The 144,179-nt window shown below is 38.2% G+C and overlaps 5 protein-coding genes across 15 annotated transcripts; 3 read left to right on the top strand and 2 right to left on the bottom strand.

The window, feature by feature from the left end:
- Nucleotides 1-5,426: 5,426 nt before the first annotated feature.
- On the bottom strand, nucleotides 5,427-15,448 carry vkorc1 (vitamin K epoxide reductase complex, subunit 1). The gene is made up of 3 exons (XM_051666592.1): nucleotides 15,076-15,448; nucleotides 6,089-6,198; nucleotides 5,427-5,990 (listed from the first exon to the last, which is right to left on the bottom strand). Exons 1-3 carry the CDS (start codon nucleotides 15,441-15,443, stop codon nucleotides 5,773-5,775), a joined length of 696 nt encoding a protein of 231 aa, XP_051522552.1. The 5' UTR covers nucleotides 15,444-15,448; the 3' UTR covers nucleotides 5,427-5,772.
- A 3,947-nt stretch (nucleotides 15,449-19,395) lies between these two features.
- Nucleotides 19,396-45,882, top strand: LOC127422790 (mitogen-activated protein kinase 7-like). Of its 8 annotated transcripts, none has more exons than XM_051666563.1 (9): nucleotides 19,396-20,039; nucleotides 20,282-20,358; nucleotides 20,550-20,589; nucleotides 27,642-27,798; nucleotides 28,018-28,331; nucleotides 29,224-29,389; nucleotides 29,493-30,946; nucleotides 39,476-39,535; nucleotides 41,727-42,457. In XM_051666563.1, the coding sequence occupies exons 5-9, from the start codon at nucleotides 28,019-28,021 to the stop codon at nucleotides 42,311-42,313; spliced, it is 2,580 nt and encodes an 859-aa protein (XP_051522523.1). In that variant the 5' UTR covers nucleotides 19,396-20,039; nucleotides 20,282-20,358; nucleotides 20,550-20,589; nucleotides 27,642-27,798; nucleotide 28,018; the 3' UTR covers nucleotides 42,314-42,457. The 8 variants fall into 8 exon arrangements, with proteins under 8 accessions (XP_051522523.1, XP_051522524.1, XP_051522518.1 ...); XM_051666566.1 differs by lacking the exons at nucleotides 19,396-20,039; nucleotides 39,476-39,535 and adding exons at nucleotides 43,125-43,258; nucleotides 44,944-45,882 and having other exon boundaries at nucleotides 20,282-20,589; nucleotides 41,727-42,072; nucleotides 42,249-42,465; XM_051666564.1 differs by lacking the exon at nucleotides 20,282-20,358 and having other exon boundaries at nucleotides 27,642-27,690.
- Nucleotides 45,883-45,903: 21 nt separating this feature from the next.
- Nucleotides 45,904-52,992, bottom strand: zgc:92313 (uncharacterized protein LOC436869 homolog). The gene is made up of 7 exons (XM_051666585.1): nucleotides 52,748-52,992; nucleotides 52,593-52,616; nucleotides 52,079-52,164; nucleotides 49,882-49,961; nucleotides 49,238-49,509; nucleotides 47,310-47,470; nucleotides 45,904-46,823 (listed from the first exon to the last, which is right to left on the bottom strand). The coding sequence occupies exons 1-7, from the start codon at nucleotides 52,791-52,793 to the stop codon at nucleotides 46,566-46,568; spliced, it is 927 nt and encodes a 308-aa protein (XP_051522545.1). The 5' UTR covers nucleotides 52,794-52,992; the 3' UTR covers nucleotides 45,904-46,565.
- A 23,194-nt stretch (nucleotides 52,993-76,186) lies between these two features.
- LOC127423247 (paired box protein Pax-6-like) lies at nucleotides 76,187-86,190 on the top strand. 3 transcript variants are annotated; one of them, XM_051667394.1, is made up of 9 exons: nucleotides 76,187-76,291; nucleotides 77,394-77,522; nucleotides 79,273-79,434; nucleotides 80,641-80,723; nucleotides 80,858-81,014; nucleotides 81,102-81,172; nucleotides 82,309-82,438; nucleotides 84,149-84,250; nucleotides 86,068-86,159. In XM_051667394.1, the coding sequence occupies exons 2-8, from the start codon at nucleotides 77,414-77,416 to the stop codon at nucleotides 84,229-84,231; spliced, it is 795 nt and encodes a 264-aa protein (XP_051523354.1). In that variant the 5' UTR covers nucleotides 76,187-76,291; nucleotides 77,394-77,413; the 3' UTR covers nucleotides 84,232-84,250; nucleotides 86,068-86,159. The 3 variants fall into 3 exon arrangements, with proteins under 3 accessions (XP_051523354.1, XP_051523355.1, XP_051523353.1); XM_051667395.1 differs by having other exon boundaries at nucleotides 82,312-82,438; nucleotides 84,149-86,190; XM_051667393.1 differs by having other exon boundaries at nucleotides 84,149-86,190.
- A 10,501-nt stretch (nucleotides 86,191-96,691) lies between these two features.
- Nucleotides 96,692-120,712, top strand: mmp25b (matrix metallopeptidase 25b). 2 transcript variants are annotated; one of them, XM_051667101.1, is made up of 11 exons: nucleotides 96,692-96,845; nucleotides 97,263-97,386; nucleotides 98,020-98,152; nucleotides 98,996-99,137; nucleotides 99,761-100,050; nucleotides 101,540-101,716; nucleotides 108,295-108,391; nucleotides 108,735-108,817; nucleotides 111,176-111,328; nucleotides 111,625-111,912; nucleotides 120,040-120,712. In XM_051667101.1, exons 2-11 carry the CDS (start codon nucleotides 97,279-97,281, stop codon nucleotides 120,300-120,302), a joined length of 1,734 nt encoding a protein of 577 aa, XP_051523061.1. In that variant the 5' UTR covers nucleotides 96,692-96,845; nucleotides 97,263-97,278; the 3' UTR covers nucleotides 120,303-120,712. The 2 variants fall into 2 exon arrangements, with proteins under 2 accessions (XP_051523061.1, XP_051523060.1); XM_051667100.1 differs by having other exon boundaries at nucleotides 96,813-96,839.
- The last annotated feature ends 23,467 nt before the right edge of the window (nucleotides 120,713-144,179 follow it).

Genomic DNA, 144,179 nt, shown 5'->3' with positions numbered 1-144,179 from the left:
CGGAGATATCAAGTAGGAATATCCCACATCCAATTTGAATGGAAAGCAACATAACCGTGTACCCTGACGAAACGAAATTTATTGCAAGCGACATTTAAATTGCAAATATTATTTATGAACCCTCTGTGGTTGGTGGAAGACCAGACGCGCCGCCTCTTTCTGGACCAACTACAGTGGCTTAATCGTGCTAGTGGGGAGGCCTGCCAACAGAGCATTGCATTAGTGAAGTCTTGATTTGACAAGAGCCTGGACCAAGAGCTGCACAGCATATTGAGACCGGAAAGGTCTGATTTTCCCGATGTTGTAAATCACGTACCTGCAAGACTGGTTGACAAAATGGCCTGTAAAGTTTAGCTGGACTTCAAACAACACTCCCAGGTTCCTGGCTGTCCTGGTTGGCATTAGTATTGTTGAACCAAGATGAATTGTGAAATTGTGGTCAACAGATGGGTTGGCAGTGATTACCAGAAATTCTCTCTAGGCAAAGTTGAGCTGAAGGTGGTGTTCCTTCATCCAGACCATGTGTCTTTGTGATAGGTCCAAGTGATGTTGTGTAGATCAAGAAGAGGAAGGTTCCAAGTACTGAACCCTGAGGAACACCAGTGGTTAGCTTGTGTGATTGGACACCTTTCCTCTCCAGGAGACTTTGAAGGATCATGCGATGCAAAAAAACACGTTTCCCCTTTTATGGTATATGTTTTAGCAGAATATTAAAAAAAATGTTAGCTTAGATTTAAATAAAAAAATAAAACATGACACATTAGTTTTTGTATTTGAATAGAGTGAAAGTTCGATCACACAAATTGCAATGTATGAAGATAGAATTTAGGCAACTTTTATGTAAAGAAATAGCCAGCCACTTACAGTATGTCAGTTTGGGGATGTGAACAATTGATGCTCTAAAGACAACTACCCAAAGACGCATAGGAATAGTAGGCCGGTGCGTAACTTAAGCCACCCACTGTATCTTGGAAAATATACAAACTTTTTTGTTATGTGAGCACATATTAAGGAGGGAGGGACTCAACATAGCTGTCAAGTGCATTTTTTATGCTAAAATTACACTTTGCATGTAAAAGTAAGTTTTCTGCATGTCACTTTCTAGATTTAAAACACCTCAGACTTTTGTAACAACATGCACCATTGTCATAAAAGAAACATGCCATTAAATAGTCTATTTTGGTAGTTTTGTCTCAATTTAACAGTAAAATAATTTTGAAACAAAAAATACTTTTCAGACAAAAGTAACACAAAAATATCAACAAAAACTGTTGAAAAACAAAACTGTATACATTTTACTAAAAAGCACAACAGAATAATGCTATTGAAGTATTCTGACCACTAGATGTCACCATAGCTGGAATTCAAGGGGGAAAAAAATGAGTATGGTGTATTGTGTTGCTTTTCTTGAGTGGCAACTGTGTGGTGCGATTGCCATCTTTATGATTTTGAACTTTGTGGGCAATCAACAGAAAACCCAGTTTATTCACATACATACTGTATGGCCTCTCACTTATGACATCCACAATAATAATAATAATAATAATAATAATAACAAAATAAAAATATAGCTGCAAGCAGCGATGACAGGCCCAAGCACCATGGGTCTATTTCCACCTGGTGGCTTTCGGAAAAAACAATGCAAGGTGGACACATGCATTTGGCATTTTACATTATTCTATACAATTTTGAATCAAAGTGGATAAATATAAGAGGACTATTTTAAAGTCTGTTGTAAGAGCCACACTTCCTGCTGCCAGATGGCACTATGACCATGACCCAAAATAGTCACATCCATGTGATTAGCCCCTAAGACTAAAAATACATCTTAATTTTGATCAAAATCCCACATTGCACACAGAAGATATGAGACACTTCCTGTTCCCATTTTTTGCCATTAATTTCAAGTCTTGCCATGGCAACACCATTCGATGTATCAAAAATCTGTTTGCAATTTAGCATCTTCAATGTCTTAGCATAATATTGTCTAAATGTGGTGACTGTCTCATGAATCACCTAGGAGGAGTATTTAAAAGTTCAGAGCCTGCTATTTTCAGAAAATCCAAAATGGCCGACTTCCTGTTGGGGCAGAGCTAATGACTATAATAATGAAAGTTGTCCGGCTTGGTGAGAGCTATATATGTACCAAGTTTGCTGACTGTAGCAAACCTGGTACATACACTATATTGCCAAAAGTATTCGCTCACCCATCCAAATAATTGAATTCAGGTGTTCCAATCACTTCCATGGCCACAGGTGTATAAAATGAAGCACCTAGGCATGCAGACTGCTTCTACAAACATTTGTGAAAGAATGGGCCGCTCTCAGGAGCTCAGTGAATTCCAGTGTTGTACTATGATAGGATGCCACCTGTGCAACAAGTCCAGTCGTGAAATTTCCTCGCTACTAAATATTCCACAGTCAACTGTCAGTGGTATTATAACAAAGTGGAAGCGATTGGGAATGACAGCAACTCAGCCACGAAGTGGTAGGCCACGTAAAATGACAGAGCGGGGTCAGCGTATGCTGAGTCCCTTGCATTTGTCCAATTTGTTGATTTTTCTCAAAATCTATACACAAATGTGGTCTGGGCAATATGCAATTATCTTTTTGATGTTATGCTCTTCCACTTGCATATTTTTTGGGAAAATGTGTAAAGCGGAAGAGGTTTGCCCAGTTTCCCTACTTTTGAGCATATTTAAGTCATTAAGTGATAGTGGGGAACTCTTGCTACATGTACGCAATCAATTGAATATTTCTTTTGAATATGAGTCTTTTTGTCTAACAATTTTTGTTAATTCTGACAGTGCAAATGTGCTGTTCCACAAATCCAGTGGAGCATTTTGCAAATGGTTTTCCTCTCACTGGTGGCAATTAGAAAAAATCTCCCACAGCAATTATACTAACTTTACCAAATGGAGAGTAGTCACCTGTCTCCTTTATTTGTCTAAGTCTACCATGGACACAGGCTAGTAGGCTGTGGTTTACCATAGAAATTTAATCTGTAATCAGTATATGCAAGTCACTAAATACCACACGCAATGTATTTACTTTTTCTTCTCCTAAAGGTTTGTAAGGCGATTTTACATCTGTCCCGATTGAAAATGGATGGTCTTGGCACCCAAGTTGAAAGCAGCAATTCCAGTAGGTCAATAGAACAGAAACTTTGTCTGGTGCAGTTGCAATTTGGGATAATAATCTGGTCGCTTCATAATGAATAGCTCTGATTAAATGTGACTTTCCTGTTCCTGCACCTCCAGTAACAAATACATGGAAAGGCTCTGGCTTTTTACCTCTAACTTTCGCTAACCACCACTGTCTTACTTGATAGAAAATATGTTTTTGTTTGGAGTTCAGAGACCTAAGTAGATTGAGAGCATCTGATCTACACAAGACATTCAAACTGGATTTAAATCAATTGCTTCTTTCATTTTGAATGGATAGATCAGGAATTATATCAACATGCTCATCAAGTTCTTTTGATGAATCTCTAATTTCTTGTTGACATTCCAAGCGCTCTGTCTCCTGCTCTGAACACATCTCACACCATACATCTTCAAGGCCGCATGCATCAACTAAAACATTGTTGACTTTAGAAAGAATTTCATTTTCGTTTTCAAATAAATGCCTGTTTCCATCCACAACACTTGTGACATCTTGAACAATGCCATCATCACATTGCCAATTACAATAGTTGTCTCGTCTCTTAAGAGATTGATCAGTGAATTTTAACATTAACATTTACATATTTACACATTTGCTGTAAAAAAAAAAAAAAAAGGACAACATAATCACATTTGCCCAGTGAAAAAGTGCAGGGGAAGAACTTAGGTTTTATCGATAGTGTGGGGAACACATCCCCGCATCCCCTGCGTATTCTACGCCCATGCTTCAAACCATATGATAACACTCCACAATAAGGTTCAATTTATTAATATTAGCTTTGCAAGGGCACAAAGTATGTGCTGTTTCTCGATTATCTTTTATATTATGCATTTTAAGCACAGATTTCATTCATAAGACAGCCGTTTCCCCCCAGAATGATGTTCAAAAGAATACCTACTAGCATACCCTCATGTCACCCTCATGTCATCCCAAAACTGTTGACATCATTTTAGTTTAACGTACAAGTTCGTTTGACAACTTTTGTTCGTTTTTCCTGCTTTAGCTCATCTCTGACATTTTTCAAACAAGTTTTATTATGCAAATGCATTTGATCATTTTCATTAGTCACTGAGAATATTTAGTGTTTTGATGAAACCTGTTCTTATTTAGCATGGAGAACCACAAGGTGGCAAAATTGACCCATCCATTTTTACAGAAAGTTATATGCAACTTTGGCTCTATTTTAAAGATTTTGGGGTAAATGAAAGCACTCTGGCAAGGTGTTCTTCCCCCATGGTGTGTTTATAAAAAAATAAAAAATAAAAAAAAATAAAAAAAACATGTTGTATGATGCCATGTTTATTTGTTGTTCTTATTGAAAAAATGAATTTATTAAAACTACAAATTTCTTTGAATTACAATGTTTAAATTGTAATTCCTTAAACTCCATTTGAAATTTTTTACTCTGTATCCTATTTGATACAAAGACAAAAATGAAGGAATTTATCTGTGCTGTACATGATTCGAACAGATTTTTATTTTTTGTTTACCAGGTCTGGAGAGGACAAGATATGGATTCTGTTTATTGTTACTTCAGTAACAAAACTGTAATATACATTTGAAAAAATTTGAATGAATTAAATGTTCAGTAAATTGTTTTACATGAAAAAAGGATAAATTTCTTTAACCTTTGATGTACTGTAGACTGTACCTTATATATACTGCAATTTTAATATAATGTCTGAGCTGAAATTTAAAGTAAACAGCAAAAACAGATATAATTTATGACATACAATCAGCTACTATAATTATTTTTGCTGTAGCGTAAATATAGTGTATTTTAATATACGTTATGCAATTAACTACCGTAAATAATTTTGCTGTGAAGAAAATATACTGTATTTTAATATACTGTATGCAATATACTGTAAATCATTATACAGTATGAAGTAAATTGCATTTTACATTAATTTTACTGTAGTTTGAAATACAGAACCCTAGTATAATAATCACCCACTCATCTGTCTACACAAATCAATATTAGCACCACACTTTAAAACTGATACGTTTGCCAGTTTGCTAGGCTACAATTTGCGAGGGCCCTACGTCCCCCTGTGACAGGTGGACCCCTCGTTATATTTATTTTATGTATTTATTAAAGAATGTGTATTTATTTATAGCCGACCCAATGGACCAGATGCTGAAAATTATATAGTATATCTTAAAAAGTACTCTGTTACCAAAAACACCTACAGGACAGTGAGGACACATGATGACATAGCACCTCAAGCTGCATACAGTTGATCACAATCACAATCAAGCAGGATTTAAAGGATAACCTTCCTTTATTAAACACATACAGCTGTAAAAACATTTTGATCAGAAATCAGTTTCACATTTTACTTGTGATGTACACGTAACAATCTGGAAATAAAATTAAAAACAAAGGGCATGATTATCAACGCCATACAACGTGCTGTGTGGTAACTGTATCATAACTTCAGTGAAGAAGTAGTTTGTTCACTTCTTAAAGCTGATGTGTGTAATTTTATTTATATTAAAGTTCTTTTTCATATCCCAACATAAAATGCAGAGGCATTTTTAGGTTGATTTCACCTAAAAGTGTAACACTGTGGCACTGTGACTCAAGCAAACACATACTGATCTTTATTCATTCTTTTCTATCTTCACCTGTCCCTCCAATCCTGTCCTCCTCTTTAGGTTGGTGTAGAGGAGTGCAAAGTTTACGATGTAGGTCGATACACACACCATACAGAAATCACCCAATACGAATGCAAGAATAGCAGCCAGATACAAAGAGCCAGCCACTGACACCCAAGATGACATAACAAGGAAGAATGCTGCTCTACTGGACACTAGCTGACCTGTTGACAAAGACCATAAAAGTTACATTTGAAAAGAACATGTAAACTGTAAAAAATAAATAAATAAATAAAAAGGAAATAAGCCTAACAACACTTACCCAAACCCAGTTGCAGTGTATAGAAAATTATTCCCAACACACTGTTCGGCTGGTTTAAAACACTGTCTTTGGAAGTGAAGATCTGCACGAGCCCAAATCCACGTCCCCATCTAAGAAAAGCATTAAAGTTGGCTTAGCATAAACATGCCAAAACAACATGCAACAGTATTTGCTGGCAGAATGTTGTTTGATGGCAAACACATGTATAGTTAAATAAAAATAACATTCAAATTGTCAAGAGCTTCTTGCAAGAATGTTAGTCACGATCAGTGGCATGCACAGACCTCAGCAGGGACAGGGGAAGAAGGATAAAAAAAGTTAACTGATTATGCGTGTGTGTGTGTGTGTGTGTGTGTGTGTATATTATATAAATATATATATATATATATATATATATATATATATATATATATATATATTGTTGACTGTTGGTGCCAGATGGGCTGGTTTGAGTATTTCTGTAACTGCTGATCACCTGGGATTTTCACACACAACAGTCTCTAGAATTTACTCCGAATGGTGCCAAAAACAAAAAACATCCAATAAGCAGCAGTTCTGTGGACGGACATGCCTTGTTGATGAGAGAGGTCAACAGAGAATGGCCAGACTGGTTTGAACTGACAAAGTCTACAGTAACTCGGATATTCGCTCTGTACAATTGTGGTGAGAAGAATAGCATCTCAGAATATATACATGCATGTACATCTGAATAGTACTTATTTAATAAACTAATTTCTTTGCTTTTATAGTATTGAAGTATTTTTCTTCTATATACATATCCAGATTTTTCCATTGTTTCCTTTATCACAAATAACCTATTTTGTTATATTTTATAACAAAAAGCACCACGGTATTACAATGTTTTTTTTTTTTTTAGGCATGATCCATGGTAATGCCATGTTTTTGACTTGTATGCCACGTTTTGCCATAGTAAAGCCATGGTATTTTTTAGTACCGTGGAGTACTATTATATCATGAAATATGAATATAGTAAACATTCAGTAACATAGTATTTACCTGGTAACGGCACAGTGCTTTTTTGTTATTGCTCTAATGTTTTCCTTGTCTCTTCACATCACTTTCTCTCATCTCTGCTCCCCCACTTCATCCTGACATCTCTGCTTCTTTCACTCTGACCTCATTATCCTGTTTAGAGAACTGTCACTTCTTATAGTACTTTCTCTTAATTTATTTTCATATTAACATAATGTTATTTTACTGTATTCTGTCATTAATATTTAGGACCATACACCAATAATTTGGCAGAAACATTGTACAATGGTGTCAAGATAGTAATACCATGGTTCTGAATAATTACCATGGTACATGTCCAAAAAATGGTATACAATTGTACTTTTTTGAAGTGATTAGTCTAATGGCTTATTAGTTAACAAAAAAAAACAAACAAACAAACAAAAAAAAAAACTGGTTTTGGCTGAATCAGTTTATGACAGTATTCTATGAAAGATGTATAGAATTTTTTTTCTAAAAAAGAAAGGGAAACAAAGTACGACCACTCCCTTTATAATTAATAAAACTGTCTACACTGCAAGTGTGCAGTGTTGGAAATGTGTTACCAATCAAGTTTTATTCTTTTGATGAACTAACAATACAATACATAGAGTGGCCTTTTTATCTGACCTGTTACTCTCCTAAGGCAATGCCCCTTTAATGTTCCGGGGCAAATTCCAAGCAGCATTTTTCTCCCTTGAAGGGCACTGCTGTGGGAAGGGGACACCCCTCGAAAGCTCGTTTCAAACGGAAGTGAGATAATGAATCTTTTCACGAAGGGCTCTTCCACAAGACTTTAAACGAAGGGTACATTCATTCAATGATGCAATATTCCCTTCAGAGTACCCACTTCAAGGGCACGGCACTTCAAAGTAAGTAGGGCATAGGGAGGATCACTTGCGATTGAAATCCGCCCCCGATATGCCGTACTGCGCTGTTAAAGGCACTTCCGCCTAATTTTCTTTAATACTTTCACATTTAAAAAAAAAAATCTCACAATGACACATTATAACTGTAATTGTGAGCTTATTAAGAGATTTTAGTTTTATCTAATAATTTTATTTTTATTATAATTTTTTCCCCCATTTTCTGGATGACCAGAAGAACACCTTTAATATTTTGAATGAAAGGGGCTTGCACCCCTGCAGCCCCTCTTCTGTACATGCCACTGGTCACGATTCAACAACTATCCATTATGAAAATTAACCTTGGTTATACTACAGTAACCAAAGAATATTCCAGGTTCAATAAAAGTTAAACTCAACTGACATTATTTGTGGCACAATGTTGATTACCATAAAAAATAATTTCATCTTGTCCCTCCTTTTCTTTAAAAAAAGCTAAATCTGGGTTACAATCAGGGTTGGGAGGGTTACTTTTAAAATGTATTCCACCTCAGATTACACGCTGTAATGTTATTATTTGTAAATGTAATTTGTAACTTATTCTGTTAGATTACTCAAGTTCAGTAACGTAATCTGAATCCTTTGGATTACTTCTTCAGCACTGGCAGATTTTTTTTCACTTGTTTTTACTCTAAACAAGTTGATCGCAAGTGAAAAAAAAAACAAAAAAACATCTGCCAGTATAGTAAAACTAAATACACTTACACTAAAAATACATTTTCTGATATTCTGATCAAATATATGTATGATCGAACGTGGAATTTCTTGATAACATTTTTTTAAATCGTGGCTGGTAACATGCATGTAAAAAGGCTAGAAACAGGATTTTAGCTTAGCATAAAGTTAAATGTTTACATAACAATTTCCACAAGGGTATCTATTTCTGCTGCTCCAAACTTACTTTAAAACCCCAAAGAGTGTACACAACCACATCTTTTTCATCTATGACATCATATCCACCTTTTAAACAGTGTAAAAGCACCCTCTGTCTGCTCGTATGAATGTAACACATAACAAGAAAGTGTTTCACCACTGTTCAAATGTTCCTTGGTCGCATCATTTATATGGATAAATGTTTTCCAACTGAATAAACTAAATAATAAATAAAACAAATGACAATAAAATACAAAGTAATCTCTTCAGTAATCAAAATAGTTTTTGAATGTAACTGTATTCTGATTACCAGCAATTTAAATTGTAACTGTAGTGAAATAAAGTTACTAATATTTTGTATTTTAAATACATAATCCTGTTACATGTATTCCGTTACTCCCCAACCCTGGTTACAATGAGACACATTCAATCAAAGTCCCCCTGAACAGGCCCCCTGAACAGGTCCAGGGGGCCTGGGTAGCTCAGTGGTAAAATACACTGGCTACCACCCCTGGAGTTCACTAGCTCACTAGTTCAAATCCCAGGGCGCGCTGAGTGACTCCAGCCAGGTCTCCTAAGCAACCAAATTGGCCCGGTTGCTAGGGAGGGTAGAGTCACACGTGGTAAACTCCTCATGATTGCTATAATGTGGTTCGTTCTCAGTGGGGCATGTGGTGAGTTGAGCGTGGTTGCCATGGTGGATGGCGTGAAGCCAAGCTATGTCTCTGTGGCAACACACTCAACAAGCCACGTGATAAGATGCGCAGGTTGACAGTCTCAGACACAGAGGCAACTGGGATTCATCTTCCACCACCCAGACTGAGGCAAATCACTACGCAACCACAAGGACTTAAAAGCACATTGGGAACTGGGCATTCCAAAATTGGGGAAAAAAAATAAAAAATAAAATAAATAATAAAAAGTGAACAGGGCCAATCCATAAACGTTAAAATACTCACTGTTTCAAAGGTATAGCCACAAGACATAAACAATATGCATCAGAACATGAGTGTGATAAAATCACTTACAAACCTTTAAATATTGGATATAACTGGGTAAAGTTATATTCAATTTTACAACTCGTTGCCATGATGACTTAGCTCAAATAATGCACAAGTTCTAAGAAGAATTAAAGGTGCTCTAAGCGATTTTAAGGGCCCGATATACTTCCGGAGAAGTTCTTCTTCATTCTTCGCTCAGGGATAAAAAGACGTCTACACAGCCGAGCAACGGTTTACTGTAACCGAACATTCAGACACCCGCCACAGCGCTGTAGGAGGCATTTAGAAGTAGGATTTAAATATGAGTAGGCTCAGTAAAACCTTAACTAATGTGACATTAGAATGTGTTATCAATGACTTCATGTCTCATTCTTTGAGTAGAATTCACATGAGGTCAGTAAAAGAAGTTGTTTTAACCACTCAATGATGATTTAAAAGAAATATACTGTATATGCAGCAGGAAATGTTTAATTTGTCTTGTTTACACAGTGAATTCATGACGTTGATGCGCTAACACGCAGCCATAATATGCAACGATTACACTCTGTTATTGTAATTTATGATGACATTGATACTATTGCAAAGATAAGTGTATAAAAGTGTTAATGTTCATAATACAGACAAAACAAAAGGTGATTGGCTTACTTTGGGCAGATGTGTGAATGGCTTTAGCTGCAGATGGCACATGAGTGAATGGGCACTTGAGAGAATTGGTCTTGAACATGGTCATGGAAAATATCTCTACGCGAAGATCATACGGATGTAGGTAAATTTGCACCAGCTCGCTAAATATGCTACATGCCGGATTATTCTTGTTAACTGATTTTAACTGACTGAACAACACAAACAGAATTAGCTGTCAGCCTCAAGGTAGGTGGAGCTTCAGGTCACACCTATTGATGACATGGGCCAATGGCAGTAAGAAGGTGTTTAGCAGCCGGTAAATTTTTTTCCTAAAAGTTCGCCCAGGTGAGCTGTTACAAACCACAAAAACAAATGAAAAAACACCTTTTTGGCCATATTTTGTTCTAAATGTCGTCACACCTGTTCGTTCTTCGATTATGTATGAAATACAGTGCATTCAGAAAGTATTCAGCCCCCTTCATTTTTTTCACATTTTGTTATGTTGCAGCCTTATGTTAAAATTCTTTAAATTATTTATTTTTTTACATCAATCTACACACCATACCCCATAATGACAAAGAAAAAAATTATTAAAAAGAAAAAACTAAAATACCGCATTGACATAAGTATTCAGACCCTTAACTCAGTACTTAGTTGAAGACACTTTGGCATCGATTATAGACTCAAGTCTTTTTGGGTATGATGCGACAAGCCTTGCACATCTGGATTTGGGGATCGTCAGCATTCTTCTCTGTAGATCCTCTTAAGCTTGGTCAGGCTGGATGGGGACCATCGGTGAACAGCGATTTTCAGGTCTCTCCAGAGATGCTCTATTGGGTTCAAGTCTGGGCTCTGGCTGGGCCACTCAAGGACATTCACAGAGTTGTCCCTAAGCCACTCTTGCATTGTCCTGTTGGAAGGTGAACCTTCGGCCCAGTCGGAGGTCCTGAGCGCTCTGGACCAGGTTTTCATTAAGGATATCTCTGTATTTTGAGACCCCAAAGGGGTCATAGCTGCTCGCTATGGTAGCGACGTATACTTTAAGTGCTGATGGAAGTCCTGCATCCAAGTGCTCTTGCAAGAAGGTCCTCACCACTGGAGGTACACCAGTCAGCAAGAAGTTGCTATTTTAAGGCATACAGCTGCCTTTTTGAGGGGCCCTGGCCTGTAGTATAGTATCGAACACCCGCTGCGACAATCCTATTGTGCCAGATGAGCCCAATTCAGGGGCCAGACATGAAGTCTGCAAAACCCCAGTGGGGGATGCCAGATCATGCCTCGGGCTTGTCAGAACAGATCCCTCCTCAAATGAATTTTCCATGGGAAATGGACCAATGGCATTCTCAGTGGAGTGAGCACTGAATGACATATTTGATAAATGTGCGGGAAGCCAGGAACAAGCCAAAGGGAAAGACCTTGAACTAGGTGGCCAGCCCCCTGAAAGTGAATCTCAAGAGTGGCCTGTGGCGAGGGGCTATTTTGTACATGTACATGTCCATTGATACAAATTGGATGGAAATGAGTCAAAATCTATCTCTGAGTAACCATCTTGAAAAGAGACTTGTGAATGTCCAGTTCAAGCACCTCAAGTCCGGTGTTTGCCATGGGCCACGAACCATCTCTGCAACAGGAAAGAACAGCTGTAGAAGCCTTTCTATGGTCGCAAGCAGGTCTATCACATCTTTGGCGAGGAGACGCTGTACCTCTAAATGTAAAAATCTGTGCATTCCGCACCTTACGGAGAAGGACAGAACACTGTTGAAGTGAGGCAGCTGCCTCACGAACTAAAGCACATAGCCACTTGACTGTGCTCAGTACCCAGCTGAAAACCCCCACCATTGGGCACAGGGGTTCATCTGTGTCAGTCAACCTGGTCACCCTGCCCGACTGGCAATACAACAGTAACAAGACAGGGATAATATTCTCGTTCCTGGCATATAACTGTGGCGAAAGCGAGTACATTGCCCTAATAATGTGGAAGAACCATCAGTGCAGTGGGCTGTGCTGCAGTGTTCAAGACATATAAGAGCTGTTTGCTCACGGGGACCCAGGTTTGAGTCCAACGTGGGTCATATCCTGATCCAACTCCCCCCCTCTCTCTCAACTCTACTGTCCTATAAAAAAGACCCCAAAAAAATAAAATAAGAATGTGGAAGAACCCACTCCAAAGGGTTTAAAAAGTATGAATGCCTCACGCATACACAACAAGTTGTTTTTTTCATGTTGTAACACTGCAGCCTTCTGGCACGTCACCAACAATAGTAAAAACAGGCACCGAAGTGACCTGCAATATGCCAAAACTTGTTCCCGGCTCGTCAACGGGCACAGTTTTAGGCATTTATTGGGCGTACGCCTTTAATCCCCATGTTGCAAGACAGCAGTGTTCTGACACATCACCACCAACAGTAAAACAGGCACTGAAAGTGACATGTACCATGGCTCCAACTTTTTTCCAGTTTGTGATGGCAGGGAAAGCGAGAGGGCTGCACTGGGGACACAGAGGTGTTTTATTCTGCCCAGACCTCTTAAGTATTTGAAAACATTTCTTAAGTCATTGTGTTGTGACATTGGAGTCTTCTGGTACTTCACTAAAAATAGCAAAACAGGCAGTTAAGTGACCAGTGTCACGCCGCAAACTTGTTCCTGGCTCGCAACAGCGGGGAAAGCAAGAGGGCTGCTAGGCAACATAGAGGTGCCTTCTGCCATGCCATCAACAAAAGTAAAAACAGTGCAAAACCATCCTGTGCTACAGAGGAGATGTTATGCTCTTTTTCCCAGCTCACAACAGTTGGGAAAGCGAAAAGCGAATGTCTGACTAAATTAGCCAGGGGTGTCACTCCACAGACACCAGGCCCCCCATAGACCTGCTAATTTCCTGGGCGGAAACCTTGGTGGCCAGAGCGGCAATTCGTGTTTCACAAGCACCGCAAAGGCGGCAGTGCCAGAGGCCTGAACTCTCACTGAATAAGGAGAATGTGAAGTCATAATAATCTGCTTGTGCAGGAAAAATGGCACTGGCTGCAAAACTCAGAGCCGTTTATTATTTATTTATTTATTTTAAGCTTAAGCGAAAAACTCCCAGCAACTCAGTCTCAGAGTTTTCACTAATGAAAATACAGGGAGAAAATATCCCTGACATCCTCACCACCACTCAATGTGAATGATAGCAGCCTGCCGGAGCGAGCCACAAATTGCCACGTGCATATTCTGAACAGGGGATGCCGCTAGAGATGGAGAAGAGGGGAGATACAAGGTTCAAGCCTGCAACAAATCATTCTCAAACTCTTATCGCCAGAGGAGAGGAGAGACATGCACGGCTTGGGCCGGTGACAATCCTCTGCAAACCCTCCACGTGTCCTCATGTGCCTTCCTCGTGCATACATTAGGAATATAGTGGAAGGAGATGCATATTTCCAGGTGTAAATGGTAAATAGTCAGAATGCCTGTTATTATGCATCTTAACCCATCTTAATACCAGGGAATAAACAGGGCACACAGTCACAGTGGGAGTGTGTGTGTGAGAGAGAGTGAAGTCAAAACTGATGCAATAGGTTCAAATCATTTTCTTGTTTCTTTTTTATCCATTAAAAATTATGGACAGTATTTGGGATTATTTGTCCATGTTTCAAAAATTGGTAAATGACGTGTGTTAATTTTTGGTTAACACACCCCCTGGCATGTTGGGTTAAGTGATTGTTTGTGCCCCACCATAAATAATGAGCCTGAAACGCCAATGATACACTTGCTGTAAAGGGGGCAGATCCAAACAACAAATCATTGATATGGGTTCCAGAGCAGGAGAGATGTACCCACGACCCTGAAGAGACAAATTCTGCCAATGTGGCGTTGTGCTCTGGTTTATATCCCCGCAGCGACACACACAAAGGGGCGGAGCACAAAACGCAATTGGAATTGGCGTGATGTTATAGAGTTTCAAAGATCGTCACTCCTGAGAGAAGCTCCCATAGCATCAGCTACTGATGCAGCATCAAAGTGACCAACTTGAAAGTGAACTAATGTTGCAGGGAGGTTTTTGTGTGACAACCTAAAAAGAACTTATACAGAACGTTTTCTAATGGTTATTTTCGGGTTCTATTTTTTATAACCATAAACTAACCTGCATAGAACATTGCAGGGAAGTTTTTTTGGGACAACCTAAAAAGAGCTTAAATAGAACATTCTCTGGTGGCTATGTTTAAGTTTTATTTTTTAAACCATAATCTAACCTTCCCAGAACATTGCAGGTTTTTGTGAAAACCTATTAAGAACTTATACAGAACTTTTCCTAATGATTTATTTTTCTTTCACATTTTTCATTGTTAGTTATTATTTGAATATTTCATAAACGTTGCAGAGAGGTTAACAGACAACAATGACTGACATTAGTGCAGTACAGCATTTAATTATGTAGAAGTAAAATCACAGTGTATGGGAGGGATATCGCATACTAGCCTATCAATAACTGCCAGTTACATCGCAAGCAATAGTTTGTCATTAGTGCAAAAACACGAATTACATGGAGTCAGCTTCGTAATAACAAAACGAATGAAATAAGCAGAAGTGTTTAGCCTACCTGGAGGTGAAGACCTTTGAGCAACTAACAGAGTCGCCCAGGTCGCACATCGCGCGGTACTCGGGATTTCTCTCCCGGGACAGCTCGACGTGCAGCGCATAAATCGAAAGAACTAACCCCAGAAAACACAGCAGAAAACGAGCACGATATTCCCATTTAGGAACACCAGCAGTTGAATTGCTCGATGACATTGCAGTTAATGTTAATGTTTTTCCTGTATAGCTATTACTTATTATTAACAAAAAGCCTATTTTGTAGACTAAACTGAAATGTCTACCTTTGCAATTTGTTGTTGAATATAGACTTCTATGTGTATGGTCGATTTTTTTTGCAAGACTCCCACCAAGCAGAAACACATTACTTAACATCTGCAACGTGGAAAAGCCTGAAACGCGCTGTGATTGGACCATTGAACTAAAACGGGTGGAATGACCGATGTGACATGAAATAACGTTTACTCCTCCAGGGGGCGCTCGGCGGCCCAGAAAGCCTAAATCCCATTGAGTCGGATTCAAATCTCAGGAGACTTTGTCTCGCTTCAACTTATATGTTAAAAAACATAATCGTATAAATGTTTTATTTTGACGGACTAGCTTGACAAAAAAATTAAAATCCACCCCAGCACTCTCTGTCAAGTTATTAAAATAGCATAGGTTACCTTGTCGTGTAATCTCATACCACTGTGATTGGTTCGAACTGAGCAGCGATAAGAACTGTATCACTTGACAGCCTGGTTGATTTACTCATGAATAAAGCTCCGGCAAGATGGTGCTCTAAGCAGCAACACTTTCCAGAGCTCTTCATTCGGTCCCTCAAAAATCATTTTCAAAATCAAGTAAAGTCTCATTTGTTTACTTTAAAATAAACGTAGGAGTTTCGAAAGAAATTAGACAGTCATTTATTTACGTTTGATGGACAACTTGGATCATAATTATACTATAGTAAGCGACAAAGCTATCAACATGAACAAACGCAGTGCCCCACCAGCCACGCCAGACAAACTACAAAGCATGGAAAAAAAAAAAAAAATATATATATATATATATATATATATATATATATGTATATATATATATAGATAGATAGATAGATAGATAGATAGATAGATAGATAGATAGATAGATATAGATATCGCTACTAATATAAAAATACTGGAAGTTGTTAACAAGCTAGCGGACAGATTTGACATCCAAGAAAAAAATAATGTAAGACCTCTCCCGGAAAATTCCAGCCTGATTGCCGTGATGAGAGAAGAGGTAACCGATTACAAAAACAAAACAGTGGAGTTAGAACGGCAAGTTGGCAAACTTCATGACGAAATGAAGGCGCTGACAGAAAAGTGTAAAGAACAGGAAAGATACAAAAGGAGATGGAACTTGCGTATTAAAGGCTTAAAAGAAAAGGAAAGCGAGGATGTCAGGGCAACGGTGGTTTCTCTTCTTTCAATAATTGCGCCGGGAGTGCCGTGGAATGTGGATGAAATGGTTGACACCGTTCATCGCATCGGAAGGAGCAGAGTCGTACGAGACAAGTCATCGTCCAGTTTGTTAAACGGGAGTGCAGAAACGATATCTGGAGACTTTCCAAAGAATGTGATGTATGCAAACAGGCGGGAATTCGATTTGCAGAGGATTTAACCAAGGAAGACAAGGTGGCGCGGGAGCTGTTGTGGCCAAAGGTTAAAGAGGCTAGAGATCAGAAGAAGAGAGCATATTTTTGAGGGCCTTTTGGGTTCATAGAAAATGTTCAGATTTTTCCATAAGAAGGTCAAATGCGTTGGGAAATAGTTGCTGGGATTTATTAACGTGAACAAATGAGACGCTTGAGGTTAGGTTTTGAGGGACCAATGTAACCATTACTTTGTTCACACATTTGTTGTGGTGTGTTGTTAGCTTGTTCTAGCTACTCGTAGTGCTACTGAATACTATGTTTACATTTTGTTCTAAGTTTTATTTTATTTCGCTAAATACCAGGGGGCTTAAAGACAGTATTAAGAGAAAAGCTATATTTTTATTTAGCAAAAGGCAACAGGCATAGTGTATTTTCTTGCAAGAGACTCATTCCAGTACAGAAGACTCGACTTTTTGGAGAAACCAGTGGGGGGATACCATTTTGTTCAGCCATGGAACTAATAGATCTGCTGACGTAGCCATATGCTTGAACAACTGCCCAGGAAAAGTCGCTGAATTTAAAGGAAATAAAGATGGACACTGGATTGCTGCGGTTTTGATCATTGAAGGAACTCCACTGATTCTTTTAAATGTTTATGGGTATAGGAACAAAATATTGCTGGAACAAATTTCAGAGCACACTTCCCATCTGATAATATTTTAGTGGGCGGAGACTTTAATTGTGTCCCTGATGAATAGATGGATAGATTCCCAACAAAGTATGTTGGTTATGAATATAATCAAAATATTACTAGTTTTTGTATTAATAATTCCCTAATAGATGTTTGGAGACATGTTAACCCTGAAATAAGGCAATATTCATGGATTAGACCTAATGGGAGTTGTAAATCAAGAATAGATTTTTGGTTAATAACACAGGAAATCTTAAAATATGTTTCACAAGCTAAAATATCTGCAGCTCCTACTACTGATCACTGTATAGTTACTGTCACACTGATGCCTGACACGGGAATTATATTTAGACAGAAATATTGGAAATGTAATGCAAAATTTCTAAATGATGAGCAATTTTGTAATATGATAAAAAAAAAAAAAAAATTATCTCAGCTAAGACAAATGAAGGGATTGACTCATATGGAAAGAAGTGGGAATTTTTAAAATATAAAGTGAGAAAGTACTCAATTGATTATGGTAAAATAATGTGTAAAAACAAAAAGAATTAGAGAGACAGCTGATAAAGGACATTAATGATTGCTGTAATAAGGATCTGTTATTATATACTAATAAGGATGAAATTATTAGATTACAATCAAAATTAGATGATTTGTACCTGAATAAGGCACAAGGGGCATATATACGATCCAGAGCAAAATGGATTAAAGATGGTGAGAAGAATAGTTCCTATTTCAGTAGATTAGAAAAAATGAGACAGGGAAGAAATGCAATTACTACTCTAAATATAAATAAAAAAATTGTAACTGATCCAAAAGAAATAGATAATGAAGTATTTACATTTTATCAAAGCCTATATTCATCATCTTTTTCTGAGGCAAACTCTGAGAATGTCTTTAAAAAAGTAGATCCTTTTATTCCTAAACTTGACCCAGATTTTAAAATGACATGTGACTCTGATTTAAAAATTGAGGAAATCGATACAGCTATAAAGAAAATGGCTTTAGGGAAATCACCAGGTCAAGATGGACTTACAACTAACTTTTATCAGTTTTTCTGTACTGATATAAGAGAAATGCTCTTTGAAGCACTGAAGGAATGCATAGAAAGTAATACACTACTAACAACAATGAAACAAGCTATAATTGTGTTAATACCAAAACTTTTATTGATAATTTAAGGCCAATAACGTTACTTAATGTTGACTACAAAATATTTACTAATGCTTTGGCTAGTAGACTATTTACACAAATGTAGATTTGTTAAAGTTTCACCATGTTTTGAGGCATTTAAAAATTATTTTAAAATGTTATTTAAATCCTTAAAGCAATTAAAAAAGAGGTGTGCCTTAAAACTCTCTAAATTACTGGCAACATATATGGATTAACCCCCCTGAAATGTAATTTAATCTATGTTATAATTTGCTTTACATGTTTTGGTATTATTTTTATTTATTTATTTTATTATTATTTTTCTTGTGTTTATGATATGCTGCTTGGACTTATTGTTGATATGTTTAACAATGATAATGCCTGTTTGTTATTTGAAAAGCTTTAATAAATTTGAGGGGAAAAATTTAAAAAATTTTTTGTTTTTTTACTCCCGAATAGACCTTTTTCCACAGACTGTGATGACGCGTTTCCGCCTTCTTTAGCAGCGTAAATCTCGCAATTTTTTTATATTGTACATTTTAAAATGTTTAGTGTAAATTTATAACATTAAACTTATTGTTATATTACCCTTGAATTACCACAGCTGTGAGGGGGTTTCTATTACAGCTGCCGAGAGAGTGACAGTACATTTGGCATTTAGTCCCATCTGACTGCCTTAATCCGCCGCTTTCTATTTTTTTCCTCTTCTGGAAAGTCATTCAAACTTAATAGTGGGTTTTTTCTTTTGTTCTTGGAGCAAATGGGTAAGTGAAAATAATATTGCTGTGATCTCCCATTCACCCCTGCAAGCGGTTACTTCCGCGTTCCAAAACCCGGAGTGCGAAAAAGGCCTATAGAGCCATACAGAAATATTAATAGCATTTAAATGGAAACTACACAGAGCCAAATGTTATAATGTTGCTTTGCAAATTACCATTCTACCCAGTACCCGATAATTATATTTCTTGGACGCCAGTCTTCGAGTGGTACGCTCATGTCTTTGATTGGACGGATGGTACAGATGTTCCGCAAGCGGACTGCCAGGTTTTCCCTTTCGAAATAACTGGCGTTGAATACATTTCACTTCAAAAAAAATTCTGAAAGTGTAAAACACATAATAATGATTTCGGGTGATTCATTCAACACGTTTGTTAAATGTTCCAGTGTTGTAAACGAATTTAGTTTCATTGTGTATATATATTATTAAAGCCTTTTAATCTTTAGCAAGTACGCGTCATTTATAATTATTTACGTTTAATTTCAGTGTCGGCGCCACCCAAAGAATAACCCTGTTCTACTACACCTCAAATGAGCCCGCCTATCGAGGATGATGTCAAGTCCTATTGGTTGATCCACTTGCGAGGATGCAGACGATTGGTAGCTTTGCTGTCATTCAAGCACAACACGGAAGACTACGAAAAAGTAAAACGGTTGTTCGTGGTAGCAAGAATACAGTAGACATGCTTTGAAAGAGCCGCTCAGAATTTTCACTGCTTTCATATATTGCCAGGTAATCGCTACCCTTTTTATAACCCCATGTTTGCATATATAGGTGTTTGTACTGAAATGAAAAGGGGAATATTCTGTGTTTAAAGGTGTTTTTGGTCATGGCTCTCAATCCCATGTGGTTAAAATCCAGTGTAATTATTTACACACGACAGCTACGCCCTCGTCCTGTAGTATGTTGTCCTATTATCAGCATTACAGTTAGTAGATCATCAGTTTAACAGATATAATATGCTTGAATTACAGAAAAATCGTCATTAGAGTTTATGGGAAAATATGATTTTGTCCCATACAGCATTTTATAATCTATTTAAGTAAAACAGGTAAGATTCTTAAATGTGTATTCATTTCCATTGATTTGTCAACAGCAGTCAAATTAAAAGATCTAAGCTAGTTACAGTGTTTTTTAAATTACGTTTTTGTGTTACATAAAATAGCCTTAGTGTTGTTGTTTTTGAAGTGCTGAGGAAAATCCTGATTTCTTCTGATTTTGTGTATTTTTCATACTAAATAGTTTTAGAACTTCAATCAAGATATACAACAAAGGCAACAGAGTAAACACAAAATACAGTTTTCAAATATATATACATATTTTTTGAAGCAAAAAAGTTATCCAACACCTATTTCACTCATGTGAAAAACAAACTGCCCCCTTAAACTTAATAGCTGTTTGTGCCACCTTTAGCAGCAATAACTGCAACCAAATGCTTCCGATAACGAGATCAAATCAAATCAAATCACTTTATTGTCACTCATCCATATACACAAGTGCAACAGTGGGTGAAAGTCTTGGGTGCAGTTCCAAGCAACATAGCAGTATGACAATTAAAATAGACATCTGATTTACACATAACACAGTTTACACATCTTGTTACACAACACAATATACACCTAATTATATACTATAATATACAGTATACACAGAATAAGAAGACTTAACCCACTCTTCTTTGCAGAACTGCTTTAGTTCAGCCACATTGGAGGGTTTTTGAGCATGAACTGCCCGTTTAAGGTCTTGCCACAGCATTTCAATAGCGTTCAAGTCAGGATGTTGATTAGGCCACTCCAAAACTTAAATTTAGCTTCTTTTGAGCCATTCAAAGGTGGATTTACTCCCAGGGGTGGATTTAGTGATTTGGTGGCCTTAGGCAAAGTACAGAAATCGGGCCCTCTTCAAAGACACATGTACTTCAATCTTCTCTTAAAGGTGCTGTAAGCCTTTTTATTATTATTGTTATTATTATTATTATTATTATTATTTATGTTTTTAGAATGGTATGGAGAAAATATTCCTACATCCTGAAAGATATCACTGAAATACAGTAAGTGTCCTGAGATACCTCATCAGTCTCCGTGACAGCAGTAGACTGTGCAAACAGCAAACAAAAATGTGTCTGTGGTTGTGTCTTTCCCCCGGTTGTGCCAGCTTTCTAAAAAGGAGTGAATAATCACGTCTGACAACACATTATAAAAAAAACAATCTGGCTACTATGAACTAAAATACATACATAAAATACATACCACTAAAATACCTTTTTTTTCTTCACTCTCCCTCTTTCTTTATGCACTTTTCCTCCATCAACTTGACCTTGATTAACTTTCCAAATTGTTAGACTAAAAGTTGACTTTGCATGTTTCCAGAAGGCTTCGATCAACTTTTAAATTTGAAAACATGAAAAAGTTTGCTAGATTTACACTGCTAAATAAGCGAAAACCCAGTTTGAGATTTTTATTTTTTTAAATATTTTTATTATTTACGAGTGTCAACGCACAGATCATAAACATCATCAGCACTATATATTGGTGACTATAGTGAGTGCTCTGCTCATGGAAGCAGCGGCAGGTGGCGGTGCAGGCTGTGCAGCAATCTGATCTGTTTGGAAAGACAGTGTTACCTTAGGAAGTCTGGATTCCGTTTAATTTTTTTCTCTCAGCAAATTCAAACCAAACTGAATTTCCCCCTAGGGGGGTCAATGAAGTTATCAATCAATCAATAACAATGTAGCTGAACTTGTAACTTGCAACAGAGTAAATGGTGAAATCACACAAATCTGTCTGAGCGGTTTGACTCACTTTCACCTGTTTATGAACTAGATGCATACAATTCTTGGAATATTCCATTTCAGCCTGATCTGAGGGGGAAGGGGGTTACTTGCATTGATTGTGCTGAAAATAACAGCAATATCAATCATATCAGTGTTGTAACAGTGATATTTAAAATTTCAGCACACGTTATTTAGCATTAATGACAAATAATAACAAAGCATATTATTTGTATTTTAGGGGGCCCTTGGATTCTGGGGGCCCTAGGCGGATGCCTACCTTTGCCTAGTGCTTAGTCCACCCCTGCTTTCTCCTATGCTTTGGATCATTGTCTTGCTGCATAATCCAGTTGCGCTTGAGCTTCAACTCACGGTCTAATGACCGGAAGTTTTCCTTTAGGATTTTCTGATAGAGAGCAGAATTCATGTTTCCCTCAATTATTGCAAGTCACCCTGGCCCTGAAGCAGCAAAGCATCCCCAAACCATCACACTACCACCACATTGCTTGGCTGTAGGTATGATGTTCTTTTTGTGGAATTCTGTGTTTGATTTATGCCAGATGTAATGGGACCCCTGTCTTCCAAACAGTTCCACTGTCGACTCATCAGTCCACAGAACATTCTCCCAAAAGGTTTGAGGATCATGAAGGTTTGTTTTGGCAAAATTCAGATGAGCCTTAATGTTCTTCTGGGTTAGCAGTGGTTTTCGACTCACCACTCTTCCATGGATGGCATTTTTGGCCAGTGTCTTTCTGATAGTGGAGTCATGAACAGCGAGCTTTATTGATGCGAGAGAGGCCTGCAGTTCCTTGGATGTTGTCCTTGGCTTTTTTGTGAATTCCTGGATGAGTCGTTGCTGTGCTCTTGGAGGAATTTTGAATGTCAGACACTTCTGGCAAGGTTCACTACTGTGCTAAATTTTCTCCGTTTGGAGATAGTGGCTCTCACTGTGGTTCTCTGGAGTCCCAGATCCTTTGAAATAGCTTTGTAACCCTTCCCAGGCTGATGTATTTCAGTCACCTTTTTCCTCATCATTTCTGGAACCTCAGAATCAGAATGAGCTTTATTGTCAAGTATGCTTACACACACAAGGAATTTGTCATGGTGACAGAAGCTACCAGTGCAAAGAGAATACAAAAAAAATATATACATATACAATAAATACATACAAACATTTGAAATATACATATAAGCATATATATGTAAACAGTGAAATAAGAATAAAAAGTACGACACAACAGATAAATATGTAGAGGAAACTACAGTTGGGCAATAATGTTGTTCAAATATGTTATATACAGATATACAGTTATGTGTAAGGTGATTTAATGTATTGTGCAGAAGACAGGGTACCCGTGGGTCCTTAAAAAGTCTTAAATTTACTTTTTAAAATTTAAGGCCATAAGAAGTCTTAAATATCTTAAATAAATCACAAGGAGTTTTAAATTTAATTTGCCTTAAACAGCATAATCATCCCTCTCTCTCTCTCTCTCGTGTATCCATCATTTAGCAGCTGACGCTTGAGTTTAGTGTGAGCGCACATTTATACTGAACTTACGATGTTACACGTATAAACCTTCATAAACCTGTTAATCAGAAATGCAAATGGAATATTTTGCGCTAACACTATCGCTTCTGCTTATAAATGACAAAGCTGTCAACATTGCAATTTGCGAGCGCTCGAGGTTGGAGCGGTCTTTTGACGCCTTTCAAATCGTGGCACTTCCTTATTTTACATTACCTTTGACAAGAATTGTAAAGCTAACAGAACTACACAGCTGCAGAGGTACACCTGTTATATCTCTCATCTCCATCTCTCTAGATCTGACATATACAGGTATTTTCTCTGCTATCTGAATCAGTCAGTTTGAAAACTTTTGTAATAATATACAAAGCAATAATAATATAATTATATAAATATTTTAATATTTATACATATGAAAATATATTAACTATATTTAATATTTAGTATATAATCAGTTTTCAATATACATAATAACTAATTATGCAGCACAGTTCTCTTTCATAATTTAATCTGTTAATATTTTCAATACATATTGTCAATTTTAAACGGCCATTTTTAAGGTAACTGATGAGTTTTGACTTTTACTTGAGATATTTCACACAAAAATGAAAATTGTCATCACTTACCTGATGCTGTTGCAAACCTGTATGACTTCTTATTTCAGTGGATATCAAAAGGAGATATTAGGGAATTTCAGTCACCATTCACTTACATTGAATTAAAAACAAGATGCAGTGAGAGTGAATGTTGACTGAGACTAAACATTTTGCTTATCTCCTTTTTTGTTCCATGGCAGAGAAAAATTCATACAGACTCAAGGGTGAGCAGTGATGACAGAAATTAAATTTTTAAATGAACTGCCCTTTAACTGCCTGTTAAAGTATTTGTTAAATGTATCTGCCAAGAAAAAATATATAAATGATATTCAGCACATGCTAGACCTTATTCACAGCAGTGCCATATTTAATATTTAACGAGAATGACAACGTGGCTGTGAGGGATAGACGTACAGTCTCTTCAATGGGCTGTACTGCAGTTTACTGTAAAGTGTTTTTGGATCGTTCCGCAGACAAAACATTGGAAAAATATCTTTTCAAAGACACTCAGTAGACAAAAAACTCCAGACAACATGAGTTGTGGAAAATTAGATGGGATCTAGGGGCTTTTTACAACTTTATACCATGCATGCCATTGAAGAGATGGTAAGTCTATCCCTCACAGCCTCATTTCCATTCCCATTAAAAAAAAATCAAACATGGCGCTACTGTGAATAAGGTCTGTTGACCAATCCTCTTGTTTACAAAAATGTCAGCGCTTGCCCAGTAAATGGTGGCAGAAAGCCCACTGACTGTTGTGTTAGATTTGACAGACTAGATGATTAAACGAAAGTTTGACACAAAACCATGATAAATACAAACATATTCTTAGTGATACAATTACTATAATGAAATGAGTTGTAATCATGTTCGCTATAAATTTTGGCTGCAAAGTTGTGAGTTGAAATGATTTCCTCAGTCCAGTCAGCTCTGTTGATGGCTTGAAGCCACAGCTGTCAATGAGAGCTCTCTGAATAATTTTTCAACAATGTAATCTGATAAAAGTTTACTTTATGCATATGGTTTTTGCCACCACTTCCATGTTTGACATAAGCAGTGATGTTGCCGAAGCATTGGTCTATTGCATCACGTATTGCTGGAAAGCAAGTGACTAAAGAGAAGGGTCACATAATATAGGCTGCATACTTTAGGCTACATGCATTCTTAATGAATTCATTTAGAATTTTGATGTTGTATTAACTTATTTAAAAAAAGAAAACACATAAATGCACAATAAAATATATAAAACCTCAGTGTTTTTTTATTTACCAGCTAATGAATTATTTAATGTGTTTATTATTATTATTATTATTATTAGTGAAAGTGGTCTTAAATTGTTCTTTTATTTGGCCTTAAAAAGTCTTAAAAAATCTTGAATTTCATTCCTTCGAACCTGCAGAAACCCTGAGAAGAGGTAGGATATGTCAAATAAATATAAATGAAATATGAATGAATAGTTGAATATGCACATGATTGTATTGCTACAATGGAGAGTATTGGGGGCAGTTTTAACTGTTCATAAGTTGAATGGCCTGAGGGAAGAAACTGTTCTTGTTTCTCACTGTTATGGTGCTCAGGGCTCTGTAGCGATGGCCAGAGGGCAGCTGTTCAAAAAGGTAGTGTACTGGGTGAATGGGGTCCAAAGCGATTTTTTTCATGCCCTTTTCCTTACTCTGGAGATGTATAGTTCTTGGACGGTGGGAAGGTGAGAACCAATAATCAGCTCAGCAGTCCGGACTATCCTTTGAATTCTTCTGATATCTGACTTAGTATCTGAACCAATCAGACAGTTACTGTATTGAAGAGCAGAGGACAGACTCAATTACTGCTGAGTAGAACTGGATCAGCAGCACCTGTGGCAGCTTGAACTTCCTCAGCTGGCAAAGGAAGTACAACCTTTGCTGGGCCTTTTCCACAATGGAGTCAGTGTGGGTCTCCCACTTCAGGTCTTATGAGATGGTAGTGCCCAGGAACCTGAATGACTCCACAGCTGCCACAGTGCTGTTTAGAATGGTGAATGGAGTCGATGCTGGGGTGTTCCTCCTAAAGTCCACTATCATCTCCACTGTTTTGAGTGTGTTCAGCTCCAGGTTGTTTTGACTGCACCAGTGAGCCAGCTGTTCAACCTACCTTCTGTATGCATAATCATCGTAATCTTGGATGAGGCAGATGACTGTAGTGTCATCTATAAACTTCAGGAGCTTTTTGGTGCAGTCATTTGTGTGCAGGGCGAAGAGTAGTGGGCAGAGCACACATTCTTTGGGGGGGCACCAATGTTGTTGATTGTAAATGTGCTGGAATTGAATTTCCCCAGTCTCACTAACTGCACCCTATCTGTCAGAAAGCTGGTGATCCACTGACAGATAGAGGTGGGAACCGAGATCTGGGTTAATTTATTCCAAATGAGAGCAGGGATGATGGTGTTGAAGGCTGAATTGAAGTCCACAAATATGATCCTTGCATAAGTACTTGGTCTGTCTAGATTTTGCAGTATGTAATGCAGTACCATATTGACTGCATCTTTCACAGACCTGTTAGCTCGATTGGCAAACTGCAGGGGATCCAAAAAGGGTCCAGTGATGTCCTTCAGGTGGGCTATCACCAGTCTCTCAAATGACTTGACGTCCAGGGTGACAGGTCTGTAATCATTAAGTCTTGCAATCTTGGTTGGAGCGTTAGAAGCAGCTGGCAACTTCACAGTACTCCAGTGATGTGTTGAAGATCTGTGTGAAGGTGGGGGCCAGCTGGTTAGCACAGGCTTTTAGACAAGTGGGTGAAACACCATCTGGGCCCTGTGCTTTCCTTGTCTTTTGTTTTTGGAAGACTTGGCACACATCCTCTTCACAGATCTTAAGTGCAGGTTGAGTAGCAGGAGGGGGGTTTCAGGAGGTGTTAGTGTTTGTGTGAAGTGATGGTCAGAACGGGTGTGGGGTGTGAGACTGGGCTTTTCAAATCTAAAGTAAAACACATTCCGGTCATCAGCCAGTTGTTGATTCCCTAGTGTTGGGGGATGGTGTCTTGTAGTTGGTAATATCTTTCAGGCTACTCCACACTAATGCAGGGTCATTAGCTCAAAACTTGTTTCCAGTTTTTAAGAGTAGCTTCTTTTAGCCAATCTAATCTCCTTTGTTATTGTGTTTTTCTTTAGACCTTGGCATAGTGTGCTACTGGGTGAGACATTTTAGCCAACTTCATGCTGCTGAAAAAGTTCTATTTAGGTATTGATTTGATTGAACAGGGCTGGCAGTAATCAGGCCTGGGTGTGTCTAGTCCAGCTGAACCCCATTATGAATGCAGTTTCATAGATTTCGGGATTTAGTAACTAAGGGGGCAATTGCTTCTTCACACAAGCCCAGTTGGTATTGGATAACTTTTTTGCTTCAATAAAAAAAACATTATCATAAAAAAACAAAATAATTTTTTTTGTGTGTGTGTTTACTCAGTGTAAGGAGGTTCAAGCAGGAAGGACACAGGAGGCAGTTCAAAGTCTACGTGAGTCAACTTTTAAGTGTCTTCAGCTCTCAACAAAATATCTGCTTTCAGCTTCACAATAACACATCAGCTTTTCAGCTTCTCAGCTTCACAACATCAAGCACCCAGGTAGCGACTCTAGAATCTACGGAAGAAATCAGGATGGGGCAAATACTGTTTCACATCACTGTATATAATTGGCTGTTCAAATGAAAGATTAGTTAAATTTTGATTAACTTTCTGGCACTATGCCTGCATACTTATAAAAGTTCAAGATGAAAAAATTTAAAATTAAAATAGATTCTATACAGAGAGAGCAAACTCTATAACATTGATGTTTTATTTCAGAATGTCATCCAATGAGAGGGAAGAGACAAATGACACCCGAACAATGCTGGCCCAAAAAGCCTCAGAGACCAATAGCTGGAGAGAGGGCAACACTGACAAGAACCATCACAGAGGAGTTACAGAAGGTCCCATTCAACCAAGTGATGATGCATCCATTGTAACGGATGCGAATACTATTGCTGCTAAGAACTTGGCCCTGCTCAAAGCCCACTCTTTGGATGTGAAGTTTGAAGTTGGGGAAGAATATGATATTATTGAGACCATTGGCACAGGTGCTTATGGTGTGGTCTCATCGGCCCGGAGACGAGACAATGGTGAGAGAGACCTCTACTATCCTGTCATTAACCTGTTGATGTGCATGCACCCCCCCCACCCAGAACTGATGTCACTTTGCTTAAATTAGTTCACTTATACTATATAGTCTAGTCAAAAAACAGTTAATAATGTTGACATATTATAAAGATGTATAATTTGTCAACATTATGAACAATTTTGAACAGCACACTATATGGTAAATGTGAACTAATTTAAGCAAAGTAAAGTCAAACCCACAGCTGGTCGATAAAGTGGGTCCTCACAATCCGCCAGAACAGTTTTGAGAGTGGGCGCTCCCAGGAGACTGGCGGTATTTGGGCATTGCAGCTATTTCAGCCACATTATATCTTATATTACACTTATTCTGCAGAGTCTCGTGGATACATTTAATAAAATTAGATACTTTCTCCAATCTTACAAATAAAACTGTCCCCAAAGCATGGAGAGGCCATTCAGCTGCTCCATCGTGACGAGGCGGCTCCCTCATGATAACACACATTACATAGTAGATGGAAACACACAACAATTCATATTTTCTTAAGTCAAATTTTTAGAAATGCGCTTAAAAAGTCATTTTGGATGGAAACTCAGCAGCTGATGTGTGATTAGGGTCACCGGGGGCCCCAGAGAAAGTTGCCACCTTAGGCAACTGCCTTTGCCAAGATCCACCACTGCTCTCATTGATTGTATAGATTGAAACATTTAAATACAAGAATTTCGTTGTGTCTCCATTAGACACCATACTGTTTTTTTTATTTTTATTTTTATTTATTTTTAATTTGTTAATAGAATTCTTTTTTATTTTAAGTTTATCTTTTGATTCAGAATTTAGCAGTCTTTGAGAATAGACATGTTCTTATGTGTTGAATCTGAAGTTATTTATGCATACAGGCCAGCAGGTGGCAATAAAGAAGATCCCTAATGCTTTTGAGGTTGTGACGAATGCCAAACGTACACTCCGAGAGCTCAAGATTCTGAAGCACTTCAAACATGACAACATCATTGCTATTAAAGATATTCTTCAGCCTGTGGTCCCTCACTCAGCTTTTAAATCAGTGTAAGCTGTAGTTGTACAGAGTAGCACACATTCTTTCTTTTAGCTAGAGTATTTAAAGTGATGGAAGTGCCTCTTTACCTTTTTCTTATCCCTCTCTTTTCAGTTATGTGGTTCTTGACCTCATGGAGAGTGACCTGCATCAAATTATCTATTCCCGGCAACCTTTGACCCCAGAACACACACGCTACTTCCTATATCAGCTGTTAAGAGGCCTGAAGTATATTCATTCTGCCAATGTCATTCACCGTGATCTCAAGCCATCTAACCTTCTAGTCAATGAAAACTGTGAGCTAAAGATTGGTGACTTTGGTATGGCACGTGGATTAAGTGCCGCCCACTCCGAAGAGTCACGTTCTTTCATGACGGAGTATGTGGCCACCCGCTGGTATCGTGCTCCTGAGCTCATGTTGTCCCTTCACCACTACAGCTTGGCCATTGACCTCTGGTCTGTGGGCTGCATCTTTGGCGAGATGCTTGGCAGGAAGCAGATGTTTCCAGGGAAAAACTATGTGCATCAACTGCAGTTGATTCTTTCTGTTTTGGGCACTCTGCCTGCAAGTATCATAGGGTCTATAGGATCCGACCGGGTGCGCTCATACGTGCAGAGCCTACCCTCAAAAGCACCAGTACCCCTTGCTGTATTGTATCCGCAGGCTGAGCCTGCTGCACTGGATTTGTTGGGTGCCATGCTCCGCTTTGATCCTCATGAGAGAACCAGTGCATGTCAAGCCCTAGAGCACCCCTATCTCGCCAAGTATCATGACCCGGATGATGAGCCGGTGTGTGTGCCTGCCTTTGATTTTGAGTTTGATCGACAGCCTATGGGCAAAGAACTGATAAAAGAGGCTATACTGGCAGAAATGCAGGACTTCCATAAGAAGAATCAGGGAGTCAGGAAGAAGATCCATTTCACACCACTGTGTAGTTCTGTTCCAGCAGTGCGTGGCATCTGCAATAACACCCTTTGTGGTGCTCCACAGTCTCAGGTCCTGACAGAAACTGCACAAACTCGCCAGCAGCCAAATCTCAAGTTCAAACCACCAGACACTAAACAAACTAAAGCAGTTCCTCCGTTTTGTAACCAAGTTAATCCACAAGCCCCGCACCATCTCACCCAGATGTTGCCATCTTTGTCCCAGTCAGTAGGCTGTCAGGATGTGGACATGCTCAGTGCAAACTCTGACGGCCAACCGGAAACAATTGATCTGACTACTCCCACCTCTAGTCAGGGTACACCTTTTAATGAACCAATGACATACTGCGAAAAGGAGATTCCCTCCTCAAATCAAGCTCCTCCCAAACACATGGTTCAGTCCATTCCCATCTCTCCGACTCTGCCCACATCTGGGCCCGCCAGTCTCCCTCAGTCTGGCCCTTCACTCTCTCTCACACAGTCCCAGGCTCAGTCATTATCTCATACACTCTCTCGCTCCCTTGGAAAAGGAGGAAAAGCAACAACCAGCGAAGCTACAAAAAAGGAGGGAGCGATTTCAGAAGACACAAAGGCTGCTCTCAAGGCTGCCTTGCTCAAATCAGCTCTAAGGCAAAAGGCAAGAGGTAATAGAGTTTTCTGTTTTGTTCATATATTTTTGTATGTAAAACATTTCGGCGGTTCAGATTTGAGCCATCTGTTATTTAAATTTACATGTTACATTTGTTATAAAATTTCTCTTGTAACAAGACAAATGTTTCTCTCCAAATTGAACACATACACGCAGCAGCTTAATTTGGTTTTAACTTCTCTTCTGAGTGCTTAATCCTATTCTGTACATACAGAAATCAATTATTTATAGGTTAGGGTGAACGTAAGTTAGTCCCCCTGAAGTGCCTTGATGAGCTCAGTTTTCTTTGGTCTGTTTGGTCCTACTGAAACATGAAGTTGGGGCAGGACATGTTGAACTGCTCTTGCCTTTTTTTTAAATAGTCAATAGGCTTTAGTTTACATCGCAGACCAGCAAAGCCACACGCACACCCCTGCTGCCTCTAATGCCAGAGCTGGTGATCAGCTGGGGGAGAAATGAGAAGCGATCTCAATACCGAGTCCTACCGCTTTTCCACTGATTTAAGAACCGTACGATGATCTAATTGACCACGTTTCATCATAACCAGCCCACAAACAAACACAGCTGTCCAACTCTCTAAGGACATGTTGAAGAAAGAATGGCTATTGGCTAGTAAATATTTATTTTTACTTGCCAGACTTTCGACAACATGTAAGCGTAATGCAATTGAAAAAGATATTAAGCAACAGAGAAGGGGCATCTTCACACATAATGTGTATATACTGTGTGTGTATATATATATATATATATACACATACACACACAGTGCTGGGTAGGAACGGATTACTTGTAATCTGGATTATGTTATCTGATTACAAAAACCAGGTACTTGAAATTGGATTAAATTAAATTTTACAGATTTCTAACCGGCATGCACCTGCCGGTGATCAGTTCAGCGCAGAACTTGCTCATCTAAAACGAGCCTATTCTTACCCCGAAGCACAATAGTCTCTCACAGATGAACATTTAGAACATGTGCTCCTTTTATGTTACAACAGTAAGATATGCACCTCAGCTAAGGAATAGTCGATGGACTATTAATAAGTAGTAAGTGTTAAAAATAAGTGTGTCAGTTGTTTTGAGGTGTTGGCTTTGACCTAGCAATGTCATTGCTGTTGTTTTCAGGTTCATTATTGTTTGTTCATGTACTGTTTTATGCACTTAAAATGAACTAGATATGTTTAAAATATATATATTATTTCTTACTACCTCACCAATGGTGTGCAGCTCACACATTGAACTTAATTGCTTCAAAGGATCTAGTGGATGTCATCTCTAATGGTCTACACAATAATTTAATTTCAAAATGTGCTGCAATATTGAACAAAGCCCTTTACTCTACTGTAGCTGCTGATGCAGTGGAGTCCACTGCATAAAACTTGACATAAAACTTGACACAATTGTTCCTTGTTTGACTCGGTGGAACTCTGCTCTTTTAGAATATTCTTGCTGTTCAAACAATAATATCTTGCACCTCAACTTTGGAATAGCAGATAGGCTATCAGTAAGCAGTGAGGGTTAAAAGTGTTTCAGTGTTTTTAGATGAAAACTTTGACCTAGGAAATGTTGTTTGTGTTGATTTTATGGTCATTCATTTTCGTTCATTTATGATCATTTTATGTTGATTTTACCTTCATTAATGTTCGTAATGCTGCTATTGTTTTATGCTCATAAAATGAACTTGATGTCTCAGTGTTTTGAATTATAAACCTTGGCCATGCACTGTTATTGGTGTTAGATGTAATGTTTATTTCAGTCATGTTATGTTTAATGCACTTTTTAAATGTCATAAAGAGCTTTTTTTGTGAGGCTCTTTTTGTTAGTAATAAAGAATGTAATACATTTTCTTCCTTTTGTACTTTTATATTAAAATGTTTAACCTAGTCAAATGCATGTGACATTAAAATAGAATTAGGTGGAAAGTAATCAGGTTAGATTACCCCAAAATGTAATCTATGAGAATACGTTATTGATTGCATTTTTTGTCATGTAATTTGTAATCAGTACCTGATTAACATTAACAAGTAATCATCCCAGCACTGTGTGTGTTTCTATATATATATATATATATATATATATATATATATATATATATATATATATATATATATATATAATTACACTGGCGGCCAAAAGTTTGGAATTATTTTTGCTGTTGTTTGGAATAACACATTTTGCTGTTTCGGAAGGAAATTGGTACTTAAATTTAGTGGCATTCAACTGATCACAAAGTATTGTCAGGACATTACTGATGTAAAAAACAGCACCATCACTATTTGAAAAAAAGCCATCATTCTAACACCTTATCCTTGAGTAATCATGCTAAATTGCTAATTTGTTACTAGAAAATCACTTGCCATTATATCAAACACAGCTGAAAGCTATTTGGTTCATTAAAAGAAGCTTAACATTGTATTTGTGTTTGTTTTTGAGTTGCCACAGTATGCAATAGACTGGCATGTCTTAAGGTCAATATTAGGTCATAAATGGCAAAAAAGAAACAGCTTTCTCTAGAAACTAGTCAGTCAATCATTGTTTTGAGGAATGAAGGCTATACAATGCTTGAAATTGCCAAATAACTGAAGATTTCATACAAAGGTATACACTACAGTCTTCAAAGACAAAGGACAACTGGCTCTAACAAGGACAGAAAGAGATGTGGAAGGCCCAGATGTACAACTAAACAAGAGGAGAAGTACATCAGAGTCTCTAGTTTGAGAAATAGACACCTCACATGTCCTCAGCTGACAGCTTCATTGAATTCTACCCGCTCAACACCAGTTTCATGTACAACAGTAAAGAGAAGACTCAGGGCTGCAGGCCTTATTGGAAGATTTGCAAAGAAAAAGCCACTTTTGAAGCAGAAAAACAAAAAGAAAAGATTAGAGTTTTCAAAGAAACAGACATTGGACAACAGATAATTGGAAAAAAGGGTTATGGATCTTAAACCCATTGAGCTTTTGTGGGATCAGCTAGACCGTAAGGTGCGTGAGAAGTGCCCAACAAGACAGCCACATCTATGGCAAGTGCTACCTGAGTATCTGGGCAAACTGACAGCTAGAAGGCCAAGGATCTGCAAAGCTGTCATTATTGCACATGGAGGATGTTTTGATGAGAACTCTTTGAAGTAGTTTAATGAGTTGTGAATATTTATTTCATATTGTAATAGTAATTTTTCATGTTATTAATGCCCTGACTATACATTGTGATCAGTTGAATGCCACTTTGGTGAATAAAAGTACCAACTGACCAATTTTCTCATATTACTGAATTACAAATGGTACAATGAAATTTCATTCTGTTTGATATTTTATTTTAAAACACTGGAACTCAAAATCAATTATTGTTAGGTGACATAGGTTTTATGTTGGGAAATATATCTTTATGAAAAATAAAATATTTATAAAATACTGAAATATCTTGCTTGTATAAGTATTCAACCCCTGTGCTGTCGAAGCTGCCGTGTTACATCGATGAAAGAAATTGCCCTAACGAGGACATAATTACTTTACCATTGGCATCCACCTGTGAATCATTAAAGTTGCAATCACATTTTCTGGATAAACAATCCATTGTTGAAGGATCATTGGTCAGGCTGTGAATCTGAAGGAAAATGAAGGCCACAGAGCATTCCACAGAAGTTAAAGATAAAGTAATAAAAATGCATAGATTAGGGAAAGGGTACAAAATAATATCCAAATGTTTGGATATCCCACTGAGCACAGTTGGATCAATAATCAGGAATTGGAAGCTGCACCACACCACCCAGGCACTGCCAAGAAAAGGCCGTCCCTCAATACTTGGCGCTCTAACAAAAAGGAGACTTGTGAGAGGTCACAGAGAGGCCAACAATCACTTTGAAGGAGCTACAGAGTTCAATGGCTGGGAGTTTAGTAATGGTGCACCAGTCAACCATATCAAGATCATTGCATAACGCTGGCCTGTATGGGAGGGTGGCAAGAAAGAAGCCGTTACTCAAAAAGTACCATCTGAAAGCACATGTGGAGTTTGTCAGAAAGCATGTGAGTGACCCAGCTGCGATGTGGGAGAAGGTTTTGTGGTCAGATGAGACCAAAATAGAGCTTTTTGGCCAAAACTCAAAGCGCTATGTGTGGCGCAAACTTAACACTTCCTATGCCTCAAGACACACCATCCCTACAGTGAAGTATGGTGGTGGCAGCATCATGCTGTGGGGATGCTTCTCATCAGCAGAGAATGGGCATCTTGTTAGAACTGAAGAATGGATGGAGCAAAATATAGGGAAATACTGCAAGAGAACCTGCTTCAGTCCGCTAAAAAAACTGAAGCTTGGGAGGAAATTCACCTTTCAGCATGACAGTGATCCCAAGCACAAGGCCAAAGCAACATTGGAGTGGCTCAAGAACAAAAAGAAAAATGTCCCACAATGGCCCAGTCAAAGTCCTGATCTCAATCCTATTGAGAATCTGTGGCACTGTTTGAAAATTGCAGTCCACAAGTGTCACCCAACCAAACTGAACAACATGGAGCAAATCTGCTGAGAAGAATAGGCCAAAATCACTTCGTCTCTGTGTGCGAAGCTGGTACATATGTACCCCAAAAGACTTAAAGCAGTTAATACAGCAAAAGGTGGCTCGACCAAATATTAATGTTTGGGGGTTGAATACTTATGCAAGTAAGATATTTCAGTTTTTTATTTTTCCAAAAAATATTTCCCAACAAAAAACAATGTCACCTTACAATAATTGATTTTGAGTTTCAGTGTTTTAAAATATCAATCAGAATGAAATTTCAGTGTACCATTTGTAATTCGGTAATATGAGAGAATTGGTCAGGGGTCTGAATACATTTGCAAGGCACTGTGTGTGTGTGTGTGTGTGTGTGTATATATATATATATATATTACTTATGTATATGACTTCACGTGCTTTAGTATGTGACTATATTTATTTCATATTTAGCTTTTTATTATTTTAATCACATTTTAGCTTTTTATTATTAATTTTACATTCTGTTCATTTATATGATGTCATGAAATTACATTTATACTAATGATACAAGCTATTGTCACTGTTTGAAATTTAATATACAGGTGCATCTCAATAAATTAGAATGTCGTGGAAAAGTTCATTTATTTCAGTAATTCAACTCAAATTGTGAAACTCGTGTATTAAATAAATTCAATGCACACAGACTGAAGTAGTTTAAGTCTTTGGTTCTTTTAATTGTGATGATTTTGGCTCACATTTAACAAAAACCCACCAATTCACAATCTCAAAAAATTAGAATATGGTGACATGCCAATCAGCTAATCAACTCAAAACACCTGCAAAGGTTTCCTGAGCCTTCAAAATGGTCTCTCAGTTTGGTTTACTAGGCTACACAATCATGGGGAAGACTGCTGATCTGACAGTTGTCCAGAAGACAATCATTGACACCCTTCACAAGGAGGGTAAGCCACAAACATTCATTGCCAAAGAAGCTGGCTGTTCACAGAGTGCTGTATCCAAGCATGTTAACAGAAAGTTGAGTGGAAGGAAAAAGTGTGGAAGAAAAAGATGCACAACCAACCGAGAGAACCGCAGCCTTATGAGGATTGTCAAGCAAAATCGATTCAAGAATTTGGGTGAACTTCACAAGGAATGGACTGAGGCTGGGGTCAAGGCATCAAGAGCCACCACACACAGACGTGTCAAGGAATTTGGCTACAGTTGTCGTATTCCTCTTGTTAAGCCACTCCTGAACCACAGACAACATCAGAGGTGTCTTACCTGGGCTAAGGAGAAGAAGAACTGGACTGTTGCCCAGTGTTCCAAAGTCCTCTTTTCAGATGAGAGCAAGTTTTGTATTTCATTTGGAAACCAAGGTCCTAGAGTCTGGAGGAAGGGTGGAGAAGCTCATAGCCCAAGTTGCTTGAAGTCCACTGTTAAGTTCCCACAGTCTGTGATGATTTGGGGTGCAATGTCATCTGCTGGTGATGGTCCATTATGTGTTTTGAAAACCAAAGTCACTGCACCCGTTTACCAAGAAAGTTTGGAGCATTTCATGCTTCCTTCTGCTGACTAGCTTTTTAAAGATGCTGATTTCATTTTCCAGCAGGATTTGGCACCTGCCCACACTGCCAAAAGCACCAAAAGTTGGTTAAATGCTTGACTGGCCAGCAAACTCACCAGGTATTGTCAAGAGGAAAATGAGAAACGAGAGACCAAAAAATGCAGATGAGCTGTAGGCCACTGTCAAAGAAACCTGGGCTTCCATACCACCTCAGCAGTGCCACAAACTGATCACCTCCATGCCACGCCGAATTGAGGCAGTAATTAAAGCAATAGGAGCCCCTACCAAGTATTGAGTACATATACAGTAAATGAACATACTTTCCAGAAGGCCAACAATTCACTAAAAATGTTTTTTTTATTGGTCTTATGATGTATTCTAATTTGTTGAGATAGTGAATTGATGGGTTTTTGTTAAATGTGAGCCAAAATCATCACAATTAAAAGAACCAAAGACTTAAACTACTTCAGTCTGTGTGCATTGAATTTATTTAATACACGAGTTTCACAATTTGAGTTGAATTACTGAAATAAATGAACTTTTCCACGACATTCTAATTTATTGAGATGCACCTGTATATTTTTAACAAAGAATATTCACAAGGTTCAAATCTAATAATGAAAACAGAATACTACATATAACATTTAAGTGCTAGTAAATTAAAAATACTATGTAAAAAAGCAAAACAAAAAAACATTAGGTTTATGGGGCAGGGCTTTGCACAGGTTTAAACCAAACCTGGAATAGATGCAAGGTGCCTATTTGTTAAATTCTTTAATATTTACAGTGTCTGTTGAAGTTAAATTTTTTTCAGAATGTATGATTGCCCCTTTAAATATTTAGATATTTACACATTTATTTCACTTAATTCATTACTTGCAGTACTTTTTGTTACATGTTTCTTTATACATTGGTGGCAAAAAGTTTGGAATAATATACAGATTTTGCTGTTTCGGAAGGAGATTGGTACTTTAATTCACCAAAGTGGCATTCATCTGATCACAAAGTATAGTCAGGACATTACTGATGTAAAAAACAGCACCATCACTATTTGAAAAAAAGTCATTTATCAAATCTAGACAGGCCCCATTTCCAGCAGCCATCACTCCAACACCTTATCCTTGAGTAATCATGCTAAATTGCTAATTTGTTACTAGAAAATCACTTGCCATTATATCAAACACAGCTGAAAGCTATTTGGTTTGTTAAATGAAGCGTAACATTGTCTTTGTGTTTGTTTTTGAGTTCCCACAGTATGCAATAGACTGGCATGTCTTAAGGTCAATATTAGGTCAAAATTGGCACAAAAGAAACAGCTTTCTCTAGAAACTCGTCTGTCAATAATTGTTTTGAGGAATGAAGGCTATACAATGCTTCAAATTGCCAAAAAACTAAAGATTTCATACAAATGTGTACACTACAGTCTTCAAAGAGAAATGACAACTGGCTCTAACAAAGACAGAAGATGTGGAAGGCCCAGATGTACAACTAAACAAGAGGATAAGTACATCAGAGTCTCTAGTTTGAGAAATAGACACCTCACATGTCCTCAGCTGACAGCTTCATTGAATTCTACCTGCTCAACACCAGTTTCATGTACAACAGTAAAGAGAAGACTCAGGGCTGCAGGCCTTATGGGAAAAATTGCAAAGAAAAGCCACTTTTGAAACAGAAAAACAAAAAGAAAAGGTTAGAGTGGGCAAAGAAACACAGACATTGGACAACAGATAATTGGAAAAGAGTTTTATGGATCTTAACCCCATTGAGCTTTTGTGGGATCAGCTAGACTGTAAGGTGCGTGAGAAGTGCCCGACAAGACAGCCACATCTATGGCAAGTGCTACAGGAAGCGTGGGGTGAAATGTCACCTGAGTATCTGGACAAACTGACAGCTAAAATACCAAGGATCTGCAAAGCTGTCATTGCTGCATGTGGAGGATTTTTTGATGAGAACTCTTTGAAGTAGTTTAAGAAGTTCTGAACATTTTTTATTTTTTTATTTTAATAGTAATTTTTCACGTTATTAATGTCCTGACTATAAATTGTGATCAGTTGAATGCCACTTTGGTGGATAAAAGTACTTATTTCTTTCCATAAGAGCAAAATCTGTACATTATTCCAAACTTTTGGCCGCCAGTGTATAGATAATTTGTACAATTTACAGGTATTGACATTGAGTTTACATTGATATGTCTTAACACAGTGTTTCCCAACCTTTTTTCTGCCACGGCACACTTTTTACGACTAAAAAATCCTATGGCACACCACTATCCCACATAGGCTAACCATCGTCAATATTTTTCCTTTTCAAGAACATGTCCATATTTTCTGTCCAACTTAGTAGCATGTTTACTTGTAATGTTTGAAATTTGGCTATGCAAAAAACTAAACAAAAAGTCACATAGGTAGGCTAAGCTGTGTGAGGTCACAGGTGGTAAGAGCGCTAAATGGGTAATGAAAAACAACAAATTTGCTTCTTTTCTAATTTGTAGATTTGTTCTTGCAGTGCCACAACAAATTACAGGGATGCAAACTCATGAGGGGCGAAAAAGGTAAGACAATCACTGGTCCACGAACATTTTTTCTGGGGATATGTTTTTTATAGAATAAGCTAAAAGCACCAATTCCAGCTATTTTATTGATTCAAGTTTATTCAAGTTTACAATTGTGCAGAATTAGCTGCAAAATAAAGAGTATTTTGGTGAGGCTTGCTTCTGTTTCACAAATTTGTTCAATTTTATTAACTGATTAGTTCAGTGACCCCTTCTGGAAATGTCACTAGATGGTGACAAATGAGCGTCATATGTGCTATGAGTGAGTCAGTGAATCATTTTGAGTCGTTCATGACCGAAATCTACCAAGAGACGTCATAGTGTTTAAGCATTAAAAGAACAAAGCAGATCTATAGTCTTCCTTCAGTCTGAGCATTATTTTTCATCCAAAAAGACAACAATAATAGTCTAATAATAGTGAGCTTCAATAACGTCCTTACCTTCTCCTTTTATTAAAACTTGCATGGCTACAAATCTACTGACTTCAGTATAAGAATTATAAACAGAAAGCAGATCTACGGTACCATTTTCCTACAGTAGCCTGTTTAAACTGCTGGGCATGGCTTTTATCAGAAAAGACCACAATAATAGACAAATAATAATTTTGAGTTTCAATAATGTTCTTTCGTCATTGTAAAGAGCATTTCACATGAGTTGAGTCGAGGCGTCAATGCTCCGTTCAACGGCAGCGTCAAGCACCACATTGCCCTCCACATGACAAGAGCTGCAGAAAGCATCACAGAGGGGCGATTTTACAAGTTTGCCACGTAAAAAAGCGGGAGGTATGCACAATAAACATTAAAAACATGTATTTGGAAGAGAGAAAAAAAAGCTTGCAGTTGCTTTGCAAAGTAATAAAAGGACTCGTTTATGTTTAGGTCTAAGCATTTTCTTGGTGAGTTTAAATTAGTTCAATAACTGGGGTCTCTGATATTCGTAAACGATAAGGTAATATTTAATTAAAATAAATTATGAGACAATTCAAACAAATTTGGACAGTTTTTAAATATTGTTGCTTAGGACTCTCAAAGACATTATTGGTGAAGCAAGAACTTGTGTGAAAAACACTTTGGTGTGAAGTGGGGTCACTTCATAGACTTCAATGTATTCTGCAGTGCTGACACAAGTCATGTGAAAGACCCTTAATACGTATAAATATCAGTCACTTTTGCACATTAATCATTGCTGTTCACAATCACAAAAGTGACCAATTATTGTTTCAAAATGGCGAATTTCTCTGAAAGGTGAGGAGTTTGCATCCCTGAAATTATAAAAAAATTTTCATGCATTTATTTATTTTGTGGAATTTGATAATTTTCCACAGCACACCTGACAATCTTTCACATCACACTAGTGTGCCGCGGCACAGTGGTTGGGAAACACTGTCTTAACAAGCACTAAAATGGTACTGTCTCTTTAAGATGGCAGTTCTGCAAACAAGTGGTTACTGTTGAGCACACATTAACGAGAGAGAAGTTGCACGGTTGTTTTTACATCATCCATGCAATGTGTGATTAGTATTAATGTTTCTTTTAACTTTTTGATCAACAAGTGACTGTAAACAACATAAAGGATATTAAAAGAGACATGGAATTAAAGTGGATGGATTGAGTGTATGGATCTCATCTTTGGACACACATTACAAGGAACGGGTCAAAGCAAACTTTACTCGCATAATGTTTATTGACTTACATGTACAAATACAGTATTTATTGTACAAATTCAAAACTACAAGATTTCAAGTTTTGCAACACTTTTTACCTTCTAACACGCATCCAACAGGTAACGTTACACTGGTCTGCAGCCATTCTGTATAACAGAGAATGTTGTGAAAAACAGAAAAAAGTTTAACCAACATCAGAGTTGACGTTGTTGAATGTAATGTAAATGTAACTATGGCATATAATGACTCAACTAAAGCGATAAAGCTGGAATTTTCTCAACTTGTCGCTCGCAGCGGCGTTCTCTGCCATCAGCGGTCACGGCAGCTCATGTCGCTCTGCTCTCATTGAAAATGAATGGGATCATGTTGCTTTGTTGTGATTCCGCTGGCAGTGTGAATGGGGCGTTACTCAAATTTTTTATAGTGCAATAAACTCTTATACATCAAAAGATCAAGGAAAATTGTATTTCTCATGACATGACCCCTTTAAAAATGCATCTTAATATATACTGATTCTCTCATCCCCAGATGGAGGCTCTGCAGCTCTTGGTATAGACCTAATTAGAGGAGCTGTTGGAGGTTTATCCTCATCGCTTTCCTCCTCTAACTGTGGTCCAGAGCAGAGAAAGCCAGTGACTGCCCAGGAAAGAAAACGAGAGAGAGAAGAGAAACGTAGAAAGAGACAGGAGCGTGCCATTGAACGAAAGAGGAAACTAAAAGAGAAGGAGAAGAAGGAGGGTAAACAAGGAGAATGTTTTGGTGGGGTTGTACTCAGCGACAATGACAAGAAGCTGTTGGAGCGCTGGGGAAGAATGATGGACAACCGGGTCGACAAATTGCAGACCACAGAAACCAATAGTGCCAAAAACAGTGAGTTAACTCGAACCATCCTCAAACCCAGAGTCATTTACAAATACAATCTCAACCCCTCACACACACACAATCACAGTCCAATTCTCACATCCAGCTGCTGCCAATGGAAACGTTTATCACCGAACCATCATCCCTGTACCCAAACAGTGTTGCCAGCATTAGGGTCTCAGTCACCAGCACATCTCTCTCTAATCCAGAGACTGTCAATGGTTCTCAAGCCCTGGATAAACTTTGTGGTTTAGGGGAGCATCAGAATGGTTCTCATTCACAGGGCCCTTCAAAACAGCCTCCAGGAGCTGCAGCCCAACCCTGCCTTAGTCTCACTGACACTGGACAACCAGCAAACGGCATCCCTGATATCCATACAGTGACACAGCAACTCTCAAAGTCGCAGGTGAAGTTTTTAGGAAAATTTGCATGAAGGTGAAAGGTGTAATTTCTGTTAAAAACAAAGAAGAAACTAAGAGTGTTGCTTCCCCATGCAAATCTCACTACTACGATGTTGGCCTGACCACCTCCCTAGCATTTGCTAAGGTGACTTGCTAAGTGGTTGCTTATTGGCCCAAGTCAAAAGAGCCCTACCCCAAGTCTCTAAGTTCTGGTCCCTAGATATGGTTGTAGACCCTCTGTCAGTGTAAGTCTATGGGATCTATTTGCCAGTTTGTTGTCCACCGGGCAAAAATCTAAATCAGACCACTTAGGAAGGTAAAAGCAAGCCTCTCCTCAACAGGGCGTATTTGAGGAATCAATTATGTCTGAGCACAAATGGTGCAGGGCAAGTTACATGCTGAATTTTAAGACTTGGGGTTAGAGGTTTTTCAAAATCCCCACTAAAGGAAGATAGTGTTTCCAAACATACAGATGCCCCATTTTTTATTGCAATTCTGTTATGTGCCGCAGAAATTACACACCACCATAAGTCATTATACTTAGAACAGCTGAACTAGATCAAATACACTGTTTTTTCAAGCTGGTCAAAAGATAGTTTTAGCATTTATTTATTTTGTTTCTAATGTTATATATCATACCCACTTTACACATTTTCCTTCCTAGGTTGAGGACATTTTGCCCCCAGTTTTCTCAGTGACACCCAAAGGCAGTGGAGCTGGGTACGGTGTTGGATTCGACCTCGATGACCTACTCACACAGTCTCTTACGGAGCTCCAGCACCCTGACCTCAGGGAAAGGTTCGTCAAAAGTTCTGGGGCCTGATGTATAAAAGTTGCATATGCACAAAATGGGCATTGAAATGTGTGTACGCAGTTTCCCCACACACACATATAGATTTATAATAAATAAACTTGCCATTAATATGTGCGCACCATCTGCACACTCTTGACCTTGCGTATGCACTCTATTACTGGTGTGTGCAAATTGCTGAACAAATTGAATTGACTGATTCTAAACTTTGTTTTTCGTTTAATACACCACATTTAGAATAGAAATATGGAGTTAAGCACTTAGATCAGAAGTAATCGTTATCCAGGTGATACACTATATTCTACTAATTTTACGTAACTAACTGAAAAAGCATTACAATCTGTCTAAAATATTATTGGATGCACTTCTTTTGAAAGACTGTTCCCATTGTATTATACAGAGGAAGTGTGCTTTTAAATGAGAGTGAGGATATTTTTTTGGCTTGTGGTATTTTCAGTTCCCAAAGGCCATCTGCTTGGAATTGTTTTAATTACAGAAATCACGTTCTGAGATAAATGACAACATTCGAATAAAGATAAATCTGTTATGCACACTTGACTGACTGAAGTGGAATGGCCTGTTAAACCAGCCGGTAAAATATCAGACACATTCAGTAATTGACCGGACCATTAGAAAGACTGGTAGTCTGCTGTCGGCTTAGGTCTTACAGGTGCTGCACTGCACGACATATGCATAAAATGTGCTGCCTTCCTCACATAATCCTGACCTGAAGCGCAATAACTCTATCCATAGTTTTCTTATGAAAACATGACGCATATAAAAAAATACCTTTGCCATTCAGCATTGTTTTTCTAATATAAAAAAAAAAAAGATAAGCTGGCATGTTTTATTTTTAAAAGCTCTCTTTAAAAGTCAATGTCAGACAAAATACTTTTACACTGCAAAGATAATTTTCTTAATCTTTTGGTTTCCAGTAAAAATGTACTTTAAAAAACAAATATGAAAAAATTACCCTTTTAAAACGATTAAAGCATTACCAAAGAAGCAAAAATGCATGTTACATTAGATTAATAAATTAAAACAATCAGCCAACATGGTTCGAATAATCCGATCCATTTTTAAGATATACTGTAGACCTGTTCTCTGAAAACACCTCTTAATATCTTGGAGCCTAAAATAACGTTTCTTAAGTAAAGTGATCTGTTTGAATGACATCTAAATATTTTACTTCAAAACAAGACAAAGGCTAAGAAATGCAAGTTTACACTGTATTATATCTTATTTTCTTAGTTTCTCGTACCGTTAAACGCTGTAGAATCATGTGTCAGTATGGCAATATGCTTATGAAAATTATATGCAGATGAGGTTATGCATAGTAAAAACAGGCGTTTAAAGCTCCATATATGCATGTATGCACGATCTTCCGCTAACGGGTTTATAAAGTTAACTTTGCGCAAGTTCTGGCTCAAGAATGGTTTCGTAAATATGAAAACTTTCTTGCATACGCACACTTATAGGATGATAATGCAAAGTTTTATACATGAGGCCTGTGGTGATCACAAAGTGCACATACAAATGCTTGCTCCATTTTGTAACTTATATCACTGCCAACCCTTATCAGGACTCGTAGTATAATTACAACTCAATATACTTAAAAATGTTTACTCTTACATACCTTTTAATTTAAATGTACTTGTTTCCATCCGTTTAGTCAGAATGACTTGGGCCCCCTCTCTGCATCCCTGCTTTCTGATTGGCTCGAGGTACACCGCATGACCCCTGTCGACATGGAGTCACTTCAACAGGAGCTCCAGCTTGGATCTCCCATGATCCTCTCTGACAACCCAGCACTCCCTGATACCTGATTCTTCCATACAAATTTCTTGACCAACACCTTGTACAGCCACTTTAGGGAAGTGCACAATTGAACTTGACAGCCGTATTGTCTACCAGTGTACTAGGCCTAGAAGAATTGGCAGGGTGAATCTCTTTGCTGTAGGCTCCAAATAATTAAGGACTTCACCTAAAATCTAACCCAGAAAAGTGCCTTTATCTTGAATGGGTTCACATACACTATTTATATGTGCCAACACTGAAGTATTATGCAGAGTTCAGATCTTGAGGTATTTTTCATTCTAAGAATTTGTGCCATCATAAAGCAATAAAGATAAACCAGGGAGTTCAGTTCTGTTGTATCAGTTGTGTTATGTCTCCTTCACTTTGATATTCATTAACCCTGGTATGTCTGAATATGACCTCATTCAGCTGTTTTTAAGGCAACGTTCAAGCAACTGTCTTATGTTTATCCAAAGTTATTAACTGTACACTACAAGTCACCACCAGGGCAGCAGTATTGTGTTGGATGAAACACAACAAGGGCAGCATAGCAAAGCATAGCAGAAGATGCCTGACTGTAGATATTAGTGCAGAGTAGACAAATGTTTCATTTGATGTTGCATGAATGCCTAGTAGAAAATATTGAAACTTGCTCAAAAACATGCTAATTTGCTCAGTTATTACACCAGCAACAAAAGGAGAATTGTCTTCAATAAAGCTGTCAAAGGGATTCATATGCCCTTTAATAATGGTTTTCTATTTCATGATGCATAGAAGTCATATTTTCACATTTCTGTATGCAGTGTTTGAATAAAATAAATATGAACACAAAAAATCAATTAAAAAATTACTTTATTTACATCACTAAGAAAACAAGTGACCAAAAGATACAAAAATACAATTGGTTTGATATATAAATGTATTACACCAGTATCAAATTGTATTAGTGTTCAGATGGAAAATTTACATGATAAAAAGTTTTGTAACATTCATAATTACTATGCAAAATGAGGGACCATTTCTCTTTTAGTGTGCTTTATGCTTGAGAAATTTCATATTAAATCTCAGCTGCCAATGAGGTAACTAACCCAGACTAAATTGGCATAATCTTGACTAAGATCTCAACTTGAATTGTAATGACTGTGTTTGATTTGTTAACTACAGGCTTTTTCAGTTGAATTTCAAGTGTGCATGTGCACAGTATAATCACTCATTTATTTCTGTAGGCACTCTTAACACACTGTTAATCATTTCAGACTTTTACAGATTTCCGAGAGTACATACAAAAATTTTTAAATCATTCAGCGTGTCTGTGGAATATTTGTTACAAACCAAATAAGAAAGTACATACAATGAAGGTTTGTAAAAGTAAAAATTCATAAAAAGCTCCTTTAAAGGACTGTAATCCTACATGTTATGATGATAATTGCCTCTTTATGTAGAATGGTATTTTGATATTTTTGGGCAGGCTTTTAGCATAAACATGGGTCAAGGTGTTTATCTTAGCATTTGTACCAATACCAATAGAATTGCAGTCCTGATAAACACCATGACCCTGTCAGCCCAATTATGACATGATCCACTCTTCAGTTGGACTCCTCCTACATGGGACTGGATGAAGTCAGTAAAACTAGACACTTTGGCATAGACTCCTGGTCGGTTTGCTTTAGCACAGCCAAGACTAAAGCTCACAATTCCAGCCTGCACCCAGCTACCATCACTAACCTGACACACCAGAGGGCCACCAGAATCACCCTACAAAGATTTTTGAGAAAATGTTTCATTATTTTCATGGCAACAGAAAAGCTTTTCAAATGTAAGCAATACATGAATTTGGAGGTTATTAATTTAGGTCAAAATTCAAAATGCACCATCATTAAATTAAAGATGAAGTGTGTAATTTTTGCCTTCACCAAATGGAATTGCAGAAATAATTATTATTTGAGCAGATTCCATAAATCTCTCCTGAATCTCAAGGTTATAGTTTTGGGTTTTTAAATTAGTTTACATTTTTATTTTGTTTTCAATTTTAAATTATTATTTCATTTAGTTTCCGTTATTCATGAGGGGACCCACTCCATGTAGAATAAAAATGTGAGTGCTCATGATTTTATACATTCGTTTCAAAATTACAATTAATTTCTATAGTAAAAAGTAGAGAGTAAAACTTTCTTAATGAGGAAAAAAAATGACATCCGCTTTAATTTCCGTTAGCCAATCAACACACAATGCTCTCCTCACCTGGCATGAGTCCTTGCCCCCTTGTTGGAAGCCAGCACACATCATGTCAAAACGGATGTCAACATTCTCTGTGGGGTTTATCAGAAACATATCCTGGCAAGCCTTCGAGTCAATGATAGGCACCTGCACTTCCTGTAATGGCCCAACCCCCTGCAGAGCAACTAAAAAAGAGATCAAGATTTAAAGAGCAAGATAAAAACAATAACTTCTTTCTATTTTCATTTACAAAATGATGGGTGAATGGAAACTATTAGCAGGGTTTCCACACTTTTTGACCAATTCATTTTCATGTTATTTTTTTAGGACTTTTCCATCATTTTTCCAGTCATTCAGATAACTGGATAAGGATTTTCTAAAACTATTTTATAAGAAATCGCACTCACAATGAGCACACTCTAGCCAATAAGATATATTAGAACATAACTAGAATAATGTATATTCACATACAATAAATTTCAATGACTTTTCCAAGAATTTTAAGATTTAACTCATTTATAAATTATCTTAAATATCTGGGTTTTCCATGGCAAACCTGTATTGTAATGCTACAGATTCTGTCCATAGACCGTAAAGTAAAATGCTAAGAAAATTCTGTTAAAGAATTACATTTATACATTTGTCAAAATAAGCACAACATCTCAGTCAACATGAAATCAATACTGACCTCATGCATTCATCAGTGCAAATTATTCCAAATAAAAACTCATCTTAAGTCTGTTTTTCATAATTTAGTCTCTAATCAAATCATTCACACAGTTTCCAGCACACAAATCAAATATGGCGGCTATGCGGAAGGTTGGACATCATGGAATTTAGTCCCAAGACCAATGACGTCTGGATGTTATTTACATCCAACCAGCGCTGTAGTCGCCAGATTGATTTGGGTGCTAGAAACGGGAGTTGATCAATGATTTGATTTAGGGATGTTAATGATTAATTGAATAATTGTTGTTAATAATTTTATCGATTAAGCTTATCGATTATTAATTAATTTTAGGACAAATGCGTTCAGTAATCATGCCAGCAGATGTTGATAAGGCTATCTACACAGTCATCCGCCACTAGAGGGCAGCGTGTAATCATGTCATGTCTTGTCCGCATTAGAGAAGAACCACAACCAGTGTCAGAGCTTTCTCTATAAATGAACATTATGTTTTCTGGATAAACGTGTGACAGCAAGCAGTGTTGATCTCCTTGTTACATCCCAACCTACAATTACATCAGTGATTGCCGGGAAATCACGGAGGCACATTCAGCTGACATCTCACCAGCACCAGATAAACAGTATGTTATGTAGGCTACTGTGTTTATGCAGCGTATTATGATTTGACAATTTCAAATAAAACAAATAAGTCCAAAGGTCCGAAATATCCCACGATCCACAACGTGAAGTTTTAATTAACTCAATTTTGAATCTTGCATTCAAGTTATTATTAACAGTAATTAAACAATTCACAAATTCAAGCTAAACATAGCCTAAATGTATTAAAATACACTGAACTAAGAATATTTTAAGAGAAAGATGCCAATACTTGCATTTCTTAAGTGTATTAATTTAAATTATATTTAAACGGTAGCTTCTGCCCATATTATTTGGAGTCCTCCACATGCGTTTTGTGGTATTAACATTAACGATTAATTTATTGATAATTTCCACAACAATCGTTTATGAAAATTCCTAATTTGATTTTAACTTAAATTTCAGTCTGTTCATCAAACGAAAGCTTGACAGCCCTGATGTCCCACAAAGGAAAATGTTTTTATGTTCCACGAAGGAAAGTCATACATGTTTGGAATAACATGAGGGTGAGTAGATAATGATGCAATTTTCATTTTTAATTGAAGTACTCAATTATGACCTGTGCATGGAGAAATGTCAGGTTATTGTACCATCTGATTCAATCAATCCTCATCCTGCAGTCACTTACCTCCATCTCTGATGTCACCCCATCCAGTGATCATGCACCTCATATCACTGCTGAACTGAGAACCGGCTGTGGGCAAGCAGACCGGCTGAATGCGCTCAGTCCAGATAACAGGGGAGGCCAGCTCCACTAGGGCAATGTCCTGGCCCAGCTGAGGGTCTGTGTACCCCAACGGAACCACCACACGACGGACCCTATGACTGGTCTCATCTGGGTTCCAACCTTGCAGCTGCTGCCGGCCCACATAAATGATGTAGGAGGAGATGTCATTAGGGCTGGAAAGAGAGGAGAAATTTGTATATAAAGTCTGTAATGAAATCATAATGTAAACAAATCTTTGTGTTTGTCTAAATGAAGTTCACCCAAAAAAATGAAAATTGTCATCATTTACTCACCCACCTTCATATCCGTGGAACACAAATGGAGATGTTAGGCAGAATGCTAATCTCAGTCACCATTCACTTTCATTACAACTTTTTACAATACAATGAAAGTGAATGAGGCTGACATTCTCGTTAACATCTTTTGTGGTCCACAACGTAAGCAAAGTTTTTTTTTTTTTTTTTTTTGTACAGGATATTCCTTTTTAAGTGAACTCTCTCTTTATTATATGTAGTGGTGTTGAACAGAGGTGTACGTAAACTCACTTGGGAAAGCAATGCGCAGCGGACAGAACCCAGTTCTCTGTAATGACAGTTCCTCCACAAATATGTCCTTGATTCTCAGTCTACAACATACACATCATCCATTGATCAGGTGAATATTGATAAGATCACAAAATGCAACTAACCATATAACTGTGTTTAGTTAGGATAGCAATAAACAGGCTTATCAACTTAGGAGATAATACTTTTCATATCTTTCAGTGACGATATCAAATGCTGTTTTTCCAATCAAACCCCTGCATTTTTTAATACTAATCCAATATTTGGCCCAGTTTTTGTGCCATGTTTTAGTACGTGGCCAAAAAGTGCACAACACAACCAAATTTGCAAAGCAAATAAAAGCTGAAAACACAACGGAAAAAACCATGACACAACGCAATTATAATAAATATTATTTAACTGTTGTATTTTAAGTCATGTGGCTGTTAAATGAGATAATGAGGCTGCTGGGAAAATGCATAGAGTCAATACAAGTCAATTCAATAGAGCATTGACCGGGGAACTGAGTGTTTCCCCTTGAGCGCTTCGTCGTCCGTGCGGGGGCTACAGCCTGCATACAGCCCATTTTTGCTGGAGCAGGACACCTTATAACAGCTGCCGGTATGCAAGAATAGCTGCAGGAACTGTGACTTCATTTTCACATCATTACCCATTACGGATTTGAGCAAATGTTGAAGTTATGTGCATTGAGTTCAAGAAGAAACCCAACCTGATATTGGACAGAACACTTAAGGACAAATAAGTACTGCGTTTTTATAGCTATGTCTTTTCTGATAATTTTGTTGTGGCTTAATTTCCTTGTGTTCTGTCTTATTTCTAGGGATGCTCTGATCGATCGGCCACCGATCGGTATCAGCCGATATTCACGTCCTATGACTCGATCGGTGATCAGTAATTTGGCCGAAGGGAAAAAGCAAAGGGAAAACAGCAAGAGCTGTGAAACGGTCCTTATTATCGTTAACGTTCTCTTTCCCCGCCAGGCATAGGCATCTCAGTAATAACGCAAGTTTCAAGATGTGGTGTAATTCAAACAGCTTTATTAAATATCTCCTGATTAAAGGCTTTAACAATAGTAGCACATGTAGAGTCCAGAAACATGCGGTTTTCTCTGCTTTCCTTTCATCTCTTGTCCTCATGAGAGAGCGCGTGTTTCCCTCATTAAAGTTCAAGCAGCAACAAGTGAAAAAGTAACAATTAATACAATCATCCATCTAAATGAAAAGGTAGGGAAGGAATTTATAAATAATTTATACATTAAGATACCATAATATAATGTATTAAATATTATGCAAAAATGAAATAGAAATAAGGAATAATAATAATTCTATGAAATAATGACAATGAATCAATAACCAAAATGTCACATTAAGCTTAATTGCACCTATGGGTCATCAGTTTGTCTTCAGTTTGACACTAAGCTTCATTTTTTTACCTTAATATATTTTGTTAGCATATACTTAGTCTTTTTAAAAAAAGATTTTTTAATAAACCTTTTAAACTTTTTTTGTCTGCAAAAACTAGGCAAAGTGATATTACTGGGAAGAGGACATTTCAATTAATAGTTACCGTGTGCAGAAAGATATAGCCAGTTATGACAGAGATCCTGATAAAAGGTGAAATGATCTGTATCGGTTGTAAAAATCCCGATCGGAGAATCCCTACTTATTTCCGATGTGTTGTGGCTTAATTTCATTTTGTTGTGGCTTAGTTTCCATTGTGTTGTGGTTTTTCTGTTTTGTTGTGGCTTAATTTTGTTGTGTTGTGGCTTATTTTCTGTTGTGTTTTCAGCTTTTATTTGCTTTGCTACTTTGGTTGTGATGTGCACCCCTCGGCCACCGTATTTTAAAGATAACCCACTTCTGAAATCGTTTATGCATTTACAAAAACTGCACATTATCCTTTTGATCATCTGACATGTTAATATTTTAGCATATGTTTGGGCCTATGGAGTGTATGGTAATATTAATAACATTTAATGTTTGCCTTTAAGGAATCTTTTGTTGCTTTTGTACAATAAACAATTTTAAACTGTGTTGTTGGGTTACAACTTAATGTCCAATGTAAAATGTAATCCCTAAAGCAAAAACTATCAAGTATTTTAATGTAACCAAAGCCTCTGGACTATCCATTAGTATTTCAAAACGTTTACAATTAGTTTTATAATGGCTGCCATTATTACCTGAATATCCACCTGCCAAGGCCAAGCTCCCTCTGACGCAGAAGAACCTCCAACAATCCTGTTCGACATTTGTGGCCTACCACATTCTGAGATAGAGAAAGTTCAGTCAGCATCTTATTTTACTTGTTAGTTTTCCTCTAACGAAACAATACAACACACAAAACTAGCCTATTTGTTTCAAAGCATATTGATATAAGTTACTAATATGATATGGGACCTGCTCCATTATTTTGGGTCACTTAGCCACAGAATCTAATTTTATGCAATACATTAAAATGAAAGTCTCGCTCAAAATTTAAATGATTATATCTTGGCAACTATTTGAAATATAAACATAATAATGACATCATTTGAAAGCTGATTTTCTTATTACTTCATTGCTTAAAACTTAAAATGTGTTTGTGTCAAAGTGTCTCAAAATGATGGAGCAGGTCACATTAAACATAGATTTTCACTAACAGATTTCCCTCGTACAGACAGACACAAACAAAAGTAAATTATGTCACTCTCTTACCTTGAGCCGCGGCCGTCCATAACCCTGAATAGTAGGCAACATAGAAGGAAGCAAAAATGAAGTTACAATCCAACGTTAATGTTTAATGAACTATAAACACGATTCCTTTTCAGAACAACAAACTACACAATGGAAACACAACGCTAAGCACCTACCAATCAACACCAAGAAGGCAATCCAACAATACGATGTGTTCCGCATCCTGTAAAAACCCTACTTTTCTTCTGGTGTCTTAAGAAAAGTCAATCTTGATCAAAGCAGGAGTTGATAATACCGTGGGGAATAACGCAAATCTTTAAAACGATGATCTTACTGGAAATAATTACTTCCTAGTTAGACGAAGTCTAGAGATTACTGACCATCAATCCGTCGGAAGTTTCGCTCTTGGAAAAACAACTTTTTTCGATTGTTCTACCTACCTGTCCAACAATAGCCAATCAGGAGCGTCCGCCCCGCCTACTGTGAGCGCAGACCCCGCCTTTCCCCTCACCTTGAACAGTTTTGGCGTTCCTCTTTGGTTTCGGGAATGTGTTCGAGAATGTTGTAAGGCAAGGTGAACTTTGTGGGCAAATGGAAACAAACTTACAACCGAACTTGCTGTAAATTGTCTACAGTTTTACCTGGTGTTTAAAATATATAGCCTAAATTATGTTTAGATATAAATATTGGCATAAAAGTGACTTTTGTCAGTACTTGTGCGTAGGTTGCAGTGATTTTTGAAAACAGGTGTCTGCAATCGCTTAGCATTCTCATGAATCATGGAGAAACTCTACATAAAAAAACAGGTTGGACCAGTTTAGAATAGCTCACAGTCATAAGCAGGCCTACGCAGGCAATGCCAAAGACAGGTTTCTATTATAAACAAAGAATAATTCCCACCTTTTGTTGTATAAGTTGTGAATGTGACTTTATCATATGTTGAAGTAGTCAGCACTGACCTACAGTATATATCCAGTGTAATTGTAGCTTGCTGGCTTCTGCCTCTATTTATGTTAATCTAGCAAACAAAGATGATAAAGTAATAGTGGTGTTGTGTGGATCTTGGTTCCATTTCACATTGAACTCATGAGAAACATGCTTCCTTAAGTCATGACTGCATGGACTGGTGTAACATAAAATGAAACTTTGGTTTTGTATTTTTTTTTATTATTATTATTATTTTACCTGGGTTTGTGTTTGTCTCTTCATTAGATTTTTGTATTTTCAGTTTGTCTATGTACAGAAGGTCTACTTATATGTGTTACTTTTTCAAAGGCTGACACCAATATCTAGAGCAGGGTGGCTGATGACCATTAAAATGCCACTAATACAATTTAATGTCACCAAAAGAGATTTGAGATCTGAACAGTTGTTGAAATGAAATGCACCCTTAGTTACCCTTAGTTGAAAATTCACAAAAGAAAGAAACAAAGATAGAAAGAGAAAGAAAGAAAACCGAAACGGTTTACTATCCATTGACAAAGTTGTTGGTAGATTTTGGAACTGACCCAAGGGTAAGTTGGCTTTTTTTTTTTTTTTTAAAGGAATATTCCGGGTTAAGTACAAGTTAAGCTCAATTGACAGTATTTGTGGCATAATGTTGATTTCAACAAAAAGAGTTTTTTACTTGTCCCTCCTTTTCTTAAAAAAAAAAAAAAAAAAAAAAAGCAAAAATCTACAGTGAGGCACTTTCAATGGAAGTGAATGGGGCCAGTCCTTAAATGTTAAAATACGCACAGTTTCAAAGTATAGCCACAAGGCGTAAACAATATGTGTGTTACCATGATTTTAGTGTGATAAAATCATTTAAACTTTTTTGTGTACAGTTATATCCAATTTTACAATTTTGTTCCCATGACTTCGTAACACCATAAACAACATTATGTCATAAACTTTACAAAAAATCGAAACTAGCCACAAACTTGCTTCAAATTTGCAACCCATTATTTTCACGTGCAAATAAATGAGCTTTTGATTCATTGCAAATGTTTGCCAGAAATTTGCACCTCTTTGCCGGTAGTTGTGAACCTCTGGCAAACCTTTAGCAACAATTGACAGTTTGCCACAAGTTGCCATGAACTCTCGATTTTCATAAGGGAAATGCTGTCGACTGAGCTTAACTTGTGTTGAATCTGTAATATTCCTTTAATTGGTCAAGTGGACATGATCAAAAGTGTCCATGTTGTGTGTTTGATTTTTTTTATCTTACATATCTTACTTGACTAATACAGCACACTGTAGTGACCCACAGCTGTCAGATTACTTCTCTACTTTCTCATCTGTGAGTGCTGTTGAATATGTAGCTAATATGATTTTTTTATTATTTTTATGGAAAAGAACCTAAAGTCATCTCTGAAAACAAAAACTGTATAATCCAAGCAACGTGATCACATTGGGTCTGTTCCAAAACCTTGTGAGCTTCCTCCTGAGGCAGCATTCTGTTAACCTCTGGTGGGTCTCTACAGACCCACCTGAGTGCTTATTTACATTGTATAAATGGTCATTTTTTAAGTAATCTTTAAGACCAGTACATCATTTGAAACCACTAAATCTCATGTTTTGATGACTAAAAGCTGTTTCATGATCAATATGTTATAACAAACGTATTTTCATAATTTATGTTAAGATTAAACGTCAAAACATTTGTATCATACATTGCATATTATGAAATAATTCTGAAAAAACATCTCCAATCAGAAGATCCAATATACTTATCATTTGATAACTTCACTAAACAACCCCCATTAGATCCTTTAGTCCAAAAGTTTACTTCATATTTCTTTACAGAAACGTAATTCATGTCAATGTATTACCAGTTCATGCAATCTGAAGCACTACAGCACTCTAACACTCTCAAAAAGTGTTTCCTATTCAACCAGGAGACAGAGGCCACTATAGCTCCAGATATGATCCAAATATGGACTGTAGAAGAAGAGGATATTACATCAGAGTAGGAATAAAAACTCTGTGTAGATTTTTATATTAATGTTTAGACCATTGAAATATGATTAAATAGACAATTACGAAAATACAGGTGCTGGTCATATAATTAGAATATCATCAAAAAGTTGATTTATTTCACTAATTCCATTCAAAAAGTGAAACTTGTATATTATATTCATTCATTACACACAGACTGATATATTTCAAATGTTTATTTCTTTTCATTTTGATTATAACTGACAACTAAGGAAAATCCCAAATTCAGTATCTCAGAAAATTAGAATATTGTGAAAAGGTTCAATATTGAAGACACCTGGTGCCACACTCTAATCAGCTAATTAATTCAAAACACCTGCAAAGGCCTTTAAATGGTCTCTCAGTCTAGTTCTGTACGCTACACAATCATGGGGAAGACTGCTGACTTGACAGTTGTCCAAAAGACGACCATTGACACGTTGCACAAGGAGGGCAAGACACAAAAGGTCATTGCAAAAGAGGCTGGCTGTTCACAGAGCTCTGTGTCCAAGCACATTAATAGAGAGGCGAAGGGAAGGAAAAGATGTGGTAGAAAAAAGTGTACAAGCAATAGGGATAACCGCACCCTGGAGAGGATTGTGAAACAAAACCCATTCAAAAATGTGGGGGAGATTCACAAAGAGTGGACTGCAGCTGGAGTCAGTGCTTCAAGAACCACTACGCACAGACGTATGCAAGACATGGGTTTCAGCGTCTCGCCTGGGCTAAAGACAAAAAGGACTGGACTGCTGCTGAGTGATCCAAAGTTATGTTCTCTGATGAAAGTAAATTTTGCATTTCCTTTGGAAATCAGGGTCCCAGAGTCTGGAGGAAGAGACGAGAGGCACACAATCCACGTTGCTTGAGGTCCAGTGTAAAGTTCCACAGTCAGTGATGGTTTGGGGTGCCATGTCATCTGCTGGTGTTGGTCCACTGTGTTTTCTGAGGTCCAAGGTCAACGCAGCCGTATACCAGGAAGTTTTAGAGCACTTCATGCTTCCTGCTGCTGACCAACTTTTATGGAGATGCAGATTTCATTTTCCAACAGGACTTGGCACCTGCACACAGTGCCAAAGCAACCAGTATCTGGTTTAAGGACCATGGTATCCCTGTTCTTAATTGGCCAGCAAACTCGCCTGACCTTAACCCCATAGAAAATCTATGGGGTATTGTGAAGAGGAAGATGCGATATGCCAGACCCAACAATGCAGAAGAGCTGAAGGCCACTATCAGAGCAAGCTGGGCTCTCATAACACCTGAGCGGTGCCATAGACTGATCGACTCCATGCCACGCCGCATTGCTGCAGTAATTCAGGCAAAAGGAGCCCCAACTAAGTATTGAGTGCTGTACATGCTCATACTTTTCATGTTCATACTTTTCAGTTGGCCAAGATTTCTAAAAATCCTTTCTTTGTATTGGTCTTAAGTAATATTCTAATTTTCTGAGATACTGAATTTGGGATTTTCCTTAGTTGTCAGTTGTAATCATCAAAATGAAAAGAAATAAACATTTGAAATATATCAGTCTGTGTGTAATGAATGAATATAATATACAAGTTTCACTTTTTGAATGGAATTAGTGAAATAAATCAACTTTTTGATGATATTCTAATTATATGACCAGCACCTGTATATGGTTTGGCTATATTTTTCAAGGGATCGCTGGAATTTTTTTTATTGATTTGATGTCTGTATATTTGAAGAATTTTGCATCTGACACTGAACCTGTTGTCTGCAATAGGCTGCATATTCTATAAATATTATGCTTTCTGCTTTATTTGTGCCATTCTCTGGGGAGGATGGTTCATGCAGAGCATTTCTCTCCCAGTGCTACTGCAGCCTTCATACTTCCCTACTGAAGCTTCAAAAGTGGCGTATGTCATCACTCTCCTCACTGATAAGGCTTGGGATTGGGGTACCGCCATGTGGGATAATCACCATGCCCGTGTGTTGTCTTTTCAGGAGTTTGATATGGAATTCCACAAGGTGTTTGACTATTCCACCTGGGGCAGAGACGCCGCCAGAGCCCTCTCGGGCCTTCATCAAGGTGGTCGATCGTTGGCTGAATTCACCATAGAATTCCGCACTCTGGCATCGTCCTGTGGATGGAATCAGAGCACCCATGCGGTTTCTGCAAGGGCTGTCTGATAACATCCTCACCTTGGACCTCCCTTCGCGCTTGGACGACTTGGTGGACCTTGCCATCCATGTGGATAAACGGCTCACTCTTCGTGGCCGCCTCCAGTCTCCACCCTCCCAGACTATGGTGCGCCTAGCCAGTTCCACGCTGATCACCGGATCGTCAGAGCATTCGCCTGAGGCAGAGCCCATGCAGGTCAGGAGGATACGCCTCCCTCCTAAGGAGAAACAATGCCGCCTCACCCAGGGTCTGTGTTGTATTGCGCCATATTTCTGCTACGTGTCCAGTAAAATACGCAGCTCGCCAGTTACTGGGTTACTGGCGAGCACTACACCATTAATTAAATAACCAGGACTGCCGACTCTCCTCCCGGCACGATGCAGTGGGGTTTGTCAAGTCAAGAGTTTTCAGCTCTGGTCGACTCTGGGGCTGAGGGAAATTTTATGGACGTTGAACTGGCCTACAAGTGGAATATTCCTACCGTTTCCTTGGAGGAGCCTATCTCCGCTCGCACCATCAGCGGGACTCCCCTCTCTATGGTCACCCACTCCACACTGCCTCTCATCCTCATGTCTGGACACCATTCTGAGAGCATCACGTTTTTACTCCTCAAGTCTCCTTCCTCTCCGGTCGTGCTTGGACACCCCTGGCTGGTAATCCACAACCCACACATTGATTGGTCCAAGAGCTCTGTGCTGGCCTGGAGTACTTATTGTCTGTCTGACTATTTGTCTTATTCTGTTTCCCAAGTCAAGTCTTGTTCTGTGTCACAGGATGCACTAGTGGACTTGTCTGGGGTACCAGTGGCTTACCATGACCTGAGGGTCAGTCGGTCCCACACCACTTCCCTCCCTCCTCACCGCACGTATGGCTGTGCGATCAACCTGCTTCCGGATACTTCTCTGCCTCGGGCCAGCTTTATTCGCTTTCTGTTCCAGAGAGGGAAGTCATGGAAAGGTATATCAATGAGTCTCTGGCAGCCGGTATCATTTGTCCTTCCTCTTCACCGGCAGGGGCGGGGTTCTTCTTTGTGGAGAAGAAGGATGGTTCGCTTAGACCTTGCATTGATTAACGGGGGCTGAATGACATCATGATAAAGAATCGTTATCCTTTGCCGTTGATGTCCTCATCTTTCAAACTCATGCAGGTTACGAAGTTGGACCTATGCAGTGCTTATCACCTTGTCCCGATCAAGGAGGGGGATGAGTGGAGGACAGCATTTAACACCACTAGGGGGCACTTTGAGTACTTGGTTATGAATTTCAGCTTGGCCAACACCCCGGCTGTTTTCCAGGGGCTCGTTAATGATGTACTTCATGACATGGTCGATCAGTTTATGTCTATCTGGATGATATTCTGATCTTCTCCCAGAGTATCCAGGACCATGTCCAGCACGTCAGGAGTGTGCTTCGGCGGCTGTTAGAGAATCGGCTTTTCATTAAGGTTGAGAAGTATGTTTTCCACGCACAGTCGGATCCATTCCTGGGGTTCATTATTTCATCTGAGGGAGTCCGTATGGATCCCAGCAAGGTCAGGGCCATCTCAGATTGGCCAACCCCAGATTCCCGGAGAGCTGTTCAGAGGTTTCTGGGGTTTGCAAATTTTATTGCTGGTTTGTCCAGAATTTCAGTTAGCTCGCTACACCTATGATGGATCTCAACTCCACCAAGGTTCCTTTTAAGTGATCACCTTGGGCTCAATCTGCATTTCTAAACTTAAAGAGAGTTTTTGTTCGGCTCCAATTCTTATTTCCCCTGATCCCTCGTGACAGTTTGTGGTGGAGGTGGATGCGTCAGAGGTGGGCATGTGGCAGTTCTTCCTCAGATGAAAAGATGCACCCATGTGCTTATTTTTCACATCGTCAAAAACCCTGGAACAGAATTACAATGTGGGCAATCGTGAATTGTTGGCTGTCAGGCTGGTGTTGGGTGAGTGGCACCATTGGTTAGAGGGATCAGGGGTGCCTTTCGTGGTGTGGACTGATCATAAGAACCTCAAATATATTTGCGCAACCAAACATCTAAATTCCAGGCAGGCATGTTGGGCACTGTTTTTTTGGATTTTCGACTTTGTGCTTTCCTATCAGCTGGGTTCTAAAAACAACAAACTCGAGGCTCTGTCTCGATGTTTTGAAGTCGATACCTCCACTGAAGCCCTGGATACCATTCTCCCTCCATCATGGGTGGTGGGCATGGTGTCCTGGGAAGTGGAGTCCAAAGTCTGTTCCGCTTTACGCAAGACCGCCATTCCCACGGAGTGCCCAGCGGGTCTGCTGTTTGCTCCTTGATCGGTCCGCACACATGTCCTACGTTGGAGACATTCATCCAACGTAGCCTGTCACACGGGGGGCGACCGTACTCAGGTCTTGATTAGACAGAGATTCTCCTCCAACCTCTGTCAGTTCCTTCGAGACCCTGGTCTCACATTGCAATGGATTTTGTTACCGGTTTACCCCCCTCCCATGGCAACATGGTCGTTCTGACCATGGTGGACCAGTTCTCGAAGGCGGCTCATTTTATTCCCCTCACCAAATTACCGTCAGCTAGGGAGACAGCAGTTGAAGTTGTTAACCATGTCTTTTGCATCCATGGCCTCCCTTTAGACATGGTTTCTGACAGGGGGCCCAATTTGTGTCTAAGATTTGGGCAGAGTTCTGTCGACAGCTGGGGGTGAAGGTGACTCTGTCTTCTGGGTTTCATCCCCAGACTAACGGTCAGGCGGAGTGGGCAAATCAGGACTTGGAGAGGACGTTGCGGTGCATGGCTTCCTGGAATTTTTTGTCTTGCAGTTCCCAACTTGTCTGGGTGGAGTCCACCCACAATTCCTTTTGCTCATCTACGGGCTTATCGCCCTTCCAGTGTTGTCTGGGCTACCAGCCGCCTTTGTTCCCTTTGTTTGATGACTTCCATCGTCATCGTGGTGGGTCCACTGCACCCGTGGGTGGGGGGTACTGTCACGGTTGGTGAGTCACCAGTTTGTCCTGTGTGTTTGTTTCCATTTTTTCCTCGTATGTGGCCAGCTGTTGCTGATCAGCCATATCAGCATTGCTCTGACTACCCTGGCGCTTTCGGCTGATTAGCAACAGCTGTTATTCATTTTCTTTGCTCTATTTAAACCCCTTAGTGTGTCATTTTCTTTGCCAGATTATTGTGTTGTGTCTGAGTACCTCACTCTGTCTAACCCGGTCTGTCTATGCACTGTGTTGTGTGTTTCCTCCTGTGCCAGTCTATTGGTTGGTCTGATCTTCGCCAGTCTGTGGATCACTCTTCATATCGTTCTGCTGATCGCTTATCCATCTACTCAGCGCCAGGGGGTCCAGCCATCCCTCACCATCCCTCACCTCCGGTCAAGTGCACGGCTTCTATCACTCCCCTTCATCACCTGTCAAGCTCCACTTCCTCGTTGCTCTTCACCCCACTGCAGTCAGTGCCGGACGATCCCTGTTTCTCTGTCTGTTTGATTACTGCCTTGTGTTAATAAACTGACTCTGCATCTTGGGTCCTTCCTTGACTCCGGTGACAGTGTGATCATGTTGTTCGAACAGAGTTTTTATTGTGTTATCATATCTGGGGCATTATTTACAGCTAAGTTTGTATTTAATGTTGATCTGGTTGATTGATTTCAAAATTGTTCATAATGTTGACAAATTATACATCTGTATAATTTGTCAACATTATTAACTCTTTTTTGACTAGACTATATAGTAAATGTGAACTAATTTAAGCAAAGTGACATCAGTTCTGGGGGGCATGCACATCAACAGGTGTAAAGAAGGTACAGAGGTACCTTAGAGGGTACTGCCCCAGTGACAAACTGTTGTATCCCAAAAAATTAACATTTTTGCCAATTTTTTTCTGACAGTGTGGTTAGGGGAAAAAAACCCTGAAAATTAATTTCAGAGGGAAAATATTGCCCCTCAATAAAACAATTCATTTCTAACACTGCTCCCTCTGATGTTGTGCTGTTGCTGTGTCTCTCTGTCTCTCTTTTGCTTCCTCTCATGCTCTCTCTTGCCTCAGGCATTGTGTCTACTTTTACAGCACAATTGAAGGTGACAGGGACAGAGGGGAGGGAGATGCACCACAGTGTCACCAGGGGCAACACAACACTAGTAAAAGAGTGAAGGAGAGGGAGCATAAGAGAAAAGAACAATGTAAAGACACGGCAAGAAAGTGTTGAAGGAAGCATTGGTTCCACCGAGTTTGAGGAAAAAAGCAAGATTACTAATAATCAAAAATGGAAGGGAGAGCTTGATTTAAATGGCCAGACCACATAGAAAACTGTATAGGAAAAAAAAATGCTCATGTATAAATTCTCTGGAGTTCAGTGATTGCATATGTAATCATCTTTCTGCAGGCTGTCCCAGGATGAATTACATGAGTTATTGGATAAAGCTATTCCGCTCGGCTTTGTTTTAAAGACTTGATGAATATTTGTCATGGCATGGTTGCTATGGTGACCACCCCGTCTCCCTCTATAGCATCCCCCCTACACACACACTTTCACCCCAGTACTATAAAAAGAGGAAGAGAGAGATATTGTTTTATGCAAAAAAATATGCATGCCCTAAAGCTATGTTAATCTTTGCAAGAAAATCCACACGCAAACACTTTCACACGCATGGACACATGGTCACACAGACTCCCAAATACACACATGCACAAGAACAACCATATTCCCCAATGACCTGAGCACACAGTCTCATAGTAAAAAATAAACTATTTAAGCCAACAATCCTATACAATTTCTAATATGTATGACATAGGATAGCTTAATAGTCAAGTGCTTCTAGTCAAGCGTTTAGACAGACTTGATTGAATTTATATTTCTTGTGACCTTAAAAACCTTTTGATCTAAAAGCTTATGCTTAAATACTTTAAATTAGTTGTGTAGAAAATTATTAATTTTGACTCCGTATGAATGTCTTTACAAAGCTAATACAAAATCCATCTTGTGTTATTTCAAACAAAAATCTCAAACTCCCTTTTCTTGTGCTCTTTTCCTTCCCAACATCTTAAATGAGTCAGTAAAATTGAAATACTTTTCAGATAAATACCAAACTTTTTTGCTTCTGTGTAGCAAAATGATTTCAAAAATTTCACTTTAGAGGAATAGAGGGCGTTCTTAATATGTAACTGCTTGATACAAGATGTGTGTATTATAGAGAGAGTTAAGAGATTTAAAGTCTCGTCAGGCAGAAATAAAGTGATCTGGCATCCCCCGTTCCCCAACCCAAAGCCACACACATATAAGTGAGGTTTATTTATAACCTCATCTAACTCTCATTGCTCTCTTTTTTGGCTGTCAATTTAACATGTTAATTCAGCGCAACCGATGATATAAAAAATAAAGCGTAAAAAAAATATTTTTTACGCAATTAACCATGCTCTCTGGCCTTATGTAAATTCCATAATAAGGAATTTTCCTACCAATGGAGCAATTTAAGCTCGAAGTTCCACCTTCATGTTTTTTTTGAGTTTCTAGTTTTTCTGGGGGCAGTCAGTGCAACTTCAGCTTTACAGGCAATGCACAGTACAAAGGGGAAAAGTAACTATTGAAAATACTAAACCAGTACTCTTGAAATCAACTTAAAACATTATTGTTTGAGATGAGAACATAATTATATTGTGTAAAGTCCAAGTGATATTCATCACAGTCATCGAAAAGGAAAATTATCACATTGCTATGAAATGTTGAAATGGATTCAGACTTCTAATGGATGGTGTTCACACAACCTGATTTTTACTGCTTGCTCAATTAACTTATTTAAAATGAGCTAATGCAACAAAACTCTTTAGCATTTGGTCTCAATTTTATTGTGAACAATCCATCTATGTTCACTTAATCCAATTGTGTTGGGACTATGTGAATAATATTTGTTGCATCAATGTATTGCTGAAACCAGGCAGAGGATTTTCAGTTCCCAGCATCTTGTGCATGGGACTGATTGGGAGAGTACATTTTTAAATTAAGTGTTATTTGAATGTATTTCTATGCAAAATAAAACAAGTAAGAGACTTGTTAGTGTTTAATGTTCTGTCATGTTGAATTTTTTATTGAAGGTTACCATTAGTGTTGTGTTCGAGTCCACCTTAGTCGAGTCCGAGTCAAGTCCGAGTCTTTAAACAATCGAGTCCGAGTCGAGTCCGAGTCCAAATTAATCTGTATATGAATCAGAATTAAAATTGTAACCGTAAACTCAACATCAATATTTTAATCTTATTTTACACTTCACAACTAAGAAAAACAGTTTGTCAATATAAATGTAACAAAAACCCCTTGCATTTCATATATACATTTTATGATTAGTATCCTTCTGAACAGACTTTAAAGTGGTTTCAGAATGAAAGCATATGCTTTAGGTGTACGAAGACAAAACTGTCCTTCAACACAATTCTTATTGCGTTCTGTTATTTGTTGCTTTTTCCCCTCCACTCTAACATAGACTAAAGAAAGTGAAAGTTGCATTATTCATTACAAACAAGGTTATTATGCTTCAAATTTTTATTTAGTTTTTATTTCTATTTCAATTTCATTTTCAATTTGTCAATTCAATTTAATTTAGTTTTATTTAAAATTATCCCTATCAAAAGAAATAATAGTCTATACTGAGATTTCTTTCTGAATCTTTTTTCTCTGTCTGGCGACTGATTTGGGAAAATACAGTACATACAAATGAGTCAACACAGTAGTAATTAGCACTCGCTGAGAAGTTGCATCTCACGATTTATTGTGTTACTGTGAGTAGCTTGTGGAAGGCTACCCAGAACGTTTGACCCAAGTTAAACAATTTAATGGCAATGCTACCAAATACTAACAAAGTGTATGTAAACTTCTGACCCACTGGGAATGTGATGAAAGAAATAAAATCATTCTCTCTACTATTATTCTGACATTTCACATAAATGAACACAGAAAAACAAAACATACAGTATATACACAGAATCAATCTTAACCCCCCACTATTACCCCTCCCCCTCCCAATCTCCAATCCCACCCTGGCCCCATCAACATCCCAGTGGTCGCAAATGATATAGACACACACGCGCACAAAAAAATAAAAAAATAAAAAATATAATAATAATAATCACCACATATACCCGCCCCATTTTTCCACGAACACGCTGTACTTCCCCATTCTTCTAATTGACACCTCCTTAAAGGCCGTCACCTTTCCCATCTCCGAGCACCACTCCTGAAAACAGGGTGCTCCAGCTGACCTCTAGCCCCTTAAAATGATCTGCCTGGCAATCATGACACTGGTTAAGACACAACTCTTTATGTGTCTATTTTGAATGTCGATGACCGCCCCATCGCCCAAAATACAGAGTCTGGGGCAAAATGATACCCGAGTGCCTAATACATCGCACACCAGACTCTGAACCTTTAACCAAAACTCCTGGATCTCAACACACCCCCAAAAGACATGGGTTATGTCTCCATCCTCTGATTGGCATCGCCAGCAGGTGGGTGTGTCTTTAAGACCAAGCCTATGCAATCTAGAGGGGGTCCAATAGAACCGATCTAAAATCTTGAATTGCATAAAGTGCACCCTTGCGTCTCTAGATGCAGACTTGACATTTTTTAGAATCCTTGCTCACTCTCCCTTCTCCAATTCCAAGTTTAAATCTTTCTCCCATAATCTCTTGAGAGTGGTTGAGGCTCTGTCCCTCAGACTCTGAATTAACAGGAAGTAATACACTGATGCCTCATGACCTCTTCCAAAAGCAGTAATCACCACTCTCATAGTATCTGCCACTTTAGAGGGGTGTATGCTATTCCCAAATATAGTACAGAGCAAGTGGCGCAGCTGTAGATACCTAAAAAACGGAGATCTGTGGATCCCAAAATGTTGAACCAAATTTTCAAAGGATCTCAACACACTACCCTCATATAGGTCACCGAGTGTAGTAACCCCCCTCACAATCCACTCCGACCAGCAGAAAGGGGACTTATTTATACGTAGTTTGGGGTTCAGCCATAAGCTTGAGGCAACATTTTTATAAATATCTGAATTAAACACTCTGGACACTTTTGTCCATACCGAGTGCAAATGCGAGATAACGGGATGTAATTTAACTTCTCCAATTATATTGATAAAAAAGGCTTTGCAATGGCAAAATAGGGGCAAGAACTTCCTGTTCAATACAAAACCAGGGAGGGGCTCTTTCAGGTTTCCATCAATGAGCCAAATGTCTGAGACTGAACGCATAATAATAAAACAAAATCTTGGGTAGGCCTAGCCCAACTTTGTCAATTGGCCTATGCAGCTTACTGAAATGTAATCTGGGATGCTTACCATTCCAAATGAAAGACTTCGCTATGCTCTCAAATTGCTTGACATAAGAGAGGGGAACATCTATAGGGAGTGACTGTAGCAGGTAGTTGAATTTTGGAATACAGTTCATTTAATAACATTAACCTTCCCAATCATCAATAAATGTAATGAAGCCTACCTGCCCACATTGCACGAAAAACGTTTCATTAAAGGGTCAAAATGAACTCTAACTAAATTAGGCAAATTTGCTGGGAATAAAATACCCAAATAATTAATGCCCTGTTTGGGCCACCGGGGGGCGCCTGGCTGGAAAGCCGTTACTGTGCAGTATGCTGTCAGAGCCAAAGCTTCGGATTTAGACGAATTTACTTTGTATCCTGAGAATTTAGAAAAGGAATGAATAATTCTGTGGAGGCAAGGCATAGATCTAGTGGGGTTGGAGTTGAATAATAAAATATCATCTGCGTAAAGCAAAAGCTTATGTGCCATACCTCCCGCCATCACCCCTGGAAAATCCTCCTCCTTTCTTATCGTGGCTGCTAATGGTTCCAGGGCAAGACAGAACAATAATGGGGAAAGAGGGCAACCCTGCTGGGATGGTAATGGTCTGCACTTACATAGTGCTTTTTTAACCTTAGTGGTTCCAAAGTGCTTTACACTGTAACTCATTCACACACTCACACACCAATGATGGCAGAGCTGCCATGCAAGGTGCTAGACTGCCATTGGGAGCAAATTGGGGTCCAGTGTCTTGCCCAAGGACACTTTGGCATGTGTAGTCATGTGGGCCAGGAACTTTTACAATATTTTAATGTCTAGCTGGATCAGGGAAATTGGAGGGTAACTCTTACACTCGCTTGGATCTTTGTCCTTTTTATGAATCAGACTGATCCGTGCTCATGGTTGGTGGAAGCTTTCCATTCTAACAAAAGTGGAGCCAGTTCTGTAGCATAAGATCTAAAAAATTCAGCGGCAAAGCCATCTGGCCCCGGAGACTTGCCTGTGGGCAGGGCCTTAATTACCTCATCAAGCTCTTCCAAGTTTATCTCAGAATCAAGAGAATTTTTTTGCTCAGTTGTCAATTTAGGGAGTTCTAGAGGTTCCACAAAGTTTATAATATCTTCATCAGTAGACGAAGATGTGGAACTATAAAGATCAAGATAGAACTCTTTAAAAGCATTATTAATATCAATGGCTGAGGTAAATATTTCACCACCAGGGAGGGAATGGTAGAAAAAGACTCTCTCTGCATTATATATCTAGCCAAAAGTTTTCCTGCTTTGTCCCCTGACTGAAAGTCTTGCCCTAAATAACCAAAACTCCACCTTCCATGACAAAATAAGTTTATATCTGTATTTCAATTGGGTCAGTTCTCTGAGGCCATCATGCTTCAGCTCTGCCTTTTAATATTCTCTTCCAATTCCACGAGTTCTCATGCTTTGTATTTTTTTATGAGGCATACTGTATGATCCGACCCCTAAGAACCGCCTTAAGAGCCTCCCACGCCATGCCCACAGAAGATACTGAGGACCAATTGGTCTCCATATAAACATTGATATCAACCTTTAACATTTGTTGGAATTCAGGATTTTGCAAAAGGGATACATTAAAGTGGCAACTATATGATTTATTTTTCTCCATATGTGGCAATACCTCTAAACTCACCAGAGCATGATCTGAGACTAAGATGTTTCTAATTGAGAAGTCAACAGCAGGTGAAATGAGGGACTTAGATATAAAAAGAAAATCTATTCTAGAATAAATCTTATGAAATGATGAAAAAAATTTATAGTCCCTACCAGATGGGTTAAAAAGTCTCCAAATATCTGCAAGACCAAGATTTTTACACAGTGTTGCTCTAGGGGGCTTACACACTTTTGCTTCACTATGAACAAGGACTGAGTCCATCAATAGACTAAAGTCTCCTCCCAATATTATATTATGAGAGGTGCCAACGGCTTGCAACATCCCTTCAAGATCTATAAAAAAGCCCTGATCATCAGCGTTAGGTGTGTAAATATTAGCCAAAATCAACCTTTGCCCCTGAATTTCAGCTAAAACAATAATGACTCTTCCTAATTTATCTTTACTCAGTTTGAGACATTAGAATTGTAGATGTTTACTTATAAGTGTAATGACTCCCCTGCTGTTACTTGAGCCAGCACTAAAGAAAACATGTCCACCCCATATCTTCCCAAATTTTTCAGCTTCCTGTGGGGAAAGATGCATTTCTTGAAGAAACACTAAATCATATTTCTTACGCTTAAGAAAATAACTGATAACTCCCTTCTTTTTATGGGGTGCCCCAACCCATTCACATTACCCCCAGTAGGAGGTATAAACACAAAGAATGAGCAGATTCATCCACAACTGTCCTGAAGGAGTGTTATTCCACAAAACAAACTCCAGCCGCTAGGCGGAACCAGCACAAAAAGAAACAAAACAGGTGACCAGCTTCCTCGGATGGTCAAGTGTATGTTCAGTGAGACAAGTTCACTTGGGGGCCACGTGAGAAACAGACCATGACTTCCTCAGTCCATCAGTTTTATGAAAGACATCGCTTGCTGTGGGCATGCAAATACCCTGCGGCCATCCTTAGTATCCATTCTCAATTTGGCCAGGAACATCAGTGCAAAGCAATCCTCCGTCAATTCAAAAGTTTCTTGAAGGAGTGTTACTACAAAATACAAACTCCAGCTGCTAGGCGGAGCCATCACAAAAAGAAACAAAAATGGTGCCCAGCTTCCTCAGACAGTCAAGTGTATATTTAGCGAGACGAGCTCACTTGGGGGCCACATGAAAATCACCAAATGGCTCACTCACCCCATTGTCTCTATGAAAGACAATGCTTGCTGGGGACATGTAAATACTTTGCAGCCATCCTTGGTATCTGTTCTGAGCTTGGCCGGATACATCAGTGCAAAAGCAATCTTCTATTGATGTAAGTGTTTCTTGCATTCCTTGAGTCAATCACGTTTCTCTCTTGTCGAATTCGCAAAGTCTGGGAACAAGAAAATGCTGTGGTTCTTCCAAGAAAGACTTCCTTTGCTCCTCGCCTCACGTAACACAAGATCTTTATCGGATGATCTCAGAAATTTGGCCAGAATTGATCAGGGCCTGTCTCCCTCAGTGGATCTGCGAGCCGGGACTCTGTGAGCTTGTTCGATTTCCAGCCTGTTATGTTGAGCATACTCGGGAAGAGCTCGTCTAGGAATTTCACCATATCTTGACCTTCTTCATGCTCAGGAATTCCAACAATTCAGACGTTGTTTCGGCGATTACGATTCTCTAAATCTTCCAGTATTTCCCAAATCCAAGTCTGTCTTGGTTGCTAGCAGATTAGCAGCTAATTCCCTCTCCGATGACTCCAGATAATCGATCTGCCTCTTGACGTCCGACAGTCTTGTAACCAATTCAAGAATTTCACCTCCATCTCCGTAATCGATCAACGTATTACAGCAAGATCCTCCAGGTCCGCTACAACCTTCATCAGCATTACAGACATGCTCGCCAGTTGCTGCTGGATTTCTCCCACTGCACCGTCCAAACCGAGTCCCTGGTATGCGGGCCTGTCAGAGGTATCAGCTTGAGCACATAAGTATCTTTTAATATCTCCTGAGCCCGAGGATTTTTAATTCTTTGCCATGTTGAATTCATAGAACAGTTATGTAGCAAGGTGTATGAATTTCAAGGGTTTATGACATAAAAATTATTAAAAACTAGCAAAGTGCGCAGAGCTCACCATTCACACATCCGGCCCTCGCATGGCGCCACGCGACTCCTACATTTCACATTCTTAAAATAAAGTAGTGATCCTAACTGACCTAAGACAGGGAATGTTTTCTACGATTAAATGTCAGGAAATGTAAAAAACTGAGTTTAACAGTGTATATATATATATATATATATATATATATATATATATATATATATATATATATATATATATATACAATACTGTGCAAAAGTTTTAGGCACTTGTGAAAAATGTTGCATAGTGAGGATGTCTTCAGAAATAATGACATAAATAGTTTTAATTGATCACTTAATGTCATACAATGTCCAGTAAACATAAAAAAGCTAAACTAATATTTGGTGTGACCACCTTTGCCTTCAAAACAGCACCAATTCTCCTAGGTACACCTGGACACAGTTTTTCTTGGTTGCTGGCAGATAGGATGTTTCAAGCTTCTTGGAGAATTCGCCACAGTTCTTCTATCTATTTAGGCTGTCTCAATTGCTTCTGTCTCTATATGTAATCTCAGATAGACACAGTATTCAGTGGGGGGCATTGTGGGGGCCATGACATCTGTTGCAGGGCTCCTTGTTCTAATCTTGTCTATTTGCAAAAGTAATGTTTGGGAGTCTAACATTTATATTTCCAATTGACACACTAAAGCTGAAGATATAAATAACCATCTTAAGACAAATGCTTTTGTGAAAAATCTTATGTGCCTATGACTTTTGCACAGTACTGTATAAACAGTTGTGCTCAAAAGTTTGCATACCCTGACAGAAATTGTGAAATTTTGGCACTCATTTTGAAAATATGACTGATCATGCAAAAAACTGTCTTTTATTTAAGGATAGTGATCATATGAAGCCATTTATTATCACATAGTTGTTTGGCTCCTTTTTAAATCATAATGATAACAGAAATCACCCAAATGGCCCTGATCAAAAGTTTACATACCCTTGAATGTTTGACCTTGTTACAGACACACAAGGTGACACACACTGGTTTAAATGGCAATTAAAGATTAATTTCCCACACCTGTGGCTTTTTAAATTGCAATTAGTGTCTGTGTATAAATAATCAATGAGTTTGTTAGCCCTAACATGGATGCACTGAGCAGGCTAGATACTGAGCCATGGGGAGCAGAATAGGACTGTCAAAAGACCTGTGTAACAAGGTAATGGAACTTTATAAAGATGGAAAAGGATATAAAAAGATATCCAAAGCCTTGAAAATGCCAATTAGTACTGTTCAATCACTTATTAAGAAGTGGAAAGTTCGGGGATCTCTTGATACCAAGCCAAGGTCAGGTAGACCAAGAAAGATTTCAGCCACAACTGCCAGAAGAATTGTTCGGGATACAAAGAAAAACCCACAGGTAACCTCAGGAGAAATACAGGCTGCTCTGGAAAAAGACTGTGTGGTTGTTTCAAGGAGCACAATACAACGATACTTGAACAAAAATGAGCTGCATGGTTGAGTTGCCAGAAAGAAGCCTTTACTGCGGCAAAAAATAGAGCTTTATGGTCACAACCATAAGCGCTATGTTTGGAGAGGAGTCAACAAGGCCTATAGTGAAAAGAATACCATCCCCAGTGTGAAGCATGGTGGTGGCTCACTGATGTTTTGGGGGTGTGTGAGTTCTAAAGGCATGGGGAATCTTGTGAAAATTGATGGCAAGTTGAATGAAGCATGTTATCAGAAAATACTGGCAGACAATTTGCATTCTTCTGCATGAAAGCGGCACATGGGACGCTCTTGGACTTTCCAGCACGACAATGACCCTAAGCACAAGGCCAAGTTGACCCTCCAGTGGTTACAGCAGAAAAAGGTGAAGGTTCTGGAGTGGCCATCACAGTCTCCTGACCTTAATATTATCGAGCTACTCTGGGGAGACCTCAAACGTGCAGTTCGTGCAAGACGACCAAAGACTTTGCATGATCTGGAGGCATTTTGCCAAGACGAATGGGCAGCTATACCACCTGCAAGAATTTGGGGCCTCATAGACAACTATTACAAAAGACTGCACACTGTCATTTATGCTAAAGGGGGCAATACACAGTATTAAGAACTAAGGGTATGCAGACTTTTGAACAGGGGTCATTTAATTTTTTTCTCTGTTGCCATGTTTTGTTTTATGATTGTGCCATCCTGATATAACCTACAGTTGAATATGAATCCCATAAGAAATAAAAGAAATGTGTTTTGCCTGCTCACTCATGTTTTCTTTAAAAATGGTACATATATTACCAATTCTCCAAGGGTATGCAAACTTTTGAGCACAACTATATATATATATACAGTGGTGTGAAAAAGTGTTTGCCCCCTTCCTGATTTCTTATTTTTTTGCATGTTTGTCACACTTAAATGTTTCAGATCATCAAACAAGTTTAAATATTAGTCAAAGATAACACAAGTAAACACAAAATGCAGTTTTTAAATGAAGGTTGTTATTATTAAGGGAAAACAAAATCCAAACCTACATGGCCCTGTGTGAAAAAGTGTTTGCCCCACCTGTTAAAACATAACTTAACTGTGGTTTATCACACCTGAGTTCAATTTCTCTAGCCACATCCAGGCCTGATTACTGCCACACCTGTTCTCAATCAAGAAATCACTTAAATAGGACCTGCCTGACAAAGTGAAGTAGACCCAAAGATCTTCAAAATCTAGACATCATGCCGAGATCCAAAGAAATTCAAGAACAAATAAGAAAGAAAGTAACTGAGATCTATCAGTCTGGAAAAGGTTATAAAGCCATTTCTAAAGCTTTGGGACTCCAGAGAACCACAGTGAGAGCCATTATCCACAAATGGTGAAAACATGGAACAGTGGTGAACCTTCCCAGGAGTGGCCGGCCGACCAAAATTACCCCAAGAGCGCAGCGACGACTCATCCAAGAGGTCACAAAAGACCCCACAACAACATCCAAAGAACTGCAGGCCTCACTTGCCTCAGTTAAGGTCAGTGTTCATGACTCCACCATAAGAAAGAGACTGGGCAAAAATGGCCTGCATGGCAGAGTTCCAAGACGAAAACCACTGCTGAGCAAAAAGAACATTAAGGCTCGTCTCATTTTTGCCAGAAAACATCTTGACGATCCCCAAGACTTTTGGGAAAATACTCTGTGGACTGACGAGACAAAAGTTGAACTTTTTGGAAGGTGTGTGTCCCATTACATCTGGCATAAAAGTAACACCGCATTTCAGAAAAAGAACATCATACCAACAGTAAAATATGGTGGTGGTAGTGTGATGGTCTGGGCTGTTTTGCTGCTTCAGGACCTGGAAGACTTGCTGTGATAAATGGAACCATGAATTCTGCTGTCTACCAAAAAATCCTGAAGGAGAATGTCCGGCCATCTGTTCGTGACCTCAAGCTGAAGCGAACTTGGGTTCTGCAGCAGGACAATGATCCAAAACACACCAGCAAGTCCACCTCTGAATGGCTGAAGAAAAACAAAATGAAGACTTTGGAGTGGCCTAGTCAAAGTCCTGACCTGAATCCTATTGAGATGCTGTGGCATGACCTTAAAAAGGCAGTTCATGCTCGAAAACCCTCCAATGTGGCTGAATTACAACAATTCTGCAAAGATGAGTGAGCCAAAATTCCTCCACAGCGCTGTAAAAGACTCATTGCAAGTTATCGCAAACGCTTGATTGCAGTTGTTGCTGCTAAGGGTGGCCCAACCAGTTATTAGGTTTAGGGGGCAATCACTTTTTCACACAGGGCCATGTAGGTTTGGATTTTGTTTTCCCTTAATAATAACAACCTTCATTTAAAAACTACATTTTGTGTTTACTTGTGTTATCTTTGACTAATATTTAAACTTGTTTGATGATCTGAAACATTTAAGTGTGACAAACATGCAAAAAAATAAGAAATCAGGAAGGGGGCAAACACTTTTTCACACCACTGTATATATATATATATATATATATATATATATATATATATATATATATATATATATATATATATATATATATATACATGCAATCTGCTAATTTGTAGCAACAAGCTGCAAGGTTCAATAGAGTTACTTGAATAGATAAAATTTAAGTTAATTAACTCAACTGAGTTAGGTTTTCAGTACACAAAGTATTTAAGTAGAGGCTATATTTTAATTTAATATTAAAGAATTTCATTTTCGTTGTGTGGAACTAATGACCACAATTAAATTGAATTGAAGGTAAACCAAAAAAACAAACAAAACAAAAAAAAAAATTCAGTATACTGTATAGACAACAACATGACAGCTGTTTACAGAGCTAGACACAGCATAGTAGAATGCAGGGGTTTTGAGATGTGTTATTTATTTATTTATTTATTTATTTTCTCCCCAATTTGGAATGCCCAATTCCCAATGCGCTATAAGTCCTCGTGGTGGCGTAGTGACTTGCCTAAATCCAGGTGGCGGAGGACGAATCTCAGTTGCCTCCGCACCTGAGACCGTCAATCCGCGCATCTTATCACGTGGCTTGTTGAGCGCATTACCGAGGAGACATCACGCATGTGGGGGCTTCACGCTATTCTCCGCAGCATCCACGCACAACTCACCAGGTGCCCCACCAAGAGCGAACCACATTATAGCGACCATGAGGAGGTTACCCCATGTGACTATACCCTCCCTAGCAACCGGGCCAATTTGGTTGCTTAGGAGACCTGGCTGGAGTCACTCAGCATGCCCTGGATTCGAACTTGCAACTCCAGGGAGTGTAATCAGCGTTTTTACTCGCTGAGCTGCCCAGGCCCCCTGAGATGTGTTTTTGAATGTGTGACGAGGAGGAGGGTGGGGCCGGGCCGTGACTACTCACGCCCCACCCCCAATCGGGCTAATCAGACAAGGAGATGGATAAATGCAGCGGGACATGGCAGTTCAGGAGAGAGAGAGCCACATGCAGCTGCAGTGTGTGCGTTTGTGTTGTGTGTCTTTTTGTTTAAGTTCTTATTAAATATTATATTGACTGTTCAGCTGGTTCCCGCCTCCTCCTTTCCCAACCTTAACCTTGTTACAGAACATTTCAAACTACATTTACCTTGACACAGCATGCTAAAAATGCAGCGTCTATGGCTAGAGATGCTAAAAAAAAACAGTGAAATGCGACACAACCACAGTGCAAAAGCATCTGTCTGATGCTCTAAAAAGTGAGACGCTCCAAAAGTGCTGTCTGAAGCATGTGTATAGAACAGCAAAAATGCAAGGATGCATCCAATAAGAACAGCCTTGTCCACCGCAGACGAATTCTGTTGCTATATGCAACCAAATGGATTGGAAAAAAACAAACAATACATTGACTTTAAAAGCCACTTTTTGTATTGTCTAATCAATGTTTTATTATATTTATTATGTACGTTACATTTATAATTATTTTGATTATTATATATTGAGTAAGCTTTATTTGGGGTCCCTTTTCAGTAACTATTAGAAATGTTATTAATTGTGATTAGTTTGATTAGTTAATCAGCACATTGTGTAATAAATTAAATAAAAAATATCATTGATTGACAACCCTAGTTTGATCTATCTTCTCAATGGACCCCCTGCAGTACTTCATAGACCACCCAGGATTTAATGTATTCACCAAATAAGAATTTGGGTAACACTTCACAATAAGGTTCAATTTGTTAACATTAGTTAACATGAACTAACAATAAACAATACTTTTACAGCATTTATATATTTTGGGTTATGTTAGTTTCAACAAATAGTAATACATTTTTAAAATCAAAAGTTGTATATGTTAACATTAGATTATGCAGTGTAAACTATCATGAACTAACTATGAACAATTGTATTTTTTTTAACATTAACAAAGATTAATAAATGCTGTAAAAAATATATTGTTCATTGGTAGTTCATGATACATTATGCATTAACTAATGATAATGAATGGAACCTTATTGTAAAGTATTACCAAAATCTGTTCTTAATTATGTTTTAAATTATTTTTTAATTTAGATGAACTGAAATTAAATGAGACAGATTCAGTCAAGTTAAAATGTTTTATCATGTCAAGTTTTTTAAACTGAACAGAATGTGAAGACTGCATTTATGAAGAGGAATAATGTGATAACATCCCTTTATGAGTATTACCCTTATAAATTCCACTCTCAAATTGCACTTTTTTAACCTCTGCAGGTGAATTAATATTAATTTGTGCTCAATTATGTGCTGAGCCGTTCCCCACTTTCTCTTTTCCCTCTATAGCTCCATTATCTCTTGTGGTTTTATTGCTGTTCTCTCTCTTTCGCTCGCTCTACTTTCCCAGGCATTAAGTTCAAATTTGACACTGATGTTGACTCACTGTGTCACTCTTCCTCTCTCTGTCCCATCCTCTCTCTCTCTCCCTCACTTCCAGGCCAAAAGTGCCTGAAGACGCTTTTCTCTCCTGAGCCCTCCCTCTCTCTTTTTCATCCCGTCTAACTCTGTACATCTCTCTTTCTCCATTCTCTTCCTCCCTATCTCTCTCTCACTCCACACACACACACACACACACAGATCATCTTTAATAAAGCAAGTGAGCAGGATACCTTTAATAAGACTTCAAAACAGGGATTATATTGCTGTTGCTTCAGTAGATGTGCTGCATGTATTGTAACAATTGGTGAGTAAGATTTGTACTGTTTTTCTTGTTTATATTTTTTTGTACAAGCATTTAAAACTCAGTTATGCTGAGTTGATAAATGTGAGTAAAGATACAAAAACAGATGTAAAGGATAGAAAAGAAAACATATATAGGCTAAAGGAGTCAAAATACTTAAAATGCAGTGAATATGTCTCTGAGTAGGTTAATTTTTGAAAGTCAAATGCTGCATAGGCATTAAGCTTAAAGATTTGGCTACAAAAAAACAAATATTATCCATGTAAACACACATTGATCTTATAGCAGAAATGTCACAATATATGAGGTCGGTTTAAAAAATCTTTTAAAATAAAAAATGATTCATGAAACAGCAATTGAAAAGGTAAACCATTGTTTTTGAAAACAGAAATTGTGAAGAATGTATAAACAACATTTAAAACCTGCTTCTAACTGACATTTATGAGAAATACCTTTGTCCAGAGAACACAGTTTCATCTTTTGCTTTAAATCGACCTTCAACATATAGTTGACCCTTGCCTAAATGTATGCTATAATGTGGTTTTACCCAACAAAATATGATGATAGTGGAAAGCTAGATTGGAGGATGGAAATCACAAAAATTATCCTTATTTAAGTTTTGAAGTAGGTGTTCAAAATCACTGCCTGAGAAAACAAGCATTTGTGTAATTGGACTTTTGACTCAAAACCTTATAGTTACTGAGATATAGCGCTTGTGACAATATGTGACAATAGAGGTCTGTCTAACTTTTTTATTCACAAATATTGAACATTCCACAAAATCTGTACACTCAGTGCAAGCATATGTTGACATCATGAATAAATACTAAAATATCAATAAATATACATTTCCAGTACCTCTCTCTTACTTTCTTTCTCATTTATGTGTTCTACTGGCAGGAGGGTGACTATAGTGTGCTCATGTAACAGACTCTTTTTCTGTCAGAATGATGCTAATTCACTTCCATACCAGCCATGTATAAACTTATGCTTTTCTCACACTCTATTTGTTTTGCCTTCCCTCTGTCAATCAAGGGTCAAAGGTCATGCTCTTTCTTGGGAAATCTAAATCATATTATAGAGTCTTGTCTTTCTTTTTATCCAGAGGCTGTAGTGGGAAAATTAATGATGTTTGAAAGGTTAACCATGCTGAATCTCCAAAGCAGTTCAAACTGGAGTGGACCCAATGACTGGTACCATCAAGAGGACACAGTTCCCACCCAGCACAGCACTGGTGAGATTTTTAAAGCCTTATAGTAAAGATCATTATGCTCCTTGCCACCTTTCCTCCTTTGACTGTTTATGTGAAGACACATAAGCATTAAAGACATTAAAGGGATTCTGTTTTTTCCTTTGATATTTGCAACAAGCAGTGGTTTTCAACTGGTTTTGCTATAAAACCCATATTTTACATTAGACATCAAGCGGTGACCCAACACGGTAGGCCTACCAAAATTGTAGAAAAAAAAACAAAAACAAGAAAAAACAAAATGTCCTTAAATGTAAATATTTAAACAAGTTATTAATGTAACCATAAGTGCACTGGCCCAACAATACACAAAATTATTAACATGTCATACAGTAAACAGAATAGGAACTATTAAAGGAATATTCCGGGCACAATACAAGTTGAGCTCAATAGACAGCATTTGTGGCTTAATGTTGATTACCACAAAAATTGTATTTTCTTAAAAACAAAAAAGCAACAATCTGGGTTACAGTGAGGCACTTGCAATGGAAGTGAGTGGGGCCAATCTGCAAACGTTAAAACGTTAAAATACAAGACATAAACAATATACGTGTTAACATGATTTTCGTGTGATAAAATAACTTACTAACCTTTTCTGTGTAAAGTTATGCCAATTTTACAACTTCGTTGCCATGACGATATAGTCAAAAAACCCTAAAACAACTGTAAAAATGATAATTTAAACAACTTTACAGCTCAGATAATACATGAGTTTTAACAGAAGAAATAATGTGGGTGCTTTTATAAAATTATAAGCTTCACATTTATGCCTTTAAATTCTACAAAAATTGACCATATTCACTTCCATTGTAAGTGTCTCACTGTAACCCATATTTTTGCTTTTTTTTAAAGAAAAGTAGGGACAAGTCAAAATTCATTTGTGTGGTAATCAACATTATGCCACATATGCTGTCGATTGAGCTTAACTTGTATTGAACCTGGACTTTTCCTTCAATGTATTCAATTTATGATACTGACAGTTTTGGTTTCTAAATGTCTCTTTAATTTCGATAGTTTCATGCTCATGGCAGCCAGTAATTCACTGCAGAAACCACTCGATGGTTGACACAAACCTTGTTTTCCTAGTTGCAAGTGCATCCATATTTAATTTAGTCTAAGCAATATTTACTTTTACCATGCATAGTTTTGTTAATGGTTTTTGAGGATGAGGGTATGTCACCCATCCTGTTCATGTTGGCATCTGCCTGATTTGGCTATACGTAGCTTCTACCAAGTCAAGTGACAGATGAATGTGCTGCAAAATACTGTAGAGTTTGATTTGGCACATAGACTTTGATGTCAACAACACAAGTTAGTGGGAGGTGTTTTCTCCTCCCTTTTAACAGCTAATAAGCATATTTATTTTGCTATCTTACTATGCACAATTATAGGAATAGTAGCATTTTTTTTATTTTTAAAATGGGGTTCCTGTAGCTTATCTAGAGCATGGGTTCGATTTCAAGGAACACACAAACTGAAAAAAATATATTGCATGAATGCACTGTAAATCACTTTGGATTAAAGCTTCTGCCAAATGCGTACATTTTAATGTGTAAATGTATTAACATTTACCAGATTTTTTTTCCCCCTGCTGTCAATGATTCTTTCAAAACAGGCATGGGACCCATTTTGGGTCACGACCGACCAGTTGAAAAGCGCTGTGTTAAACCATTTGCATTTCACTATTGCTTGCTAAACTATTATTTACGCTCCTCAGTAACTGTTATTTATTCAGTGTCAGATGGATGCCTGGTGGACACGGATGTGGGGATGGCAAGAGGAGGACAGGTAGAGAGAGATGAGAGGGAGGAGTCTCAACTGAGGCTGCAGCTGAAGAGGAAACTTCAGCGCAACAGAACCAGCTTCACAACAGAACAGATTGAAGCCCTGGAGAAAGGTGAGAACTCAGAGGGCTGTGATTGTGAAGCCTTGATGGACAGATAGATAATGGCTAGGCAAATCTATATGTAATGCATCAGATTGTCTCATCTTCTTTCCAATATCATAAGTAATCACTAGTGTTGTATTGTTACGAACTGGTACTCAGGTCAATGATAAATACAGGTGTCCAAGGAAAAAAATATAATTTAACACACTTATGTCAAATCCTTGGAAATGTAATATTTCATGCATTTTTCTAAACCAGTGTTTATGACAACACCAACATTAAGAAACCAGCCAATAAATTGTATTTTATTTTATAGTTTAAACCATTGTATAGCTTTTTTTTTTTAATTATTTTTTAATATAATGTGTTATAAGATTCAGTAAAAAGTAATACAATATTTTCCTCACACCTTGTGTGAGTGTCCTTAATCATCCTTAATCTTAATCATTGTTTAAAAAATAAGTTTTCAAAAACATTTTCAAGGTAAAAACAAAACAAAACAAAACAAAAATGTAAGAAGAGTTGTATTTAAAACATTGTCTGTTTGAACTGAAAATAAAATAAATAAAAAATAAACTATATTAATTTCTAAAAATTATATATTTTATTTAATAAATATAAAATATAATTTGTTATAATCATCTAGTAATATTAATAGAATATTTTACTCACACTTTTTAAAATAAAGAGTTAGATTTTGAAAAATTGTTAGATTGTTTTTTTTTTTTTATTTCAGCCTTTTAATGGGACTTTTTTTTAATTATTACAATCTCCAATAGTTACATCACCCTGACATTTTTTTTATTTATGCCCCACAAAAATATAAAATTGTTAATTCATAAATTTAAAACATGTTCATGATGGAAGAAATGTATACAAGTAATTGTTTGAATTGCATTTTAATGCATTTTTGAATTAATTAATAGGAATGAAGGTATTAAATAATCTGGACACAAAAACATCACATCACTCTTAGCACACACACACACACACACTACACAACTTCTGTTAAAATCATTCATTTCCATTCTGTCTGTGGGAAGGAAATGAAGCTACAAGAGTGAAATTAAAACCCATCGTCTGCATATTTTGAACATGTTAATTTGAACACTAGAAAATACAAAGAAACAGTGAATATTTATGGGAAACTATTAAATCTGTTCAACATGAACTACAAAACTTTATATGTTTCTATCGATACATCTCATCTAACAGAGTTTGAGAGAACGCATTATCCAGATGTTTTTGCCAGAGAACGACTTGCAAACAAAATCGACCTTCCAGAGGCACGGATACAAGTATGTGTTCTTCCTTATTATTATTGAGGAAAGCCCTTTTTCATTTCTATGTGTAAAGTGTTTAAATCAGGACCATAGTAAAATAGGTCATTGATTTCATCCGCCCCAATCATTCTCTGGGCCTTGATTGACAGGTGTGGTTTTCCAATCGAAGAGCCAAATGGAGACGAGAAGAGAAGCTGCGAAACCAGAAGCGTTCTGGGGGTGGGACTTCCTGTACTCAAACACATGCTGCGCTGACCACATCCTTTAACTCAACTTTCTATCATCATCAGCATGGCAACAGTGCAGGTGTGCTTGGAGGTTTACATATGTGGGACACTTGCATACAGGGAACTTTAGAATATAATTGTGCATGTCTTCTTTCTGTTTGTTTAGATTCCATGCTCAGTCAGAGTGAGAAAGCTCTCCCCAGATATAATGCTCTCTCAGTCTACTCTGGGATCCAGGTGAGGATTCCAGTGCTCATTTTATGATATTAATATTTCTATTTAGCACACCATTGTAACCAATTTGTGTTGGCTATACAGTTTGAGGCGCAAAGCAGTATTTGGGCACTTAAGACGCATAAAATATATGAATGTCATGAACAGTGTTGGATAAGTTACTCGAAAAAGTTATCCACTACAAAATACTATTTACTTCTCTAACATTGCAATCAGATTACTTTTCCGATGATTTCATTAAAAAGCAATCAGATTACTAATTACATTACGTTTAAGATACTTTCCGCTCAATAAATTCAAAATAATATTTTGAATGTTCTCGTTATGGGGTGCAAGCCCTACAGCTGTCACAAAAAGGCAAAGTAAATATAAACAATAACCTATTAAAATAATTAAAGTTTTAAATGTATTCTACATGACTAATATTATTTTAGAAATATGTAACCCAAGCGATGTACTTACATTTTGCATTTCCTTAAAAGTTATTAATTTAATTAAATGTCAGTAACTGTAATCTGATTACAAGAATTTAAATTGTAATGTTACACTACTTTTTTGACAAAAAGTAATTAGATCAGATGAATTGCTTTCCAATTAGATTACACTCAACACAGTCACTGCATTAGATAATAAAATATAAAAGAATGTGGCATCTTAAAACACCGGATGCATTCTGAGCAATTTTCACAATTACTTTTAACCAGCTGGTGTAAAGGGGATTTTTAGTGGATGTATGGAAGTCAGTTCTCCTTAAATTCACACGTTTCCTAGTAGAGTAACCACAGGTGTACTTCATCACATTAACTATGGGAATATTCCACTAACGTTTGATAACCAGAAAGTGTCCAAATACTTTTTGTCTTAATTTTGAACACTCATCTTAATTTAAAATGTGTGATTTTGCCATCTAATGCTTTGCCATTCATACATTTCAGCATGGCAAAAATGTATTAGTGCCCTCTGGTGGTGAGAATGGAACTGTCATCAATAATAATCAAGAAAATGTGCCTTTCTTCTTCATAGTGCAATACTATCTTGAATGTATAATTTACTATTATCTGTTATAGTGTACTTTAAAATATATATATATTTTTTTACTATTTATAAACACTATGGAACTCAACTTTGTCATTCTTTAGCAGCCTGCTCCTTCTCCATCAGCCTCTTACTTGTGCATGTTGCCTCCATCCCCAACTGAACCTCACTCGTTTGAGACATCCTACTCCTCTCCCCATCTGCCACCTCCTCCTTCAGCTAACACCAGCACAGGTAATTCTATTTACTCTTCCTTGACTTTCTAAAGGTGCTATACTCTATTAGGCATGTTCCAGGATCATAACAATCTGTAACTCATCCATTGTATGTGGTTCAGTCTATTGCAAGCTAGTAAAATACTGTTTTAATTAAATCAGATGTATTCTTTTTATGATCATACAAAACCATTTTGGAATTGAATACTGTGGGTTTTACAATAAACCATTTTACAATAAGGTTGTAGCGTATACATTAACTTTGGTTAAGGCAACAGTTTTGTACATTTCATTTCTATACTGATATATTACATTATACAACAGCTAGTTCCGGTCCTCAAATCTGATTGGATGAGAGGTGTTCTAAGAGTGTTGATAGCTCACACCATCAGCACTGGGACGCTTTCTGTTTGTATTACTCCGCTCGTGTTTGTGGCATTACAAACTTCCATGTAAGAGCTGCTAGATTTGTCTTGTGCGTGCTATGAGCGAGTTGAGCTGATGTTGACAAACTGTGTTGTCAGTCAGTGCGCAAATTTCTTTGAAGTCATCCAGAACTGTCTGTCACTCCATGGTCACTAGGATTACTACTACACTATTTTAGAAATAATAGTTAAATGAACAGCTTCAGCATTACTACAAATCACATCTGAGAGTCGCGATAGACGGGGTAATCAAACATACTCAGGGCACCTATTTGATACAAGTTTCCAAGTGGGAGAAGATGTAAACTTTCAACATTGCGTAGGTGAGTGTCAAAATAAGAGTTCCCTAAGAAATATACAAGAATGAAACTAGCATCCTCCATGTTTTCTCTCCGACAACAAAACACTTGAATGTGAGTGAAATACTCGTAGGATAATTCCAATATCAAGTATGAAAGCATCACTCCATGATCGTAGCGGATTACTATAACACTACAGCTGAGGAACAGAGTTAAACTAACAGACGCAGCATGTTCATCACTGTAACAGATGCAGGTAATCACACACTCAATCTCTCTCTCTCTCTCTCTCTCTTTCTGTCTATATCTCTCTCCCTCATACACACACTTTCTTGTTTCTCTAATAACTCTAATAACTAGTTGTTACTATTTCTAAAGTGTGGTTTTCAAGTCCTAAGTTTTTCCTTACTTATTTATTTACTTGTTTTTTTAACTGTTGTATAAAAGCAATATCACTCTCTCAATAATGCTGTATTGTCCAACTATCAGTTTGGTTGTGATTACCTGTACGGTCAAATCACAGCCGTGCTGATAACTGGACATACAGCACTCTTGTCTGTGTGATATTGCTTTATTATAAGTTGTATATGTTAATATTAGCTTAAGCGTTTTGAACTCTTATGAACTAACAATGAACTAAAGCATATTTATAAATTAACATTAGTCATGATTAATAAATGTTGTAAAATTATTCATTGTTCATTGTTATTTCATGACAGCTAATGCATAATGTTAACAAATAAATCCTTATTTTAAAATGTATCATACTGTGAATTTAGGAAATGATGCCTTTATTTAATGTAGGGTTCTTGCTCATAGTAAAAACCTGGTTATTTTACTTCTTACTTGATCCTGTGATTACAATTTATTTTCTTGGATTCATATTTTTACTTCTCTTATTCTTGTTGTAAGATTTATTTTCTATGAGTTTATTTAATTAGAGTTTTGAATGACAAAATTGCGTAAAGTTTTTCCCCTTTTCTGTTTTTGGTTTGATCTCTCCAGGGATTTCTGTGCCTGTCCAGGTTTTAGGAAATGAAGAAAATATGAGTCAGAACCTTGGCCAGTACTGGGCTAGGCTGCATTGAAAAAGCATGATAAAGAGAGGTAGATATTGCATTGCAAAATCACAAAATATTGATGTTTACAAAAAAGAAATTAAAAAAAAATCTTAAAAAATCCTTTAAAACAAATCCCTCTAAATTTGAGGAAAGCTTTCCTCTGTTGGTTGGACCTTACAAACTGTGATAATAAACCGGATTAGGAAAAAATCCCTTAATTTGACTTTCGACATAAACAAATTTCATTTTAGCCATATTTTTTTGGAAGATATTTAAGATCTGATGACAGTGTGCAATATTTGCATCAATGTCACCCCAGCATTTAGCTCCAGACATATGGGAATGTATATGATGAAATGTGATCGCCAAGCATTGTGTATTGACCTTTGCCCTATTTTTAAGCAATTGTCTTTTCAGAATCATAGACATGAGTTCCTGGCAGCACGTCTATTAAAATGGGAAGCTTATTATGGTATTTAAGAACACAATTCTGCTTTCTACTTTCATAATAATTCCTGATTACTCAGCTGTAATGTCTTCATTAAAGTCATTCATGTCTTGTGATTGTTTTCATAATCAGATTTGTGCTATATCATTTCTTATGAAATATTATTTCTTATGAAACATTTATGACTTTTTGTCACCTCAGTAAGACAATGACAATCAAGGCAAATGCCTCATTCAATCAAAGCAGGGACTGAGAGCCAATCATTATATTTGCACTAAAGCAGTGACCAATGAACAATGAATGACCAATCAATTAAAAAGTGACGATCACCACTGTTATACCATAAAGCATCAGTGGATACAGTATGCAAAACTTCTGACCAATACATTTCCAGCATGCCCCATGGAACATCTGTTGATCCAAAGTATTGTTGTTTCAAAACAGTAATGTTGTTTTATTTCTTCTATTATTTTTCAAATGAATATATTGTCTTATATATACAGTATGTCTATGATAAAATATGTTTGAACTTTAGAATAACTATCTCTGTACCTTAACTACTTGATAGCTTATGGTGTGTGCCTAAGCGTGTGCGTGTATTTGTGAGTGAGAGAGAAAGAGAGGGAAAGAGAGAGGTGTAGAAATGTACAGTGGAGTTCTAAAGTCTTAGACCACTAGTAAAAAGTGTTTGCATTTTCTCATTTCATACAAGATTATACATTACAAATCATATTATCAGCATACCAATCTGACTGAAAAGTTGAATAAAAATGCATGAATTACACTAGTTTGTGCAAAACCTGATAATCCATGTTATCCATCATGATTTAGCATTGTTCCAAAGAGCATTGTGTGTGTTTCAATGGAAACAAAGAAATCTGACCTTTCAGTTAACATGGTGAATGTCACAAATTTGCTTGCATTTGATTAGTGACCTAGAAACAGTGCTGAATATTAAATATTTCTTAATCATTGTACATCATAACTTTTCTTTCCTTCCATTTTTTTAAAAATCATACTTTTTTTTTTTTTATGTTATTCTGTTTATATCCAGATTTAAATGAAAAGAAAAAAAATCAGTATGGTCTTGTGGACCCCACTATATGTGTGGATTTTGTGTTCACTCCTTTCAGTCAACCTACAGTATTTCATGTATGCACTGAACCCTTTAATCAAAACATTTATCTGGCAATCATATAATGCAAGTTGTAATTGTGTGAAATGCACTTGATTAAAATAAATATGCACTTTATTGATTGATTTTAATCTGTTCTTCCAGATGAGCATAAAATCTGAAAGGATTTATGCATGTTTTTTCACTATATATGTACATACATGTAAATGGTTTCACATCTATAAGAGACACTTGGATTGCATAAGTCATGATTTATAAACTATATATACTTATTACACAGCTGTCTGGAATACTCGATTCTGACTGGTCAATGGTGCCATCTAATGGTCTGTTATTGCTCTGTAACAGCTGCACATTCACGTATCAGACCGCTTATCCTGGTGTTGCAAGCCTTCCCTCCTGCTTCTCGGATCACTGTATGATCTCTTCAAGTAAGATAATAAAATAATTTCTACTCAAAGCAATGTTTCATGTCCATTTATTTGTTTATTTGGCAAGTAGTCTTGTAATGAGCTGGATAAAGTGGATACAGAAACCACCAGCAGAACTCCGACACAAACCGGTTGATTTCAGCTGTTCAGCGATTTCTATGTTCTCAGATTATATAATTTTAACGCAAATCAATATTTTATGTCCATGTATTTATTTATTTGGTTAGTAGCCATGTAATAAGCATGTACAGTCAGCCGCATGTTATTGCACAATAAACCCCGACAGGGTGATCAGGACCCTGATGCAGAAGGGGTTTCTTTTGCGTTAACAATTGGCTGACGGTATATATATATATGTGGCAGCGGGGGCGTGGTCAAGCATCTCTCCGGAGAGAGAGAAAGTGGTAAGGGCGCTTAGACCTGAGCTAAATTATGTCTAACACCTGTCTCTAATTTCATTGAGCATGGGGAGAGCGGCATAAATAGAGCACACTGCAAGTAGACGAGAGAGAGAGCCTGGGTACCAGAGATCCTATTGTGAAGCCAAGAGTTTATTATTGTGAAGAAGTTTGTTTATTTTTAGAGTGAATTATTGAACAGCGTGGAAACCCTGAAAGAGTGTATCTGCTGCAGTGAGGAGAATAAAACGCTTACCTGAACCAGGAAATCTGCTTCTCGCCTCCTCCTTTCACTGAGAAGTGTTACAATATATCATTTGGCAAGTCGTTTAGGACGTCTACTTTGTGGATGACACGAGTAATTTTTCCAACAATTGTTTACAGACAGATTGTTTCACTTTTAATTGACTATGTCACAATTCCATTGGTCAGAATTTACATACACTAAGTTAACTGTGCCTTTAAGCAGAAAATTATGTCAAGCCTTTAGACAATTAGCCAATTAGCTTCTGATATGAGGTGTACACAATTGGAGGTGTACCTGTGGATATATTTTAAGGCCTACCTTCAAACTCAGTGCCTCTTTGCTTGACATCATGGGAAAATCAAAAGAAATCAGCCAAGACCTCAGAGTTGTGGACCTCCACAAGTCTGGTCATCCTTGGGAGCAATTTCCAAATACCACGTTCATCTGCACAAACAATAGTACGCAAATATAAACACCATGGGAACACGCAGCCATCATACCGCTCAGGAAGGAGACGCATTCTGTCTCCTAGAGATGAACGTAGTTTGGTGTGAAAAGTGCTAATCAATCCCAGAACAACAGGAAAGGACCTTGTGAAGATGCTGGAGGATACAGGTAGATAAGTATCTATATCCACAGTAAAATGAGACCTATATCGATATAACCTGAAAGGCTGCTCAGCAAAGAAGAAGCCACTGCTCCAAAACTGCCATAAAAAAGCCAGACTAAAGTTTGCAAGTGCACATGGGGACAAAGTCTTACTTTTTGGAGAAATTTCCTCTGGTCTGATGAAACAAAAATGTAACTGTTTGGCCATAATGACTATTGTTAAATTGGAGGAAAAAGGGTGAGGCTTGCAAGCTGAAGAACACCATCCCAACTATGAAGCATGGGGGTGGCAGCATCATGTTGTGGGGTGCTTTGCTGTAGGAGGGACTGGTGCACTTCACAAAATAGATGGCATCACGAGGAAGGAAAATTGTGTGGACATATTAAAGCAACATCTCAAGACATCAGCCAGGAAGATAAAGCTTGGTCAAAAATGGGTCTTCTAAATGGACAATGACCTCAAGCATACCTCCAAAGTTTTGGCAAAATGGCTTAAGGACAATAAAGTCAAGGTATTAAAGTGGTCATCACAAAGCCCTGACCTCAATCCGATTTCCGATTTTCTCAATCCAAAATTTGTGGGCAGAACTGAAAAAGCATGTCAAGTCAAATTTTTATTTGTATAGCGCTTTTCAAAGCACACATCGTTTCAAAGCAGATTCATGACTAATGTCTTTGAAGTCCATCCTGGATTAACTGCAGAAGTTCACATGGATGCATTGTCCTTTGTTAGTTGGCTGATGAAGGCTTTTGTTGGCAATTAATTAATAGTCTATGTATTCCATTTCAAGAGCGTAGTCCATCAATAGACAAAAGTGATGCAGACACAGATCATTGAGGTGCATAGCAGTTCAACCAGCAGGTCAATTTGGTGAAGTTCGTTGGGCGTCCATCTTAAGTCCATGGTTCAGGCAGTGGCATATGAAGTATCTGATGTCTTACAGTTGGAGTTGGCATCAGTTCATCCTCTGAAGTCCATCGTAAAATAATGAAGTGATGTCTGGCTAGCACCGGCTGTCGTTTGTCATCATCACTCAGTGACATGTAGCAGTGGAATCCGACAACAAGCAGGAATGGAGCTGGATCTGGCCAGCTCTGGTAAACTCTGGATATGAATCCTGAGGTTGAGACATGGAAACAAATAGAATTATATTAGAATAGATGCCATTCAATTTTTTGCAGAGTTATAGATCATGATAGATGTTTCTGGTTCTGGCAGACCTAACTAAAGCAGCCTAATTGTGAGATGGATAAATTAGGTGTATGCTTGGCTAAATAGACGAGTCTTTAGTCTAGACTTAAACTAGACTGTTTAAGTGAGTGCGTCTGTGTCCCGAACAGTGTTAGGGAGACTATTCCATAGTTTTGAAGCTAAATAGGAAAAGGATCTACCTCCTTTTGTGGATTTTGGTATTCTAGGAACTATTAACAATTCAGAATTTTGTGATTGTAATGAACTTGATAGAATATAGCTTGTCAGAAGGTCACTTAAGTACTGTGGAGCTAGACCATTCAAAGCTTTGTATGTAGTTAATAGAATTTTAAAATGAATACAAATTTAACAGGTAGCCAATGTAACGATGATAAAATGGGGCTAATGTGATCATATTTCTTGGTTCTAGTCAGCACTCTGGCAGATGCATTTTGAACCAATTCAAGTTTATTTATTGAACTTGCTGGACATCCTCCCAGTAATGCATTACAATAATATAGTCTTGAGGTCATGAATGCATGAATTAGTTTGTCGGCATCAGCAACAGAGAGCATGTGTTGTAACTTAGCAGTATTTCTGAGGTGGAAGAATGCTGTTCTACAAACATTGGAAATTTGATTTTCAAAGGACAGATTGGTATCAAATATAACACCTAAGTTCTTTGCTGTAGAAGATGACATAACAGTACATCCATCGAGAGTCAAATTATATTTTAGCAGCTTATTTTTAGAGTCCAATAATTAGTACCTCTGTTTTGTCGGAATTGAGTAGAAGGAAATTTCTGGCCATCCAATCTTTGATTTCATTGATACATTCTGCTAATTTGGAGAATTGTGAATTTTCATTGGGTTTAGAAGAAATATAAAGTTGGGTATTGTCGGCATAACAGTGGAAACTTATTCCATGATTCCTGATAATATCTCCCAGGGGAAGCATATATAAGCATATGTGGCACTCCATACTGAACTTTTGTTTGATTTGACAATTCCTCGTTTACACATACAAAGTGGTAGCGACCTGACAAATAGGACCGAGGTCCACTAATACCAACATAATTCTCCAGCCTATTCAAGAGAATGTCGTGATCTATGGTGTCACAGGCAGCACTAAGATCTAAAAGCACTAGAAGAGAAATGCAGCCACGATCAGATGATAAGAGCAAGTCATTTGTAACTCTGATAAGTGCAGTCTCTGTACTGTGATGAGGCTAAATCCTGACTGAAATTGTTCATATATACAATTTCTCTGTAGAAACGAACATAGTTTGGATGACACAGTCTTTCTAGTATCTTTGACATAAATGGTAGATTTGAAATCAGTCTGTAATTAGCCAATTCTCCAGGATCAAGCTGTGGCTTCTTAATAAGTGGTTTGATAACTGCCATTTTAAAGTTTCTTGGGACATGTCCTAAGGATAGCGAGGAGTTAATCATAGTAAGAAGAGGTTCTGAGTTTACAGGGAATACCTCTTTTAAGAGCTTAGTTGGTATTGGATCTAACATACATGTTGTGGCTTTTGATTTTTTGATAAGTTTGTTAGCTCTTCATGACCTATGACTGCAAAGGACTGAAGTTGCTCATGAGGAAAATTATGAGACACTGTTTTCTGAGGTGCTGTGACAGTTGATTGCATAATTCCAATTTTATTTCTGATTTTTTCAATTTTATCAGTAAAGAAATCCATGAAGTCATTACTATTGTGCTGCGACGGAATCTGGTTCAGTTGATGATTTATTCCTAACCAATTTAGCCACGGTACTGAATAAACACCTAGGATTGTTGTGATTATTTTCTATGAGTTTGCTATAATATGCTGACCTGACAGCTTTTTGTGCCTATCTGTAGCTACTGTACGGGTGCACGCGGTAAAATACACGCAGTTGAAACAGTAGAAAAGCTGAAGCATGCGGTAAAATGGCAGAGGATAAAACAATGAATTATAAGAATAATAATAAGCAATGCTAAGCAGGCTAGCAAGCTACAAACACTCGGGCAGTGAGCCGGCAGCAACCGGAACAGAAACAGGAAGTTTAGTAGTCTGTGTTCGAGCAAGGAGGCCAACAAACCTGACTCAGTTATACTAGTTCTGTCTGGAGTTACAGCAAATTTACAGCAAATTATTGTGAGAAGCTTGTGGATGGCTACCCAAAATGTTTGACCCAAGTTAAACAATTTAAAGGCAATGCTACCAAATACTAACAAAGTGTATGTAAACTTCTGACCCACTGGGAATGTGATGAAAGAAATAAAAACTGAAATAAATCATTCTTTCAACTATTATTCTGACATTTCACATTCTTAAAATAAAGTAGTGATCCTAACTGACCTAAGACAGGGAATGTTTTCAATGATTAAATGTCAGGATTTGTGGAAAAAACAGAGTTTAAATGTGTTTGGTGTATGTAAACTTATGACTTCAACAATATATATATATATATATATATATACATACATACATATACATACACTCACTGAGCAATTTATTATGAACACTATGGTCCTAATAAAGTGCCTGATGTGGTCTTCTGCTGTTGTGGCCCATCTGCCTCAAAGTTCGACATGTTTTGCATTCTGAGATGTTGTTCTGCTCACTACAATTGTACAGAGTGTTTGTCTGAGTTACTGTAGCATTTCTGTCTCTCTGTTTCTGCTTGAACCAGTCTGGCCATTCTCCATTGATCTCTCTCATCAACAAGGCGTTTCCATCTGCAGAACTGCTGCGCACTGGATGTTTTTTATTTTTGGCACCATTCTGAGTAAACTCTAGAGACTGTTGAGTGTGAAAATCCCAGGAGATCAGCAGTTTCAGAAATACTCAAACCAGCCCGTCTGGCACCAACGATCATGCCACGGTTGAAATCACTGAGATCATATTTTCCCCCCATACTATTATTTTTTCATAAGGCACACAGGTGTTCCTATTAAAGTCTGTGAGTGAGTCTGTGTTTATATATATATATATATATATATAAATATATAACCTCAATCATGCCTACATGATGAGTCATAATGGCTTTAAATATTGTTTAGCTAAGTAGGTGTTAATAGAGGTTGTCTAGTCATTATTATTATGATTGTGTGTGTATGTCTCTCTCTCTCTATCTTTCTTTCTCCCTCACTCTCTCTCTCTTTCCATTTCCCATTCTTTCTCTATCAAGGCATTAGCGATACTGTGTCCTGTACCACTAATAGCACTTTCAGACACACTCTGGCAGTTGGGGGGATGGGTAAAAATGAGAGATAAGTAACACTGATGGTTTGCAGGCACTTTTGTGCAACAGGAAATGGACATTCTGAAGCTCTCTGGTGTCCTCAGCAGTCATATGTCCACAGATATGATCATGTGCATTGTTTTTATGTTGTCTAAAGTGTCAATAACTGTGCATGTGTTGTCATTTTCCATGACTTAGCAATGCTAAGAAGTGGTAAGAAACATCTGTCAACACAGGGAAAGAGGAAGATTTGTGACCAGTTCTTACTGTGAAGAGCAAATTAAGAATCTTTAAAAAATTTGACTTTTTTAGAGCATTAAAATCCCCCTTTGTATCTGAAATAATTACACAACAAAACTACAAGGGCTAGACTAAGTAACAAACACCAAGAACGGGTTGGTATTTATATGTCCTAATAACCTAAAGATGTTGCCTTCAGAACATTGTGAGTCCTTCTTGTAACACCATCAAACATGTGTTAAGATGTGTGAACAGTAATTGGACATTTAACAGTTCTTCATGATCAAAAGCGGTCACTCCTTTGAGCAGTCATGTAGGCAGAAATGTAATCTGTGGTGTTTGCTAAGGCAAGCATCACTGTTGCTCATATTTAGAGTTAGGGATTTAAACAAACCATTGACCCAAAGTACTATCAAACTTCAGCACGTAACTCATCCCACACTGTTTGTGTTATGGACATGAATGAAACCTGAAATCATTCTGCTTGTGGAGGAAAGCTGCTACTACTATTCTAGATGGCAAAAAATAGCCATAGACTTACATTGATGGAGGGACCCAAGCCATATCCAGAGACCAGAATGTTATAAAAAGTTGGAGTTGGCCTCTTTTGACTCATTGTTGACTTGGCTGTAAGTAACCACCTACACCAAACACCCTTGCATCTTTTGCATGGTGGGCAGGCACCACTTACATTTTAAACAAAATGTAAAAAATATTGGTCACACTCTGTGCTTCAAAAGTGTAACTGTTCAATTATGTTTGTAGCAGGACCATGCAAAGGCATTTGATCTCATTCAGATATAAGTAACATCACTCTTGAATTAGTTTAACAGTGTTTATGGGAGGATTTTGGACATTGTAAGGGAAATGTGTTTGGTCTTGCAAAATCAGCTTAATATTCTTATCATCTGAACATTTACATAGCAATCATTAGATTTAAAGGGATAGTTCACCCAAAAATGAACATTCTTTCATCATTTACTCACCCTCATGTCATACCAGATTCTTTCTTCTGCAGAATTTTAGAAGAATATCTCAGCTCTGTTGGTCCTTTCAATGTAAGTGAATGGTGACCAGAAATCTGAAGGTCTAAAAAGCAGATAAAAGAAGCATAAAAGTAATCCATGAGATTTCAGTAGTTAAATCCGTGTCTAGAGAAGTGACATTATAGGTGTTGGTGAGAAACAGATAATATATTACAGTCCTTTTTGCCTATAAATCTCCACTTTCACTGTTGTGGCGCCTGTTTAGTTTCACTTTCACATCTGAAAGTGATAGTAGAAAATTGATAAAAAACAAGGACTTAAATATATCTGTTTCTCAACCACACCTATCATATTTCTTCTGAAGACATGGATTTAACACTGGAGTCTAATGGATTCCTTTTATGCTGCTTTTAACTGTGTTACGGCCAGCTTGTTCCTGACCGCAACATAAAGGGGAGTCACACACAAAAGGTCATTTCAACGATATTAATTTATTAACTTAAAGATAGTATACAAGGAATAAAGAATGTCAAGAGGGTTAAATAAAGGAAAAAAATAAATAATTCAATGGAGCTGTAAATGATAGAGAGCATGAAAGAAAGAGTAAATCTAAGGTCTCCTCTGGAGAGATGCAACCAGTTAAGTCCAGTCTGATTCCTGCTGCCAGCCAACAGCGCCTGGACCACAAGCACCAGCATCAATCGGAAGATGAGAACAGGTTTGAGTATTCAAGAATGTAGTTTCCTGACTAGAGGAGTTGAATGTACTTCTGTGAGTGAGAACAAACTCATCAGCCATAATAGCTGCTTCAGAAAGTTTGCTTACGTTGTGCTCATTTAGGCATGTAGCTACAGCAGCAGGAACACAGTTCTTAAATTCTTCCAAAAGTATTAATTCTCTAAGCTGCTCTTTGTTTGTCACTTTCATTGAAGTACACCAACGATCAAGCAAGTTTCCTTTTTCCTGGGCAAACTCAACATAAGTGTGTCTATCAGTTTTTCTAAAATTCCAAAATTTCTGGCAATATGCCTCAGGCACTAATTTGTAAGCTTGCAAAATAACAGACTTAATGGTCTCGTACTCACCACTCTATTCAATTGTAAGTGCAGAATAAACCTCCTGTGCTTTTCCTGTCAAAACACACTGCAACAATAATGTCCATGACCCTTTAGGCCATTTTAATGAAACAGCAACATGTAAAAAATTATAAAAATATTTCTCCACTTCTTTCTATGAAAAGGGTGGAACCATTTGAATATTCTTATGAATATCAAAGACAGAATCAGCTAAAACAGGTGACTGAGAAGGTGATGCAAGATGAGGCACATCAGAATGCGGAACTTCAGCAGATTTCTTAACTGAAACTCTCTTTCTTCCCATTCTCTTTCCAACTCTAACTCTAATTTTCTTATTTCTAATTTCTTCACAGCAAATTCTCTCTCCATCTCTCTCTCTTTCAAAGCACAAGCATAACGCTCAGCACAAAGTTTAGCTGAAATTTAACTGCTTCTCTTGGAAAAACATTTCTCTAAGCTTCATTTCACTGTCAGTTTCATGAACATGAGACATTAAAGACTCTTGAGCGGAAGACTCGGCTCTTAATTCCAAAACTCATCTCTTGGTGAGCGAACTCCTTAAAGCTCTCATAAGAGTTTCTTTAAGTTTCCTATCCTAGCTGGAAACTTCAATATTAAAATGCTCTGCAATCTGCAGTAATTGTTCTTATGTGCACCTCTCAAGAAGAACTTCAGAAGGGCACACAAAAAATCTTCGACTACCGTAGACATCTTCAACCTGTGAACAGTAAACAGTAAAGCTTAACACAATCGAGTAGAGCAAACAGTGCTATCAAAAGTGTGACGTGACTATGAATTACTATGGCAACGACTACTAGTCCTATAAGCAACAGTGTCAAAAAAAACCACAGCACACACCTGTTACGAGTCCTACCACAAGTCACTTAAGATCCTCTTCAAACAAACAAGGTAGGCATAAACGAAGAGCAGCTTAAACATATTAAACAAGGTATTTTCCCTTTTTACGAAATTGTGACTTTTCACAGTTAACACAAGTGAATGTCATCATAATTAATGAATAATGTACTCCAGCTCCTAAGTAATCAAATACAAAACTAACTTAGCCCTACCTAGTCTTCAAAGGTGTACCGGGCTCGGGGCGGCATTAAACACTGAACTCAGTGACAATTGGTCTCAGGGACCAAAAGTCCAAAAGCGTGCCCTCAACAGAGATTTAAATCCCCACCCAGAATAACTTTCTAAAATAAGAAAGGCAAAATAATAAACAAAAACAACAAATAGTGCTCCGAAGGAAGAATTGCAAAAGCAATCCAGCTGGAAACACACTTATTAACTGGAGTTTACTCATTCAAAAACAAAAGGTGAACACTCAAACACATAGGCTGCTCAATATCACACACAGCTTCCAAAGATCCCGGACGAGCCCCCAATTCACGATACGGCCAGCTCGTACTTCTTTTTGGACTTTCAGATTTCTGGCCAACATTAACTTGCATTGAAAGGACCAAAAGAGCTGAGATATTCTTCAAAAAAATCTTTGTTTGTGTTCTGCAGAAGAAAGAAAGTCATACACACCTGGGATGGCATGAGGGTGAGTAACTGATGAGGGAATTTTCATGTTTGGGTGAACTTTCCCTTTAGTGACTGTCATATGATTTTCAACATTTCTCCAAATGTAACCTCAATCAATGTCGATATGAAATAAGATGAAAGACAAGTCATTGGATCATATTTTGACATGTTATCTTTGACTTTGAGCAGTATGCTGAAATTTGTCCCATGACAATAAAAGTATTACAAAACTATTGCATCAATTTGCATCTGAAGCCAATGTTTAAACCCCAGGTAAGTAAATTGGGGTCTTAAACCTCAGTAAATTTGATTTAGCATCGGATTATTTTGTTTCTGTCAGCAGGGCTTTACTTTCATGTTAAAAAACAAGGGTACATTTCTGGGCCCCCTGTAATGCTGACTTCCTTGCACCGTTCCTGTAACAGAATTCTATTTTAAGCAATGTTATTTTAGTTTCATTATTAAGTCATTGATGTGTGTCAACAAATTATAGGAGTACAAAAGTTAGCTTGTAGACCTTTGATGATAAGACAGCCATTAGATTGACATTTTATAAATCATAAGCTGAATTGTTAATAATTAAGATATGAAAGAAAAGTAAATACATGGTTGCACCTTGTATTCATTTCAGCAAACCAATTGAACAGATGCTTGTTTCTTAAAGGGTGAAGTCTTAAGAAATAGGCCAATGTGGTGTTGTAACGGTAAGATTTTAAAACATCCTGTTTCTTACAGTTATGGGTGCGCCTGTACCTTAACCTCAGTTATTCATTGTGGTGGTTCTGGTGTCAAATTATGAGAATGGCAACTTAACATGTATTAAATCAAGGCACAATTGGATTTTTAACGTTGATATAATCTATTATTATTAATTTCTAATGCAAATATGTAAAGCTCATTGATTTGGCAGATGTATATAGACATTCATCAGAAATTTACAGAGAGAGAAAGAGAGAGAGAGAGAGAGAGAGAGAGAGAGAGAGAGAGAGAGAGAGAGAGAGAGAGAGAGAGAGAGATTGAGAGAGAGAGAGCTTCCTTTCTCATCGATCGGTCTTCGCCCTGCCTAGTCTTTAAACAGAAAAGGCTGAAGTACCAAGAGGAGCGCGTGTAAGGGTAAAAGGGAATCCATTAGAAAAAAAGCCAATAATATTTATTGTCTTACGTTTTACTGTCCAACTTATTTTAAGATATGAATTTGAAACTGTAACGGAATGAAAACAGAGTTTCAAATTAAGAAGTCGATTATAAGAGTTAGGGGCTGTTCACACCGAACACATACGTTCGCGCTGATTTTGATGTATTTATTTATTTATTTATTATCTAAACACGCGCTTTTTGGTCATGCTGGTTTTTTTCCAGCTTCCCACGTTTTTTAGATAACGTGTCAGGTTAAAACGTCCACTTTTAAAAGCGCGTCTCGAGAGACCTGCGTTCTGTTCTATTCGTTGCGCCGTCTACTGGAGCTCAGACTACGCGTTCGGTGTGAACGGCCCCTGCTTGTCGGAATTTGACTGTCGCGTGTGTTTGCAGATTTAAATCCAGGCAGATGATAGAATCAGAATATCATCGGTTGGTTTACCTGACCTGCACTGTGCTCGTGTTTATCTCTCCGGTTCATATGGCACCGGTGCCGGACCAGTACTCACGGGGTGTGGTAAGAAGATGAGCTTATTTCTCCATTATTACAATGAACGTTATTCGGCACTAGCATACTAAGAAAAAGTTACTTTTTAAATTCAAAAACAAATATTGTGCCATAGGGTGGTAGGCTAATATTTAGTCATGTTTTAAGTGGGGTTAAATTGTAATGTTTGACCTCTCTCTCTATCTCTCTCTCTGTGTGTGTGTGTGTGTGTGTGTGTGTGTGTGTGTGTGTGTTTGTGTGCGCGCGCGCGCGCGTGTGTGAGTGTGTAAAATCCCCGTGCACCGGATTTCTCTCTATTGTTATTGTTAGGTACAATGGTTTGACATTGGTTGATCTCTTTAATGGTTGATAATTATTTTACAAGATAAAAGCCTAAATTTATTGCATATTAATTAGCATAAATAATAGGCTACACATATTTTTTTAAGCTGTATTGTACATTTTTTGGCATTTATGTGGAGCCTATATTTTGACAGTTATTTTGCCATGCATACAATTCTCTTCAAAATGATCAAGGGGAAAACAATCCTAATGTGTTTAACATATGTGTTTATTGTGTTTGATTGTTATGTTATTACTGTAATTGATGATCTTGTATTAACTGATTTGAGTTTAACATTTCCAGTGTGTAATTTCTATTAGGATTGGCTGAGCCGGTATGGATATCTACCTCCTCCAGACCCACGCACCGGGCAGTTGCAGACTAAAGATGGCATTGAGAGGGCTGTCAAAGAAATGCAGCGATTTGCTGGCCTCAAAGACACGGGCAAACTTGGTAAATGCAATGCAGTGTTGTATGTCTTTCACAGAAAGTAGTTCATTACATACAGGAAGTGATCTAAGGTCCTTGTTCAGCCAAACTTTGAGAGGTTTATTTCAGAAGGCCTTCACATGATCTGTCATCCACACACTTTTTTCACATGGCCAAACTGGGTTTTCCAGAATATTGTGAAAGAGCGCCTTTGACTTGATCTCTTGATCATCTTTCTTTCTTTCTTTCTTTCTTTCTTTCTTTCTTTCTTTCTTTCTTTCTTCAAGGCTCACATAAAGCCTTTGATTTAAGATTTGCCTGCTCTTCTATTTAAATTGATTTCAAAACAAATCACTTTATTGTCACTCCACCATACAAGTATAATGATGGGTAAAAATCATGGTCCATTCATTCATGCATTTGGCTGATGCTTTCATCCAAAGTGACTTACATTACATTCAAGTAATACATTTGATCAGTACATGCTTCCCCTGGGAATCAAATCCATAACACTGCTGTTGCTAGTGCCATGCTCTACCAGTTGAACTAAAGGAACACATGCACACACAGGAACAATACAGTTAAAATGTACTGAATAATTCACAATGTTCACAAGCTACACAGTACACATAATACACAATACACATGATGTATATATAGATTCTATCATTTGGAATGACTTTGTGCTCATACTAGAGTTTTTAATGGTTGGGGCTATGAATTTGCTCTAGAGAAAAAGCTATAACACAGTCTTCCCTCTTCACATGTTTTTTTTTTTTTTTTTTACATCCAAGATATACTGTAATGGGCTCTGTATCTATGAGGTCTATATATTGATCGGGGTCCTTCTGTCCTGTGCATCTCTAGACAAGGACACCCTGAAACTAATGGCTACACCACGATGTTCATTGCCAGACATTATAGGGATGGAGGACATGAAAAAGCGCAGGAGGAAAAGAAGATATGCCACCACTGGACTCCGCTGGAAAAAGTCTGATCTTTCATGGAGGTCTGCATTTTTAGACAAAAGACAAATTAATTTGTGCAAGCCTTACCTTAACAGATTGCAGAAATTCCTTAAAAATAGCTGACCGCCCTTAAAGGATCGCCCTATTCAGGGTCAAATACAATTTAAGCTCAATTAAGACACTTACTATACAATGGAAATGAATGGGACCAATCCGTAAATGTAAAAACACTCACTGTTAAGTGAGAAATTTCAATTTAAAAAACTTTACAGCTCAAATAATACTCGTTTTAACAGAAGAATTAATGTAAGTGCTTACAAAAATTGGTCCCCATTCAATTCCATTGTAAGTGCCTCACTGTAACCTCGAATTTGTTTTTGTATATATACTGTATGATATATATATATATATATATATATATATATATATATATATATATATATATATATAAATTTTTTTTTGGTTATCAGCATTATGCCACAAATTCTGTCAATTGAGCTTAACTTGTATTGAACCCGGAATAATCCTTTAGTTTTAAGTCACTGTATGATTGCCACACTGCTATACATATCTAAAAATAACCATTATGTTTTACCTTTTCACCGTGTTCTACAATTACATTTAATTAACTAGATCATTTTTCAAACTTTCTCTCTCTTTCTAGCATCCAGAATTACCCATCTCTCCCTCCACAACTCCAACCTGCTGATGTGAACACTATTATGGCCTATGCCCTTAATGTTTGGAGTGATGTCACCAACCTCAAGTTTCATGAAATATCCTCGAGTGAGCAGGATAGAGCTGAAATCAAGATCTCTTTTGCTCGCTCACTTCATGATGACGGATATCCATTCGATGGGAAGGGAGGGACACTTGCTCATGCCTTCTTCCCAGGGGAGTCTGATGTTGCTGGGGATACACATTTTGATGATGAGGAGAGCTGGACCTACACAGGCAAGGGCTACAAGCTTTACCAAATGTTGACTTACTGACTGACAGATGAAAAATAGTACCAAGAATGACAAAAGGATTAAAGGGAAGGTTCACCCAAAAATTTAAGTTCAGACATTATTTTCTTTCCCCTTATGTAATTCCAAACTGGCATGTTTTTATTCTATCCATGTAGCACAAAAGGAGAATATTTGTAGCGTCTTCATGCAGCTCTTTTAAAGACATCAGTCAAGCACCAAAAAAGACAAAAAACACTGTTAAACCACCAGAAAAGTAGTCCATACGTCTTGAATCATGTGCTATAATTCCAAGTTTTTATAGTGATATGATTCATTTGTGAAATTTAAGTTGTTATTCACTGAAAATCTTGCAACCCTTGCAACATTTGATGTCATATTGACAGGCAGCCTGTGTCATGTTCAGTGAATAACATCTTAAATTATGGTCTATTCTAAGCTATTGTATGACTTCAGGAGACTTGGAATTCAACGCATAAGTCATATAGACTACTTTTATGTAGTTTTTTTTTTTTTTACCTTTATGGAGCTTGATAACCATGGTCACTTTGAACTGCTGTTGTATGGAATAGAGCTGTTTGAAGATGCCTCAAAAATAATACTTTTGTGTTCCACTGAAGTAAGAAATTAATATGGTTTTGGAACAACATTTAGTTAATAGGTTAGTAAATAATGACAGAATTTTCATTTTTGGGTGAATTATTCATTTAATAGATTGTTCAAATTTTATGATTTTGAATATGGACTTTAAAGGAATAGTTCACCCACAAATTAAAAATTCTCTCATTATTTACTTACCCTCATGCCATCCCAGATGTGTATGACTTTGTCTCTTCTGCAGAACATAAAGATTTTTAGAAGAATATCTCAGCTCTGTAGGTCATCACAAAGCAAGTGAAAGTTTTGAAGCTCCAAAAGCACATAAAGGCAGCATAAAAGTAATCCATAAGACTCCAGTGGTTAAATCTATCTCTTCAAGTGATATTATAAGTGTGGGTGAGAAACAGATCAATATTTAAGTCCTTTTTACTATAAATCTCTGCTTTTACATTCACATTCTTATTTTTATTTTATTTTTGGCGATTCACATTTTTCGTGCATATCGCCACCTACTGGGCAAGGATGAGAATTTATAGTAAAAAAGGACTTAAATATTGATCTGTTTCTCACCCACACTTATAATATTACTTTTGAAGAGATAGATTTAACCACTGGAGTCTTATGGATTACTTTTATGGTGCCTTTATGTGCTTTTTGGAGCTTCAAAATTTTGGCACCCATTTATTTGTATTATGAGGACCATTAGAGCTGAACTGTTCTTCTAAAAATATTTGTTTGTGTTCAGGAGAATAAAGAAAGTCTGGGATGTCATGAGGGTGAGTAAATGATGAGAGAATTTTCATTTTTGGGTGACTATCCCTTTAAATTTGACAAGGATCTCCAGTGAGTTCTTATTATTCTCTCAATGTTTTTAGATGACAGTGGCACTGATTTATTCTCGGTGGCTGTGCATGAATTTGGCCATGCTCTGGGTCTCTCTCATTCCTCCACTAACCCTTCCATCATGCGGCCATACTACCAGGGTGCTGTTGGAGATATTGCAACCTACACTCTTCCAGAGGACGATCGCTATGCCATTCAGTCGCTCTACGGTAGGAGCCTGTTCAAAACCTTTAGTATAGTATATACTGTATAGTGTATATTAGTATAGTTATCTACACTGGTAATAGTAATTTCAAGCTTAAAGCTGAAGTGTGTAATTTCTGCGCTACTAACATCACCGAACGTAATTGCAAAAATAAACATTGTTTACAAAAAGCTTTCCAAACAGTGAACAAACAGATAGTCCCGCCCAACACACAACATTGGTTGAGTCAATGTTGTGTTGGGCTGGACAGGTCGCTTAAAACCAATAGATCAATTTTTATAGTGCCACAGAGACATTTTTGAAAAATGAACCTTCAAATGGCTTACTCATATTTCTCTAATGAAGCTGGGATAAGAGAAAGCATTTTACTGGAAAAATTACACACTTCATCTATAAGTAAGAACATGTGCCAAGAATGTAAGTAAGGGATAATAATGTACAGTTAGATCATAATTATCTCACCCTAAAAGGGTTTATTTTGCGATAATGACTAGCTGACTGTGCATCATCCTGTATCCAGGCTACTTACTAAATAAAATAAAAAACAGACATGACATATTTATTTGAGTTGAAATTATATCATACTTGTAGATTATCTTATTAAATAATTTATTATTTTATTAAAAAAATAAAAATAAATAATAAAAAATAGCATTGCAACAAGATAATCACTGCAACAATATTACAATTTTAATGTATGTGCTATTATCAATCTGCAACCCAAATTACTTTTTTATGGACTAGTTGGTATTCTAACCTGTACTGAGAGAGACCATGTGATATGAGAGACATTAAATTAGCATTGGCATGTTCAAAACTGCTATTCTGCCCGAGACAATGGTCAAATATATAGTTTAGCGGTCATTATACAAAAATATTCTCTGGATACTATGCAAGAACTATAGTACATTTTCATAAGTGAAATGATAAAGGAGAATTTAACAAACAAGCTTTAAAGCCTGGACCCCCATAAATTAAGGAAGAATCTATGACTTTTTCTTTTTTGTAAATATGTTCAGCATAATGAACTTTATTTGAAGGAAAAAGTTAAAGCAATAATTAAAGTCTTGATGTCATAGCCCTACATTAAGTAAGGAATAATTGACGACAGACCGTTGAATTGTTGAACAATAATGCACAACCGAGGTGGTAATGCGGTCACGACGTGCAGCGTTTTAGGGACAAAAGCCAGAAAATGTCTTGAGTTAAACCCATGTCTTAAGGTGTGGTAACCGTGGTATAAGCGGAATAACTGTTTTTTTTTTCTCTCTTCAAAAAAAAAAAAAAAAAAATGCATGCGGTACCAACCTTGGCCAGCAGGTGCCACTATCGGTAAACATGTAATCTTATGCTTTTAATGCTTTCTCTGTTGCCATATAGCTGAATAATACATGTATTATTTAATTAAGTGTTTGAAAACCTTAATCAAGACAAAATCAGGTTACATATGTTTGATATGCCATTTGTTGTCGTGTAACAACTGGAGTTATTTTTTTTGTTTGAAATTTTTGGTCTTTCTAAACCATCTATGCCGTTTGCTCAGTGTTACATGGTGAAGCAAAGGAATGTATTGAGGAAAACGGGAAACATGGGGAAATTATCAGTATGTCTGTCCTTTTGAAGTGTTAGGGGTGCATCTGGTAATGTTAATATTGTTGTAAGTAATCTAATTTCTAAACGAAAAGATCATTTATAAATTAAATCCTCGCGACTGAACGGGGATGTCATGTGCAGACTTTCATGGTGGAATTTAATTATAATAATATATTTTAATATAAAAAGTTGTCTATGCTTTTGAAACACACTGTCTTATGCTTTTACTCCTCACCCCTCACCACAAATTGGTAAGGGGTGGGGAATCACCTATAGTATCGCTCCGTAATAATAATTTCCCCATGTTTCCCGTTTTCCTCAATAAATTCCTTCACTTCAACCACGTACCACTGAGCAAAGGGCATAGATGGTTTAGAAAGACCAACAATTTCAAACAAAAAAATAACTCCAGTTTGAAGAGAGAGAGAAAAAAATGTTTGAAGAGAGAAAAAAAATTTTTTGAAGAGAGAAAAAAAAAACATTTTGAAGAGAGAAAAAAAATATTTTTTTTTTTTGAAGAGAGAAAAAACTCATTTTTGAAGAGAGAAAAATACAATTTTTTGAACAGAGAAGAAAACATTTTTGAAGAAAGAAAAAACAATTTTTAGGAAGAGAGAAAAAAACGTAAGACTTAGGCTCAGGAAGGAAGTGAGACTCTTATTTTTTTTCTCCACAGTGCGGTTCAGAGCTACCGTAGTTAAGAACGTCAAACAATGTCTAAAATATCCTACATTTATTACAATTGCGGCTAAAAAGAGCCCTCGCGCTCCCTCGTCTCACCCGCACTTTCACACGCTCACACACGCTCACACACACATACACACACAGTCACGCACGCACATGTATTGTTCTTAAGGCGTGACTTAACTAGTAGGTCCTAAACTCTTTTTATTTATTTATTTATTTATTTTTTGTTTTTGTTTTTATTATTTGCTTAATTGAAACATATGACAGTAATTAACAAAAGGAAAAAGACAGAGAAGAGAAAAAAGAAAAGAGGGCAGATAAATTAAATAAGAGTTTACAATTCCAACACAGAGAATAAATTAAATCCTAAACAAATTATACATGTTCTGATTGCTTTTTTGTTAACCAAAAGTGATATAGTATTTAAATAATGTTTAAAGTATTTTAAGAATACCAGACAGATAGGCTTGCAATCCAAAAACTTGCATTTGTGATGTACGATCTGCATAGAAAAATAATTACATTTATAATAAAGCAAGTATTTGGATCAGCATTAAAAAAATCCAAAAATAATATTTCTGGGTGACATCACAAAGCCTTGTAAGACATCATTGGAAATAAAGGAACTAATGTCTTTCCAAAATTGCACGGTATAATTGCAGGACCAAAATAAATGAAGAGGAGTCTCAACATCAACTTGACAAAAGGAGCAATTCGTGTCAATATCAAGCCTAAATCTTTTCCCTAAAAATTGTTTGACAGGGTAAATATTATGGATTAGCTTAAAAGATATTTATTTTACCTTATTTGAAACAAAACGTTTTTGTTGCATGGACCAAATTACTTTCCAGTTTAAACTGTCAAATAAACTATTCCAATATGAGATTACAGGAGGGGCAGAGGTAATTTCTTAAAGACTTCTTATTTTATGGTTTCTTCCTTTTTTCTTTTTTTTTTATCAGTAAAACAAATATATTACCAATTGGTGTGTCAGTAGGTTCAGGATAGGGAACTGCTGGCCTTAAAGAGTGAATATTTTTGAAAAACATACAGAGGCCAGAAGGGATTGCATCCATGACTATAGCGAATTCTCTGGGAGTCACTGGGATATTATACTGGGATATAAAAATTCTGCATATCTGAAGAGCTGACCATCACTGTTAAACAGATGGCTGACATGAAGTATTCCACTGTTAAACCAATGATTATAAAATAAAGATCTATTTTTAAATAAAATATGTCTGTTATTCCACATATAACATCTGTGAGGAGAAAAGTTATGCTTGTAAATAAGAGTGCCTGTTGGTGGAAATTAGAAAACTTGACGGGAAGTTTTTGAATGTCATAATTACACATTAAAACAAACTTAATGCCTCCAAGCTGTGAGAAAATAAACTGAGGGAAAATATTCCAGACAGATGTTGGATGTTTAAGAAACTGATTAAGCCAATTTATTTTTAAGTGCATTATTTAAGGAACTGAATTCAATAAAATTCAAACTTTCCTTGCAGTAAGAATTTAGTATCACTGATTTTTTTTTTTTTTTTTTTTTTTTTTACATAATGAGGTTTGTTTTTCCAAAGAAATTTAGTTAAAATTCCATCTATTGTTTTATACGTGTGCTTATCAACATACAGTTAGACGAGACAAACCTTCTGCTTTAATAAGCAAACTTCGGTAACACTTTAGATTACAGCCCGCAATTTACAGCGTAAGTACACTGAATTTACAGCGTACCTTTTTGTAATAATAGTGTACCTATAAATTACTTACGTGTAGGTATAAGGGAACAATATGCAAAGTTTGGGGAATAAAGGGGTAACAACCTGGAAAATTACAAATAATTTCTACTGTAAGTATTTTATAACTAAGGTGTAACTATTCTAATATTACGTGGTATGTATGACCTACTATGCTAAACAACAATCTTACGTTTGCGAGCAATTTAGCAAGAACATACCTTTTTGTACCAATACACAGGTATTATATATAATATATATATATATATATATATATATATATATATATATATATATATATATATATATATATATATATATATATATATATAGGCCTAGGTGTTTTTTTTTTTTTGTTTTGTTTTTTTAACCACGGTGTACATGTTCTATTATTACAGGATACATGATGGAGATTACTGAACAACAAAACTTGAAATCTAGGGAAATGAGTTAATGAGTTTCTGCTATGATTTTATTTAGAATTTTCAACGTAGGTTACATACCTTATGAAACTGTATTGCATACAGTCCATTTCAGCTGCGACTCACGCTCTCCCGTAAATGTAAATGAATGTAAATGTCAACATCATATTGTATGTCGAAAGGATCGATGTCTGTCACGCACAACATGAGCTCACTGATGTCATTAAATGAGTCTGCTTTTTTATTCCAAGCGTTACTCCTGGTCGGAGTCTTCCGTAAATATTTAGTTTATACGTAGGTTTATGTCCAACCTAAGTTTCATGGTGCAACGCTCAAATGTTTAGTAGTGGGCAAATTGTGACTTAGTGCCCATTTACGCCACAACTAGGCTAAGTTGTAACTTACATATAGCTGGTGCAACCGGCCCCTGCATCTCAGTGGGGATGAAAAAAATGTTGTTAAGGTTTATAACGGGAATATGGCGACACACATTTTGGCAATTTTGAAGTGGTTACTTCTGATGAGAGCTGAAACAAAAAAGATAATCCCAGAAGCGATCTCTCTCATTTTCTGAGTTTCTCTCTTTCGAACCATCAAATACAAACTCACACACACATGCACAAACACACTACCTTATTACTCCAGCAAGTCCTCGAGTAAAGCAACGCTAGCCTTCGTTGCTAACGTGATGTTTTCGAATTAGCAACGAAGGCTTGAGCTTTAACAGAGCAAGATGCTGAATCCGTGGCGGAAGAAAGTAGTTTCACTCACAAGAACATTTTAGGGACGAAAACCAGAAAATGTCTTGAGATAAAACCCGAACGATGTCTTAAGGTGTGGTAACCATGGTATAAGCGGAATAATTGATGACAGACCGTTGAATTGTTGAAAAATAATGCACACCGAGGGTGCAACGGTCTTTTATTCCTTACTTAACTTACAATATCACAGTGGTATATTTTATCTAGCAGAATGAATCTAAATAATTATATGTATAAGTACAGTACAGAGTCTACAGTCGGGAACGGGGACATTGCAAAACCAATGCTGGTCTATGGCTTGTGAATATTCACCCTCATTGTGGTCGATTTAACTTCGACATAACACATTGTTAAACCCCTTCTCCTTTTTAATGGATAAAGCAACAGCTCCGTGTCTCAATGTATGATGGATATTGTCTAATGTCATCCGCAGAGACTCTTGCAATAATGCGTGTGAAAAGTTATTTTCCCTGAGTCATCTTGACAGCATTTCATTGCATAGGAAGAAATAGTATCCGGTGCTGCACCGGATGTAAGTGCTCCCCCTGAAGCAAAATGCAGAAGTGTCTATTTCATTAAAAATTGCGGCAATGACAAGTTTAATATATGTACAAATAATCATAACAAATGACATATTACTCTTTGTGCATTTCAATATTTTAGTGAATTAAAATGTAAAATATCATACATAACTTTTGCGCTGTTTGTTCAAGTAACACAGTCTGCTTTTTTCTAGAATAATGTGTCTGTAGAAGTCAGTAGACCCTTGGCCCATAAAACCTCATTAAAGCCATGCTGCAACAGAAGTCTATGGCTTTACCATACCATTATATTTTAGGGGAGTAAAAATCAATGTTCATTGGTCAAGAAGCTCTAAACACATAATTTTGGGTCCTGCCTCAGTGACATGTTTCTCTGGTGAGTCTATGGGAGGGTAATGTGCGCTATTTGTATTAGATTTGCATCTGATTGCCTATTGTATTTTTGTCCCACCTGGAAGCACGGTTTCTCTATATGATGATTGGTCGAGCTCTCAAATGGGCGGCATGATTGACAGCATAGGAAATGCAACCGTTGATGGAGATACACAAGAGTTATTTACAATCTGACATAACACAGCTTTTACAGCTTTCATAATTGGATATTTTGCCTATTTTGTCTTGTAATTATTTTCTTAAAAGAATTTCACTGTTTGGGTTGCAGTTTGAGAAGCTTTCAGGAGCAACATTGTAGATACCAAAAACAATAGTCTTTGCTTCCCCACATTTGAAAAGCACTGGTGTGGATGATATCTATATTATCTTTCTTACAGTTTGTCATGATAAGCCTAGCTGACCATATCAAAATGTATGGCTGTGTTTTTTGTTTATTATTTGACAGGAAGGAAGAGAAGCACACCAACACCATCTTACCCAAAACACCCTACATCACACCTGCCCAAACCACCAAACATACCTCACCCCAGAGTAACATTAAAGTGAGTCATGTTTATGAGGAGATGTACAGTAGTTTGATATACTGCAATATGAATAACTCACTAATAACATCTCCAGCATTGATCTCTCAAGCTTGGCCAATAATAACAGAATTTAGAAGTGTTAAAGGAATAGTTCACCCAAAAACATTTACTCACTCATGCCGACTCGAGTGGTTTAATCCATGTCTTCTGAAGTGATATGATCACTTTCGGTGAGAAACAGACCAAAATTTAAGTCCTTCTTTGGGATAGTTTGAGGGTGAGAAAGTAATGAGAGAATTTTCAGTTTTGAGTGAACTATTCCTTTAAAGGCCAATGTTACTTGTAACCCTTGTTTGTCTAGACCTGATCCCTCAGTCCAGGATCGTTGTGAGGGAAGTTTTGATGCGGTGGCAAACATCAGAGGAGATGTTTTCTTTTTTAAAGGTACAATCCTTATTTTTCAAAGCTGTCTGGAGTAAAATTGTGAATTTGCCAAGTTTTTTTTTTTTTTTTTATCAACTTCAATGTTATCAACCACTTAAAAATCAGGATATAAAGCTGCTGTGGCAGGCCTCTGCCTTTCTTACGGAGGAAGCGGGAGCCAGGTAAACAATCCATGTAAGACTTTAAATGGCACTTTTCAGTGTCACACATAATGGTGTGCTTTTCAGCATCACGTAAAATACACACACTGTTTTTCAGTAGTCATGTTAAAGGTGCAATATGTAAAATCTTTCACATAATATTCACCTTTTTTGCCAATGTGTGAATGGCTTGTAACGCAACTTAAAAAATGAGCCCTTTCCGGACTTCCTAGGTTGCCTATTAAAGCCTGTAGACTGATTTTCATGCGAAGGGTGCGGGTCACTTTTGCCGGGAAAATCCAAAGGATGTGACGTTTATACGCGCTCCTGAGAGCCTTGCCTCATTGCTTCTCTTCCGCTATTCAACAGCGACAACAAACTGCAACACTATGTAACGTTATCTTAGAGATGGAATCAAGCAAACTTCCGGTTCCCAGCACAACACCAATTCCTACTCAAACCAAAAAAAAAAAAAAAACCATTTACTGAATCCCATCTGGCTAAGCAGGAACGTGATCTTAGATGAAAACTAAGTGAACATCGGCAGGACATTTGATTCCTGGAGGGAACTTCATTTGGTTTTGGGGCTCAAAACCGACCCTGAATTGGCATTCTTCTTATTGGACAGGTAAACTTACATAACTGCAAAGCATTATGAAATATAGTGCCAAAAGGATTGATCTGTGTAATTTTAGCTAACTTGATCTTGCCTGCTAACGCTGACAAATTGCAAGTTACCTTGCTTCGTAACTTTCAAATAATTTCAACGATCTTCTCTTTATACTAAAAGTCAGGTATGGTGATTCACAGTAACTGACATAAACAATGTTAATCTGTAATTATTCAGCAAGGTAAACTACAATAACACATGAAATGAATACTAGACAATGTTCAAGATAATGCAAAAAGACCCATTATTGATTAGTGTAATGTAACTTGGTTATACAGAAAATATATACAATCTATTATTATAAAACAATTGGACATCGATATATCAAAATGACAATTGTGATGGAATCACATCAATACTGAATTATGTCAACATATTTATAACGTACAGTCTATTTTATAAACAGCTACTGTCATCATCCACCAAATTAGCTAACAGCTATTGATAAAGCTGGCTAGCTAGCTAACGCCGACATAGGCTATTGTATAAATGCAGTCAATGTATCATGCAAAGAAAAGTGTTTACTTCAAACTACAGTCTCGCATAGTTAGACCTATATCCACACTTTGTTTTAGCCCTGTTCCAGCACTGGAGAGTCAAATATAATATACAGTCTCAAAGTTTGTAGTAAAACAATCATAACTGTGTAATTTTAATTATGCTACCTCATCTGTGATCATGATGCCGGTGAATCACATTCAATCTCGCTTCCTTATGGAGTCATGCTCGCTCGCGTCCCTGTACAGTTTGTGCGCGATCACGAGCAACAGGCTGCAGTTCACTTAACGGCCACAGATGTCATTACTAACAAGGGTTTCTGAATCTTACATACTGCACCTTTAAACACATTGACACACACACACACACAGACAGCTTCGTGCGTCTCTCTCTCAAACTGCGGCTCTGGCTCCTCATTATCTCTCTCCCGGCTGATTGTGATAATTCTCCCCCAGCCGTCCATCCTTATTGCTCGGCCACAACCTGCTCGCCACAGCTGCTTTGTTCCAAATCTTTATAGCGCAAAAGTATTTAAAAAAGTTTAAGTTGTTAGAAGCCATTTTGGTAAAACTTTACAAAAAGGTTCCATTTGTTAACATTAGATAACAACATTAGTTAACATGAAGTAACAATGAAAAATGCATTTAGTATCAAGACTTGTTCTTCAAAAGAAATAGTTGTCCTGAAAAATCACACCTGTCTCTGTGATATCCCTAAGCTCTTTTAACAGGAAAAAATAAAACATTTGGGAAGCAGCCCACACATTTTTAGCTAATTAGCAAACTAGAAAACCTTTATATGAATTTGTCATAAGTGGTTACGTCTTTTATATAAAGTTCTGTGAATTTGGGACGGTTACATTTCTTTCAACCCCAAACCCTACGTAATGTGGCAAAACATTTATTTATACTTTCATATTTATGGACTGCACCTTGAAAAGTGTGTGCTGTCAGTTGTCTACACAATATTAGGATAAAGCCGTACGGCCTCAAATGAATACTTATTCATACTTCAGATGGTTCCTTTGCTCTACTCCATGGTTTTGGTTAGGTCCATACTTCTGGCGAATCCAGCGGTCTGGTTCTCTTGTGTCCTTTCACCCTGCTCTCATAAAAAACTTCTGGATTGGTCTTCCTGATGGCACTGATAAGATAGATGCAGTTTATGAAAGAAGGGCTGACAGTAGAATCATCTTCTTCATAGGTCAGTAAAGTTTACATAATCTATATAAATTCAGTTGAGTTTGTCCAAACTTGTGACTTGTGGTGAATATTTTGAACATCTGTGCTTTGTTTTTGGGGGCATAATGGAAGGACATATCAATTTTGAAAGAGCTTGTTTCTTTAAGTGAATGTGTGAGAAGTTTATTCAGACCTTACACCTGCTATGTAGAGAGGACTGTGCAGATGTGCGGGTGTGTGAATGTGTGTTTGTATAGGTGGATGTAGTTTCTGAGGTTAAGGGATGTGTACACTGTTTCCACATCTTCTTTCACATAGGCTCACAGTACTGGGTATTTAAAGACACAGTGGCACTTCCTGGCTACCCACGTCCATTGTCTGACTGGGGGTTGATCTCTCATGATGGAAGGGAGGTAAAGAGGGTGGAGGCAGCATTTATTTGGGCGCATAACGGAAAAACCTACCTCTTCAGCGGTGGACTGTTTTGGAGGTTTACTGAGAGTCAGGAGACAGAGAAGCGACGCCCAGATAAAGATTACCCTCGAAACTCCTCTCTCTGGAAGGGTGTGCCCACTAACCCTGATGACATCATAACCTGGGAACAGGGTAATATACAGAAAGAAACACTGAGTGCGTTTACATGCGCCGCAATACGCTAACAACCAAAAATCAGCTTATTCAAAAAATCCAACAACTAAAAAAACACTGATTTTAAACTGTGTTTTACTGAAATTTAAAAAATAATCTGGTTATTCTCTGATTTGATCTCTAAACGCCGAAGGAATTAGTCATGCATAACAAAACGTGCTCACATTGGATTTAACTGTTTTACCCTGATAAAAGAATGCTGTTTAAGGCGTTAACATGACCACACTCATTGTTGAGTTATAAAGCAAAAGTGGTGTAAGAACGTGCATGTAAACGTGCTCAACATTGCTCACAAAGAGCCACCTTAAAGTACATTTTCTGCTAGGTCTCAGTTTGTCAGTTTAGTATACACAATAACATGTTTTGGCATTATTTGTTTATTTCAGGATGTGCTGTTTCATCTGTAGCTGTCAATTAGATGTACAGTGGCCACAAAAAGTATTTTGACTTGAGTCTCTTTTAAAATTGTATGATTGTCTTTGCATAAATACAGTATCAAACCAAGTTTGATAAATCACACAAGCAAAACATTTCAAATTAACTGACTGACAAAAGACAACTGTCAAAATGAAGAGAAGTACATTAACACTTTCTGGTTCATAGTCCATAGTTAATTTGATGAACTGCACCTGTGGTTTCTCTGTTATGACACCTGTGTGAACTTGAGGGGTCCTCATATATCCACTAAAAATCCCCTTGACACCAGTTGGTTAAAAGTAATTACAATAGTTTTGTGTTCCCTCACAAAACAAAATTGTGTTCCCTCACAATTATTTTGGGTTCCCTAGCAATAAATTAACCATGGTTTTACTACAGTAACCATATTGAACTATGGTCTTTGTAGTAAAACCATAGTAACCACAAAATCTACCATGGTTTTACTGTAGTAACAATGGTTCAACTATGGTATTTGTAGTAAAACCATAGCCACAACATTTACCATGGTTTTACTACAGTAATCATATTTTAACCATTTTATTCATAGTGAACCCATAGAAATAATACAGGAAATTGAAAACTAAGGTAATGAAAATTATAATTTTGTGGTTAAAATAGTTCTACTACAATTACCACAGTCAAACCTTAAAATTAACCATGGTTTTAAAACAGTAACCATAGTTTAACCATGGTATTTGTAGAAAACCACAGTAACCACAAGATTAACCATGGTTACTACAGTCATGGTTATTACAATATTACTATAGTAAAGCCGTGGATACTATAGTATAGTATAGTATAGTATAGTATAGTATGGCCAGGATATTATTATTATAGTAAAATCAAGGTTAATTGTGTCCAAACCATGGTATCCACCCAAAAAAACATGATCACTACACTCATGGTTACTACAATATTACTATTGTAAACCATTTTTACTAAATTGAAAGTATAGTATTACTATAGTAAAACAATGGATAATTTTAGCTAAACCATGGTTTACACCACAAAAAAAAAAAAAAAAAAAAAAATGTCATGTTATGTCATGGTTACTACAATATTACAATTGATAAACGTCTCCGGTTACACATGTAACCTCGGTTCCCTGAGATGAAGGGAATGAGACATTGCTGTAAGCACTATGGGGAGTGTTATTCTTCATGACCTTGCTGAAACCCTTATACAATCATGCCAATACTCTGATTGGTAATGGTGTCTGAGCCCCGCCCCTTCAGGCGCACAGTTGGCCTATTTAAGCAGGCACTCAGTCACCATTTCTTCAGAATTTTCTGACTGAGGGACAAGAGTGAGGCACTCATATTATGAAACTCTGAAGTAGTAGTGTGGCCAGCTTTCGCAATGTCTCGTTCCCTTCATTTCAGGGAACCGAGGTTAAATGTGTAACCAGAACCATTCCCTTTTGATTCAGTTCACTCAACATTGCTGTAAGTACTATGGGGAACGATATCCCATCATGCCGCACTACATGACATCACACTCTCAGAGTTATAACACTAAATAGAGATATTCATAAGGAGCCACAGGCCGATGACTTAAGTCATAGTTATGTGTATATGAATAGTCCCATGTGGTGGACGCCAGATGGAAATAATGTAGTCTGAGATTTATATGAACCAAATAGATATACACAGTATGGTTTATTAACTCTCTCACAACATGGTTGGAAAAGTAGGTTTTATTTCTTATGGGAGTGCTTATGACTTTTAAAGGGGCAGTTCAACAGCATATAATTAGGTGGCTGTGTTTATTATAGTTGGTAGCGCACTCGTAATAAGGGCTTGGGCTCACCCGCTTGATTGTAAGAAGCGCTCTATACAGAGAGGACTTGTGAGAAAATGGACACCACGTCCAGGTTATAAAATCTCACAAACGTGTTTTGTGAGGACCATCCTGGTGCCAAACATATGTCCTGTAAGGACACACCATTTGTCCACGCTCATGACGAGGCCATGCCTCTGGTTGAATGCGCTTTGACGCCAATAGGGCAATTGTGATACGTAAGTGAGGGTGATTGCATCAATGATCCAGTGAGAGAGCCTTTCTTTGGAGACAGACATTACTTTTGTGCATCCTTCATAACAAATAAAGAGCTGATCCGACAGCCTAAACTGACGGGTGCGCTCACCGGGCATAACTTATGCATAGATTGCTCTTCATCCAAATTAAACAGTGGGGGACAAAAGGCTTGTAAATGAACCACTGAAGGGCATTGATAAAATCTTAGCCACACAGCCTTTTCTAGGTTTAATTGTGGCTTTTGACAGATCTGGACCAAATTCCAGGCATGAGCTGTCAGTCGACAGCGCCTGTAATTCACCCACCCATTTAAATGAGGCCAAAGCCAATAGGAGTGCGGTTTTTAAGGAAATCAGGTCAACAGATTCCAGTGGCTCGAATGGGGAGTTTGTGAGTGCCTTCAGCACCAGATTTAAGTCCCAAGTCGGCACCATAGCAGGGCGAGGGTGGTTCAAACGCCTCGCTTCCCTAAGGCACTGTATGACTAGATTATGTTTGCCTATCGAAGAGCCAGCCTCCAGGATGTAGTATGCTGAGATAGTCGCTACATAAACGTTGAGGGTTGACGGGGTAAGACCAGCATCCAGCCGCTCTTGAAGGAACATCTCAGCTATGGGGCAATTCACGGGGTCTTTACCATGTGAAGAGCACCAATTTGCAAACACGCACCATTTAAGTACATAGAGGAGTCTCTAGCCTAGCCTTTAAAATAGTGCTCATCATCGACAGAGCCAATTCTGGCTCGTCCGATGTGCTCTGTTCAGGGGCCTTACATGTAGGTTCCACAGCTCTGGCTGGGGATGCCAAATCATGCCTTGTGCTTGAGAGAAAAGGTCTCTCCTCAGTGATATTTCCCATGGAGGTTCGTCTAATATTTCTATCTCCAGAAACCAGGACTGACTGGGCCATTTCGGCACAATTAACAGAACTGTTTCCATGTCCACTCAGACTTTGCTGATGACAGAATGAAGGAGGTGCACTGGGGGAAACGCATACTTGCGTTTCGCTGGCCATTTGTAATCCAGCACGTCCACGCACATTGGGGCTTGGGACATGGAGTACCAAAGGGGACAGTGTGCGTTCTCCATGGAGACGAATAGGTTGACTTCCACTTTGCAGAATATTTCACAAATCCTCATCACTGTCTGAGGTTGAAGTCTCCATTCCCCTGGTAATGCTCCCTGGCATGAGAACAGATGTGCTCCAAAATTCAGATGCCCGGGACATGTGACACACGCAATGACAGGAAATGACGCCCGCTCCATTGGAGGAGGCGTTGTGTCATGCTCATTAATTGTGGCAATCTGAGATTTATGTATGCCACTACTGTGGTGTTGTCAGAAAGAATCAGAATGTGACGATTCACAATGTCAGAATAAAAAGCTCTCAAAGCTAGAAATACAGCCAGTTGTTTTAGGCGGTTGATGTGCAACACCCGTTTCGCACCTCTCCAGGTGCTGAAAGTCGGGCATCCATCACACGCCATGCCCCAGCCTGTGTTGGATCCATCTGTGGTCATCACTTTTCTTCTCAAAATTTGACCCAGCATAACACCCTGTTGGTAGAAGGCCGGCGCTGTCCATGGTGCCAGAGCAGCCAGGCAGTGGCAAGTCACCATGATGTGCATGCGCCCGTGGCTCCAGGCACGATGTGGAACGTGTCGCTTGAGCCAGTGGTGGAGAGGTCTCATGTGTAACATACCTAATGGTATGATGGCAGATGCTACCACCATAAAACCAACATTCTCTGAAATGACTTCAGTGGCAATGTTTTCCGCAGTTTGAACAGAGACAGACAATGAAGAATGGTCTGTACGCGCTCATTTGTGAGGTGCAGGCACATGCACATGGAGTCGAGATGAACTCCTAAAAAGAAGATTTGCTGGCTAGGGAAAAGTGTGACCCAGATTTTTCAAATGGCAAAGCAGCAAATCTCTGTGTTTGCTCAGTAGTGCCTCTGATTGGGCTAGTAATAACCAATCATCAAGGTAATTCAAAACGCACACCGTTAATTTTCAATGGGGCGAGCGCCGCATCGATACTTTTCGTGAATGTAAAGGGGGCCAGAGACAGACCGAAAGGAATGACTTTGAATTGATACACAGTTCCCTCAAACGCAAATTTCAAAAACCTCCTATGACGTGGTGCAATTGGTACATGAAAGTACGCAACCTTCAGATCTATTGACACAAACCAGTTCTGAGAACGGATGTGCGATAAGATCTGTTTCTGAGTTAAAATTCTGAATGGGTGCTTTGTGAGCATGCGATTCAAGCATCTCAGATCAAGAATGGGCCGAAGCCCACCGTCTTTCTTCAGAATGAGAAAATAACGGCTGTAAACCCCATTATGTGTGTCACACTCTGGGACAGTCTCTATCGTGTTTTTCGTGAATCTCTGTGCACAACAGAGAATGGTGGCCGGCGTACAAACTGAATCATATAACCATGCTCGATAGTTTTTAACACCCAGTCTGATACACCTGTGAGGGCTCGCCACACGTTCGCACAGCGGGCTTATGGATTCACTCACTATAGGAGATAGAGCGTTGCTCACCATAGGGAAGCTTTTGAGCATAATGTATGGGGTGTATGATATGTGAAGAGGAAATTGCCCTTTTTCTGAGAATGTGTGAACGTCATGTGTTTGTACAATGGGCGCTTTTTTCTCTTTTGTGAGAACAATATTTATTTGAGTAATACACAGAGAAGCAACATTTTTAACAATGTCTCGTTCCCAGTGAACAGTATTGGGGAAGAGGGGGAGAAACACTGTGTGCCTCGAATCAAGCCTTCTTTGGCTCTGGGCTGTGAATTACGGCAAGCTCTGGGCTCCTCTTCACAGAGCTGGGCATGTCAGGAACGTTTCTGCTGCCCGGCCAGGGTTTTTCTGTCAGCGCATTTTTCACACTGAGGCGGCGGTTGCTTACGCTTGGGCCACGGTTTGCGTGGTTTCACAGATGGCCCAATAGAAGCCTTTGGGCTGCGCTGGGGCAGCGAGAGATGGATTCTTTGCCGAGCGCTGACTGGAATTAGATCGGTAGCATGCCGAGAAAGGGGAGGTGCTACTTCTCTTTGGCAGAAAGTGTTTCATTGCTTGAGACTGCTTTTGCGCTGCAATGAAGTGCTCTGAAAAGCCTTCCACAGCATTGCCAAAGAGACCGTAGAGTGACACTGGGGTGTCGAGGAGGGCGGCTTTCTCTGCGTCACACATATTTGTGAGAGTTAGCCAAATATGCCATTCCAGAACCACTAGGTTGCTCATCGCTTTGCCGATAGCCTGAGCGTCAGCTTTCGTGGCACACGGCGCTAAATCTGTAGTGGTGTAGAGCATTTTTACAGCTCTGGATTGGGACCTTGCTCATCCAATTGTTTGAGGAGCTTAGCTTGAAAAACCTGGAGCACCGACATGCTGTAGAGTGCTGAACCAGCTTGGCCTGCTGCTGTATAAGCTCTTCCAGCCAGTGCGGACATCAGTCGACATGGCTTGGAGGGGTGGGCGGGGCTGGATTTCCATCCCATGGCAGTATTATGGCAGAGGTGAACTGCGACCACCTGTTTCATTGGGGGAAGCTTTGAGTAGCCTTTTTCCTCAGAGTGGTCCACTTTAGTGAGTACGGCAGCACCTCTGACCTTAGTGCACGAAGAGTAGGACGCACACCAGGTCTTTGTGAGTTCTGCATGGACCTTAGGGAAGAATGGTGCACTCCTCTGGACCATGGTCTGTTGATGACGGCTGGTTTGCAAAACCATTCATCCAGGCGAGACTTTTCTGGCTTTTCTGGAGGGGACCACTCAAGACTGAGCTCTTCAACTGTCCTCGCAAGTACTCAAAGAAGCTCCTTGTCCATGGCGTGTGCACATTCTTCACCCTCACTGGGGGAAGGGGCAGGAACATCCTCCGTGGACCACTCGCCTGAAGCTGTGAGTGACACAGCATCATCCCCATCATCAGAGCCACCAAACGTAGTGAGGCCGTGCACTCCAATAGAGGGCCGGAGCTCATCATGCGCATATTGCACAGGCGAGGACGTTAGATCGGAAGTTCGGGGCTTCCTCCTCATGTGGTCCCTCGGGACTTAACACAGAAGAGGTTGGTGGAAGGGCATGAGAGGCTTGATCTTCCCTCAGAACGAGGTCAATCCTAGAGTGCAATGTCAGTTCTAGAGCTGCTTGTGCGTGGGCGTGGCCCAGGCAGTGAACACAGCTCTTGTGCTCATCAGGTGGTGGGATGTGCCATTCGCATTGGGAATACTTGCAGAACAACATCTTTAAAAAGACACGTATCATGCACACGGCTCTTTAGTTAATATTATACCTGTATGTATATATATATATATATATATATATATATGTATATATATATATATAAATAAAGGATACAGTAACTGCAGCCGGAGCGCTGTGGGAAGCAGGGAGGAGTTTTGCTGAAGTGCCGTGTTGATGAGCATCTGAAGCGAAGAACCCGTTCACCGAGAGCGTCTTCGACGGCGATGTGGAGAACTCTTCACCAGAACACACAGGGGAGCTATAAGTCTCTCGGTGCAGGTGCTGAGCACAGGCGATGAGTCGTCCTGTTCGTGTCTTGCCGGGAAGTTCCGTCCACTGTAAATGTATCTTGACGCTGAAGCAGAGAGGGTTCCAAGACGAAGACTAAGTTTGCAGTTTGAAGGAAGAAATTTCTGAAGAAATGGTGACTTAGCGTCTGCTTTTATAGGCCAACTGCATGCCTGAAGGGGCACCATTGCCAATCAAAGGATTGGCATGATTGTATAAGGGTTTCAGCAAGGTTGTGAAGAAGGAGACTCATCATAGTGCTTACAGCAATGTCGAGTGAACTGAATCGAAAGGTAATTATGGTTTCCTCCAAAAAAGGCATTGTTTCCTCCAAACAAAACATGTTACTTAAATATTACTATAGTGAAACTATGGTTCATTTATTGCAAGTGAATGCAAATTATTGTAAGGGAACGTAAAACTTATGTACGTAAAAACTTCATGTCCTCTAATGGCCGTAGTTTCCAGATGACAGTTGTTTTGATATTTTGTTATCTATTGCAATGACATCTTAGGCAGCTGCCTTCTAAGATGGCATGCTAACTGAAATGTAATTTCATAAGTTATTGATTTAGAATGCTCTACATTAGCAGTAAATCCGTACATCATACAAATAGTGCTCCTCGTCTGAAGCACATGGGAGTCTTTAAATCACAATTGATTTCAATAGGGTTTGGTGTTAGCATGTTGCTGAGCTAACAACATTAGTATTACAATAGATAGCACACAGAAACATTAGGTAAATTAGAAAATTCTTTATTAGATTGTACTATTTCTATCAATATTTTTTAGTATTGAATGAAATATAAGTATATTTTAAATCTACATTTTGCTAACTTCATCTGCCATCTTGGATGGATTGTTTCACTGAGATCATTAAAATGCTCTTTGGGATTACCTTTTCTGTGAAGGATACATGCAATGCTGACTTTTTTGGCCAAAAGAAGGTATTTAAGAAGGCAACATAATCATGTACAGGGATACCTTTTGCCTAGAATGCTCGATAGGTTTTGGAAAAGAGCCATTATGAACGCTTTCATCTCTTAACTTCTCAGGAGATGCCTATTTCTTCAAGAACAACTCGTATTGGGTGCTGAAGAGTGGAGGATTGGACCAAGACAGTGTAAGTCACAGGTCAACCGCGGTTGATTGGATGATGTGTCCAGAACTGACTCCAACCAAACTTCCAGGCAATCAACATCCAAGAGGAGGGGAATGTAGCTGTGGCATCAATAGAGCCTTACAGCAGAGTGCTTCATCTGGGTTACTGTCAATCACATTATTGCTTTATCCAGCTGTCTTAATGTGCTTGCAATGAGCCTTATTTAATATGGACTGTGTCAAGTCTTTTAAAATTGTATAGCACTTCACAACACACATTGTTTCAATGCAGCTTTAAAGAAAATTATGCTGTAATGTCTGTAATGTCTTTAAGTCATCACTGAGCAGTTTCATTGAAAATTGTGATTGAAAATCATGCCTTAAAAATGTTTTGTCTTGATGGAGAGAGAGAGAGAGAAAAAAAAAAAACATTGTGAGAAACCAGCCAGCTGAGGGGCTCAGACTGTGTCTCAAAGCACTTAAAGTTATAGACAAATAAAGTGAAATTTGTAATATCCAAACATTATTTAAAGAGTAGCTTTACATGGTTAAAGATACTTGTGAATATATGTTTTGATCTATGCAAGTGTGATGTAGGCCTATACATGTATTAAAAAATTAAACTTTTTTTTTTTTTGGTAATCTCATTTTAGGCTAAAATCTAAGGTTGAAATTAAATTAATTCAACCCGTCACCCGATTTAAGTCACCCGATGGCAATGTTCAAGGTTATGCAGTGACAAAAATTTCATTGTAATCCATTTGGCTTTGTACCTATATTGCATCTGTGACAACAGGGTAAAAATATATGTACATACAGAATGTTAAATATTCTAAGCTAATCTTAAGAATGTGAGAGTGTGTTCCACAGTATGTAGTGAAATGATATCAAGCTGCAAGGGCAAACATCGTCCACTGGGGGACATTAACACATAGCACAACATAGAGGAGTTTTACATCCTCAGCGATATTATCCAGGGTCATTGCTTAAATTCACAGGGCACAAATTCACAAAAATTTGCACCTCTTTTGCTTGTGGTACATCTGCACAAAAGCCTGCTTACTCACTAACCATCCGCATTCCAGTTTAACCAGATGGTAAATGTGCTGAAATTGAGATTTTAGGTTAGATTAATCTATTAATTAGGCTTATAGATTGTGTCTTATTCACAAAATTGTGAATAAGGTAAATATTGACATTTGCCTGGTGCACTTAACATGGCCTATTACCCCCCACAGAAAGCAGGCAGTAAACAGAATTTTATTTTAAAGTGATGTTTGTGTACATTTTCTATTGATCACGACTGCAGTAATTCATCAAACAAGGACCAAAAGATGGAGAAGAGAGTTATAACCAGGCATACTGTATATCGAAACACATGGTGTAGTCCTCAAACACATCACTTGATGTGTTTACGCCATAACCTGATTTGAATAATTACTTTAGTGAATCAGGTGCTAAAACAACACAGACAGTGTGTGCAAATAAGCAATGCAGACACAGTTTACACTTAGTGAATTATTCCTCTGTTCACTCTCTCCCAGTGCTGGTTAAAATAACTCAAAATATTGTTTTAACTTCACAGTAACACACGTGAGTGTTTTGCTACTGTCACTACATCAAATATTTTAGAACTGGAAAGTTTAGTGTTCACCTACAGTAGACACACCTGTGATGAAGCTATAGCTTCAGGAACAGTGTGTGACCTAGAAAAATGGGATAAATTACTGTGTGACTTCATTAATCATTCACTGCATGAAAGGTGGCAAATGAGAGGTATGCTGAAAAACATACAAGAACATGAGAGGAAGGATGTGTCAAAGTAAAATATTCACAGTGTTATGTACAGTATGCGTAATTGATTTCACATGCAGGCAAAATGGTGCCTAAAAATCAGCGTAATGATTTGTTGTATGAACAAAACAATTGGTTAAAATAAATAATATAAAAAATAAAAACAGTAACTGGAAGGAATTTGTCACAGGTTTTGCCCTCAAGACATGTCCAGTGTTTTGGAGTAGTGAACTAAAATGCTACATTATCACAATGTATTGTGAACGCAGCAATGGAGCCAAGAGAGTAATCAAACTTCTAACCTAAACTGTACTCTCTCACTGTTTTATGTAGCTATAAAAAATCTAAATAATTTAGGTGAATTGGTTATTTCGGAAATGAACCAATGAACTGAACTGGATAAAATAAACCGTTTACTTACAGTTAGCATTTGGAACTTGGATTCATATATCGAGTCAGTTTTTATGTTAATAAACTACACTCACTAAGCACTTTATTAGGAACCTTATGGACCTAATAAAGTGGCTGATGTGGTCTTCTGCTGTTGTAGCCCATTCGCTTCAAGACTCGACATGTTGTGCATTGATATTTATATATATATATATATATATATATATATATATATATATATATATATATATATATATTTGGTGTAGTGCCTATTTTTTATAACTATATTTTGTTTTAGTTATTTAAAATGTATAGTTTTATTACTGTATATTAACTATACATTTATTTTCTATTTAATGTTGCAATCCTATTTGTTTAATGTCACCCTATTTAAAGTATAACCTCAGGTGATATTACTGAATTCAGAACTTCTGATTGCAGAATTAAATAACATCAACTTTTTTTATATATATTAAAAGACATTTTCTTTTTTAAATACTGTATCTTCAGTGTAGTTAGCTACTTTCTGTTAGTAGTGTAGCAACACTGAACATTTCCTACGGAGATGCTAAAATAAAACAAAAAGCTCAAATCAGAGTAATGTTCTATTCTAGACATTATAAGTAAGGAATACCAGCTTATTGAGTAATAGAGCATTAGTGTTTATTTAGTTGTGTGTAACTTCTCTGGCCAACTGAAAATTATAGAAATGAATGGCTCAAAATCTGACTTTATTTTTTAAAATAAACACATGTAGCGCTCCCTACCCTTAACCTTCCATGGGCGGAGCACCGGGTTCTAACTGTGTGTCTCTTGACTTGATAATAATATTCCCCCTTTACCCCATTTGTCTACTGTAACATAAATTAAATGTATTCAACCTCCTACACTGAGTCCTATGAAATTTTTCTATTAAACAAATGAAGAACAACCCCAAACAACTCAAAAGGTAAGTTTAAGGAAATTAACAATTGGATTTATTTGTAAACAATTATGCAAAAAAAAAAAAAAAAAATTATGAAACAAATTAATTTTTTGTCTCCCTTTTAAGAAAAAGTGGTTTCTACAACACTTCTTACACATAAAATCTAAGTTTAACATGCTTATTTAGCAGTTATATACACTTTTTATGGCTTTCATGACCTCTCTTTCCGATCGGCTGTCGTTTCCCTCTCTCCAGTCAGAATTCACATCTTATCCACAAGGGCGGGAGTATGTTAAATAATAACAAATCACTAATAAAAGAACAAACATGCTGACAAAACTCACGTTTTGAGCAAGTGCATTTAAAACAAACTCTATAGTTTACCATAACTCTTAAAGGGGCAGTACATAGGTATAGCACTCCTTTCATGAAAAGAAAGAAAAAGTCAACCCCTAGATAAGGTTATCAATTGAACACACAGACAATGTTATGATGCTATTTGAATCATATAAATCTTAGAAATAATCCCATACTAAGTAAATAGGTGTTACTGCACTTAATAATAACCCTAGCTGGGCTAAACTCTCCCCCTTCTGGAATACTCATGTCCCCATAAGACTAGCACATTACATTTGTATAATGGCTCTAGATTTTGGGTTTGTACTCAATCTAGCAAATTGGGAACACTGGGCCATAGGGTGACACCATAATGTCTTGCAAGCATTCTTCACTCTTGGGGAATCTTGAATTTGCACAACCATACACCAATATAGAAGGGTTAAGGGTCTATCTGTGTATCACTCCAGTTCATCATAACTCAGCTTTTTCACTGGTTTCACCTCTCTCTTAGGACAAAGTTCAACTCTCTCAGCTTCTGCCTCTCTCCAGGCACGCATGAACTGATTGATCCTTGCAAAGTTCTGTGGTCCTTTCGATTCCAAGGTGACCTAATTCGTCATGAAGAGAATGTATCACCTGCAGATGGTACTTTTCTGGAAAGACCAGCTGCTGGTTCACTTTCCCACATGGAGTTTTCTTAATTCTGTACAAGAGGTTGTTGAAAATAACCAACTTTGCACCCTGTTGCCGTAATAAAGCCACAGATGGGTTAAAACTCTTTGTAGCTGCACGTATATGTCCCATCTCCACCTCTTGTTTCACCGGCCCGATGATGGAGTCTTGCTCTTGTGCCAATCTCAAGTCTGAGTTGGACAACTGCTCCTTGTGTCCTATTTCTAACTGTGCCGGGCAAATGTACACAGATGGAATGCTTTGCGTAGTAACACCCAACTGATCCACCAGTCTTTTACAGGATCCATATGAGGTGTGAGTATTGGCAAGCAGACAGATGGCCTTCACTTCTGACCTAGGTATGTCCGTTCATTCAGGTTAAAGGTCAGTGTGCATGTGATAACGAGACAGTACATCAGCATCAGTGTTGTGATGCCCTGGCTTGTACTGAAGACTAAAGTCAGAGGTAGCTAAGGCAGCCAGCCACCGAAGTCCAGTAGCACTCAGCTTAGCACTTGTCAGATCATTGGTGAGTGGGTTATTATCTGTCCAGACTGTAAACTTTGCTCTGTATAGTAGTTCTTTATAAAATGACAGCACTAGAAAGGACCTCAGGAACTTCAAATCATGCTGCATCTTCCACTGAGAGACAGCTTTCACCTTCTCGGGATCGGAAGCTATCCCGACAGCAAATACAATGTGTCCCACATAGTTGACTTGCGGCTGACAAAACTGGAACTTGTCTATAGATATTTTGAGTCCACATTCTTCCATTTGATCCAACACTTTCAGCAGCTTATCCTCATGCTCTTCTAGTGTACGCCCAAAGACAATGAGATCATCCAGACACACAATGACCTCGAGAAAATGCATATCTCCTACAGCTCTCTCCATAAGCTGCTGAAATGTGGCTGGAGCCCCAGTGATCCCTTACGGCATGCGTTTGAATGGGTAAAATCCAAGGGGACAGATGAACGCTGTCTTTTCTTTGTCCTCTTCAGCCATCTCAATCTGGTAGTAGCCACTACGCAAGTCTAAGTTCAAAGTCCTGTAGTCTATGCACATGCGTTATGATGCCTGCAGCCAACAGGTCTTTTAGATGACACCGAATGTCATCAATGTCTGCAGGTGCATTACATCGGGATCCTTTCCTAAATGGTCTGCAGTCACTCAGTCTGGTTTTATGTTTCACACCTTTGGCTCATCCCATATCCCACTCCTCAAGAGAGAAAACATTTCCACACTTAGATAACTTCTCCTTCAGCCTTTTCTCCCAATCAGCATGAATAGAAGAGTCACCAAACTTGAAAAACTTGGGGTCTATCTTCTTCAAAACAGTCTGAGCTCCTTGTGCAACTGTAACTGTGTCCGTGGGAAAGAATTGAGCAATTACTGTCCCGGTTGGGATGGTGATATCTTTAGTGGTTTCATTGTAGACCAGCAATCTGAAGTTATTCACATCAATGGCAGAAGAAGACAGGACTGTCGGAGGGATAAACAGTCTAGCCGGAAGTTGACTATCCAATGGTGTTTCCACAAGGAAAATGTCCTTTCTCAGCGGTTTCTCACACTCAATTTTACAGACTGCATACCTTTCAATTCTTGAAGGGATAGTTAGAGCTCCTGGTCCCATCCACGTGACTTGTCCCTCAGCTGGCTCAGTGACTTCCTCTTTCCCTTGTATCTGAGGTAAACAGGGTTCGGGGAGTGATGACGGAATTCTCAGCGAGTGTGCTAGGTTTGATATACCAGTGTTTTCTGGGCATGGTCAGACGCTGAAAGAAACTAATGTTGGTTCCTATTATTGCAGGAACTTTCTGAGGACCTTGTGGTTTGGGGAAAACTAAAGCGAGAATAGAAATCAGCTCTTTCACCCCAGTGAGTGAAGCAGGAATTGAAACATCCACTATGATGTATCCCTTGAACAGATAACTAGGAGAGGGATGGGTTTCTGCAGTAAATATTTGGGATACCACTGGTCGAAAATGATAGTGACCTGGGATCCACTATCTAGTAAACCTTGACAAGGATATCCATTCAGCTCCATGGAAATGGTCGAGGCAGGGCCCACTATCCCTCTGGGAAGATGACTTGCCACGTTGACATCAGTTTGACTCTTTTTAGAGAAACAGTCTAGACTGCCAGAAGTAACACTGTTGCTAGTCACCCTGTTCCTTTCAGTCTTAGCTTTTCAGAGAGAACGGACCAACTTCTGTATTACTTGGGAGGTGTTTTTAGGCAATTGACACTTGGTAGCAATGTGTCCATCTTCTCTGCAATGATAACAGAAGAAATAATCTTTGTGTTTAACTGGCCTATCTCTGTTTGACACCGGAACAGACCTGGGGTTTGGCTGAGCTTGGTGTGACTGAGTTGTTGGACTTATACTCATGACTGCTAACTGCTGTTGTAGTTGTTGTACTTGCTTCTTTAACGCTTGCACTTCCAACTCCCCATGGGTATCAGCTCTTTTCTTACTCTGCTTGTTTTTAGGATCTAGCCTCATGGTGGAAACAGAAACATTGGTTGGATCTTCCCCCAATCTAGACCTTAGTTCCTGAATTTCTGCTTTGAGTTGTCTGATCACAGAGGAGTCCAGTTTATCCTCATTCTTTATTTGTATGGGCTTCACGGATGCCTTAATTTTATGACGGGCTGCTTCGTTCTCCTCAGCTTATTTTATTACATTTAGCAGTGCTAAGAAAGTAGGTGGCTGTTCTTTTCTCTTCCTCAGCCTCAGCCTCAACTGCAGAATCATCAGGTCCGCCTCGACAGCACCTCTAATCAGCTGTTCAACCCTTGCTCTGTCCATCATCTGGGGAGTCAATCCTCATCTTTGCACCACTTTAGTTAATAAATTCTCTATCCTATGCAGAAAGTAAGACAAAGCTTCCCCAGGGCATTGACAAGGGAGATGAAAGGCAAAGTATAGACCCTCCGACTCAGAGGTTCCAAATGTACTTTCTAAAGCCTCAAGGTATTGAGAAGCACTAACTCAGGACTAGAAAATCGAACGGCTTTGACAATGTCAAGGGCTGGGCCTTTCAAACACTCCATTATTCTTCTGCATTTTTCTCACATTCGGCTGTCATTAGCCTGGTTTGCTCTATCCAGTTTTCCAGACTTTCCTCTGCAGTCTGCATTGGAACAGTGCCAGAAAATATATGTAGTCATCGATAAGCATTAGTTTCACCAGATGTTTTTGCTGTCTTATCCAGGAGTTCACCCACAGCATGTATGATGGACTCAGGGGAACTAGCACTGGAACTGTGTGGAGAGAATAAGGCCTGTATGTCAGTCATAGACTTTCCTTCGTCTGTTAAGGACTTTGACAATTTCTAAGAATAATCAGCAGAGACAGAAGCGTCAACAGGTGCCACTACGAATTACTAAATTACATCCTGACACTCACATAGCACCAATAGATTACCAGGGTTGGTCCCGAACTTAGAATCTCTAACCCGTACTCTGCCGAGGGCTTTTACAGTCTGAACGGTCTCTTCATTACATGCCACATCAGTAGTTGCAGGTACTCCTATCAACAGTATGGCATGAGTCTCCTCAATCTCTGCCTCCTTACACCACTTGGAAAGTTCAGCGAGCAGAAAAGGGTTACTTCCAAGGGCCATGCTGAAATTTCAGGCAGGTAATTAAAGCTTGAAAGCTTAACTCAGCTCTTGTATTTTCAGGGTGTTGTTTCTTTCGTCTCTAAAAGGATAACAGGAAGGGCATCCTGGACGAGCCCCCAATTTGTGTAGAGCCCCCTACCCTTAACCTTCAATGGGCGGAGCACCTGCACTTAATAATAACCCTAGCTGGGCTACACACACACATACAGTATATTAACTGTGCATAATATTATCCTTTTTTTATCCATAAGATTATACATTTCTATCAAATGAATTCTGCTCCAATTCAGCCATCTTAAATCTTTTTATCAATTTCTTTTTTGTATAGGACAAAAGGGAGTAGACATGACAGATCAGCGTGTGACACAGGCCAGATTCAAACCTGCATCCCCACAAGCATTCCACTCATACAGTGTTTTTTGTGAGAACATTCTCTACCACTGTGCAAAAACTCCACAGCAAGCTTAAATTTTAAAATGGGGAATGTTGCTGTGCTAGTTACCCTCCAAGCTGACTTTTGTTTGCTTGACAAACATAAAATATATATTTTTTTCTTAATTAGTGTTTTTATAATTATATAAAATGATTAAAAAGTAATTAATTGTTTGTTTGTTTGTTGTTTTGTTTTTTATTTTGTTTTTTTTGGGGCGGGGGGGGGGGTTATTAAATTGTATGGTCATTATAATTTTAATTATTATAATTACAATAATACATTAAAATTTTATAATAATCTTAATTATGATCATTATCATGCTCTATTGATTCTACATCAGAATCTTCTATCTTGTTTGATTTTGGTTTTGCACATGTTTAGTAATATAATTAACAATAAATAATAGTATTTTTAAATGAAAAATACCTAGATAAATTGTATATCTTAACAAATCTGCATCCAAGTCTAGCATGATTTAGTCTATTACTAAACTATTACTGCTGTTTCTGATGTTTATTTCTATGGTTATCGTTTCTTACCTTCATAGGCATAAATTTAGCTGCATACTGTAATGTTGAAATGTTGTTTATTGTTATATTCTACCTGTTAAGGGAAATTTGTTGTGTCATGCATTTGACTGGCTTGCAATGTCTTGCATTGAGAGCTGTTCCTGAATGTTTCGTGTACACTATGTGTGTGTGTGTTTGTGTGTGTGTGTGTGTGTGTGTGTGTGTGTTTGTGTGTGTGTGTGTGTGTGTGTGTGTGTGTGTGTGTGTGTGTGTGTGCAAGGGGGAGACTGTGTGCAGAAGTTTCAAGTGTGGTTTTCCAAACAATTACAGAGGGTATGCCATGGCTGTTGCCGACAACACCCTTAAATAAACACAATGTTTATGAGATCGGCCTCGTGTCTTTGTTGTGAAGATACAGTACATCTTAAATCCCTTTTCTGTAAACAGCTCATATAACAAGCCATTTTCAGCAGTCTCTGGAGGGCGCCAGGCGAAACTGGAAGTTGCAATGACCACACTCACTAAACCAGAAATCAAACATGGCGTCTTATGCAACTAACCCATTCAGTTCCTGAATTATAATTGAATTCATATTGACGTAACAAACAAGGTGTATAATTGTAATTTCAATTTCAATTTAAGCAAGTATAATTAACATAGAATGAAATTTAAAGAAACTCATAACTGCTGTAATTGGATAGTTGGTTATAATACATTCTATTATTCATTTTACACCTGTTATCATTCACACAACAAATAGGGCATTTATAGAAACATCAGATTCAGGCTTAATAAATGTTTAAAATGTCACCTATACAAATTTTTATTTCATTTATATGTATTTCATTATATTACAAAATAAACTTTTATTTAATGGACCAGTGGAACAACACTTAATTTGCCAGGATGCTCTAATTACCCCAAAGTGTACAAAATGGAGCCAAACCTGAAGCATGTTGACATTATCTCTAGAAACTCTAGAAAATATTAATGGACTAAGAAATGTGCATTTATTATTAGTGCACATGTGTGGTTATAGATCAATTTATTATAAAATCAACAGATGAAAATTTTAGATGGGAATTTTATTTGTACAAAGTAAAACATTTGTGTGAAAACATTGTTGTGAATATTTAAAACAAGTTGTGGCTGTATGGCAAAATTGATAAAATGTGTCTGAAAATGTGTCTGAAAGTTATCAGGGAGAAAAATATGCACAATTAGTCAAAATGCACAATTTGCCACAAAACTTGTGACTTTTGTTGGTGTGGAACTCATATCAGACTGGTAATATTAGTGTTAATTATAATTTCAGTGCTTGTTATAACAAACTTGGTGTCCCGTACTGGGAAATTGATGATACGTTACAGAGACCAAAAAGAAGGGAGCAGCATGAGTCAGGGATTTACTGGAAATTCGCAGCCCTGCGAGTGGATGCATACCAATAAACAATGTACCTGGAAACTTTAGCAGAGAGTGTGTCGGAGAGACTGTGGCTTCTGTGGCTCGACCGGGTGAAGGAGGTATGTAATTGCAATAAACTCCCTACTGAAAATGTCTTGACCAACTGTGCACTGATCAAGAAAAAATTTGATATAAGAATAAGTTGATAGACGGTGTGATCGATGGCGAGGAAGAAGACATTGCAAAGTGCTATCTGTCATCACATTAGAGGAAATTAGGAAAGTGGAGATAGCACAGAAAATGTCACAGGCATGCCGCATTATAACAGTGATGTAGCAGAAGAGTTGAGTTTACAACAAAAATGCTCACAACTCCAAGTAAAGAATGGAAAGATAAAATAGAGGATGAAATTCGAAGAGGAAATGAAAAGTTGGGTGATTCAGAGAAAATCCAGCCATTAGGGCAGTTAACATCAGTTGGTCCAGCCCCTGAAGTTACAATTAGGAGAGATTTTAAGATTTGTGGCCAGATTGAGGAGAGTGGACAAAGAGACAAACTGTCATTCACCAATTTAATGCACCAAATTGAAAAAGGATTAAAAAGGGGGCATGGTGAAGCAGAAATTATAGAGGCAGTGATCAAAGCAATCAGCCTTGGCTTAAGTATTCGCGACATGACTGAAATCAAAAAAGATCTTACCTCTCCCAGCTAAGGACGATACTGAAAGGCCATTTCAAGGAAGACTGGTTTATACTACTAACTGGTGAATATCACTCAAGAAAGCTGTGAATCACTGCAACATTTCCTTTTCAGAGCAACTGAATTAAAAGGGAAGTTGCTGCAAACCTGCATGGAAGCTGGTGAGCATTTCAGTCTGGAACACATTCAGAAAAAAATCCTGTGGTCCTTCAGTACAGGTTTAATCAGCAACCGTATCAAGTTTCAACTGATTTGGATGATCTGAAAATAATGGATGAAATGCTGATAAACAAAATGAATGAAGCAGCTAGTGTCGAGACTAAAAGACAAAATAAACAAAAAGAATCCAGGAAATAAAGTGGCAAAAATAAATTAACTGTACCCAGAAATGCAGACTCACCAGTACAGACAAGGTGAAACTGCGGCCATGATAGTGGATCAGAAACAGTCAAGAAAAGCTGTAAAGCCCAAGTGCTGGAAAACAAGCAGCTGAAGGACAGAGGGAGTCTGAGCTTTATGAGATGGTCAAGCTGCTGAGAGAGGAAGTGGCAGAAATTATGAGTAACAATCATAAGCTGGCTGGCAGGGAAAGATCCAGCTACAAGAGGGAATGCAGAGCCTGTTAGGAGTACAGAAAAGGGGGATCAGTGTGAGCACTGCTTCAGATGTGGAGTGATGGGTCATGCAGCATGGGGTGCTGAGTGCAAAAGAACCCAGCTGGGAAAACGTGCAATGTAAATGTAGCTTCTCACAATATGAGATCGGGAAACACACCCTCTATCAACAGTGACTCACACGAGAAAATTCAAGAGCTCCTGTGTCAAAGAATCAGGCAGCTGGAGGCAGAATTAGAACAAAGGGGAAGAGCAGAACATGCTACAACTGCCACCTATGCCAGCCACATACCTCTACAGCACAGAGGGAAGTTGGAGGCTCTCATTGGCCCAAGATTGCATGGTTGACTGTTTCTTTGAGGGTCTGCCTGTGCAAGCACTCTGGGATACTGCATCACAGGTCACAGTCATTTGTGAAGGATGGAACTTCTGGAAGAAGGTGAAACTCTTGTTGGCCGAGCAGCGAATTAAACAGACATACCATTTTCTGGATGGGTTGTGAAGAAATTAAGGCTTGGATCAAATAGTGGAGCCCAACAATAACTGCTGGTACCTGAGCTTGTATAAAATGAAAAGGGTGTGGGGCAACCTCCAGTCATTGGATATAATTTTATCCAGCAGCTGGTGATGAAAGGTATGGAGCAGCATCCAGATGTTATTCCAGAGGTGGTGAGAGAAGTGTTTTTCATTGACTGCAAAATAACTTATATGTTGATTCAAATGATATAGAGTGGAGACCAAGCTGGAAAAGAGGAAGTAGTAAAAGTTGGATGGATGACGGTGATTGTCCCAGCGGGTCAAACAAAGACAGTGAAGTGCAGTGTGCAAACAGGTCCACTTGCTACAAAGCAGGAAGTTCTGTTTGAATCAGATGACACACCGCAGTGGCCAGAGGGACTGACCATCACTAAAATGGTATTCAGCCTTCCAAGGGGAAACTGTACAAAAGTACCTATACCTGTCATCAACATCAGTAGTGTAGACACCCCGCACTATACTAGGATGAGTACAGCAAATCAGACCCATATATCCAGCTGACACCAGACCCGCCGCTGTGAAGTCAAGACACTCTGATGGTACTGATGAGGTGATGACAAAAGAAGGGCTGCTGAAAGTAATCACATTATGAGTCTTGATGAGGGAGAGAGAGTAGGCAAGGCTGTTGGAGAGGAGCTCTGGGATCCACCAGTGTCACTCCACCACTTACCCCTAGAGCAGAAAATGAGGGTCAGAGAAGTACTGAGGGAAGAGTGTGCATTTTATTCAAAAGATGAGAATGATATAAGATGCATCCCATCACTCCAAATGAAAATCAGTTTGAGCGACACAACTCCAGTAAAATGCACCTATGTCTCTGTACCGAAACCACTGCACAAGGAGGTGAAGGAGTACCTAGGAGATCTACTGAATAAAAGATGGATCCAAAAGTCCTGGTCTCCCTACGCCTCACCCAGAGTCTGTGTATGAACGAAAGATGGAAGTTTACGTCTCTGTGTAGATTATCATGAGCTCAATCACAAATCCATTCCAGATCATCATCCTATTACCCGGATACAGGACATGTTAGACAGCTTGGGTGGAAGTGCCTGGTTCTCAGTCCTGGACCAGGGGAAGGCATACCATAAAGGGTTCATGGAGGAGGGCAGCAGATCATTTACAGCCTTCATAACCATTCACCACTGGGCCTATACGAATGGGTAAAGATACCTTTTGGCCTGTCCTCCACCCCAGCTGAGTTCCAACCCAGTATGGAGGAGTGCTTGGCAGGGCTCTGAGAGATGACACATGCCATCCATACCTGGACGATAACCTCGTACACAGCAAGACATTCAAAGATTATCTCAGTGATATAAGAGAAGTGTTGCGCCATTACCAAAGCCAAGGGGTGGAGCTCACAGCAAAGAAATGTGAACTGTTCAAGGCTCAGGTAAAATTCCTTGGTAAGATAGTGTCGAAGAGTGGCTTCACCATGGATCTCAAGGAAATTGCACCTGTGCAGGCGCTTGAAAGACTGTCGACCCAGGACATTGGGTGACCTAAGACAGCTGCTGGGGTTCATATCATACTATCGCACATACATTCCTAGCTTTTCACAGATAGCAAGTCCCCTCTATGATATGCTGTCAGCTGAGAAATATCCAGGGCAAGTAGTCAGAGGAAAGACTGACACTCAACAGAAAGGTGGAACAAAATTAAAGAAATCAGTCCAGCTCCCAGCAAGCCAGCCCATAGAGTGGACAGAACACCAGCAGATACTGTGTCAACTCCTTGAGTTTCTGCTTCACCCACCAATTATAGGTTATCCAGATTTCGAAAAGGCCTTCACCCTTTACTATGATGCATCGCAGGATGGGCTTGGTGCGTTGTTATGCCAGAGGCAACAAGGGAAACTGGTGCTCATCGGCTATGTATCTCATACACTGACAGCCCTGGAAAAGAACTATCACCTCCATTTGGGGAAGCTGGAGTTCCTCACAATGAAGAGGGCCATATGTGAGTGATTGAATGAATGAATGAACATTTCATTTATATAGCGCTTTTCTGACACTACACTCAAAGCACTTTACACAGTGAGCAGGGGACTCTCCTCAATCACCACCAGTGTGCAGCATCCACCTGGATGATGTGATGGCAGCCATAGTGCGCCAGTACGCTTACCACACACCAGCTATTGGTGGAGAGGAGAGAGTGGAGTGATAGAGCCAATTAATGGATGGGGATTATTAGGAGGCCATGATGGATAAGGGCCAATGGGGGTAATTTGGCCAGGACACCGGGGTTACACCCCTACTCTTTTCGAGAAGTGTCCTGGGATTTTTAATGACCACAGAGAGTCAGGACCTCAGTTTAACGTCTCATCCGAAGGGCGGTGCCTTTTTCCATGAGTACCTCCATTATACACCTCTCTTTTGTTGTCCACTAAATTATGTGCTGTCCACAGCCAAGCTGAACGCAACCACCCACCGGTGGATTGCAGAGTTAGCTGACTTTAGATTCTCTATCAATTACCGACCAGGGCGTGTGCACAGGGATGCTAACGGACTGTCAAGAATGCCCCTGGACATTGAGACATACACGAAGACCTGTTCAGAGAAGGATAACGTTGCCATCACTGATGTGCTTCTCCTGAAAGCAGAGGAGCACGAGCCCCATCACTCTAGTAGCAGCATGTTCAGAGGCAGACCAAGAATGCATAACATCACAAGTGACACCACTGTCCAGAGATGAACTGAGAAAAGCCCAAGGAGAAGATGCAGTGCTTGGAAACGTGCTTCAGCCTGAAGCCAAGAGAACAAGGGATTTCCCATAGTGAATATGCATCCAACTGGAGAAAAAACATGGAGGCAGCATATGAACTGGCACCCAAGACAGCCCAGGAGGAGCAGAAAAGAGCAAAACAGCCACAACAGGAAAACATAAAGAGCTGATCTGTAGCCAGGAAGTAGAGTGCTCGTGAGAAATTTTGGACAGAGAGAAAGAACAGAGCCCAGGACCGTGTGACGAACATGGAAGGAAACAAGAAGCACTGGAGAACAAGGGTGATGGAGAGGATGAAGTTGCAACAAGAGTTCTCTGATGAAGCAGATGAGGATGGTCCAGCAGCAGCTTACATTCCACAGAGAACGTATCCTTTTAGACAAAGACATGCACCTACCACACTAACACACGATACATTAGGCCAACCTTCCGTTACACATAGATGCATATTATTTTATAGTTACTCTTTAAGATGGGATCTTAACAATCCCAAGTTCATAATTAATGTCAGTTCATAGGGTATACCTTTATTTGATTTCATGCACAAAATACCAGTAAGCAGACACTTCCACATAAGATAACATACTGACTCACAAAACAGTTAATTGATCAGTAGAGGGTGCTCAAGCCTAGAAAACAGCAAGGGATGCATGTTGGGTTGAGTGACAGAAAAGAAGAAAACGGGAAGAGCAAGTAGAAAACTGTTGTTGTTGAAAAAAAGAAAGAATGCCTGTCGAATGTAAACAGTTGTCAAGATTAAAAGAATCCATACAGCGACGCATGCCTGGAACTCAATTCAAGTGTGCAGCATTGGGTTAATAAAATTACTCTGTTGTGTGACTGTGTTGAATTTCTTTGAACTGCAGTTCAGTAAATTCCTCTTCCTATCATTCCAATCATATCACAATGTAAATTTGGAAACAGTAGGTTGAAGGTTTTGCTGCTGAATTTGGTCTGTGCAAATTCCGAATTGCACTTACAATCATGTGTGTCCAATTGAATGCAAAATTTTAATTCAAAGGGAGTGAATTCTTAAAAAAAAAAAAAATAGTTAACCCAAAAATTAAAATGATCTCATCATTTACTCAACCAAATGCCATCCCAGATGTGTATGAATTTCTTTCTTCACTCAGCAGCTAAATTTAGTTGTAACTTCTCTTTTAACTGTTAAATCCCATTCTGTACACACAGAATTCAGGTATTTATGGATTAGGGTTAACTTCAGTAAGTCCCCCTGAAGTGCTTTGAAGAGCTCAGTTTTCATTGGTCTGTTGACGTATTTTCAACTGAAACATGAAAGCCGATTAGATCACTTAAGACATGGATTAAACCAGTGAAGTCTTACTTTTAATTTTTATGTGGCCTTTAAGAGCTTTTTGGAGTTTCAAAGTTTTTATCACCATTCACTTGCAATGTACGGACCTACAGAGCTGAGATATTCTTCTAAAAATCTTCGTTTGTGTTCTACAAAAGAAAGTCAGTAAATGAGAGTGAGAACATAATGAGATTTAGTTTTTGGCAGTGGCGAATTCTCAGGGCCAGCAAAGCCTTCTCTGCTGGCCTATCATGCCAAAAAAATAAATAATTTTCATCCTTTCATTCTCAATCACCTTTTTGCATATGTATTTTTAACCGTTTTCCACTCTTAATTAATCTACAAACAAATAGAGAAAAACAAAAAGTTTATCCAGTCAGAATTTATTCCTTGATGCTTACAAGCAAAGTGTGACAACTGTTTCACAAATCGCATGCCCGAAGCAGCACGTGAGTCTGAGCTCCACCACCTCAGGCCTTCAGAATATCTATAGAATCCCTCAACAGTGCAAATGAATGAGCAACTAAAGTCAGACTGTCAGATTCATCAGCCAATCAGATTGATTTATTTGTTCTTGGTGGGTGTGATCTTTAGAATATGTCCCTGTCGAGGCCTTCTAGCTGGCCTTGAGTGATGCAATCATGCTTTAAGAGATGTACGTAATTTGAAAGCCGAAGAGCGCGATAGCTTGCTGACGAGTCGGCTGTCATCACTGCTGGTATTGCAGTTGAGAAAGAGATCCTTATGGATTTAAAAACACGAGATGTTCTGCATGACCGTGTGATTGCTTAATTTATTAAACAGGAAAGGAGGACTGATTTTCACTTCAAGCAAATTGGTAAGTGCTTTTGCATTGTTATAGCAACATCAGGAGTTTTCTACGTGTAAATTAGGCTGCTTGAGCTTTCAATGTCAGATGAAGTTTTGAAAAGTAGTGCTGTGTTCCATTCAACTCGGAAAGTCGGATTTTACAAATTCCTACTAGGAAAAGTGCAATGGAATGCATCTTTAAGTCAGAATTACAACTTGTAAGCTCCTGCAGAAATTCTCAACTCCAATTTCGCCGAGATGCAGGTGCATGATGTCACACAAACATGTCGACACTCAGGGAGATATGCAAAGTTAGTGATAAACATTCACTTTATTAAGTAATATCGATAAATGAGTTCATTTCCATATTACATGATATTAAAGCTTGTTTAACAAATGCCTGCAGAAACAGGTGTGTAAAACATTATAATCTCTTTTGATAATCGTACACCTGTAGCAGAAATGCTAGCGCTGCAGCATTACTAGGAGACATCTCTAATGAGAGTCAAACCCCTGCTAAGCTAACAGGAGCATTGCAGTTTTGTTTCCTTACACGTCATCTTCCGAATATCGAGGAATGGAATGCATTTATGGTCAGAGATATCAAGTAGGAATATCCCACATCCAACTTGAATGGAACGCAGCTTAACCGTGTAACCTGACAAAACGAAATTTATTGCAAGCAACATTTAAATCACAAGTATTATTAGATAGATTTTTCCAGGTATTATAGACCTCCTTGGTAGATTCATATGAAAAATTATGATTTTTGAATGTCTGTTTGGGAGACGTTCATTTCACAAAACAGTCATGCTGCAGTTAAAATTAGGCTTGCTTGAGCATTAAGTGTTGTTTCTAGTTTTGGCCTTTGTGCGTGGACATATTTTTAAAATGTCAGTTGGTATTACTAGTTAGCTGCGACATAATGTATGTTGCCCGAAGGCATAGGGTGTCTTATTCATTGTGAAACTATGTTTTCTTAATGGCATGAATCACACTGAAGGCTTAGACTTTAAATGCACGGCCCGCCACTGGTTTTTGGGTTAACTATTCCTTTAAATTCTGAAGTTTGCCCAACCCTGCTACATTTATAATAGGATCAAAAGTTTAATACAACTGCTGATTAAATTAATCACCAAATTCCACTGGTCTTTCATTCAGCATTCTTTGTTTGCAAACCGGATGTCAACCACAGTCACTGTCATAAGATGAGCTCATGGCGAGACACAAGGCATACAAAAGACATCAATGGGGACATCACTGATGTTATTGTGTGGTTAATTCATTTGCCTGCATAGAACAATGCCCTTAAAAACATTTTCCTCTTGCAGGTATCTATTGTAATGAGTTTCAACCTACAGGGATGGACTGGCCATAGGTAGCACAGGGATTTCCCTGGTGGACCAGTTGACTTGTGGGCTGGCAAAGCTGTCATACAAGATAAAAAAAGTTTCAATAGGCAAGCCCTTTTGAGCCACAGGGAGAGTAGTTTAATATTTCAAGTGATCTTCTGATCCTACCCATTCAAAGCCCTACACTTCCAGGTTTGTCCTGGCACTGCTGTTCTCCTCCTCACGGACCACTGTGACATCAGTATGACATGACAGGTCATATGGCATATGGCCAACCACAAAGTCCTACCAATTTTCATCCGCTATTGCTCTAAACAGCGGGAAAGAAGTGGCATCTGAATACCATGACAGAGCTAGTTTACACAGAAGTTTTAATGTGGCGGTATCAATTAATTAAAAAAGGAATTGTTGATTCCATTGGCGGATCTTGGCATCCTATGGCAGTAATCTGTCACACTTACCTAAACCGTCCCATCTCTCTCTCTCTTATGGAAAGTCCAAAAGATTTAAGTGAATCCCTTTGTTCGTACAGTTCATGTAAATGAACCAGTTATAATAAACAAATCACCAATTCACTAGCATTGGGAAGTCCAAATAATTTATTGAACTGGTTTGTTTGAACGGTTGTAATGAAGCAGTTTAAATTAATGATTCACTGATTCACATGAGGCCCATGGCAACCAAGTGGCTCAGTGTGTAAAACACTAGACTACAGTTTCAAATAAATTTCTGTAGTTCTGATGATTTTGTATTGTGGTTGCTGGTGTTTTCCACAATCAAATTCTGATTTTGATCTCTGCTGAAAAGTTATATGAATACGAAGTTGATCATGGTGACTGTTGTGCTTGGCAGTGATTCATTCCCCACTTGATATGTCCCTTTGGTAACCATTAATGTTGTGGCTCTGTGATGCAGTGGATAGAGTATTGACTTGTAGACCAGAAAGGCATAGGTTTGAATCCATCCTGAGGTGAGGACTTGAAATGTTGTGTGTGTTTGCTCTGTGTGTCATATGTGCTCTTTGGGTTGTGCAGTGGTTTCCATGTTGGTGCTTATCAAAGCAAATTTAGAATTTTATCTTTGTTGAAATGTTACATGAAAACAAAGTTGATTATGATGAGTGCTATGCTTGGCTGTGTTGCTCTAAGCTTGGTATTGCCCTTTGGTGACTGGCAAAGCTGTGCCTTTATGGTGCAGTGGATTGTTCCAGTGGCTTGTTCACTGAACTGTGGACCAGAAAGTCCTAGGATTGAATTCATCTTGGGGTGACTTGTCCTGTGGTGTTTGCTTGTTCTGTATATCATATGTGCTCTTTGGGTTGAGCTTAGTGTTGTGCAGTGGTTGCCATGCTGGTGCTTGGCCCTGTAATTGCAGCTGTATGAATGTATTTGTTTAATTAATTTAATGCACCATCCAATTTATTTATAACGGTACCCTAATTGAGACTGTCATTGTTTTTGTTCAAGATAAATTGTGTAGAATTTATAGTAGATTTATAAAATAAAAAATATTATTTGAAATTTACATTACAAACCAAGTTAGTAAAATTACAAAATAAGACTCAACACCTTTTGATAATTTTAATATAATAGCATAAACATTTTGTACATGCACGATATTATTTATTTTATTTTTTTGGTGTGTGGCTCATGTCTATCTTGTCTAGAGCACCATGTGTATCAGGACTTCCATTGGTAAATTATTTTGCATAGCCACAGATGCGCACAAATTTTCAATGCAAAGTCTGAATCAAAATACACTGGTGGCCAGAAGTTTGGAATAATGTACAGAATTGCTGTTTCGGAAGGAAACTGGTACTTTAATTCACCAAAGTGGCATTCAGCGGATCACAAAGTATAGTCAGGACATTACTGATGTAAAAATCAGCACCATCACTATTTGAAAAATGTAATTTTTGATCAAAGCTAGACAGGCCCCATTTCCAGCAGCCATCACTCCAACACCTTATCCTTGAGTAATCATGCTAAATTGCTTATTTGATACTAGAAAATCACTTGCCATTATATCAAACACAGTTGAAAGCTGTTTGGTTCATTAAATGAAGCTTAGACAGCTAGAATGCCAAGGATCTGCAAAGCTGTCATTGCTGCACATGGAGGATTTTTTTATTAGAACTCTTTGAAGTAGTTTAATAAGTTTTGAAAATCTTTTTCAAATTGTAATAGTAAATTTTCACTTTATTAATGTGCTGACAATACATTGTGATCAGTTGAATGCCACTTTGGTGAATAAAAGTACCAATTTCTTTCCATAAGAGCAAAATCTGTACATTATTCCAAACTTTTGGCCGCTAGTGTACATACATGTCTTTTAAATTATATCTATCACTGTGAATAACAAAATCGGTCATTTCTCTTTTGTGTTATTTGTTAGTTACCAGTTTGCATGTTAACTATTACCATGTATGCTATATCAGGTTGTCAAGATGTGGCTGGTTACTATGCAGTTAGCCCCTGCTGGTAGATGCTGTAACCACACCATTAAGCTGCAGTCAAAGTAGGCTTTCAATATGTGACCCTGCAATGAAGGATACAATGTAAAATACTAGGGCTTCTGTTTTCAATTAATAACAAATCATAATTAATTATGTTACAAATGTTAAAATATACCATTCCTCTTCCATCCTAGATACTTCTGTAACTACCATCACTTTCCTCTGCTTTCTGGAGGCTGCTGAGTTTGGGAGCCAACCCCCACCCAAGGCCTGCTTTTCCAGACTAGGTTCTTCAAACAATCTCTTGATGCTTCAGTCCTGAAACTGCTCTGTTTACAACCTCCTCTGCCTTCCAAGGATGGCCTGTTTGGACCTGGGCTTGAGCTGCCCTCACAGCCTGGTCTGTCGATTCCCTTAGCTCTAAGACCAGTCTGGTCTTTTTCTGCTAATAGCCCAGGATGATGGACTTTAGTGGCAGTTGTAATGCATTTCTTCCAAACAATGCTACATCTGAAAGACAATGCAGCAAACCCAGCCACTTTCTGATGTAACTGTTGGCCTTGGTGTCCATTCTTGCCACTTCTGCTGCAGTGATCTCAGACATTTTTATCAGTCACATAAGGCGATATTACAATGTAATTTGGTAACACCAGACCTTGAATTTGCTTAGGATATGACAATGATCTATTTTATCCAGGCCCTCTTACAGCTGCTTCAGAACCAACCCTGCCATTTGTTTATCTCAAAAGATCTGCTGTGTATTCTCTCCCTAAACTTCGAATAGGTTGTTCTGATTCCTCTGGCCATCTGTTTTGCACCAATTAGGATAATCTTCAATGCAACTGTGAACAGGATGGGAGAGATTGAACATCCCATCGCTATTCCTTTTCCAGCTGCTGCCAACCAATCGTGTACTCTGTGTTGTATAACATACAGTGGCAAGAAAAAGTATGTGAACCCTTTGGAATTAGCTGTTTTCTGCATTAATTGGTCATAAAATGTGATCTCAACTTCCTCAAAGTCACAAGTAGACAAAGCACAATGTGCTTATCTAACAACACACAAACAATTATAATCTTTTATTTCTTTAGTGAACACATCCCACTAAACATTCATAGTGCTGTGGAAAAAGTAAGTGAACCCCTAGTCTAAAGACCAACAAAATCTAATTAGAGACCTGAGATGGCAAACCTGGCATCCAGTTAATGAAATGAGATTGCAGGCAAGGGCATAGATTTTGCTTGAACATTGGGGGTGGGGGGTGGGGGCTTGAAGTGTGAACTGTCATGCTTCCACGTGAGATTCTTTTCACAAGCTTGGTAACATCTGCAGTGTAATCTATCAGAATCAATGTGAATGTAGCAGCAGGGTAGACCACTCAAAAGAGGGAGTGGAGGAACAGATGATCAGGTAAAGATGCCATTCAAGAAATTACATTCTGAGGCAAACAAACACAGTATCCATATCTATCTGTCTGTCCATTCATGTACTATATTAAGAATCCCTGGTCATTTATGATCAAAAACGGTTTCATTAAAACACATTACATAGTGCATAATATCAGTTCAAATGAATGCACATGATACAGTTTAACTGATTAAATGTGTATACATTATTGTGAATTAAAGTGGCACTGTAATGCAGGCAAGGGAACATCAGAGAACATACCCATTTTAAAGGGAAATACACATTAAGCTCTGCTCTGCATAACTTTAAGCTTTGGATCAGGATACATAATATACTGATAGACACAGAACAGTGCATATAAATACATCATAGTTTAAATAAAGGCACCAAATACCTGCTTGTGTCTCTCACAACCATGAGCAAATTGTTGACACACCAACTTCTTTTCTATAAGGTCCAACTTGTCCTGGTGGATATGACAAACTGCAACATGATTCTGTCTCTTTTGGGACATGCTTGAGCGTAGCCAGGTTTTCAACCTTCTAAAAGCACTACAGCTTCTTTCTGCTTCAGAGGATGAGACTGGTACAACAAGGAGCAACCTGACCAGAGTTTCCACTTCACTGAAAAGGCCATGGACTTCCACAGACAAATCCTTAAAAATGTATGCTGCCTCTGCACTGGAATCAAACTGGTAGTTATGTCTAAACATAGGGTTCTGAACTGCAAGCAGTTGGCTATTGATATCAGGATACTCATTGCACATGGAATCAATTTGTCCAGTGAGCAATGTGTTCTCTAGTTTCTGCAGGGTCAGTAGACCATCCTGCTGAAAATGTTCATTAAGCTGTGCATCAACAACATCAAGGACCTGATAAAATTCTACTCTGTAGTGCTCTATTGGAGTTTTTGGTATGTATGTGTTTGCTTTTCTACTGAGGCACTTAGGCAGTTGACTTCTGTTATTTTGATGGGCTCAAAGTTTAGAGAATTCACAATCACAGTTGCCTGCTCAAAGAGGCTTTGAAAAGCATCTTCATTTCTTCATTTCACTTCATTTTCCTTTCAAAACTGATTGGACGCAAGAAACAGCAGCGTTCATGCCAGAGATAGTTTGTGTTTTTATTTGGAGAGATGTATTCAGACATTCTAACTCTCCGATTACAGCTCCTGCCAATACAAGACCCAGTACAGTATTGCCCTTGAGAAACTTTTGGTGCAAGCCATTGGTTGCACTAGGAGCATTGCTGTTCGACATTTCCTCCAAAGAAGTGAGTACAGAATCATACTGCTTTAGAACAGATGTTATTGCTTGGTGTCTTACTGTCCATCAAGATGCCATGATCTGCTGTGGCAATTTGGCTAAACTTTTCTTTGAATTTACCAGAATATACAGATTTCCTAGCTGATGTACCCAGTCTAAGGAATCTCTCAAGAGTTTTGCAGTTGTGCATGACTTTTGAGTAACCAGGTTCACACAGCGCACATATACAGCTAAGGGCTGTTTCTATCTAATTATAGCCTGTGCTCCAGAGTATTTGGCAGACATATTGGCTGCACCATCGTATGTCTGGCCACGTAATGCAGATAATGGCAAATGTAATCGGGAGACTACATCTATTGCCATGTAGATACTTTAAAATATGATATGACATTAAGCCAGGCATTATGTTCTGTAAAGTGGTTTTTGAAATTGTATTGTGAAAAAAAGCACTTTACAAATAAAAAATGACTTAACTTGATCACTAATCTTTTTAATTGTGTTTATTTGCCTCAGTATTTTATTTCTTGAATGGCATCTTTACCTGATCAGCTGTTCCTACTCTTTCTTTTCTTACTGGTCTACCCTGCTGCTGCATTCACCTTGGATCTGATAACAACAACATGTCCAAATTATATCCACTAAAGACGAACAAATACTACAGTAAAAGTGGGAGAAAAAACATGGAAAGTAAAAAATAAAGTGGAAGTGTGCAGATGTTCATACACTGGAAGCGTTGAAGCTTCGCGTCACTTCAGAACATTCAGAAACCACAGGCCAGACGACTACAACAGTCCGTCATGGCATGATGCGGCACAAAAGGCGCTT

Source organism: Myxocyprinus asiaticus, chromosome 32 (assembly GCF_019703515.2).
Source record: "Myxocyprinus asiaticus isolate MX2 ecotype Aquarium Trade chromosome 32, UBuf_Myxa_2, whole genome shotgun sequence".
In the NCBI taxonomy this organism is placed as follows: Eukaryota; Metazoa; Chordata; class Actinopteri; order Cypriniformes; family Catostomidae; genus Myxocyprinus; species Myxocyprinus asiaticus.
Note: the sequence above shows the minus strand (reverse complement) of the source record. Positions and strands in the feature narration are given on the sequence as shown.

Bases quoted from the DNA above. Each gene is read 5' to 3' on its own strand.
- vkorc1 (XM_051666592.1), bottom strand. From the start codon at position 15,443: ATGTTAAGTAATGTGTTTCTGCTTGGTGGGAGTCTTGCAAAAAAAATC. The intron at 6,199-15,075 runs GTAGGCTAAACA...TGCTTTTCTTAG, and splicing joins TCAAAGGTCTTCACCTCCAG to ATGGGGACGTGGATTTGGGC. The intron at 5,991-6,088 runs GTAAGTGTTGTT...CTTTGTCAACAG, and splicing joins TACACTGCAACTGGGTTTGG to GTCAGCTAGTGTCCAGTAGA.
- LOC127422790 (XM_051666566.1), top strand. From the start codon at position 28,019: ATGTCATCCAATGAGAGGGAAGAGACAAATGACACCCGAACAATGCTG. The intron at 28,332-29,223 runs GTGAGAGAGACC...TTATGCATACAG, and splicing joins GGCCCGGAGACGAGACAATG to GCCAGCAGGTGGCAATAAAG. The intron at 43,259-44,943 runs GTTCGTCAAAAG...CCATCCGTTTAG, and splicing joins CACCCTGACCTCAGGGAAAG to TCAGAATGACTTGGGCCCCC.
- zgc:92313 (XM_051666585.1), bottom strand. From the start codon at position 52,793: ATGCGGAACACATCGTATTGTTGGATTGCCTTCTTGGTGTTGATTG. The intron at 52,617-52,747 runs GTAGGTGCTTAG...CCTACTATTCAG, and splicing joins TGCCTTCTTGGTGTTGATTG to GGTTATGGACGGCCGCGGCT. The intron at 49,510-49,881 runs GTGAGTTTACGT...CTCTCTTTCCAG, and splicing joins GCTGCGCATTGCTTTCCCAA to CCCTAATGACATCTCCTCCT.
- LOC127423247 (XM_051667393.1), top strand. From the start codon at position 77,414: ATGATGTTTGAAAGGTTAACCATGCTGAATCTCCAAAGCAGTTCAAAC. The intron at 81,015-81,101 runs GTGTGCTTGGAG...CTGTTTGTTTAG, and splicing joins TCAGCATGGCAACAGTGCAG to ATTCCATGCTCAGTCAGAGT. The intron at 81,173-82,308 runs GTGAGGATTCCA...GTCATTCTTTAG, and splicing joins CAGTCTACTCTGGGATCCAG to CAGCCTGCTCCTTCTCCATC.
- mmp25b (XM_051667101.1), top strand. From the start codon at position 97,279: ATGATAGAATCAGAATATCATCGGTTGGTTTACCTGACCTGCACTGTG. The intron at 98,153-98,995 runs GTAAATGCAATG...GTGCATCTCTAG, and splicing joins CAAAGACACGGGCAAACTTG to ACAAGGACACCCTGAAACTA. The intron at 108,392-108,734 runs GTGAGTCATGTT...TTGTTTGTCTAG, and splicing joins CACCCCAGAGTAACATTAAA to ACCTGATCCCTCAGTCCAGG.